Raw genomic sequence first — 144,179 nt, 5'->3', positions numbered from 1 at the left:
ACGGTGAAGACACGCTGGAGCATCACTGTGTGCTCTTGCAGGATTTGTAGTCCCGGCTGGCAAACACACACACACATACACACACACACACACACACACACAGTCCAAGGTACTATACATCACCTGCTCTCTCTCTCTGTGTGTATGTGTGTGTGTGCGTGTGTGTGTGTGTGTGTGTGTGTGTGTGTGTGTGTGTGTGTGTGTGTGTGTGTGTGTGTGTGTGTGTGTGTGTGTGTGTGTGTGTGTGTGTGTGTTCCAAAACCCAGCAAGCTGCCTAACTACAGCAGGCAACACAAACACGATTCAAAGTAATAGGTAACATTACATGTGTCCTATACAAAATACATCGCAACTAACATTACAGAATATGAGACAAATGTTGATTATGTGTGCAATAATAAAATATAATATTGTAATATAATAAAAAATAAATTATAATAATTTATAATAAATATTTTAAAGAGGACTTGTTATTCTTTTTTACATGTTCAACTCATGTGTAATGTTGCTGTTTGAGGATGAAAGAGCTCTGCAAAGCTCCAGTTCTCCTCTATATCAGTGTCAGTGTTTCTGAACTCCCTGAAACGCCTCCATTGTAGTCTTGAGTTTCTTCCGGGAACGAACACGTCACAATATTCCTCATTATAATAATTCATACACAGAATAAAGGGGCGGGGCCTGGTTGAGTTAGTTAGTAGTGTGTTGAAACTGGTGGTTATGGGAAGAGGCGGGACATTTCCCAAACACACTCGACCATTCACAACACACTAATCCAGCCGACCAATCAGAGCACAGTGTGCTTTTCAGAAGGAGGGGCTTCATAGAGACAGGAACTAAACAGAGCGTTACTGACAGACTGGGAAGAGAGGAGCTGCAACAATGGAGAATATGGGGAAAATAATCACCATTTAACCATGAAAACTATTCTAGTAGAGCCCAAAAACAACATCAAAACTTTATTTTAAAAGGGCATAATATGGCCTCTTTAAAAATTAAATACAGAAAAAATATTTATAATTTCAAATGGACTATTTTATCCAATATTTGTGTATGCAGTATATTAAAGCATTTAGAGCATCATGCTGTTAGCATAGCTGTCATTATACTGCCTTAAAAAACAGCTGCCTATGTAGGTGATAGACAGCAAGGCCGTTCACTTGGTTTTGGATCAAAGCCTGTGTGTGTGTTTATAATACAATTGAGAGCACCGAAGAATACCAAGAAAACAAAAAAGCCTGTGTGATTTCAGCCTCTTACTGACAGACTTTCAGGAGTTATTTCTCATTGCAGTCATGCCTGCAGTAAATACCTCACTTTACCCACGCTGCTCCTGTCGTGACCTCTGACCTCCATCCACACTGCCGTGTTCCCGGCTCAAGGCCAGCCGGCCGTCAGCGCTGCGGAAAAGTGGGCGGTAATTCACAATCCTCCACATCACCTGCCAGAAGCTATCGATTTTTGTTTCCCCAATCTCCAGAAGAGAAGCCGAGGAAAGATTAAAAACACTGTCAGTTTGGAGTTGAATAAGGATGGTGAGCGAGAGACAGAGACAGAGAGAGAGAGAGAGAGAGAAAGAGAGAGAGAGAGAGAATTGCTTTAGACTCTTAAAGAGATAGTTCACCCAAAAAATGCATTAATTCATTAGTTACTCATTCTGTCCTTTTTAAATCTGAATGACTTTCATTCTTTTATGAAACAAAAAATAGAAACTGCTCTTCTAATGTTTATCAAGCTCTAGAAAGGACATATAAAGAGCCCTTATATCATACAGTAACAGTAGCCTTGTGCGCTATATTACAAGTCTGAAGCCATGCGATTCCTCTTGAGGAACAGACCGGATTTTAGCCATTACCCACATAAAACAGTGAAGAGTAAGTCAAATGTTAATAGTGGTGCACAATATTTTAAATAGACTGAATGGCTTTAAAAGACTTGCTTACTAGTTTCTATAGGCATCTGCCTTCCTGATTGAATAGAGAGACTTGATATGGTGCACACTACATAGGCAGCAAGTCTGTCACAGAATTAGTGCTATGCATGCATTGGACTTGACTTGCAACTTTATTAAAAGCATGATAAACACATGTAGTGTGTAAATCCCAAAAAGTTTTTAGGTGCATCAGAACACAATTCTTCTAAGTGTGCATTATCTGTGCATAGCTTGTGCAAGCACCTTGAATTTATTTGCATTCATTAAATTTAAAGTCCCCTTGTGGTAAAAATCAAGCTTTTAATGTTGTTTATATGTCTATGTGGTGTTTTTAATATGCTTTAAGACAAACCATGTGTAAATTCATAAGTCGACAGCATTGCTGAGTATTTTCTCCTTAAAACTGCATTAGACCAAAGACAGTCTCAAAATCACGCTTTGAAATCGCTGGTGTTTCTGACGTCACAAACTACCTTGTAACCAATCAGATCAACGTGTGATCGTCAACCAGTGGATCTCTGAGCTGAGTGAGTGAGTGGAGGCGGGGCTCATTTGCATATTCATAGAACCGCGCATACTAAATGAAGCAAGGGTGTCGAGTTACATTCAAGATATTTTAAGTCATGAAGAAATTTTTTTCAAGGAAAAAACGTTTAAATATGTCATTTTGGTGATCAAAGATGAGTTTTAAGGGATAACATTATTGACAGGGGGACTTTAACAGGCCACTATTTCACACTATTTCACAAATCAAGCCCCGCCCTACATTTGTTCTTGTTCCAGAAGCGTTTCACTCGGATATAAATCACTTGATTTTGCAACAGATGATCTCACCTGAAAACAACGCTATGCAGGTTTCTGAACAACACGAATGTGATGTGAAAATAATGACAGAATATTTTGTTTTAGGTGAACTAACCCTTAACCCTTTGCATGCTGAATGCTCATAAATCTTTAATCTCTCTCGAGGAGGGCACACACACACGCTAACATCTATTTACAAACGCAGATCGCTGTGACCGTTTATGTTTCAATGGAGACATGAGAGATGTTCATTATTACCAATGGGCTTGATGGAGTTATTGCTTTCAGGACGTGACATTTCCAGAATCCTTAACTAAATTGCACTGCATTTGTTATTTCCCTAATGCCCTTCAAACAATGTTTGGGGATTCAATTCTATGGCTGGAATATTGGATGTGTTATTGGTTAAACTGATGGCTCACTAGATTAGTTCAGTGCTGGTTTCACCCATTTATCAGCGGTAATGACCAGCCTCGCTGTTTCACAACACAACTTTCATCATTAATGACAAGCTGGGATTGTTTGTACTGCATCCCTGCCGTCATGTGTTACAGTCACTGCGTGTTTGCATGTGTGTGTGTGTGTTCGTCTGCTGTGTGTGAGTGTTGCAGTCAGGATTGATTCATCTCTGCGGTGCTGAAATGGCATTTTATTGGCCCTGACCTCTTATGAAATATTGTTATCAGCTGTACATGAGTCGCCATAAGACATTAGAATGGCACATTATGACAACATTCCTTCTGAACATGCAAATCGGCCCTCACACACTCGCACAAAGAGCTCATGAATTAATCAAATGTAGTCCGTTTTTATCCAACGCGGTCTAATCAATTTCTTTCTGACACTTTGTAATTCAGAAGTTATTATGGTTGATTTCCAATATCAAAACAGACTTCTCAGGTGTTCTCCATATAGGGTTTTTAAATGATCATAGAACTTAGAAAGATTTATAAAAAAAATAAAAAAAACTTATATGTAATGGATAGCTCACAGCCAAAACATTAAGTCAAAGAAGTGTTATTACCGTTAGTAAAAACTAAAACCATTAAAAAACATGAACACAACATCTGTTTTCTATGTGAATATATTGTAAAAATGTAATTTATTCCTGTAATCAAAGCTGAATTTTCAGCATCATTACTCCAGTTTTCAGTCACATGATCATTCAGAAATCTCTCTAATAATTTGCTGCTCAAGAAACATTTATGATTATTATCAATGTTGAAAACAGTCGAGCTGCTTCATATTTTTGTGGAAACTGTGATGCATGTTTTTCAAGATTGAATAGAAATTTCAAAAGAGCAGCATTTATTTGAAATATAAATCTTTAGTAAAATTGTCTTTACTGTCACTTTTGATCAAATTTATCAATGCGTCATTATAGAATAAAGGTATTTTGGTGAAAAGCTGAACTATTTGACAGAGGTTAATTAGATTCTGGTTAAAACATTTGCTGATAGGGTTTGTTCAATCTGAAAGAAGCTCTCAGAAGTTCTACAGCGAAAACAAACAGATTTGTCTTCTGAATCTCTGCAGCTGAAAGATGTCACACCTGAAATGATGCTTTCCTTCATGTATCCTACAATAAAAATGCTGGTTAAATCTCTTGCAGTTACCCACGCATCTTCATTACATGCTTGAGATATAACAGAGCAGATATTTATTCATCTCCATCTTTTCATTCAGCAATAACTCATGAAGATGTCTTCCGTACTAATGGCGCTCTGTTTTCCTGAGCATCTTCACACCAACCTCTCCCTCAAATAAAAAACAGCTTCTCGTGAAAAACGAGCACCTTCCATCCGCGGCTTTTTGTGTTTAAATATATCAAGGAGACCCAAATTAATTCTCCACTGGAGGGTCTTGGATAAATCTGCCCATTTACTTGATCACCTTCAAAGTGCAGGGGCAAACGCGAAAATATATGAATGCAATAATGCATCTCGCATTCTGCGTTCGTAATGCATTTACATATTAAAATGATCTGCAGCCGCAAGCTGTAATTTCTTGTTGGACGCACACAGACACAGATTATGAGTTGAAAAAGCATATTAGTTTTGCTTTTGGATTTTAATTTATTCTGCCTTCCAGCCTGGTTCAGACTAACACAACAACCCTTCCCCCAAACACATCACCCACAGTGGCGAAATATTTCACAGCTCTCCTGCGGCCGTCAGCTCAGTATTCCTCCTTCTTGCTTTCCAGTGGGAGATGAGTCTTTCTGCCCTGCATGGATTTCTTTAGCTCATGCACTAAAAACTCTATTATTTAAAAAACAGATAGATGTTGATACTTTAATTGTGTTGGGTTTTTTAAGATTTAGATGAGTTGCGGTCAGGTAACACTAACATAAAAAACTCTCTCCTTTTAAAGTCACCATGAAACAGAAGTCGCACTAGTGTTTTCTTCTCTATTGTGACGTATATCCGAGTGAAACGCTTCTGGAACAAGAACAAATGTGGGCGGGGCTTGATTGTGTCTGTGAGGAACTGATTGGATGGTAGTGGTTTGCTATTGGCTGATCTCATGTGAGTGACAGGTTGCCCCGCCCTCATCATCAGAGAAGAGAAGAGATGCTGCAAGAGGGAGTTATACTGATATAAGATTGTGAGTAACGTGAATTTAAAACAATAATGATGTGCACTGATAAATACTGCAATATTCCATTAAAAAAACAAGAATTGTTGTGGTATCTTAAGAGCACATGTCTCTATGCTTAGATCCAATGAAGACGGTCTAACACAAGGTTTAATAGATAAATCCAAATAGACAGCCGACGTGTGAAACAATATTGGACACCGAACAGAACACAGGAGGATCTTAAATACACAGTGATGATGATTAACTAAAAGACGAACAGCTGTGATGAGTGTTGTTAGTTTCCATGGTGACTGATGAGTGGCGGGAAACTAGAACAAAGGAACACATGTGATGACTGAAAACAAACAGAAGGTCCAAGAAAACTGAAACAAACTGAACATGTGACGGTGTTGGAGTGAGTTCATGAATGTGTATCAGGAGCAGAGTTGTGTGTTTTTTACATAAAAATTAGTTCAGTTAATCTTTTAAAAAATAAAACAGTCTTTAATAAAGTTACTCTGAAATGTGTAGTTCTACAAACCAGACCTGATAGCGTCCCAGACGTTCCTCTTCTGTTATTTCTTTTACGTTTCATTCATGCATTTAGGAGACTTTTTTCATGACTTTTCTCATGACTTTTTTCTCTTTTAAACTATATATTTTTATAATGACTAAATTCACTTGCAGCTATTTATTTTAGTTTTTAGTGTTTTAATTACCTTTTTCTTAACAAAGTAGTATATAATTAATTGGTTTGTGTTATTGGCCATAATATTAAAGGTCCACTGAAGTGCCTTGAAACACGCAGCATTATTCAATGTGTTGATGTAATTTCCACTGAAACAAGACAGGGCGGGACACATCGAACAGCTCCTCCCCCTTTTTTAAAATAACCAATAGCGTTTAGTTTATAGAGCTGGTAAGTCCCGCCCATCCGTAAAACCCCAAGTGGACCTCTAGGTTGAAAAATCGTCAATGCAAGTGAATGGGAGAAAATAATTATTTTCTGGTCCCGTTTGAATTGTGCCATGAATGTGAACATATGTTGTCTGTGAATTTTTTATATAACTTTTCATGTTACGAGTTTGACAGTATATGGTATGATTCTTCGGCTAGCAGTTGTGGAAAAGACATAACGAGAAAGACTACATGTCGCCTATGTGACGTCACCCCATAAAGTTGACTTACCCGTGGTTTTTGCCAACCTCAACGATTTTGTCCTCTCCCTGAAAGAAGGCGGTGAAGTGCACCAAAGACACAGCCATGTTTAGCGGGGTCCGTGAGCTAGTGTCCGTGTGCGAGTGGTGCTGACGTTTCAAACGCGTCGAAAGCAGCGAAGAGTTGTAGTCCACAAAGTGCTCTCACACAAAGTCAAACCGTATCAAACTTCTACCCGCTAAATTGTAGCATTCTTTACACGAAAAGTTATATAAAAAATTCACAGACAACATATGTTCACATTCATGGCAAAATTCAAACGGGATCAGAAAATAATTATTTTCTCACATTCACTTGCATTGACGATTTTTCAACCTAGAGGTCCAGTGGGGTTAGCGGAAGGGGCGGGACTTACCAGCTCTATATCACAGCTCGGCCGAGCCGTTGAGCTTGGTAAACCTGCAGTTTCCTCCTAATCTCAAACAGTTTCTCCTCCATATTGCTTTAAAATATAGTGTTCTGTGCAGAATTCAGTCGGGTCCGATACGTTTTCTGGTCTGTGGCGACTCGATCGTACGATCCGCTCTGTGTGTCGTGTCTCTGGACCGGAGCTGTGTGAAACTAACGTGAAACCAGACTTTATTCGCCCCAATGGAAAGTATATTTACATTGTCTGAATCGTTCCCATTGTGCACTATGTACCATTAACCATGTAGATAATAATAAATGTGTGAACAAGTCGCAGATTCAGCGTCTATTTATATTGTAGGGGGCGGAGCTTCAGGTTCTAGAGAGCATTCGATTGGACAGAAAATCTGATGAGAAGCTGAAGTGCGAGTGATGTCATCAAAGTCATTGATCCATGGGAGTGAGAGACTGTAAGTTTTGAATGCTTATATATTCTAAATACAAATTTGTCATTGTTTTGATGCACACTAGCTTATATAACCATAATGCTATTATTAACATATTCATACTAAAATCGAAAAAAACTTTAATTTTGATTTCATGGGGACTTTAAAATAATTATGGGCCACAATATTAATACCCTACTTTTTTAAATCACTCTTAATTGTTCTTGAGTCACACTAGAGACAGCAATGGCAAATGGAGATGTTTGCTTATGGTCTCAAATGTTTCTACTGAGAAAAAGACGTCAGTAATCTCACGTGTGTCTCCTCCTTCTGAAAACATCCCAACAACGTCTCATCACATTCTCCCCAAATCAGATGATCTGAGCTGCTCTCCACATTCATTTTATAGCTCTATACTCCTACAGTATGACAAATATTGGCTATTTTTATTTCCCCAAAGGAATTTTAGGAGAAAACTCTGAAACAAAGTAGAAAGCAAATCTCCTGAGATATGAAACAGCAACTTCAGGGCAAAGAGATCTCTCTCTGATTTTTTCTTTTTCTTGTTGAAAGCGTCACCGCCTCGATCGTGATCATCGCTCTAAATGTATTTTCCTACTGTGGTCGTTTAGTCCCCAAATGGCCACACAGGTGTGAGTCATGCAAATATTACCCAGGCACTACTGGGACGGGTCTATATCGGCGTGTTTATTTAGTTGCTGACTACGAGAGAGAATCTGCAAGCGCTGTTATGTTTAGGAGAAATGATTACAGATGTACACACACACACACACACACACGAGTCTCGAGCGCATGTTCACATCACAAACGTGAAGCCGAGGCCCAGGTGTATTGGAAGCAAGCTGTTCTCCCAGCCCAAACACACACTCCCAGCATGCCGAGCTGTCAGCCAGGAATCTCTCATAATGAAGGCTAAAATATTTTATTCAGATTTATTAATTTGAAAATGAAGCGTGCCTGTCGGCAGAGGGACAGCTCTTCTCAATCTGTCATCTGTGAGCCGCACGCCGGTGACACCACCATACATTTGTCTTGTCGTATCTGACAGTCGGATTCTCCCGGGCGCTTCTCCGCCAGGGATCACCCAGGGATTTTTTGAGCGGAATAAAACACATTCCGACAAGGAACAGCCTCTTTATTAATGCAAATTAGGCCTGAAAAAACGCCGGCACCAGGCACTTGGCTTTAGACACCTGATTGTGTGTGTGTGTGTGTGTGTGTGTGTGTTAATAACAGCAGTGAGTGAGTGACTGTGGGGTTGAGACTCCCACACAGATCTGCCAGTCTCCGCTGTGACAGACCCCAGAGCTACGGGGGGCTTATCTCACCACAGCCGCCCACTGGGACGCAACACTCGCTGGTTTGACTGCTGTAAATTGGGTGGCCGGAAACAAACACTGGCATGAATGTTGCATTCATTTGTTTAAGGGTTGATTTTTGTTTTTCAAGAACAGCAGCCTTTTAATGAGACTTCTTGTTCATTGTTGTCTCAGTCTAGATGGTGACACCTCTTCAACATTTTTGACTGTATAACTTGCTGTACTTTAAACAGTAAAGCATGGCACTAGCAACGCCAAGGTCATGGGTTCGATTCCCAGGAAAAGCGAGAACTGATTGCGATTTGGATGAAAGCATCTGCTAAATGCATAAATGTAAATAAAATTATTTTGCATTAATTGCATTTTTTTTAAATATTATTATGCTTTGTTTTTATCTATTTTTAATAATATTAATTGATAATATAAACATTGCATATATAAGTCCTAATTGCATTTTTTAATTCTGTTTTTATTTATTGTGACACCACTTCAAACAAATGTGCCTAATATGTTAGTATTAATATTAATATTGTCTAATATTGTTAATTCTTAATTGCAAATTGCATTTTATTTCCATTTTAAATTAATTGCATTTTCTCATGAATAGCAGCCTGATGTGACTTTTTATTCATTATGACACTGCTTCAACATATTTGACTTCATGCCCCACAAAATTAATTTGTATTAAATGTATTATTTTTTAATATCAATATGTATCCATTTTATATTAATCAATTAATATTAATATAAACATTAAAATAATAAAATATTCTTAATTACAAATTGGATTTTAATTCCCATTTTTATATAACTACCATGTTGCTGGGTCAATAGTTGAACAGTTCATTTATGGCTGTTGAACCTCAGATGGCCACAGGAACTAGTTTAGAAATAAGAGGTGAACTTTCCATGCGGTGTGTGTGTGTGTGTGTGTGTGTGTGTGTGTGTGTGTGTGTGTGTGTGTGTGTGTGTGTGTGTGTGTGTGTGTGCGTGCGTGTGTGTGTGTGTGTGTGTGTGTGTGTGACGTGGCTGTGTGTTAACCAAAGGGCAGGCCTCTGTGTGTGGTTGAGTGCAGTGGAGTTGTTGTTTTCTTTCGCCGAGTGTCCTTTGACATTTATCTCTCCTCACCTGCTCCGTGATGAAGATTCAGAGTGACATCTCTCTCTCTCTCTCTCTCTCTCTCTCTCTCTCTCTCTCTCTCTCTCTCTCTCTCTCTCTCTCTCTCTCTGTCTCTCACTGCTAAATTGTCCCACTTTTCTTCTCCTCTGCCCCTCTTTTAGCCACTCTGTCTCTCTTGTGTTTCAACTAATGTTCTTACTGTCTGTTTTTACTTTTTCTTATCTGCCCATCTGTTCATTTTTTACTTTTTCATTCCCTTTTTCCAGCAACTTAATTTTGCCATCCGTCTGAATATATATATATATTTTTTACTTTTTAAATTTTACTTTCATATACCTTGAGTTTTGTATAATAATTTAAATAAATAAATTAAATTTCACAATGAATGTATTGTCAACTGTCAATGTGTTGTCAGTGTGTAAGATATGAAGTCTGTATAACTGTGCCAGTAACAGAAACATTATGCATTTAAATACTTAGAATTCATGCCATGGGGGTATAAATGCATTTATGCAACAGTTAGTTCCGGTTCTACAGACACTATCAGTCTGTGTTTGCGTGTGTATTTTTAAGCGACTCTTTATGCAAGTTACATTATTACACCAGTAGGTGGCGACAAGTGACTGTCTTTATGAGTGAATCATTAAATGATTCACTGAAATGATTCGTTCAAAACACGGATTCATTCAGAAACAAAATAAGTGATTAATTGCATACTCTCTTGAGTAGGTACTTCATTTGAAAAAGTAATTACTTCACGACTGCTAAAAAAGTATGTTCTATATCGTTGGAGTGTGTGGTATGAATGTAATCTGGACGTACTACATTGGCTATGTTGTCATTATCATGTGACCTATCAGTGTCAGTTGTGTCGCTTCACTGTCATTCACGAATCCTCTCCTGTGGCCTCATGGGATAGTAAAGTGTCCATCATATGCACACTTCAGAATCTCACCTGAAGTAGAAGCTCATCCGGCGACTTTTTGCCTTCTCTTTTACAGTATGAGCACTGTGAATTAGGACATATTGTTTTTTGCATACTATATAGTAAGGCAGTATGTGAATTAGGATGCAGTCTCTATCTTTATAAGTGAGTCATTGAATCATTCACCCAACTGATTCAATCAAAACCCTTAATTAATTTAGGAATGAAACAATTACAGTCACTGAATCATTCATTCAAACATTTTGTAAAAAAAAAAAAAAAAGGAATTTTTTCCTTTTCATTTCATTCAGGGATGAAACACAACTACAAGCATGATATTGCTTATGTATGTATCAATGTCATTTATAAATTAATAATAAATATTATTTAATAATTTCAATCTACAAGTTTGTTTGTTATAAAATCACAAAATCATGCACCTTTTAAGATATTTAAAGTGGCATGCATGCAATTAAACATACGGGCCACTTATAACTCACTCAACAATGAAAAGTATTGCTTAAAAAAAAGGTTATTTTACCCAGTATTTAAAAAATATATATATTTCTTTCTATTTTAGCAATGTCAAATTCCAGTTCAAACGCCAGGAATCATTTCAATTAGGACGCTGTCTTAGAATACCTTGGAAAAAAATTGCATTCACAAAAAATGTCTTTTAGACATATATTCAGTCCTTACTTTTGGTGTAATATGGAAAAGATGGTTCAGCAGCGTCTGTAATCTCTATAACAGGATTGAGCTTTCAACTTTTTTCCAGTTCCAGCTTTGACCTGCATTAGTTCATTAAACCTTAATTCAAAGAAATGTTCATTTAGCAGAGAGAGAGAGAGACAGAGAGAGAGAGAGAGAGAGAGAGAGAGAGAGAGAGAGAGAGAGCTGGAGTTTCACCTTCCTTTTTTCTGCCCACCTTCAACCATCCTGCTCGTCCTGGCTCTTTATAAACGGCCTTTAAAAGCCTTTTTTATGTTGTTGTTTTTCCCTCATACAGTAAATGGAGCCATAATTTAATCTTTTAATGCATGTTAATGTGTTGTTTAACCTTCTCTCCACAATCTAGTGTCTCTGAAAGGTTATCCTTGAACATGGACCAGTTCAGACGCCGCTTACATGTAATAATGGTCTGTGAGAATCATCACGGGTGTAATTGAACTGAGCTTCACTGTACAGAGAGCAAGCGATGCTTTTTATTGTGTGTTGTTTTTACTCATGATCGTTTTCTGTCACCCTTTGGATTGAAAACAGTTTAATTTTATTCCATAACTGAATTGTAGACATAAGTAGTCCAGGAGTTGAAGTCCGTAGATGTATACTTAATTTATCTCACTCTGTCCATGAGCTGTGAAAACAATACCTCTCTGAACACACAAGTGCATAAGTGCATGTATGGAGCGTCTGATTGAATTTTCTGAAGTACTTACAACTCTCAGAGGACACTTCTCCACTCTAGGACTTCTCATTTGTATCCTTGGCAGCTTAGTGTGTGTGTGTGTGTGTGTGTGAGCTGCAGAACATCAACTTCATGAGTTCATTAGATTGTGAGATAGTTATAGGGTCAAAGGTCAAAGGCAGTTCAGGCACGTTTTATGGCACTGGACAACAGATCCACCACTGAGTTTAAAAGACATGGCACATTTAAAAAATGGTTGTTTTATGGAATTTTTTTTTTTTTGTGTGTGTGTGTGTAATATATATGTTTTATATACGTGTGTGTGTGTGTGTGTGTGTGTGTGTGTGTGTGTGTGTGTGTGTGTGTGTTTGAACTCACCTGTAGGTGAAAAGGAGAAGAGGAGTACAGATGACACTCTAACATAACGAGGTTTGTAAATAAATGAGCTGTTGATGGATGTGGTGGAGGACGTGCAGCTGACGGAGTCTGTGTGAGTCTCTATGAGTCTGTGTGAGTCTGTGTGAGTCTCTGTGAGTCTGTGTGTGTGTTTGTGAGTCTGTGTGAGTCTTTGTGAGTCTCTGAGAGTCTGTGTGAATCTCTGTGAGTCTCTGTGAGTCTGTGTGAGCCTGTGTGAGTCTCTGTGAGTCTCTATGAGTCTGAGTTTGTGTGTTTGTGAGTCTGTGTGAGTCTGTGTGAGTGTATGTGAGTCTGTGTGAGTGTATGTGAGTCTCTGTGAGTCTCTGTGAGTCTGTGTGAGTCTCTGTGAGTCTCTGTGAGTCTGTGTGAGCCTGTGTGAGTCTCTGTGAGTCTCTATGAGTCTGTGTGAGTCTGTGTGAGTCTGTGTGAGTCTCTGAGAGTCTGTGTGAGTCTGTGTGAGTCTCTGAGAGTCTGTGTGAGTGTTTGTGAGTCTGTGTGAGTCTGTGTGAGTGTCTGTGAGTCTCTGTGAATCTCTGTGAGTCTCTGTGAGTCTGTGTGAGTCTCTGTGTGTGTTTGTGAGTGTATGTGAGTCTGTGTGAGTGTATGTGAGTCTCTGTGAGTCTGTGTGAGCCTATGTGAGTCTCTGTGAGTCTCTATGAGTCTGTGTGAGTCTGTGTGAGTTTATGTGAGTCTGTGTGAGTGTATGTGAGTCTCTGTGAGTCTGTGTGAGTCTATGTGAGTCTCTGTGAGTCTCTGTGAGTCTGTGTGAGTCTCTGTGAGTCTGTGTGAGTCTGTGTGAGTCTGTGTGAGTCTCTGTGAGTCTGTGTGTGTGTTTGTGAGTCTGTGTGAGTCTGTGTGAGTCTCTGAGAGTCTGTGTGAATCTCTGTGAGTCTCTGTGAGTCTGTGTGAGCCTGTGTGAGTCTCTGTGAGTCTCTATGAGTCTGTGTGTGTGTTTGTGAGTCTGTGTGAGTCTGTGTGAGTGTATGTGAGTCTGTGTGAGTGTATGTGAGTCTCTGTGAGTCTGTGTGAGTCTCTGTGAGTCTGTGTGAGCCTCTGTGAGTCTCTATGAGTCTGTGTGAGTCTGTGTGAGTCTGTGTGAGTGTATGTGAGTCTGTGTGAGTGTATGTGAGTCTGTGTGAGTCTGTGTGAGTCTCTGTGAGTCTGTGTGAGTCTCTGAGAGTCTCTGAGAGTCTGTGTGAGTGTCTGTGAGTCTGTGTGAGTCTCTGTGAGTCTCTGTGAGTCTGTGTGAGTCTCTGTGAATCTCTGTGAGTCTCTGTGAGTCTGTGTGAGTCTCTGTGTGTGTTTGTGAGTGTATGTGAGTCTGTGTGAGTGTATGTGAGTATGTGTGAGTGTATGTGAGTCTCCGTGAGTCTCTGTGAGTCTCTGTGAGTCTGTGTGAGCCTATGTGAGTCTCTGTGAGTCTGTGTGAGTCTGTGTGAGTGTATGTGAGTCTGTGTGAGTCTGTGTGAGTCTGTGTGAGTCTGTGTGAGTCTCTGTGAGTCTGTGTGAGTCTGTGTGAGTCTCTGAGAGTCTGTGTGAGTGTCTGTGAGTCTGTGTGAGTCTGTGTGAGTGTCTGTGAGTCTCTGTGAGTCTGTGTGAGTCTGTGTGAGTCTCTGTGAGTCTGTGTGAGTCTCTGTGAATCTCTGTGAGTCTCTGTGAGTCTGTGTGAGTCTCTGTGTGTGTTCGTGAGTCTGTGTGAGTATGTGTGAGTGTATGTGAGTCTGTGTGAGTGTATGTGAGTCTCTGTGAGTCTCTGTGAGTCTGTGTGAGCCTGTGTGAGTCTCTGTGAGTCTCTATGAGTCTGTGTGAGTCTGTGTGAGTGTATGTGAGTCTGTGTGAGTCTGAGTCTCTGTGAGTCTGTGTGTGTGTCTGTGAGTCTGTGTGAGTCTCTATGAGTCTCTGTGAGTCTCTATGAGTCTGTGTGAGTCTGTGTGAGTCTCTGTGAGTCTGTGTGAGTCTCTGTGAAGCCTGGAACACACCAAGCCGACGGTCGGCCGTCGGGCAGTTTTTGTGCGTCAGCCGACTGAGATTTCTCAGTGTGTTGCGCACCGTCGGCTGAAATTGGTCCTCGTCAGATTTTTTTTGGCCGATTCGACATGCTGAATCGGCGTCGGGCCGTCGGTGAAAGAGGGAACTCTGATTGGCTGTTCAGCTTAGTGAACGAGTCTGTGCACGAGAATAATAGCAAAACAGCGAGCAAAGAAGTCAAAACGGCACAGATAGAAGGCTGTTCTACTGTACGTCATCTTTCATGAGTGTTCCTTGGCGAATATTTCAATATTAACATGAGCGGAGTGGAATAAAGAAAGTGTTAGTGTGTTAGTGTGTTCAGGTGCAGCTTTTTTTCCCCGACACATGCGACGCGAGGCGACACAGTCGGCTTTCATCAGCGCTTGTTCATAGGCGTCGGCTTTATGTGTTCCAGGCTTAAGTCTCTGTGTTTGTCTCTGTGTGAGTCTTTGTGAGTCTCTGTGAGTCTCTGTGAGTTTCATTGATGTGGCTCTGGGCCAGTGATCAGTGTGTTTGCTGTAACACAGCTCCTCTTTGTTCTCCGCTGTATTGATTCCTTCAGGCTCGTCTATGGTGGTTGCTCAGAATGTCTCTGAGGTTCATTGATGCCCTGAAACCTGAACGCTCCAAGCGTCCAAGCGCCAACCGTCCCTCACGAGTCTAGGACTAAAAGCAGTTCATGTTTTTAAGATGTTTGACTCCTTAGATAGCGATTCTGACTCAACCAGACAATCTGTTTATCCGATCAATCACAGACCTGTTTGAAAAGACATTCCAGTTGGTGCCACTAATGTTGAAGAAATTACACACATGTGACACTTCACCTTCAACAAATCAAACTCCTTATCTTATAGAGTTTAATTAGGTTTTGGAATGTATTTGAAATGTAGAGGCCCATGTGGAATAGATCTAATGTTAAAATGTGTTAAAGTTGACATGATACAGAAGTTGCGCTCGTCTTTTCTTCCCTATTATTTTCTTTTCTATCCCATATATCCGTATATATCCCATATTATAGATTTTGTCTGGTCAAATAATTAACATGAATTTAGCTGAATTTAGCTGTATTTTACAATTCTTTAAAATTAGTAAATTATATCAACTTAATCAAAGTTTTCTGCTTTTTGTCTTCAAAACAGTTTTACAGTTTTTTTATTATCTTAGAGAAATCAAATAGCAATAATAATAATAATAATAATAATGTAGTTTTAAACAAAATACAAATTAACACAAAATGTCAGGCAAACACTGCTATGCTACCACTAAGTGTACTTTCTGCATTTTTACATTTTTAAAAAAACTTTAATTACTTTATTTTTTATTTTAAAATGAGGACGTCCTTAAATGGAGGATTTTGGAAATTTTGTTAGGTTTTGGTCACTTCTGGGTACAAAATATAAAATATACAATACACACACACACACAACACAAGTGTAATGGGGGTAGGTGTGTGTGTTTGTGTATGTGTAACAGCACAGATAGTGTGATTGCGGTGTGTGTAGAGTGAGGTTTTAAGTGATTACTGTAAAGCTCTTTCATTGATGAAAAATGTGATATATGATTTGGCATTAATTCATGTCTGTATTGATATGCAGCTGAAAATCCTCCATGCTGTCTTAAGTCGTATGTCAATAGCCGTTCCTGGTTGTTCTTTTTATGGTATTAAAACTGTATGACTTTATGGCATTATTAAGTATGTGCCCGCAGAATTCGGTAGAGAGATTTTACAGATATCGTTCACAAATTTCCACACACCTTCCACATTGTGCGTGTTTGTTTTTATATATTAACATTTGACAATACTTTCAGCTCATTCGAACACGTTTCATCCAGAATTAATGCAGAAAACTGTTGCCATTTTAACTATATGATGGACAGATGATCCAGTGGTTTTCCATATGGAAGCAGGGCGAGGAAAGCTTCTTCCCCACGGTGGTGTTGTATTTGACATCGTGATCTGAAATGGACTCTGTTGCTTTTAATAGCTGTGAATGTATGACATAAAATCACATTAGGCTGGCAATATTGAGCCTCATCATAAACACTGAGAGGAAACTGGCCGCCGCAATCAAACTTTTATATATTGATATTCTGAGAGGTGATTTTTCAAAAATTAAAAAGTTCAAAATCGGATGCAAACTATTTTTCTTACTTCAAATTGCAATAATATTTCACAATATTACTGTTTGTAGGCTACTGCATATTTGATCAAGCAAGGCCTTGATGAAAATAAGCAAAGATACTTCTTTAAAAAGATTTTTTTTCTGAATTGCTAAAACACAAAACCTCATTCTCTGAACTAAATTCTCAACAGCCTAAACCACTTTGTTTAATAAATCACTTTTTCTATAAAACATTAAACAAGTTCAGGTAGTTAAAACACTGTTTGCAAATCTCATGAACTCTTTTTTCAAAACTCTAAACTCATTCTCACTCGCTAAAACACATTTCGCACTGTGATGCACTTATGTTTCAGAACGCTAAACACAGGCTGGCAAAAGTTAAACACAACTACAACACAGTTCATTTACACACAACGACTCAAAATTGTTCGCACTTATTTCTGATGATGAGACCAAACCAACTGTACATAATACAAGTCAGGTCAGAGCCAAAACTGACTCAAAAAGTTGTTCTGAATGTTGTTATCAACGATGTATGGAAACAATATAAGAGGGAGAGAAGGAAGAGTATGTGTGTAAGAGGAAGAAGAGTGTGTGTAAGAGGAAGAAGAGCATGTGTGTAAGAGGAAGAAGAGTATGTGTGTAAGAGGAAGAAGAGTATGTGTGTAAGAGGAAGAAGAGTATGTGTGTAAGAGGAAGAAGAGTGTGTGTAAGAGGAAGAAGAGCATGTGTGTAAGAGGAAGAAGAGTATGTGTGTAAGAGGAAAAGAGTATGTGTGTAAGAGGAAGAAGAGTATGTGTGTAAGAGGAAGAAGAGTATGTGTGTAAGAGGAAGAAGAGTATGTGTGTAAGAGGAAGAAGAGGATGCGTGTAAGAGGAAGAAGAGGATGAGTATAAGAGGAAGAAGAGGATGCGTGTAAGAGGAAGAAGAGTATGAGTATAAGAGGAAGAAGAGGATGTGTGTAAGAGGAAGAAGAGCATGTGTAAGAGGAAGAAGAGTATGTGTGTAAGAGGAAAAGAGTATGTGTGTAAGAGGAAGAAGAGGATGCGTGTAAGAGGAAGAAGAGTATGTGTGTAAGAGGAAGAAGAGTATGAGTGTAAGAGGAAGAAGAGTATGTGTGTAAGAGGAAAAGAGTATGTGTGTAAGAGGAAGAAGAGGATGCGTGTAAGAGGAAGAAGAGTATGAGTATAAGAGGAAGAAGAGGATGAGTATAAGAGGAAGAAGAGGATGCGTGTAAGAGGAAGAAGAGTATGTGTGTAAGAGGAAAAGAGTATGTGTGTAAGAGGAAGAAGAGGATGCGTGTAAGAGGAAGAAGAGGATGCGTGTAAGAGGAAGAAGAGTATGAGTGTAAGAGGAAGAAGAGGATGCGTGTAAGAGGAAGAAGAGGATGAGTATAAGAGGAAGAAGAGTATGTGTGTAAGAGGAAGAAGAGTATGAGTGTAAGAGGAAGAAGAGTATGTGTGTAAGAGGAAGAAGAGGATGTGTGTAAGAGGAAGAAGAGGATGCGTGTAAGAGGAAGAAGAGTATGTGTGTAAGAGGAAGAAGAGGATGCGTGTAAGAGGAAGAAGAGTATGAGTTTAAGAGGAAGAAGAGTATGTGTGTAAGAGGAAGAAGAGCATGTGTGTAAGAGGAAGAAGAGCATGTGTAAGAGGAAGAAGAGGATGTGTGTAAGAGGAAGAAGAGCATGTGTAAGAGGAAGAAGAGGATGTGTGTAAGAGGAAGAAGAGGATGTGTGTAAGAGGAAGAAGAGGATGTGTGTAAGAGGAAGAAGAGTATGTGTGTAAGAGGAAGAAGAGTATGTGTGTAAGAGGAAGAAGAGTATGAGTTTAAGAGGAAGAAGAGTATGTGTGTAAGAGGAAGAAGAGTATGTGTGTAAGAGGAAGAGAGTATGCGTGTAAGAGGAAGAAGAGTATGTGTGTAAGAGGAAGAAGAGTATGTGTGTAAGAGGAAGAAGAGTATGTGTGTAAGAGGAAGAAGAGTATGTGTGTAAGAGGAAGAAGAGTATGTGTGTAAGAGGAAGAAGAGGATGCGTGTAAGAGGAAGAAGAGTATGCGTGTAAGAGGAAGAAGAGTATGTGTGTAAGAGGAAGAAGAGTATGTGTGTAAGAGGAAGAAGAGGATGCGTGTAAGAGGAAGAAGAGTATGTGTGTAAGAGGAAGAAGAGGATGCGTGTAAGAGGAAGAAGAGTATGTGTGTAAGAGGAAGAAGAGTATGAGTATAAGAGGGAGAAGAGTATGTGTGTAAGAGGAAGAAGAGTATGAGTATAAGAGGAAGAAGAGGATGAGTATAAGAGGAAGAAGAGGATGAGTATAAGAGGAAGAAGAGTATGAGTATAAGAGGGAGAAGAGTATGAGTATAAGAGGAAGAAGAGTATGAGTATAAGAGGAAGAAGAGTATGAGTATAAGAGGAAGAAGAGTATGTGTGTAAGAGGAAGAAGAGTATGAGTATAAGAGGGAGAAGAGTATGAGTATAAGAGGAAGAAGAGTATGAGTATAAGAGGAAGAAGAGTATGAGTATAAGAGGAAGAAGAGTATGAGTATAAGAGGAAGAAGAGTATGAGTATAAGAGGAAGAAGAGGATGAGTATAAGAGGAAGAAGAGTATGAGTATAAGAGGAAGAAGAGTATGAGTATAAGAGGAAGAAGAGTATAAGTATAAGAGGAAGAAGAGTATGAGTATAAGAGGAAGAAGAGTATGAGTATAAGAGGAAGAAGAGTATGAGTATAAGAGGAAGAAGAGGATGAGTATAAGAGGAAGAAGAGTATGTGTGTAAGAGGAAGAAGAGTATGTGTGTAAGAGGAAAAGAGTATGCGTGTAAGAGGAAGAAGAGGATGAGTATAAGAGGAAGAAGAGGATGCGTGTAAGAGGAAGAAGAGTATGTGTGTAAGAGGAAGAAGAGTATGTGTGTAAGAGGAAGAAGAGTATGTGTGTAAGAGGAAGAAGAGTATGTGTGTAAGAGGAAGAAGAGGATGCGTGTAAGAGGAAGAAGAGTATGCGTGTAAGAGGAAGAAGAGTATGCGTGTAAGAGGAAGAAGAGTATGCGTGTAAGAGGAAGAAGAGTATGTGTGTAAGAGGAAGAAGAGGATGCGTGTAAGAGGAAGAAGAGTATGTGTGTAAGAGGAAGAGAGTATGTGTGTAAGAGGAAGAAGAGTATGTGTGTAAGAGGAAGAAGAGTATGTGTGTAAGAGGAAGAAGAGTATGAGTATAAGAGGGAGAAGAGTATGTGTGTAAGAGGAAGAAGAGTATGAGTATAAGAGGAAGAAGAGTATGAGTATAAGAGGGAGAAGAGTATGAGTATAAGAGGAAGAAGAGTATGAGTATAAGAGGAAGAAGAGTATGAGTATAAGAGGGAGAAGAGTATGAGTATAAGAGGGAGAAGAGTATGAGTATAAGAGGAAGAAGAGTATGTGTGTAAGAGGAAGAAGAGTATGAGTATAAGAGGGAGAAGAGTATGAGTATAAGAGGGAGAAGAGTATGAGTATAAGAGGGAGAAGAGTATGAGTATAAGAGGGAGAAGAGTATGAGTATAAGAGGGAGAAGAGTATGAGTATAAGAGGGAGAAGAGTATGAGTATAAGAGGAAGAAGAGTATGAGTATAAGAGGAAGAAGAGTATGAGTATAAGAGGAAGAAGAGTATGAGTATAAGAGGAAGAAGAGGATGAGTATAAGAGGAAGAAGAGTATGAGTATAAGAGGGAGAAGAGTATGAGTATAAGAGGAAGAAGAGTATGAGTATAAGAGGAAGAAGAGTATGAGTATAAGAGGAAGAAGAGTATGAGTATAAGAGGAAGAAGAGTATGAGTATAAGAGGAAGAAGAGGATGAGTATAAGAGGAAGAAGAGGATGTGTGTAAGAGGAAGAGAGTATGTGTGTAAGAGGAAGAAGAGTATGAGTATAAGAGGGAGAAGAGTATGAGTATAAGAGGAAGAAGAGTATGAGTATAAGAGGAAGAAGAGTATGAGTATAAGAGGAAGAAGAGTATGAGTATAAGAGGGAGAAGAGTATGAGTATAAGAGGGAGAAGAGTATGAGTATAAGAGGAAGAAGAGTATGTGTGTAAGAGGAAGAAGAGTATGAGTATAAGAGGGAGAAGAGTATGAGTATAAGAGGAAGAAGAGTATGAGTATAAGAGGGAGAAGAGTATGAGTATAAGAGGAAGAAGAGTATGAGTATAAGAGGAAGAAGAGTATGAGTATAAGAGGAAGAAGAGTATGAGTATAAGAGGAAGAAGAGGATGAGTATAAGAGGAAGAAGAGTATGAGTATAAGAGGGAGAAGAGTATGAGTATAAGAGGAAGAAGAGTATGAGTATAAGAGGAAGAAGAGTATGAGTATAAGAGGAAGAAGAGTATGAGTATAAGAGGAAGAAGAGGATGAGTATAAGAGGAAGAAGAGGATGTGTGTAAGAGGAAGAGAGTATGTGTGTAAGAGGAAGAAGAGTATGAGTATAAGAGGGAGAAGAGTATGAGTATAAGAGGAAGAAGAGTATGAGTATAAGAGGGAGAAGAGTATGAGTATAAGAGGAAGAAGAGTATGAGTATAAGAGGAAGAAGAGTATGAGTATAAGAGGAAGAAGAGTATGAGTATAAGAGGAAGAAGAGGATGAGTATAAGAGGAAGAAGAGTATGAGTATAAGAGGGAGAAGAGTATGAGTATAAGAGGAAGAAGAGTATGAGTATAAGAGGAAGAAGAGTATGAGTATAAGAGGAAGAAGAGTATGAGTATAAGAGGAAGAAGAGGATGAGTATAAGAGGAAGAAGAGGATGTGTGTAAGAGGAAGAGAGTATGTGTGTAAGAGGAAGAAGAGTATGAGTATAAGAGGGAGAAGAGTATGAGTATAAGAGGAAGAAGAGTATGAGTATAAGAGGAAGAAGAGTATGTGTGTAAGAGGAAGAAGAGGATGAGTATAAGAGGAAGAAGAGTATGAGTATAAGAGGAAGAAGAGTATGAGTATAAGAGGAAGAAGAGGATGAGTATAAGAGGAAGAAGAGGATGAGTATAAGAGGAAGAAGAGGATGCGTGTAAGAGGTGGTGAACGAGGAGGAAGAGGAGGAGGAAGAGGACGAGGAAGAGCTGTTGTCAAGGCTGGATCTGCTTCAGGGTTTTCCCCTTCGCCTGAGATGACAGAGTCTGAGATGTGGACAATCCTCCGGCCAGATCAACATGAAGACGTGAAGCTGAAGCAGAACACATCTCTCTCTGACCTTCATTCTGCAGTTGCTCAACTCTTCTGACTGACTGTCACATGCTTTTCATTTGCAGTTTTCTACTGTAACCTGTTTTGCTTATGCCGTTGGTCACTGTATTTTCACAGTATGCAAGTGTTGAATACAGACATTTGATAGGCCTACTATACAATATTCAGCACAATACTACACTTGCAGTGCATGCAGTAAACGATTTATTGTAGATTGTACTGTAAGTTGTCATTACTATACTTTTTTTACATACAGTAATTGCAAAATTAGTTTACTTTGTCACAATAGACTTTTTTTCCTGTAACTGCATGCTTTGGATTCTGTTCTCCATTTTTTGATGTAGTGTCTAACGAATGATCTGTCGTGTTTATATAATTGACTCGTGTGTGTGTGTGTGTGTGTGTGTGTATGATCTGAGAACATTGTTTGATTTTGAGCAGATAAAATTGTTTTTGCCAGAAGAGTCGGAGGTTCTCCGAATGCGGTTTGAAAATTTGGTTTTGTGTTTAAGGTTTTGAGAAAGTGAGTGATGGTTTCAAGAAATGTGTTTTAGCGATTCAGAAAAACTGTAATATTTTTCTTCTTCCTTTATTTTGCTACATTCTTAGAAATGAAGTCTCCAAAAGGGGTGTTCACAGCAATGCCATTTTAGGTTAACCAAAGACCCTTTCAGTGAACAGTCCTTAAAAGAACCAGTTATTTTCTTTGTGTGATGAACATTTAAAAAAGAACCTTTTTTCCACCTTCTGTGCAATGGGAAGATTCAATGGATATTGAAGTTTCTTTGTGGAACATCAATGCTATGCCATTCTTTTTAAGAGCGTATCTTTACGATTATATCTATAGTCGCGTTTTATTATCTTTATTATTATTTTGGAGTTGTGATCCACCAGCTGAGAATCACTCATGCATATAATTTTTCATGATTCCATTTGCTAAAATGTCTTTAACTTACAATAAACATCCAGGATTTTATGATGATTCTGAACACTAAAAGTTTTCCAAAGTCAAAAAACAAGGCCCAATATTGCACCCACCAGTTTAAAGTCTGTATGAAACAGAAGGTGCACTAGTGTTTTCTTCTCTATTGTGACGTATATCCGAGTGAAGCGCTTCTGGAACAAGAACAAATGTGGGCGGGGCTTGATTGTGTCTGTGAGGAATTGATTGGATGGTTGTGGTTTGCTATTGGCTGATCTCATGTGAGTGACAGGTTGCTCTGCCCTCATCATCAGAGAAGAGAAGAGATGCTGCAAGAGGAAGTTATTCTGATTCAAGATTACGAGACACATGAATTTAAAACAATAATGCTGTGCATCGATAAACACTGCAATATTCCATAATAAATGGTAAATTTGGATTTCATGGTGACTTTAACCCATATTTTGAATGATCCATGAAGTGTGTACTTCAAAAGCTTGTTGGATTGATGTGGTGTGTGAATATGCGCTGGTCAGGACCGATGTTTGGACAGTGTGATCGTCTCTCATGCTTCGTAAAGGGATTCCTGTGAGGCTTGTCAGATGGAGAGATGCTCACTACAGAGACGCCACCGCAGTGCACACACTGCTTACCAGGTACAGAACTGTCCTTTTACCCATGCAAACAGAGAACAACCAGGGATCTGTCTGCAAAGTCATTCCCGAATACATTCCAAGAAATGTGTGTGTTAGCCAGAGGGAAACGGCTCAGACACGGCTCTGACACGGCTCAGTTTGGAACAGGGAAACTGGCCTGAAGTGTCTTACATTTATTTCTGCTCTGAGATTACTGGATGTTCCCGAATCCCGACTGAGTTGAGCAGGCCTTTCTCAATCATACACACTGGATCCAGTGTGTGTGTGTGTGTGTGTGTGTGTGTAACCTCCCCCTCTTTCCCTGTGGCAGGAGCAGTAGAGTGGATGCTTCAGACCTGGAAGGCTCTTTTCAGCCTCGTCACACACACACACACACACACACACACACACACACACACACACACACACACACACACACACACACACTGAGGTCCTGCTGCTTGGCTGCGCACCATGGGTCACCGGCTTACATTAGAAAAACCCAACTGAACACAGTCAAGCGTGCTGCTGGAACATACCTGACAAAACACTGCGTTAAAACAGATCGATACACTATATGCTCAAACAAGACGTTTCAATAAAATGCATAAAATCATTTAAGTGGATTTCACAAAATCTTTGCTACTGTTTAATTAAAAGAGGAAATCAGTTTGAAAAATGTAAGGATTCAACATTATTCACTGGGATTTCCTCGACTGAAGTGAAGGATAGAATCATTTGATCGTTAATCCTGAATTAAGCACATTAACCGGGTAATAACTGGAATGAAGGAAGGACAAGGTCGATTGTTTTGATTGGAAGTGAAATTGATCTATTCCTTGGCAGCGGGCTGGGAAATGAGATGGAGTCTTGGAGAAAATGGAGGTCTATCACTGGTCAAAGGGGAAAGTGAGACAGACCCTGAATGTCAGACTCCGTGATTTAGCTCATGTTCACACATCAGTGTATTCCACTGTCCTGAAGGTCCCTCACTTTAAAATGTCTAATGTGTTCCTAACACGAATGAATGAATGAATGAATGAATGAATGAATGAATGAATGAATGAATGAAAGAGTGAGTGAATGAATGAATGAATGAATGAATGAATGAATGAATGAATGAATGAATGAATGAATGAATGAACGACATGGCATTTAGATTCTATAAATATATAAATATTAATTTAGTTTGAATTATAATAATATTTTACATATAATATTGTTATAAATAATTCATAAAATAATATAATGTCATGTTTCATTATAAATATAATATACTTTGATTTAGTAATCAAAATATAAAAATAATATTCTATTAATATATTAATGTATATTACAATATATTGTCACAATTATTAGTTCACAGTGAATTAGTAAACCAAGCATAAAAACCTAAATAATTATTTTTAAATGATTTTGTTTGTTATAATTGAATACTATATAAATATAATAATGTAATTAATATTTTATAAAAAATGTATATATATATATATATATATATATATATATATATATATATATATATATATACACATATATTTTACATTATTCATATATATATATATATACATACATTTTACATTATTTATATATGATCATACTAATACTGCATACTTATTACACAAAAATATATAATATATTGTAATATACATTAATATGTTAGGATATTATACAGTAGCCTATGTTTGAATTATTAAATTATATTATTAAACATTAATTTAATTCTTTTAATAGCCAGCATTATTTATATTTGCATGCTGGTCACACCCCCAAAAATGTGTTGTCACAGAAAAGGCCAGACATGTGTGCTATCAGAGATATTAACAAAAAACACATGTGCAGCGGACAAACATGAATATCTGCCTCTCAGAGGGCACGAAGCGCGTTCCCGCGTCTCATCTCCTCTGCCCAATGATTGACGTGCACTGAGAGACACACGGGGGCGGGGCTACACGGTCCCTGCGTCCAATCAAGAGTCGTGGGCGGGGCCTAAAGCATCGCAGAGTCTCTGAGCGCCGAGAGTGCTACAATGTAACAAAAGCAGCGGGATGAAACAGTGAAATAACGCGCGAGTGTATGAAGCGCTGCGTTCTTCACGCGGGACCTGGTTAATAACACACACGCGCGCACACACACACACACATACACACACTGGTGAGTTTAGTGGTTAAAAGGCTGGTAGTGGCTCGGGCTGTGAGTGACTGAGCTCAGGAGGAGTGCAAGAGAGTATTAGAGGAGTCTCCGACCGGAGAGCAACCGGAGGACCGGAGCGGGCCGACATGGACGAGCAGCCGCGCCTGATGCACGCTCATGCGGCCGTGGGGATGAGTGGACACCCCGGCCTGTCTCAGCACATCCAGGACAACACCGGAGCCAACGACGGAGACGGGAGAAAGCAGGACATTGGAGACATTTTACAACAGATCATGACCATCACTGACCAGAGTCTGGACGAGGCGCAGGCCAGGTGAGCTGTCACTCATCACATGCAAAGATCTGGAATATTCATATTCACTTTCAACTTTAAGACGCCTGTGACACTTGATTAGAGTATAAAATAAAACACACTTAATATTACACACACAATATTCACTTAATTAATTAAATAATTCCAAAAGCATACCCGTGACAGAAAAGAATAATAATAATGTATGCACTACATTTATAATTTTTTATAAATAATATATTATTAATTTAAATATATAAATAAAAAATAATATGTGTATAACAATAAAACATTTACACACACACACACACACACACACACACACGCATATATATTAGTAATATAAAACATTATATACATGTTACATGTCATATATATTTTGTTTAATAATATATATATAGATAGATATATCTTCACCGTCACCTTTAAAGATAAACTTCCAAAAATATTTAATTAACCTAATTTAATTGTAATCATACCTATACTGTCAAATTATGATAACTACCATACAAGTTACTGTTGCAACTGTAAACTCTTAATTAATTAATATGAAATAGTCTAATTTTGTGTTTTGATGTCAGTTGGCATCTAAGCTTCTTTCACTTATCACGTGGAAAAACAAAAGCAATTCTATTGTAGTGACAATAACTGTGGGATTTTGGTTACTATAGTAAGGGAATATAGGTAATATGTTTGACATCTTTATAATAATTGGCAATTAGCAAATGTTTACATGCGTATCAGGAGTTATTGACAAGCAGGCATCCAGAAATGGACTGATAAGACGATTGCTGTTGTCAGTGTGTCCAAACACATGTGGTGTGTAGTGACAGACATCATTTTTCTGACACGCAGTGCTCATTTTTTGTCAATAGAAATGAAAGAGATGCCAAGATAAAATCTGACAGACAGCACCGGTTCTCACCGTGTCCCTTTAGGATGAATATCGTTCCAAACGCAGGTTCATAGTTTTTAGCATTTTTTCTTTTTGTATGTTTTAGTTAAAAAATGGGTATTACAATAAGGTTCCATTAGTTAATGCATTAAATAATATTATCTAACAATGAGCAATACATTCGTTGCAGTATCTGTTAATCTTTGTGAACGTTATTTTATAAAAATTCATTGTTAGTTCATGTAATCTCAGGTCTATTATGTTAACAGATGCGACTTTTGATTTTAATAATGTATTAGTAAATGTTGACATTAATATTAATAAATGCTTTAGAAGTATTGTTCATTGGTAGTTCATGTAATCTCAGGTCTATTAACTAATGTAACTTTTGATTTTGATAATGTATTAGTAAATGTTGACATTAATATGAACTAATATTAATAAATGCTTCAGAAGTATTTTTCATGTAATCTCAGGTCTATTAACTAATGTTAACAGATGCAACTTTTGATTTTGATAATGTATTAGTAAATGTTGACAATAATATGAACTAATATTAATAAATGCTTCAGAAGTATTTTTCATGTAATCTCAGGTCTATTAACTAATGTTAACAGATGCAACTTTTGATTTTGATAATGTATTAGTAAATGTTGACATTAATATTAATAAATGCTTCAGAAGTATTGTTCATTGGTAGTTCATGTAAACTAATGTAGTTAACAAATTAAACCTTATTGTAAAGTGTTACCTAAAAATCTAATCGCCCCATAACCATTGCTAAATGAATACATGAATTAATCATAGTGTTTTTGCATATGGATGTGTTCAATAAAAACATGCTGTTCAATAATTATATCCTTTACAGTATTTCAGAGTACATACAAAGATACAAAACCATGAATTATTAACTACTGAAATAATGTTATGCATAAGCATGAATATGATAAGCAGAGACTGTAATGAGCTGGCTAATGGTCAATATGTGCTTTTAATTTCCCCACGATCACTTGGCGTTCAGGCAACAGGGAGATATATAAGTCTTTACTAGCAGAGTGAAATATTGTGGTGTTCAGACGCTTCACCGCGGCCTTGTGTTGTGTTTCAGAAAACATGCGCTCAACTGCCACCGAATGAAGCCGGCGCTCTTCAACGTCCTGTGTGAGATCAAGGAGAAAACAGGCAAGTGGTGTTACCTTCAGGAGATCATGCTCGTCCACACGCCTGGACATCAGCTGGGTCAAATGCATTGCTATTCCAGCGTCTGGTCAGCACTGTGAAAGAAACGTGTTTGCACATGTTAGTTGTGTAAATCCTCTCAATAACATCTGGAAGGAGAAAGTGTTGTGCTGTTCCTCTACATTGTGCATTGGATGTTTCAGAGTGAGGATCTCAGTGGGTAAATGTGGTTTTGTGGCGATCGCAGTGAGGAAATGAAGAAAAACGTTCAGCCTCTTTGAGCTCTTGCTGCTAAATCATCTTTACTGCACCAGTCTTCTTCTTCTGTGTGTGCAAAAATCCAGCTCTGTTTTGGTTAGGAAAGTGCAGGATTCAATTTCCAACCGCCATAAGTTGTTTAGCTGAAATGTTTATTTAGTTGCGTTTGGCTGAAGCGATGAATGAACGGCGTGTTTGTGCATTTTTGGAGGGAAGGCATGTTTAATTTGCCGGCGTCGTCTTGAATGATTAAAACAGTGGATGGAACGAGGTTTTGCTGGTCGTCGTCGGTGTGTTTTCTGGTTTGTGCTGGAGAGATATTGAGACGCTATCGCTCCGAACCGGTTCCGGCGTGTTTCACAGTCATTAGTGCATGTAATAAAAAGGAGTAGATGAAGGATAAAGCAGATTTCTTCGGCGTTATCTGTGGGACTGCTGTGTTCCAGCTGTGAGCCGTGGGTGGCTCTCGTCGGGGGGGGTTTCTGCCAAGCGTCCGAGAGGAGACTGACACAGTTATGCGTGGAGTTTTACTCCCCGCCGTTTCTTCTTCTGTTTGTTTTTCTTTTTTCGAGTTCACGCAGAGTTCGAGCTCAAAGGGAACGCGGGACGATGTGGACGTATCCCAGAGTGCTCTGCTCCTCTTTGCCCTTTTCCTGCCAAAATATGAAAGGCCAAAACGTGGAGCCTGAGCTTGACTCGGCGTGAGCTTCCGAGTGTTTAGATCTGAGGTTCGCTTGTTCTGCGAAGTTTTCGTCCCACGTCTGCTCCCTCTATGAACCCTTTTTTACATCTTTTCAGATCGTTGCTCAGGTCTAAAAATGTTTTGGATTTTAAAAGTGTACCATCAGTTTGAGTGTGTGTTTTGGTCACTCTGAGATGCTGAGCTGCGGTGTACGCTGGTTTACTTTATTTGTTTTGGAATCATGCAGGAATCAAAATAACTCTTGAGAATTGTTTATTATGTTTGACATCAGTGGGAAAACTCTGCGGGAATGATGTTTGAATCAGTGTGTGTTTAGCACGACGGAGAGCCATAAAGCTAGTGCAACTTGATATAGTTTGCTTAGAGTTATTATTAAAAAATGGGTCAAACTTCTTTTGCTAAAATTGCAATTAAATATAATTGCCTTAAATTTTCCTTTTGAGCACATTTGCTAATGATTTGTAAAATTGAAATTTCTTTGTGTAGTTTTCTGGGATAGTATTAGCGATTAACAAAAAAACGTATTAGTAAATGCACACTCTTGATTCCATCAGATCCTATTATGATAAATGTAGTTGAAGCCTGACTAGTAGTAATGTCAGCTCTCATAAAAAGGATCACCTTTACTTTATTTTGCATTTATATGAAAATACGATTTGTGTATTTGTGATTTGTGCAAAAATACGATTCTCAGTGCTTTAGCCCAATTTTAAACAGCATATTTCAGTGAAATTTGCATAATCTCATGCTTAAAATGCATGATTTGTTTGTTTTATCAAACTAGTTAAAAAAGTTAGATTATTAGATTAAAAGACACGCCTACTTTCTCCACATCACTGTTTTAATTTAAAAGTGTAGCCTACTGCTGAATACACGTAACTTTTAAGAAATGCAATTAGATCTCGAAATGCATTTGTAACATTTTTAATTTTAATTTGTAAACATAATGTCTCAATACAACAATGAGAGGGACTAAAGATCTGATTGTGTTTGCTAAAGTTTACAGTAGTTCTAATAGTTTTTAAAGCTCAAGATCACGTACAGATCGTATGTGTTTTTACAGTTCCCCTCGGTGTGCCGATTGACACCTGCAGGGTGGGTGGGGGTGGGGGTGGGGGGGGGTGGGTCACGACCCGACCTTTTGACCCCGCTGTGTTTTTACTGGGATATAAGGGAACGGCGGGCGTAGAGGGGAATCTAGCATGCAGACTTTATTTTAGTCCACACGTCTGAGACGCTGCCGTATTTTCGAGGCGCTCTTCACTTGCTTTCATTCCTCTCATATTTTCTTTCTTGTCTGAGGAATGTGCCTTTGCAAAGACTCAAGTGTGCGTGCAAAAATGTTTGTGCATATGCGCATATAGGTGGATTTAGAGTCTTTGTGTATGTTTACACTGTCATCTTTGCATGGTGTGTATTGATGAACATTAATTTGAGATTAATCAGATTAATAATATTAATACATTTAAAAATATTGGTGTGTTTTGTAGTATTGTTGTTTTTGCACATAATGTTGATTGCATTTATTTAAGGTGGTTTTAGGTACTTGGTTGGTACACATTTACCATGGTAAAATCGCTGTAATGCAAGCTATGTTGTTTTCCGATCAAACGGGCAAAATAGTACCAGAAATACTTACTTTACCTATTAAACTAATTGCTTTGCTGGCATAGAATGTCAGTTTTTTAATGCATGCACTTTAAATGCAGTTTTATTTGAATTTGCGAGGAGCTTCAAAACTAAATGTTCCAGATAGAAATGGAGCAATCCGCTTGTTTACACGCTGATGAAACAATGGCAGTGTGTTGTCCGAGCGTCTGTGATCTTTGAGGCGTGCAGCACAGAATCATGTTGGAAAGGCTCTGGCACCAAATGGCTTTCCAAAAATACACTCTCAAACAATTCCAGCCAGATCCGCTGGCTCACACAGACCCGACACCACCACTCAAACTCTCGTTTCATTATTCTTCGCAACGATATAACCCAGCCAGCACTTGAAAGGAGCAGTGCAAATATATCTCTTTTCTTCCCCTCTTCGGTTTCATCTCAGCGTCTCTGACACACGGAGACTCGACTCGATGGAAGAGGAATTCTTGGATCTCTTGGAACTTCAGAACGTTGTCACGGCATCTAATTGCTGAATGTCAGAGTTTGTTCAGTGACACCACCTTGAACCTTCAGCTTTGACAAAGACACAGTATAGCGGTGCGGAGTGCGAGGGTTTGAGCGCCTGTCAGGGGTTTTAGTCGTGAGCTTCTGAAAGCTCCAAATGAAGCCCTAATGGAAGCTCTTTATGCTCTCACTGACTTGTTTGTTGTTGTTGTTTTTACGATATTTGTTTATTCTGTTCAGAATAGGGTTTTCTTTTTAGAAGTGAACACAATTTTCTGCTTTGCTTTTATCAAACGCTTTTCACATTTCACGTCACAAAAAATTGGAATAGGTCATTTAGATTACGAGTGAATCTTTTTAGAGTCTCAAACTGATATTTTACATTGTGCACAGTACAAATACTCATTAACTTTAAAAACCCTTGTTTTATTTTATGTGTATTTTATTTTTGTTGCCTTAAATTAAGTCATTTCAACTTAAATTACATTAAGCTGAATGAGTTAAATTTCATATAACTTTTTAAAATTGCTTATTTTGATTAGTTGATTAGTTTTTACAGTGTGTGCGGCAGTAATGCATTCCTTTCTTAACAGCTAATATTTGTTGATTAATTATATTTTAGCTAACATGTATTTATTTTTTCTACATGTTTTAAATCAGTAAAATTCTTTGTAAAAACAGAAATAAAAAGTGATTGGTTTCAACACTGTAATGATGTTTTTTTACAACCATCTGCAAGCAAATGATGACGACTGTAAATCTCAATCTTCTAAACATCTGTCAAATCTCACAGTCTTCTCTCTCTGCGAAGCTCAACAAAAGGCTAGTTTTCTTGTGGCATGTGTGTAAGCGGTGTAAGGTTTAGCGCCTGGGGGTTGGGGTGATGTAATGTTGTTTTTTGATGGGTGAGAATGAGGTGAGCGGAGGGCAGGGCAGGAATATTTGACAGTGTTGAAACGAGCCAGATATATGATTACTGCGAGCGCTCAGCACGCCGTTCTCTCTGTCCTGTGGGAAGCCCGACTCCTTACGGCTTCTTAGGCTGAACACACCAGTGCACACAGTACACACTTCCATAGCTCATTACAGACGGAGTAAATCATCTACGGCAGCTCGGTTTCAAACCAGCAGACAGGCGTTCATTTAACACGTTTTAAGAGTGTGTCGCGCCGTTAACAATGACATGCTTGATGTCACAAAATAGATTCAAGAGGGTATAAAAACACCTCATTTTGGTGGAATTTTGTGCAGTTTTTCTTAAAATATCGAATACCGAGGAATAATACATTACTATTTGTACTATTGCTGTGCTACACTATAACAATTTTTGTGTTACAGTGTTACAGTGTAATTATGCATTAGTACTGTGTAATAATAATTAAATACACGTAGGGTTTGGTTTAGTGTTAGTTGCATGTAATTATGCATAATTTATAGTTATTACTACAGTAACCACATGTAAAGTGTAACAAGGACACTGTAAAATAAAGTGTAACCCAATTTTCTGTTAGAAATGGCCAAATTGTGCAGTTTTCAGCGCAGGGTGTGCAACGCTGCATCCTAAAATGCAATGCACTCTTTCCGTTTTAATATTTAATATTAATTTTTTTACATCTCTTTTTTTTGACTCCTCATATTGATCAGACTGCCAAAATGCAAAACAAATGGATTTATTTCCAAGATGAAGATGCCATTTACAAGTGTAGAAAACTGCCTTTTTGAAACATTTTGAATGAATTAAGGCCCACTTTTTCACTTTCTGCCATGCATTTATTTATAGAATAGTGGGCAGTAATACAGTCAGTTTAGTTTGAGTGGATGCACATGCTTTGATGTCAACGAGAAAAGTCATGGGACTCTTTTCTGCTTCCTTTTGAAAGTTTATTTTGCATGCATTTTATTGCTTGCATTCAGCATTGCTTTTCCAGATCTGACCCTTAGGCCTTCGATTCCACATTAACACAAGCGTGCATCGGATTCGTGCTTCCTGATAAACCTCTGTGTTTGAATCCTGAAGACTAACAGATCTGGTTTTCTGTGGTTTTTGGTGGTTTTGTCAATGTTCTCTGACACACGGCTGGTGGTCTCAGTGCTAATATGCGCTGCTTTGTATTTCATCCTGTGTTTTTTTATTCTTTAAACATGCTGATGCAGCATCTCTGCGGAGCGCGTACAAGCAGGATATGAGAATCACATCTGTTGGAGCGGCTCATCATCCTTCAAGCGGAAACGCTAAAGCCTAATCCAGCACATAATAGAGGCGCACACACACTGACTGGCAGCGCGGCCGGCGTGGCGTTTTTTGGAACGACTCCGCCAGGCTTTTGCAGAAATGAGATTAGGCGAGCATGCAACAGCAGCTACGGAGAGATCTGTCATCGTTTTCTCTCAGTATACACTGGAGCACAATCACATTACCTTATGAATTATGCAAATTGTCAGTGGCCTAATTGAGATGTGTTAATCATATTAAGAGGCTTAATAGCTTGAATTTAACTGTGATGCTATTTGGTAATTAAGCACGACGGCGAGTTTGGGCTGCTGTGATTGAGCTGCTTGTTGAAGATGATGTTGGAGTGTCTGTGCCTGAATTAGACACATTACACTTGGACTTGGCAATATTCATTCTTCGCTTTATATTCATTTCCTTCTTTTAACATTCTCAAGCTCAAGCTGTGAAGTTTATCTTATGATGAAATAAAATGCATGATGAATAAAACGTTCTAGCATTGCAAGTGTTTGCACGATTGCATAATTTTATATATTGTATATATTATTATTTTATAAGTCCTTGATAGGCTTGGCGGTTAAGATCTGGTTCAGAGAATATTTTTAGGTAGAATATAAAAAAAACAACACTTTTGGTTCCATATTTGGAAAGTCTGTATGTTTAAAATAGCTGAAAGAGTCGTTAGCAGAACTATGAAATATGTATGCATATACACTACCTTTCAAAAGTTTGAGGTCAGTGAGATTTGTTTAAAGAAATTAATATTTACTGTCACAAAAGTGACAGTAAAAACATTTATAATGTAACGATATACATATATATATATTTCATATAAATACTGCTCTTTTTAACTTTCTATTAATCAAAGAATATGTATCACGGTTTTCACAAAAATAAGACTGTTTTCAACATTAATGATAATCAGAAATGTTTCTTGAGCAGCAAATCATCATATTATAATGATTTCTGAAGGATCATGTGACACTGAAGACTGGAGTAATAATGCTGAAAATTCAGCTTTAATCACAGGAATAAATTACATTTTAACATATATTCAACATAGAAAACAGTTATTTGAAATTGTAATAATATTTAAAAATTTTACTGTTTTTATTGTATTTTTGATCAAATAAATGCAGCCTTGGTGAGCAGAAGAGTTTTTTTTTTTTTTTGGTACAAAAAGTACAACAAATTCATAGTCTACTACTGTCAGTTTTTTTATCAATAAATTGTTGCAGACCTAATATTTTCAGTTCCTAATATATGATTTATTGGCCAGCCCGCAGAGTCAAACCCATTAGAAAATGTCAGATTTGCGTTCAGCAGCGTAATAAACCCAATGCGTCTGGTAAACTGCCTCCGGATCGGTTCTTTTGTCAATAGATGGTATCTTTGCTCAAACGGGCTCTGCTCACTGAGATATGAATGACCGGGCTCGCATCACATTAGACGAGATGGCGCTCGCGCGAGACGCTGTGGTGATTTTATCGGGCCGTTTGCTTTGTGTCGCTGCTTCCCAACAGCGCGTCGTAAAGCTGGTAGGTGGAGACACGCTCGGCCCTCCGTTACTGCCAGCTTTCTTGATATGTTACGACTTTAATCAAATCTGAAAATTTGTAATGCGCATTAAAGTGAACGTGAAGTGCTTCTCGTGAGCGCCGTTGCCATACCAACCCCGGAGGAGTCGTGTGTCTTTAATGCGCGGTTGGGAATCTCATTTCTTCCCCCTCAGAGAGAGAGACTGAGACTGAGTCTGAGGCCTCTCTGCACATACTGGAAATGACACAAATTAATATACACTACTTAAACTAGACCGAGATTAATGGCTGCCTTTCGCTGCAGTTTAGTCCCTCTGTCAGTTGCCGGGTGTTCCTTGGACAAAATCAACATTTATCCCACTTTTGCCCCGGGCTCTCAGGATCTCAGGATGCAAGGATCTGAACCCTCATCCAGCTCCTTAATACATCATTCACCCTCTCTCTGCATACACACCTCTTTCAAGCACTCATAGATTTCCTTTTTTATTTGCATCAGTTAACTAATGCTGCATCTAACGCATCGGTCCCTTGAAAGTGTGTGTGCACGTGCCTAGTGGGAATGAATATGTTTAGAATCAAGTATAACTGTGTTTGTGGCAACTGTTCAAAAGTTTGGGGTCTTTTAGATTTTAAAAATGTTCTTAAAGACGTCTCTTCTGCTCAATAAGGCGACGTTTATTTAACCAAAAAAAAAAAAAAAAAAAAAAAACTGCTGTTTTCTATGTGAATATATAGTAAAGTGTAATTTATTCCTGTGATCAAAGCTGATTTTCAGCATCATTATTCCAGTCTTCAGTGTCACATGATCCTTCAGAAATCACTCTAATATGATGATTTGCTGCTTATTTCTGATTATTATCAATGTTGAAAACAGTTGTGCTGCTTCACAGTTCTGTAGTCTCAATACATTAACATTTACATTACATTAATGCATTTGGCAGACGCTTTTATCCAAAGTGACTGACATTGCATTTCTAGGTACACATTTACATTCTTATCAGTTCTTGCTTTCCCTGGGAATTGAACCCATGACCTTGGCGTTGCAAGCGCCGGCGTTCTACTGTTTGAGCTACAGGAAAGTAGCAATACAATTCCAAAATGATTCTCGACGCCTTTCAATTTGTCGTCAACAGCATCGGAACGCAAATACACAGCTGTGAGAATTAGAGATTGTTCGCAAAAGAAAATTAATTGCATTCATGTTTATATCTGGGATCTCTAGCCCAAACAGTAATGTAACATTTTTCATGAAAGACATTAAAAGCACTTTATTAAGTTGAAAGTGTGTTGTCAAAGTCATGAAATTTGATATTTAAATGTTAAAAGGATTTTTTTAAGCCATTAAAATGACTTTGGAGTCTCTTAGGTTTCACAAGTTTTACACTGAGGCCCCTTTCTGATTAGATATTATTGGATTTTGATTGGTGTGCAATGAATGATTTGAAGTCAAGAGAGATTTACAGTGCTGGAAACTGTCTAAATATAACTAAAAAATCTATGAAACAATCAGCACTGCTGTTCAAAAGCTCGGGGTCAGTTTGATTGAAAAATAAATAAAAGAAATTAATATTTATAAAGTGACAGTAATGACATTTATAATGTTACAAAAATGTATATTTCAAATAAATGCTGCCCTTTTGAACTTTCTATTCATAAAAGAATCCTGAAAAAAAAAAAATGCATCATGGTTTCCAGAAAAATATGACTGTTTTCAACATTGATAATAATCAGAAATGTTTCTTGAGCAGCAAATCATCATATTAGAGTGATTTCTGAAGGATCATGTGACACTGAAGACTGGAGTAATGATGCTGAAAATTCAGCTTTGATCACAGGAATAAATTACATTTTACAATATATTCACATAGAAAACAGTTCTTCTAAATGGCAATAATATTACTAGATTTTTTTATCAAATTAATACAGCCTTGGTGAGCAGAAGAGAGTTTTCAAAAACATAAATAAAACTTACCAACCCGAAACGTTTGTACAGTTAGTGTATATAATCTAGTTGACCTCACTAAATGACTAAATGGTTTGTTAAAAGACTAGTAAAGCATTGTGACCCATCCTTTGTTGCAAGGTTGAACTGCAACTGTGGTGTTATAAACTGATCCAGAAATCATTGTTCCTGTGAGCTTCCCCACTGAGATCTCTCTCTCTCTCTCTCGCTCTCTCTCTCTCTCTCTCTCCTCCTGTATGGATTGTCTGGCTATGCAAATCGCTCATAATTAGACATGCTAATATATGGCAGTAATAAGCCACAGTCTGTCGTTATGTCTGCCAGTCTCTCCATTGTGTCCAGCGAAAAATGTGTCTTTAAAATAACACTTCCCACAGTCCTCTGTCATTCCCACAGACATGACACATAGCTTGCATAAAACGATTCTCAATAATTGCATCATTTATGCACATTTCACTGATTGTACTTTTTTTTTTTTTTGTGCATTTTTAGACAGTGATTCAAATTAAGCAGATATTTATAGAGTATCTTTTTCTTTTTTGACATATCGTTGACAATAAATCTACGGACACTTTCACCAATTAGTGCACTAGTTCATTGTGAAAGTGTTTGGTCTCATGTGTCTCTTTCAGCATCTTAAAATAGTCCCCTGGACGCAGTGCTCGTGGCACGGAAATGTTTTTTTAAGGAAGCATGTGGAGCTTGTGCCCCCTGAAAGGAAACAAATGTTTGGGAGAAGCAGAGAGCGGCGGTTTTGGCCGGTTTCCCGGTACAGACGCGAGTGCCATCGCAGGCTCCGGAAGAATCAAGTTCCTTCTGCACATGCAAGGACCGCTTTCGAGCAGAACCGCATGCAATGCATAGTTGCAACATTTAATGTTGCTTAATGCTGGAAGTCGACCTTCTATGGCCCGTAATCCCATCTCACCTTTCTTACACACATGTGATGAAATAGTTCCTCCCAGACCCTGCTGTGAAGTGCTTTGGAAAGCAGCAGTCATGCTCAGTTAAATCCTAGGAGTTTTTGGAAAATGGCGTTGTCATTTTCTAGCTAACTCAGCACTTTTGAAGTCCTCGTGCGAACCTCTGTGCTGTCAGGGATGTGGAAGATGAATCCGGCTCTTGTCATTTGAGTGGTCAACTAAGGACAGACTTCGTGTTTCGTGAAACTGCAGCCTTTGATCAGCAGTTGTGAAATGTGTAAGTCTCCTTTCTGTTCTGAGAGATTCCTTCAAAACAGTTTTTAATGTACAAGATGTGCTTGAGTTCTTCTTCTGGAGTCAGTTTAGTTGTGTGACTTGTGTGCGGAGTATTTCCTCTTGATTTCTTTCTGACTGGTGTCCCAGAATACAGGCATGAGTCATGCGGACTGAGATGAGCACTAACACACACGCTGCTCTTCTCTGCTTCATTTAGCGCGTCCAACACCGCCAGATTCAGCTCCGTGACTGATGCGTTTGTGATTTCACTCGCCTAATGTAAATGCAAGACAGATTCATCAACAAAAACTTCCCATTTACGTCCAAGTCTTTTGGAGGGGTTTGTTTGTTGTCAGAGTTCAGTTCATTTGGTCCGTGTGTGAATGTTTTCTGAATGTGTGTCAGTAAAGACCTTAATGTAAACGTGTGACAGTTTCCGAATTGTTTTTATTAGTGATTTATAAATTATCCTTATGCACCATTTATATTTTCTGTTTTCACTCTTTCCCCGTCATTGACTGACATTTCCGGCTCTCCATGTTTTCTCTGTTATACGGTAGGTGGCGCTATTACACATCTTCTGAAAGAGTAGAGAAGCTCCTGATCAAAACACAGGAGAAGAAGAAGCAGAAACCAGCGATCTCTGATTGCACGTGTAAAATAACGCGATCATCAAACATTAAACGACATATAAATCAAAACCGTCTATCGTTACTGAATGAAATGTTGAACACATGAAGAGGAAACGACTGTGAAGCTTTGAGGTGTTGATGGACTCGATCGACTCCATCTGTGTTCTGATCATCGCTCTGAATCCGGACGAGTCTTTGACAAACACACGATTTTCTCCGTTTTTTGTTCAAAATGTTGCTTTTTTATGAAACTTACACAATTCAAGTGTTGATTAAAAAAAAGAATGCATGAAGGTGAAAGCAGAGTGGAGAAAGGGTTCATTTTAGTTAAAGTTCTACTCATTTTTATTAAGATTTAGTTTATTTAGTTTGTTATTTTCGTTCTTCAATTTAATAGAATTTAACGATAACGAATAAACAGAAATTACCACAAAAAAGTTCCTAAAGTTCTCATTTTAATAGGTATTTTTTTTCTTTTCAGCAAATCATTAATAATTAATAATCGCTGACATAATTATCACACAGGAGTTTCAATGTTCTCGTTTGTGTAGCCTACATAATGATGTAAATGTGTATTTTGTAAATGCCTATTTACCTATATATTTTCATAATGTCGTTTTGTTTTATTCAGAGGTATATCAGTGCAAAGAATGTGTACACATATTTTCACGTCAGTTTTTGCAGTTATAAATCCCGATTTTTTTTTCCGGATGTTGAAATCCATTTTATTTAGGATCAAATCCGATCATAAATAAGTTTTATAACTGAGGCCCCAGGTCCCAGTTTGATTGGTTTGTGTGATCTTTAAGGTCCACAGTTAGACTAACAATGTATAATGCATGTTGTTTAGTCAATGATATTGAATCTTTTGCGTGCAACATGCATCAGACGCCTTCTGGCGATCCATAGATGTGCTCATGTCTGAGCCTGACAATGAAGAGGAAAGCTCCAGACATTAAAAGTTGGCAATAACTGAGAACATCTGCAGGATTCTTCTGGTTCGCATTTGTAGGAGAACCAGACAGTGTTCTTAATGAAAGCGCCATTATCTGCTGGCGCTCTGACTGAATTCATCTGATGATGGCTTTCTCCTGTTTACTCGCCTCTAACTTCATCTCCTGCAAGATAAAGGCTGGAGGTTAACGTAACCTTGATGAAGAGCTCATCTCGCTGAGATTCATGTGCTCCATCCGTCTTCCACCATCACGGAGTATGGAAATGAAGCCGTCGAGAGCGACACAATATACGGAGCAGTTAAATGGGCCATTTCAGATGTTTTGTGTAGCACACCGAGAACGAAACCTCCCCCGTCGTGCCTGTGCAGTCCATTTTCCAGCACTTTCAGTCGCCTCTTATCTTCTTTCCTCTCGTTACCCATCTCTCCTCTGCTGTAAACCCACCTCACCTCTTTTTTCCCCCTATTCTATTCACAACCCATTTGTGTTGCCAGCCAGCAACACAAATTAGCAATATACAGCCTGGTGTCAAAACGAGCGCTCATAAAATATTAACAGCGTGTAGGAAATTTTACATGGCAACATTCTTTTTCATTTTCAGGTCTGTCAGCACAAGCTGTGCTGAAGCTATTTGTGTGCTTGCATCTATTTTAATGCTGCTTATTTGGAGCCATTTTCCCACGCCATCTTTTTTATGAGAGAGTCAAAGGTAGAGCATTTTAAAGACCTCCATTAATTCACATTTTTTTTTGTCAGCGATTTCAACACTTTTGGACTAAATGTCTTGTTTAGCCTGACTTTATGCCTGTTGTCTATAGCCACTTTGCAGTTTATTGCCTCTTTTGAGTACGCAAGGTTTGTTACTGCCATAGTAAAATGCAAAAATGCACATTAAACATGCACAATGAGAGGGTGTGCTTGCAATGCATTGGGCTAGCAACAATTTTCTCCTCGTAAGCCATCATTGTAGCAGTTTGGAAACTTGTGAACATGACGGATAACCAATCAGATTGGAGCATTGCCACAGTGAAAAATGTCGTTGTGCACAATATGCATGAGAAGACCTGTGATCAGGCGGTGCTTTTTCCTACAAAACTCCTATAATGATTGTATAAACATGGTGTATATACATGTCTCAAGCACTACAGCTGTTGTAGGTACTGTCCAGCTGTTGGATGACGATCACACAGGAAAGACTGAAGGCCAAACTTTTGTAACTTTCTTTACAACAGGAGAAATTCTGATGCAATTGTAATGCATGTTCAAAAAGGATCATGAAATATCATGCAAATATCACACAATTAATCCATATGACTACTGTATACTCCAGGTGTTCTGGGGCCAGTGGCTTTGTGCAATTATCATTTTGCTGTGAGAATTGGAGCAGTGATTTAATCATTTTGTGAATTGAATCAACTGTACATTAAAAAGGTCAGATTCGTTCATAAATTGGACACATTACTTCTCATGATTGTGCCAGGAACACTTAAATTTGAGTGTTTGTCACACAAAGCTGTCGTATGACTTCCGAGGACTGGGAATATATTTGGTTACAAGCTTGAAAGCTTGAAATTTTGACGACATATTTTACACTTATGGTTCTTCTTATTATTATCAATGTTAAAAAAACGCATTTGCTGATTAAAGTTTTTGTGGAAACTGATAATTTTTTTCAGGATTCTTTGATCTCCTAGAAAGTTCAAAAGATCAGTATTTATTTGAAATAGGAATATTTTGTGTTATTTATAAATGTCTTTACTGTCACTTTTGATCAATTGAATGCGTCCTTGCTGAATAAAAGTAGTAATATTTTTCCTTTTTTTAAATATTACTCACCTCACATTTTTGAATGGTATCACGGTTTCCACAAAAATATGAAGCCGCACAACTGTTTTCACACTGATAATAATCAGAAATGTTTCCATTAGAATGACACTGAAGACTGGAGTAATGATGCTGAAAATGCAGTTTTGACCACAGGAATAAATTACACTTTAACAAATATATTCACACAGAGAACAGCTATTTTGAATTGTAATAATATTTCACTATTTTTACTGTATTTTTGATCAAATGAATGCAGCCTCGGTGAGCAGAAGAGACTTCTTTCCAGTGTACACTGATCATTACATCGTGAGCTAAGCTATTGAACACGTGAGTCTGGTGGGATTTATCTCCTGGTCCTCAGATGATGGATTCGCCGTCTCTTTATTCATGCTTCATGACGCCTCTCTGAGTACGTCTGTCCAGGTGGGTGGGGATGAACCCTGAACCTTCCTGTTCATGGGATGACGCCAGTAAAGAAGGAGATGTCAATCATGCGCCCCGGCTGTGATGTGTGGGATCCTGTCCATCTGTCCTTCAGTCCCTCAAACCGTCACTCAGCGTCCCACCATCCAGCCTCTCAACACCGGGCCAGAATCTCAATGATGTTCTTAAGAAGTCACATTCCCTTTGATAGGACGTGAGTTACGGCCGTCCTTAAGTAGGTGTTGAGGACCGGCGTGCTGACGGTACTTTTATTAATCAGCTCTGACACGTTTCATTGTTATTCTTGTCCACTGACATGTCTCATTGTTGTGATTGGTCCTCCGCTGCCTGTTGAAACTGAAAGAGCACCGAGTGGGAAAAGTCTCTGTGAACGTCTGTGATCTCTGGTCAGAAGCATGAAGAGAAGAATGTTTAATTGGCACTAAACCAGGACATTTGTTGGTTGTTGAATAACAAGTAGAGGTGAAAGAACAAAAAATGAGCATAGGTGAGGAATACAATTTTGTGAGGAATACATTTATGCATTGATATTTGGTATATTAAGATTCTGATGAGCTTTACAAGAATAATATTTGATTCTGATATTCTTTAGTACACAGCACAACGAGCAATATCTTTTTGTTTGGAAATAAAGGTTTATAAAATACATTTTCATAGCACATTGTTGGACCAAACAATGATTTGAAACTGTTTGTGGACAATAGATGGATTTACATCTACATATGCTTCAAATATTTTGGAAATCATAATTATAGACATGCTGTTCGTCATTTTGGTCAGAATAAATTGGAAGTGTTGGGAAATGTCATCCCTTTCTATTTCCCAATAAAGACCTAGACGTTTTTAGTGCTGGTTCACCAAAATGTAGAGTAAATTATGTGGATTAAGTGTGTAATTGATGCTTTATTTGATCATTATTGTGCTGCCACTGATAATTGTGGGAAATGTAGTCACTATTACACAATATGTGTACAAACATATTTATACAGTGAACATTCACAGTTAAAATGTATCATAATCAGTTGCATTCCACCTTTTAATTGACAAAGTTGTTTCTGGTTGACTTGACTTTTCCGGTAAATACCTCATATCTGCTGTTCTCTGCTGTTTTGCACATAAAATAACATTTGCACCAATATAATGGTAAACTATGTGATCTCAAACATCGGAAATGACCTTTTCTTTATTCGCCTGGATGATCTGTCCAATTAGACAACATTTTATTTGACTTCTGAGTGACGGGCGTAAGGGGCCGTTCACACAGAACATGCTCGTGATTTTAAAAACGTGAGACGTCACACAATAGTGTCCAACCACAGAGCCACAGCGCTGACTAAATGAGCAGAAGACAGGTTTTGAGACGCGTTTTTAAAAATGCAGCAGCGATGCGTGACACGCTGAAAAAACAGCTCATGTTCACATAAACAATTAGGCTAAAAACAGTGCAGGCCTTCTCACACATGATAGCGAAACCGGTATTAGTAAAAGCCCCAATTACCTTGGTTTTTATCCACCTTATTTTGAACATAAGAACGTTAAAAGAGCTTGTTGTGCTTCTTGATAAAGAGCACAAGAGTTCCAAAAGTAAAAAGTACCAAAAGTAAAAACTTCATTCATTTTCTCCATAGGAAAATTAATTTTTAACGATAACTTAAAAACCTTTAAAGACAACCTTACTGTGGGCTACGATGTTGTTAATCGTTGGTATTTGCTTCTCTTGAAGATGTTAGCCCACGTTATTTCAACGTAGTTTTAAAGTTATTCGTTTAACAGTGGAATTGATAGTAAACTACATTACCCATGATTCTGTACAGAAAATCCCACCAATCAGAGAGTTGAAACAAGGAACACGTGACAAAAGATCTTGTTAGCCCCGCCCACTCACATGAAGCACTCAAAATACTTAGATATTTTAAAATATATATTTGCAATAAACTTAAAATATATTGTTATTATATAATCAACATTTTTTTTTTGTAATTTGTAATTCAACTATGCTGTTTGCAATGCTTCATGGGATTGTAGTTCTTTCCCTCACTAAAGCTGTTAAGCACACAGTCTTGTACCTTTGTATTTCTGTCCGATTTTCAAATACTTTTTTTGCTTCAAATCAAAGTGATGTTATGAATTACTTCATATCTGGTTGGTTTGGTTCATGGCTTAAAACAAAAGCTTAACGAAGACTTCTTTGAAATCCCTATGGGAGAAATGAATGGAAAACATACTTCCAGGACAAACACCGTTGAAAAAGTGGACGGGCACTGTTACACCATTGCAAACTGTTATATCTCATCATATCATTTACATTTTTTGTCATAATTAAACACATTGGTGTTAGTTTTACATTTTACTGCACTTTGTAATTCTTAGTTATTCACTTATAGCAGCTAATGAATCAGAAGTCAGAAAATGGCTTACAAAATAAGGTGTATAATTAGCAAAATATAGTTTAGATCTTTTGCTTGATCTACTTGAATGAAAAAACCCTCCTTAAGATGTCATATTGGAGTGTGTTTATTCTGATCTGTTGAACTGGACGAGTTAATGAACAGAATCGTCTTCCAGCACAAACTCCCCGAACACACCGGTAGCACTGCACTAATGATGCAGTCGAGCTCAGGTTGCTGTCAGGCTGCTGTGATTAATTAAAGACAAAACTAGGCCAATTTGTCACTTTCTGTGGTGTGGTCGGATAAAGAGACTCGTGCTGCCGTCTCTTCACTCTTCCATACGATACTCCTTCAATATGCGGCCGGGAGATTTTTCACGACGTCTTAATTGCCGTAGTGGAAGGGTTCAGCGAATGTGAAATTCCTTTTAAAACACGTCTAGTCGTCGAAACAGCCAAGCCAAACACGCGTTGAATTGCCTGACCTACACCTAGAGTCGACTTTTTTGCCAATATGACTTTTCGCCTAATAAATCAAGAGCCGACTCTTAATTCATTAGGAATGTGAATGAGACGGCTGGAGATATTCTTCTAAATGTCACAGCCGGCGCTGTTTGATCTCTTTACTCTCTGACTCCCTGTTAAACCTGTCAGCGCTCAGTGCCGATCGTCTCGCTGAAGAAAGACAGGTGTCTACTGTACACATCCGTCATTTTAGTCCGGTTATCCTGACTGTCAAGACCGTTCCTTCAGCGTCTGAGGATGAGAGGTTGGGAAAGAGAGGTCATCTCCTCCGCTGACCTCCGCTAGTTCTCCACGTCACTGAAGTCAGATGTTGGCTTTGAGGGATGTTGTCTTGTTGACTGCCAACACAACAGTGACGAGAAAAGCAGAGGAGAAATTACAGTACAGACCCACATAATATGTACAAAAAAACAACACGCATTTCCACTGAATCGCAGAGCTTTTATGCATTAGGCGATTGCATGTTCTTTATTGCTCTATAGTAACATTATTGTACTGTTCTTTCATTATTAAATTATATATATATATATATATATATATATATATATATTAGTGCTGTCAAATAGATTAATCGTGATTAATCGGATCTAATATAAAAGTTTGTTTATATAGTGTGTGTGTATGATTATATTTATACATATATATTATAATAAATGTGTGTGTGTGTGTGTGTATATATATATATATATATATATATATATATATATATATATACACACATATATTCAGTATATATTTATATATCTGCATACATATGTGTGTACACACACACACACACACATATACACACATGCATTTAGTGTTATTTTAACATATACAATATGTTTTTGTACAGTATGCAACTTTGTATAGGCTACTACATTATATAAACACAAACTTTTATGTAAGATGCGATTCATTTGAGTGTAACGGGTTATTGAAAAATAAGCAAATGTTGGTTGGGGACTTGATTTAATCCGTCAGTTGTCGATTAGATCCTGAAATGTGGGTGTTGCACTTAAAAATGCACCCAAAAAGTCTGACGTTTCAGTGGAAGATTGAGTTATTTTGGTCATCACAAGGTTAAGAAAAAATCACATGCGTTTACACAAAATGGGGTGAATTTTTCATTTCATGTCGGTTTTTTACATGTTCTGCTCAGTATTAGGTGTATTGCAACGATCCTTAAATGAAAAAAAATGAAAAAACAGGCAAAAACACATTTTATCATGTTTACATATAAGAATTCTCAAGATTTTCCACCAAAATTAGCGAAAATTTGGACGTGCGATTGGGCCTAGACCCGCTCATCAGCAACTCCACGTTTTTGAATCCGTTTCTTCGTGAATGTAAACAGAAAGGAAACGTCTAACTGAAGTTTAACTTGTCACTTGATGGGCAGATTAAGTCTTGACTCTCCCGCTGTTCAGACTGCCAGAATATGACACTCTTCCACTCAGAGGTGACACGAGCTCTCTCTCTCTCTCTCTCTCTCTCTCTCTCTCTCTCTCTCTCTCTCTCTCTCTCTCTCTCTCTCTCTCTCTCTCTCTCTCTCTCTCTCTCTCCGCAGCCAACACACACATTTCCATTTCCTGCATGCATGTTCCTTTCCTTGGCATTTCAATTGATCTGTAGTGAAGCTGACAAAGATGGCTGTGTGTTTAATATATTCCAGCGGCACATTAACAGCGGGGTCCAAGCGGGGCTTTCACGTTAATAATTTAATTGCAGACGTGAATGTAGATGTTGTTGCTGCCGCAGATATGGTGATGAATTTGTCTTGTCTTAAAGGTGGTGTCACTCAGTGTTGGACTTGGATAGTATGACCAAAATCTCACAGTAGATTTTACATCATGGTCATGGTATAGGCCTATAAAACGTTATTTTTTGATGACAATTAATGAATAATAAATTATATTTTAAATACATCCATTTAATTAAATAATATATTATTTATATTACATATTATACTATATAATAATTATGAAACAATTTTTTTGTTTGTTTTTAAAGAAATTATATTTATTATTACATAATCCAAAGTTATTTTTTTTTCAGTTAACGTTTAGTTTCAAGTAACCAAAATGTAATAATAATAATAACCCTGGTCTATAATATTAAAAAAATTGTTTTGCCTTGTGCTGTTGTAAAATCTCTATAATTATAAAACAGATTCTGGGTTCTGATTGGATGATCCACATTCAGACAGCCATCTTTTGGCTCCGCCCCTAATAGCCATCTCTTTCTTGACTTGTTTGACGCGCGTCTCTGCATTTGCACATTTCTCCATGTTTATTTGTCAGTATCTCGCATAACTAGCAAAAAGTTGTGCTGCCCACCAAGAGCCGTGCGAGTGCAATGTCTACCGCGGTGTAAGTGCTACAGGAACTCGTGTCAAATCTCTTTTTGCTTTCATCAGCCCGTAATAACGTGTGGCTGGGAATCACACCGAGGGTCCCGGAGGCTCCTGGTGTGATCTTTCGGGGGCTGGAGGTCTTCTTCAGACCCTGCTCTCGCCGTCCCTTTAGCCCGAACCTTCACTGCTGACAGCGCTCATGTTTATTTCATCCTGTGTCTGGGCTGTCTCGTTTTTCTCCAGCCTCGATGTCATTAACGCCGGGAGAGAGGACCCTGCAGTGGCGCGGCTAATGAATTCCACTGCGGCTTCTCTCTCCTCACCTCGTTACCCCGGCTCAGGGTGTCAAATTAAAACTGCTGGAGAAAAGAGTACGCGCGTGTGTGTGTGTGTGTGTGTGTGGGCGAGTAGTCATTGTGGCTTCAACATTGTGGTCAATAATCAACAGCGTGTGGTTGCTAGGCTGGAAATTGCGGTGGTGTTTGAGGAATGAGTCAGGTTGATGGTCCTAGTGGGCTGAGGATGTTGATTGTGGCACAAAAAGTAATGAGTTCCTGGCTTAGACGGATTTAGAGACGCTTACTGAGGGAGTCGCATTGAGATATTGTGAATGCACTGGACTAGTTTTCCTGGCTGTGTCTCATTCCTGTCCCTCATCTTCTAGATAGGGTGTTGCATACAGACACTTTTGGCCCTGGAAAACACTTATTTTTAAACTCACAAGTAGGGACGCACGATATATCGACCACCACATCGGTATCGGCCGATATTTTCATTTTTAATGTTATCGGCCTGATAAGAAAATTTGGCCGATGTTTTAAAGCCGATAAATAATGGATTGTTTCCTTCAGCTGAGACTCTTCAGATGCGCACTGTTCAACATTATGGTTTTGAATTGCTTAAAATATGATTGGAATCACTTTGAAAGGAAAATATGGTAAAGTGCAACATGTGCAGCGCAAATCTGTCATATCGGCTACTTAGATTTATAATGAGAACATTATAAATGTGTGCTTGGGACATGGATTTTAATGGTGAGGCTTTTGTTTTTGTAATCAGGCTCTCAAAAATTATATACAAATTTGGATTTAGCTTTATTGGCAAATATATTGGTTATCTGCTTTCAAATACAAAGAATTATCGGTTATCGTATTGTCCAAAATGTTCATATCTGTATGTGCATCCCTACTCAGAAGTTTATTTAATCAGACCATACAGAAAGGTAAGGTACATAGTTTTGAGCTAGAGAGCAAATTGAGACACGTTCACAATAAAATTAGCTTCTCTTATTAATATCATAAATGTCAAAAGCAATGTATTTAAAGATCACATTCTGTTCATCATAAAATGAGAGACTGAAATTCCTCTTCATACAGTGAGATTTAGGTCATTTGTCTGTTTTTGATGGAATAGTTAGCGCTTAGCATGGCGTGCTAATTGCGCTGATTTAGTTGTCATGATAGAAGCGTGACGGATGTGGACGTGTTATTGAGTTGTGCGGTGACGTTTCAGTTCTGCTTTCCCTGCTGAAAATAAACAGATTAAAAGTGGTTTGCAGGTCTAGCCGGTCATTCGTTTGCTGAAATTTCCCCAAAACCGCTTTAAAACCATCAACCCAGACCAGTCGGTCCAGATACTGTAGATCAGCTTACGCTAGTTCAAGATATTCAGAAGAACAACCAGTGCGTTTTTATTCAGATTACCATTCAATCTCTGTATCATGACACCATCATATAGGACATTTTGTAAGGACAGAACTTGATATAAAATCCTGCAGTTGTATTTTAATGATGTGCATGATTTCAGTTTTTTGACGCTGGTAAATGGGTGTGGTGTGTGTTTTGTTCATGCGTGTGTGTGTGTGTGTAGAAATGAAACAGAAATGGCCCCTGTATCTCTTTCTCTCTCTTTCTCTGACAGCACTAGCAGATGGAAATGGTGTCAATCAATTCATCAGAGTTGTGTGTCTCCTTTGGGAGTGTGTGTGTGTGTGTGTGTGTGTGTGTGTGTGTGTTGAAGGACGTTGGGGGCGGGGCTTAGAGATATAGAGAGATTCCTGTCTGTTAATGAAGACTCAGGTTGTGTTCAGAATCAAGTGATAGCTTACTACATACTGAACACTGCATAGTATATGCATATGCATAAGTATATATAGTTATCCTATATTATTTTTCAAAAAGTAGAACGTGAAGCAGAGCACATTATTTTAGATATATTAGTTATATACATATATACATGTGTGTGTGTATATATATATATATATATATATATATATATATATATATATATATATATAATGTAGATGTAGATGTAGATGTGTGTGTGTGTATATATATATATATATATGTATGTTTATGTGAGAAAGTGTTTTTTTGCTTTAACCTTGGATGCATGTAAACCTATTGTAGGAGACTCCAACACAAAATTATGAACCCTTGAAATAGCATAATCATTTTGCAGCATGATCACATAATGAGTCACAGAGGAAACTTTTAATTACTTTTAATTAATTCATTCATCGTCATGCAGGTCCAGTGCATTGTGGGACACATTATCCAGTGCAGTTTGCGGTTGCACAATTTAGCAAATGTAGCAGATCATCTGGGTTTTCCATGCATTCAGAAAATGTGCACAGTATAGATACTATAATACTGCAGGAATAATAAGACTAGTGTGTTAGCTTGCTTTCAGGCCACACCCCTCATTACTGGGAGGGTTGATTATGCAAATGCTGAAGCTGGAGCAGTATCAAGGAGAAGCACACGCTCTGTTATCGTTTGCTCCGCCGGGGCTCCCTCTCCCAGATCACTCATACGGAATCATGGCCTAATAGCATCCCATTACCATAATTGCCAACACAACTAGTGTTCCGTGTCTCAGTGCTTCTGAGCCGCTTCGGCACACGAGAGAGCGGGAGAATATTTCAATAGCCAAATGAAGGCCACTCCTGATGTGCGTTTGCGTGTTTGCATGCGTGGAGAAGGGCTGTTTGTTTAGTGAAGACCCCGTGAGGACCTTCGCTCTTCACGGCACTTCATATTCCTCTGATGAGTTAACGGCAGGCTCAAAAACACATTCCCATTACTTTTCAATTAATCCTTAATTCAAATATACAGTATCATGCTTCCTAACCAGCAAATCTAAATGAAGAGCATTTACACATCATTGAATCATTGTGTCTTTGGACAAACAAGAGCAGGATGCCTCAAGGTGGCTGAGGCCATACATTCAGAATAGCCATAATACTACTTTTGAAGTATATAATACATATTATGGCGTGACACGTGTGACATTCAGAATTTTGAAAGAAATTAAGACTTTTTGGTTATTAATCATAAAATCATCAATGTGACAGATGGGGAATAGTGCCAGCAAAGGTTACAAGCACTTTTGGTACTTTTATAACAAGGTATTCCCAAATTAATTTGAAGTATATTGAAAGATTACGAGTAAACGTCTTTCTATGAGTGTTGATAAAGTAAAATAATGCAAAATGTTACATATTTGCACATAAGAAATGCTATACTTTTATATAGTAATGATAAAGAATCAGGATAAATTGACTTACATTATACCCCTTTTTAATTTAATACACAATAACATTCATGTCACACCATATGACAATTTTAGTCACTAAGACAGTAAACTAGTGAATAAATGTAAATTTCAGGACAAAATCTACAAGACCACTAGCCTGGGAAAACCCAGACAACTTCCGGCAAATTTAGATTTGCTCTGCAAGTAGTCTGGCAAAGAGCTCATTCAAGCCCATTTCCATGGCCTCGAAATCGCGGCACCAATCAGAAACGTTGAGGCGGGCTTTACACAATGACGATCATTCTGATTGGTTTTAGGTCTATCCTATCCAATTGCGCCCAGAGGCATTTGAGCGACGTCCGTTCAACTTTTAAATGCATTATTATATTCAAATTGCAAACACATGAGGACAGTCTCCATGAAAGACCCACTGGCAGATGAACGTGCTACTACATTTCTCTCCGAAACGGTAGGAAATTAAATTAGATTTAATAGAGGATTTTAACTGTGACAAGATGATTGACAGGGCAGTTTACGTGACAGGATGCACGCGACAGATCCGTCCGATAAAGATGACGAAGTAGTATGTCCCAAAGCTTGCCTACTTTTTTGCTACACATTCAAAAGTAAATACATTTTCTTCACAAAAAGAGTACATACTTTTATGGCGTAGTGTAACTTAGGCGAATTGGGACGCAGCATATGGCTTTACACGATGACGATCGCTCTGATTGGTTTTAGGTCTATCCAACTGCGCCCAGAGGCATTTGAGCGACGTCCGTTGGTGACGCCCCTTTGGAAATGAGTTATTAATGAAGCTTTACCAGACCATAACTCAGTTACTACTGAGAATGGTCTGGTTTTACCCAGGCTACAAGACCACATATACAGTATATTTGGAAATATAAGAGTTGGTAGAATATAACCCAATGAGTTCCATGACTTACAATTGAGATTTTTTTTAAAAACTTTTTTTAGCCAAATATGTCAACCACCCATATGCACATTCTGTATGTTTGGAGTAGCTGTGCCATAAAGTCACACAATAGCTCTGACGCATCTTCCGTTTGCAGTGAACCCAGCAATAATCATAGCGGTCATATCAGGCTTGATGTCATATGAGGCGTTGTGTCACATGATCCTTCAGAAATCATTCAAATATGTCGATTTGCTGCTCAAGAAACATTTCTAAATATTATCAATGTTGAAAACAGTGGCGCTGCTAAATATAAAGCGTGATGCATGTTTTTCCAGCATTCTTCTTTGAGGAATGGAAAGCATTTATTTGAAATAGAATCTTTTGAAACATTTATAAATGCCTTCATTTTTAAACAGTATGTGCTTTTAAAGCTTGAAAGTTTTAGTAGTATTTTCTGCTGGCCATGAGCACTCAAGCGATAGGATTTGTTACATAAACTGCTGATAAATGTTGGTTTCAGATTGTAGCGCTCTTCATTACTTTGTCAGAGCTGCTCTCTCTCTCTCTCTCTCTCTGTATTGATGTTTTATTCCCGTTTCTGTGTGTGTTTTGCGGTGGAGGGCCTGTCATTCAGCGGATATGATCCGAACGCTCTGGACTCTCAGGGGGAGATATTTAACACCCACAGCCCCCGCTGTTTCTCTCCTCCTTCTTTTTTCATCCTCCCTTAATGAGAAATCCTACTAATTATTTCAGTGGCTGTACTGGGGACGGATCAGGAGCTCGAGGACGTGACTGTGATGCTGATGAACTCTCACGATCAATAATTTAGGTCTGAGCGGTAATGACAAGGCCAGTCGAACACAACACATCAGAGATGTGACACCTCAAGATAAATCCAGGAACAGCGTCTGCGTCAGGAATATCAGCAGCATGTTTTACGCTTAGCTTTTTAGCTTTATTTACTAGGCTACCCATTTATTTACTGCCCATTTGACTTTCATAATGTGGGATATTTATGCAATATATATATAGATTTATAGACACACACACACACACACACACACATATATATGCATATGACCCTGGACCACAAAACCAGTCACATGGGTAATTTTTTTTAAATTGAGATGTATACAGAATGAATTTACTGATTAAATAAGTTTTCCATTGATGTATGGTTTGTTAGGATAGGACAATATTTGGCCGAGATACACTATCTGGAATCTGAGGGTGCAAAAAAATCGAAACATTGACAAAATCGCCTTTAAAGTTGTCCATTTATGTTCGCGATTGTGCTGCATTCACTCACAAAAATAAATGTTTTATATATTTACTGTAAGAAATGTACAAAATATCTTCATGGAACATGATCTTTACTTAATATCCTAATGATTTTTGGCATAAAAGAAAAATCGATAATTTTGACCCATACATTGTATTGTTGGCTATTGCCACAAATATACCCGTGCGACATGGGACTATATATATACACACATATTATATAAACACAAACTTTTATGTTAGATGTGATTAATCGATTTGATAGCACTAAACATAATATCATTTTGTTGTGTGCCCTTAAAGCTTCTCGTTCGTTGATATCGTTTTTTATTTCGATTAATTGCGCAGCCCTACTCTGCGTCTCTGTGAATATTTGTACAGATCTTATTTAAATCATCATAGACTTTGTGCTCAGGATTTATGTCCACCCTAAAGTCATTTTCACCATCCAATTAGTTCCCAAATGGATAAAATCAAATTGCACTCTCATTCAATGCCCTGTTCCACTCAGAAATATCCCACATTATGAAAGTCAAATGGGTGGCGAACGGTTTTTCATGTTGACTTTAAAGGTTTTCGGGTTCATCTTGAAGCGATGCCCATGTGATCTGGACCAGTTTCTCCAGAGACATGCATCTTTCAGAGGTACTACCCTTCAGACAGGCCTTGCCTGTAGCCTTCCGCTCAATTATTAAAGTGTGTTTCCTGCGTTCCCTCCTTCTCTTTATGCAGGAGAGGGAGCAAGTGTGCTCTGTAGTTCAGAACCAAAACCCAAACCCCCTCCAGCTTCACTGACTGCACTCCCAAATCAAGGACAGACCGAAGACGATCCTGGAACTGCAGGATCAAATAGTCGAAATCTTTCCAGTAGGGCTGGATGTGAACATTAACACTACTGTTCAAATGTTAGCAGTTGCTAAGATTTTATAGTGTTTTTGAAAAAAAGTATTTATTTGATACCAGCCGATCTCATGAAAATGCGTCTCTATAGCACGCACTGTGTTTATCGTGCAATTTATACGCGAAAATTAGTTTTTACACACATATGATACGCACTTTATTGCGTGTAATACACACACACACCCCACACCACTAATATGCATGTAAAAACTTATTTTCATGTATAAATTGCACGATATACACAGTGCGTGCTATAGAGACACATTTAGTGTGACTGGGTTGCAGTCAAAACAGTAAAATTGTGAAATAGAATTACAATTTAAAATAACTGTTATCTATTTTAATATATTTTAATATATATCATGTGACACTGAAAACAGGAGTAATATATATATATATATATATATATGACTCCAGTCTTCAGTGTCACATGATCCTTCAGAAATCCTTCTATATGATGATTTGCTGCTCAAGAAACATTTATGATTATTATCAATGTTGACAACAGTTGTTCTGCCTCATATTTTTCAAACGAAGGGCATTTATTTGAAATATAATCTTTTGTAACATTAATAGTATATTCCGAATAAAAAGGGTACCGTACACAATTTCTTATATTAATAAAAAGTACTCATATGGTGATGTTTTGTTCACACAGGGTGTGTGAAGCTACAAAAGTTCCTGAAAGATAATCACACTAGTTTCCACTCTCAAAATGGCTTATGCTAATGTTTTTAGTAAGTCCAGATCTGTATCTGTTGGAAATATGGATGAGATTCAAGTGTGTTTCATGTGGATTTAATATCCCAGACGGTCCCTCTTCAAACAACATGATGTATCGTGGGTTGAGCTACAGTTTTCCATCTCTCTCTTGTGTGTGTGTGTGTGTGTGTGTATGCTACAGTACATGGGAAATGTGATTGTGTGACTGTCATATGAGAGACACATGTGTGCTGTGATTAATGTGTGGGGTCTTGAGATGCTCCTCTAATTAAACCCAAATGCTTTAGATTGAACCGTTTGTTATTGACCCGCTGCATTACTAACAGACTCGCATCAGATACGCCTGTCACTTGAGCGTTTTGAGCTTTGCATTTCGAAAGACAAAAACTGATGCATTCTGCATTGTTTCCATCTCGATACGTTTGGAAAGGGTGTTTTGTCTTTTATTAAAGTCTCAAAATCTAGAAAATTGTGCTTTTCAGACATGAAAGTGTTAAACCAGGGTCTTTGGTTAGTACTGAATTCTTTTGTATTTAAGATTTCACACTGTACATTTGTAAGCCATGGTTTAACATTTTTATTTGCATATTATGATAATAATAACCATAATTTAGTCCTCTCTCAAGGCTTATCGCGCTAGAATAGTCAAATGCACATAATGGCATTGTCAATATGCATGTAATTCACAGTCGATTATGTCTGTGCAATATTACATTTTTAAAACTTTAGTTAGACGTCTCTCTGTGCTTTTCTTTTGATGTAATTTTAGTGTTTGAATAAAATATAAATGTTTTTGTAAACTGAGAAGTTTAATTAAAGTTGCAGAGCTCACACACCAGAAGTAGAAGAGAAGAAACGGCTATTAGATTGAAAAATGGCTTCTTTCTTGCCCCTCGTTTGCCATGACTCATTCTGACAGACTTTAATATTCAGGCGCTGAATTAAAATAGATGTTGCTGCATTACTCGACATGCTGTCAATACACCGGCGGTGGGAAGATACTCTGTCAGCTCCATGTCTGATGTCTGAACTCGCGTCTACAATCAGATCATTGACAGAGAGACACTGGAGAATAACAAATCGACAGCTGCTGTTAATCAATGTACGGTGACTTCATGAAATTCTTGTCGTCAGAGAGAAATATGAGCGTTTCTCATCGTTATGTTCATCTGTGCCTCGTCCAGAAATCTGTGATGATTTTCCACACCGGAGCTGTCGAGCCGTCCCGGGTTTTTGACTTCAGGAAGCTCTCGACAGTCTTGGACTCAGCAGCCAAAGTTCAGGAAAACAAAAGCTGCTCGCGCAGATCCATAAAGAACATCAGATTTTCCATCAGGCGGTTTTGCTTCAGAGTCTCATCGCTATCACTGGAAAACGTTATTTCTTGCGCAGTATTTTTGTTTCAGATTTTTTTTCACCAAATATATCAATTAAGTTTATCTTTCTTCTCCGGTTAGCAACTATTTTTTTTGCTGGTTTTAAAGAAATCTACCAGATGTTTTATGAGGTTTACCACACAAAAAACTTTTTTAAATATTACAGTTATTAAAACTACATTAACTTATTTTTTACTCCTTATTGATTGATTGATTGATTGATTAGTTGGTTGGTTAGTTGTTTGGTTGGTTGATGGATGGATGGATGGATGGATGGATGGATGGATGGATGGATGAATGAATGATTGGATGGATGGATTGATGGATGAATGATTGGATGGATGGATGGATGAATGATTGGATGGATGGATGAATGATTGGATGGATGGATGGATGATTGGATGGATGGATGGATGGAAGGATAGATGGATGAATGATTGGATGGATGGATGGATGAATGATTGGATGGATGGAGGGATGAATGATTGGATGGATGGATGATGGATGGATGGATGGATGAATGATTGGATGGATGATGGATGGATAGATGGATGAATGATTAGATTGATGGATGGATTAATGATTGGATGGATGGAGGGATGAATGATTGGATGGATGGAGGGATGAATGATTGGATGGATGGATGGATGATGGATGGTTGGAAGGATGAATGATTGGATGGATGGAGGGATGGATGAATGAATGATTGGATGGATGAATGATTGGATGGATGGAAGGATGAATAATGGATGGATGAATGATTGGATGGATGGAGGGATGAATAATGGATGGATGGATGATTTTTGGACTGTATTGTTCCAAATATAAGACATTGTTTTTTTTTTAAGAAAAAAAAAAAACGTTTCGTCTTATATTCAGGGTTTAGACTTTTACATGATAATAATGCACACAATAGGTTTTCTTCATCAAAAAGCCTTTTCCAAAAGTTACGTCTTATAATCAGGGTTGTCTTATATTCAGAACAATACGGTAATAAAATGCAGCGTATTATCAGTGGAAATGTGTCCAGACTCCAGTTAGCTGCCAGTGGCTTTATTCAGACAGATTTATGCGAGGATGATTTCTGCTATGGCCAATCAGATATTCAGTATATCTTATATAATTATAGCTTTTGCAAAGCACTGTAATGAGAGATTCAGTAGAAGAGAAATTCATGCAGTTTCTATGTTTCGTGTTGCTGTTCTGCTGTTCTTTTTTTTTTTCTTGTTCATTAAAAAAAAAAAATACCATAAGGTTTACTTTGAATTGTATTTGTAAATGAATAAATGATTCATATTTTTTGGAGAATTGACATGACTGTAATGTCAAATTCTAAACTCTTTGAATTTTTGCAGGTTATTAGTGTGTAATTAGAGATCAAAGCCGCCCGCTGTGATTAAACCTGTTACACTGAGGTGTGTTTTCACATGATTTATATGAGCCAAATGGCAAATTGTCTCTAAATAATTACATCCCAGTTTGAGCTCAAGGTTGGGGTGCGCGCTTGTAATAAGGCGACTGTTCGTATCACGAGAAGGACGTGCAGGATGAAAATCATCTTCTGAATGGACATTGATGGCAGTTTCTCGCAGTGAAAGAGAGGTTGTGTATGTTGTGTCCGTTATGTGAGTGTCATGGTCTCTGGTCTGAATGGTTAAAGCAGAAACAGTCCCCTGAGAAAGACCATAATGACTATAAAGTCATCAATTACCCCCAGGATGACCGTTTCAAAGAGCGCTTTATCGCAGGTCCAAGAATAAAAGACTTTATTGGTATGTTTAAATGGACGGCGCGTTGTGCTGGGTCCGTTTTATGACCCTGCGGTGACATCTTAAACTTTATAGAACGACACTCTCAAATCAGCAGCATGAGCGGAAATACTCATAAATTCTCTTTTAGCATATTAATGTGCTGGTCTGCTGGACATCCAGTTGTTGCATGTTCAGCCTTTAATTATCCATGTTCTGATAATCTTATGTTTTTAGCATTAAAGTGAACCACACAGTTTTTTAAAAATACATTTTGGCTGTATATTTAATTACATGATACACTTTATTAAAGTAATAGTTCATTGTTGGCATTTACTCATTCCAGCTTGCTGTATGAATTATATTGTTATCTTAAAATATGATTTTGATCATATCGTCCACCTCTATTGACTAGCTTAATTTGTCTTAAGATGTCATCTCCCTTAAACGCTTTTGAACATGTGAACGGCCCAGAAGAAACGTGTGGATATGATGCTAAATCAGCGTGTTTATACAGAGCTTCTTTAAAGTCAGCATGAAACAGAAGTTGCGCTCGTCTTCTCTATTGTGACGTATATCCGAATGAAACGCTTCTAAGAACAAATGTGGGCGGGGCTTGATTTTGTCTGGGAGGAATTGATTGGATGGTTGTGGTTTTCTATTGGTGGATCTCGTGTGAGTGACAGGTTGCCCCGCCCTCGTCATCAGAGAAGAGAAGAGATGCTGCAAGAGGAAGTTTTTCTGATTCAAGATTACGAGGAACATGAATTTAAAACAATAATGATGTGCATGGATAAATCTTAAAATAAACACTGGAATATTCCATAAAAACACAAGAATTTTGATTTCATGGTGACTAGACCAGCTAGTCGACCACTTCTTCCCACTGACTAATATGTAGATTTGCACATCCATATTTAAAACACATCATCCGCATATGCGTGTTTAGCAGGGGCTGTTTCTCTGACATGTTTCTGTTAGGAAACAGGAGATTGTATGAAGCTCTTCCTCCTCCTCATCCTCATCCTCATTAAGTGTGTGCTGTTGTTCCTGTGGAGGTTCGGATGAATGTCTGCGAGTTGATGCTATGCAGGGGAAACCAAACCAGGAAGTCAATAGTGCTTGAATCTTTTATGAAGGCAGAGATATTCAGATCACAGATCGACTGGCAGTGCAGGAGACACAAGAGGAACGAGACGCGTTTCTTTTTAACCCTCCACTCATTAACGCTCTGCTGTAGTTGTCTACCAGTACTCATCTATCAGGACGTTCTTCCGTTCCCTCTCTCCATGCCTCATCATTACAGAGAGCACAAACACTTTGGTTGCTTCAAGTGTATGAAATATTCAGTTTTTGTGCTAGTGTAATATATTCATATGGGTCTCTTCACATAGTTTCATGCAGTGCTGTGCGATCGGAGCGGTCAGTCGCGCCATGCTGTCTTTTGCAGATAATTGGTCCGCACTGTGCCAGTTCATCCTACAAACGAAAATGTTAGGGCTTGTTAAACATTTTTTGCTGATTTTGTCTGTAACCAGTGTAAACAAATATAGTTGCAGAAAAAAATGAGCAAGGGCAAATATTTATTTTTATAAATATGTAAATAATTATAGTATATATTTATATCATTATATATAATATAAACAAATATATACTACTGTATGCATACTGTATATATATATATATAATTATATATTATTTATGAAAATAAAAATGTATAGCCTACATATATACACACAAAATAAATATATTTTATTTATAGATTATAAATATGTATATGTAGTTATATATAAATATTATATTTTTTTATATATTTTTTTTGTAAATTATATTAATTGTATATATATAGTCTATATATATACAAAAAAATTATATATTTCTTATTGATATATTTATTTATAGATATTATTTTAGTGATATTTAATTTGGGAAATAATTATTTTATTTTGTTGTCTTTTACAATTGAATTGGTAATTTCTCACACAGAATAAACGGACATATATAATGAAAGCATTTTGTTCATGCTTTTATATTTAAGAAGGCCTTGACATTGAAAAGTTTGAAACCCCCTGGCCTAGAGAAAAGCTGAGCCTGTTTTTGCTAGTCTCATATTCTTGAAATCATTCTGTTGTTGCTCCTTCAGTGTGTGTGGTGTGTGTGTTTCTTCTTCTATCCTGACTCTCGCTGATGGTCTGCTCCCTCCTGAGTCATTAATCTAGAGGGAAAAGCCATTTTTAACATCAGCGCTGAAGCTCAGAGAACAGGAATCTAGCGCAGGATAGCCAAGGTCGCTTCACCACGGCTCAAAGACGTCTCATGCGAGCTCCCTCGAGTCAAAACACACACCTTGATGCTGGAGACAACGTGATATCACCGAGGAGGCTATCGATTAACACTCACGATAACGCTCTGAACTGCATTTGTTCAGTTCTCCATCTATACGGATGCCAAAGTTGTTTTAGTTTTGACTGAACGTGGATGTTTTGCTTCTTATTGATTAGCCAGTGTGTGTTTGTTAGCCGTCGTTCACTCTGCTCCCAGATGACAGCTCTTTGTCTCCATTAAATGTGTTTTCTGCGCAGTGCTAGCGGATTCATCTAATTTGCCATGCAGATCAACACAAACAAGCAACAAAAGCCGCAGAATGAGACGGGACGGGGAAGAAAGAGCCCATTGAGAGCGGCAGAATAGACTTCAGGCCCTTTTAGTGCTGCCAGAAGCTTTCTCTGAGGTAAAGACATGCGCCAAAACTGAGCATGCAAAACAAACACGCTGCATGCTTTAGTTTTGCGCTCAATAGTGATTGACTTCAGGGTCAGTATAATGCAATAGGCGTGCACGCGTGTGATTATGTATGTGGCGTATCCGTCAGAGGCTGAGGTCTGGTGTGTGTGTGTGTGTGGCCCATATGTTTGGGTGCTGATAGTGTGTGGATTTGTGTGTTTGCGCGGCAGATAACAGGCTGTTTATAACCTTGGCAGAGTGTTGGGCTGTAATCTGGCGGAGGCATATTTCCCCTCACCGGCCGATAAAGGGCTGCTAGTGACTTTATCACACCGGCAGATAGAGCGCACACACACAATACACAGCGTTCGGATGCCTTATTTTTAGAAAGCTCGCTCTACCCCCCTCCAGTCCCCTGGAAAGAGCAATCAATTTCTACATCTGCCTTTCCAGGCTTCATGGGGACAATGCGACAAACCGAAAGGCCCTGGTGGTGTCATTAAAGGGTTTATTCACCAGCTCTTTTGTTTTTATGGAAATCCCGTCACCTTTAAAGGCAAATGAGCTTCTTCTTTTTTTATTTTATGAAAGCCCCTGTCATTTTTGCCCATTTATAATTTGAATGTCTCCCATCATCTGGTGTGAATGTTATGAGGCGAAGATGGAGTTGTGACAATCTGTTTTATTTTATGGCTGTTTTGACTCAGATTTGATGTTTATGTCATTGCCAAGGGCGGTGCAGAGCAGGGATGCTTGGGAAGATTCTTTAAAGCTGTCGGTTGTAAAGCTACATGCAGTTAAGCGACTTTTGGGGATAAAGTTCATTTTTTTCACATTTTATAGATTTGATTTAGATTTTTTTCATTGGCTTTCAGCCATTAAAACTTTTTTTTTTGTTAATATTTTTTAGGTGTGATACTATCAGGATTTACTCTATTGTCTATTCAAATTGTAAGGATATAAATTCCAAACTCACTGTGACAGGGTTGAAGTAATGCATCAGTTTAGGGTGAGGAGGCTGAGGGTTAGTAAAATTATAAATAGTCTGTTTAGTTACTAGGGCTGTAATCAACCAAAGAAAATCTTGGTCGACTAAAGTCCTGAAATTTTCGACTAAAAATCGACTAAAAATGACGTTGGGAAAAAAAAAAACTTTAAATTAATTAGCTGCGCACTGTGCGACTTGTTGTCCGCCTAAATGAATTATAAATAAACATAAAAAAAATAGTAGGCTATTTGCAGTTTTAAATCGTTTTTGACGTAATTATTTTGCACTGAAATGAGTCTGACACACGAGTCTGTCGGCTCTGGCAGCGTTGCTTCACGTGCACCTGTGCAATATCAGATCAGAGCCTATGATTTCCGAAAATAGTAGCCTACTATGTTGTCAACTAGTGATATCATGACAAGAACTTTTGAGGAATATGTAACATAATTTAGACAATTGTTTTTGTCATATGTATTATAATAACTGACAGACACTATCATTTCAGCCGCTCTGTGCAGCTCGCGAACATAGTAAGCTCAGCTTCGCGGCTGAGACACGAATAGACTATTAACTTAAAGCTTTTACTCTTAAACACAAAAGGCACGTCCACTTTAATAAAAATAAATAAATAAATTAAACAAACCAGATCAAGTAATAATATTCAGCAAACCTTCTAGTAGCCTACTTTCTTCAATCTGTCTCTCTTCTCCGGGTGGGTTGGGCTAATCCAAAAGAAGTGAAAACAAGGGGGGGGGGGGTGTTCTGAAGACAGACTGTTACCTGTGAAACAGCGGTGCTCTGAAAACACCCCCATTAGCAGTTAGTGCTTTCCACCTGATGAAATGAACGCGGCAAAACTGATGAAATGAACGCGGCAAAACTGATTAAATGAACGCGGCAAAACTGATTAAATGAACGCGGCAAAACTGATGAAATGAACGCGACAAAACTAATGAAATGAACGCGGCAAAAAATCGACCAATCAGAATTTTGGTCGAGCCAGAACGTATCGACCAAATAATCGACTAATGGAGATTACAGCCCTGTTAGTTACTACATTTACATTGACTTTTTTTGCATTTAGCAGACACTTTGTTTTATCCAAAGAAAATTACAAATGAGGAACAAAAGCAGTTTGTCAAAGAGCCAAAAATATTTGTAATATGCACTCACCGGCCACTTTATTAGGTACATCTTGGTAGGACCGGGTTGGACTCTTTTGCCTTCAGAACTGCCTTAATTTTTCGTGGCAGAGATTCAATAAGGTTGAATATTTTGGTCCATATTGTCATGATACCATCGCAGATTTTTCGCTGTACATCAATGATGCGAATCTTCCGTATCTTCACATCTCAAAGCTGCTCTATTGGATCGAGATCTGGAGACTGTGGAGGCCGTTTGAGTTTCGTGAACTCACTGTCATGTTCAAGAAACCAGTTTGAGATGATTTGAGCTTTGTGACGTGTGTTATCCTGCTGGAAGTATCCATCAGACGATGAGTCCTCTGTGGTCATGAAGAGAGGGACATGGTCAGAAACAATACTCAGGATGTGGCGTTTTAAAGATGCTCTACTGGCACTAAAGGCCCAAAGTGTGCCAAGAAAATCTCCTCACACCATTACACCCCCAGCAGCCTGAGCCGCTGATACAGGACGATCCATGCTTTCATGTTGTTTACGCCAAATTCTGACCCTTCCATCTGAATGTTGCAGCAGAAATAGAAAATCCAAAACACTTTCCCAATCTTCTTTTGTCCAGTTATGGTGAGTCCGTGTGAATTATAGCCTCAGTTTCTGTTCTCAGCTGACAGGAGCGTCACCGGTGTGTGTGTGTGTGTCTCTTCTGCTTCTGTAGCTCGTCTGCTTCGAGGTTTGATGTGTTGTGTGTTCAGAGATGCTCTTCTGCAGACCTCGGTTGAGACGAGTGCTTATTTGAGTTACTGTTGCCTTTCTATCAGCTGAACCAGTCTGGTCATGTCTGGTCATTCTCCTCTGAACTCTGACATCAACAAGCCGTTTTCACTGACGCTCACTGGACAAAACTAGAATGGATATCGAACCATTCTCTGTAAACCCTAGAGATGATTGTGTGTGAAAATCCCAGCTAATCTGAAGTTTCTGAAATACTCGGACCAGTCCGTCTGACATCAACAACCATCCCACGTCCAAAGTCACTTCAATCCCCTTTCTTCCTCATTCTGAAGCTCAGCCGTTTGTCTTGACCATTCCTGCATGTTTTGTGGACATGGTACCATTATAATACTATGGTATTCTTTGAAATACCTTGGATTACAATGCAAATGCCATTTATATGTGAATATGGAAGAGCCATGGCTATATGAAAGTACCATAGTATTATCACTTGATTGGCTCTTATGATCATCAAAGTTGCTTCATTGTGAAACCGCATACACAATGCAATGTGTAGTTTCACAAGTTAACTTAAAGAGTTCAAGAGTTCAGCTACTTTTGCACTGATAGATCTGTGTTCATCTGTAGAAAGAAATTCTTACAGGTTTAGAATGATATGAGGGTGAGTAAATGATGACAGGCTTTTCATTTTTCAAGGGAATTATTCCTTTAACTTATTATTGTCACTCAGTAACAATCCATGCTTGATTCTGGAACTGCAACTGTAAATGCAAATGAGCAGCGACTCAATGCAGTTTTGACCAATAGGAGTGCAGACAGAAGTCCAGCACCTGGTCAGGTAAGAACAGCTGTCTGTGTGAAATGTGAATGGGGCTTCAGCATCTCTCTGTCATTATGAACCTATTTCTGTAATTCTGTCTGGTAAAATGGCACATTTTCCTTATTGCTAGGAAGTGTTCATCACTGTCAGGTTGTTTCTCGTGAGGTAAACGAGTCTTCATCTTTCCACGATGCCGCTTCGGCACAATTATAAAGTGGCGTCTTCTCAGGAAACTGCAAAATTGTCATCCATGCTACCGGTGCTCAAAGATTCTCTCACTGCTTTACACTCGCAGTTCTTCCTCAGTCCTCTCTTTCTCTTTCTCTCCGATTGGGAAACGTTCTCTCCGACGATCATCCGAGTGCACTTCAGGGTAAATACAGGCCGTCAGCATTAACATACGATTATTCTCGAGACTGTCAGACCTGTGCATCAAGTGTGTGTGTGTGTGTGTGTGTCCTTTCCAAACACATCTGCCAGCGTTTCATTCCTATGTTTTTTTTGTGCTTGAACACAATGAGTGCATCTGAAATGCTCCTTCTGAATTCTTTATTTTTCCTCCATGATGCCTTTTCTATCCGAACAAGGACTGTCAGTTTTTTCCTGGAACTTTCCTCCGTCAGCGCCGGCACCGCTATACTTTTCTACCGACATCACAAGGTTCTGTTGAAGGAGAACAACACGATGGAGCGCGATGATTGACTAGGACAACGGCATACATGCATGCATAGAGGCATCAGAGTATGTGCGTGACTGTGTATTTTTATATATACACACACACACACACACTAGTGCCTGCTTCATAAATTAGAATTACGTATTCATAGAGCGCAGCGGAAGGGAGGCTTGTGAGAGAAAGTCTCATGAGGGCCGCAGCATCTAGGTCAGAGTGATTTTATCATTCCGCTGGAGGAATCCTTCAGAGACAGCTGGAGTCGGTTACTTCAGAACGCGCTCAACTTTCTCAGAATAAGACAAAAGCATCCCGGGGTGTTATTAGCCTCTGGAATCAATCACAGAGAGACTCTTTTAATTAGTGGGCTTCGCTAAGATGGGGTTCGCAGTGAGGGTTAGTGGAACCAGAGAAGTCAACGGAATCTTACTTTGACCGATTCATCAGTGTTCTAAACAGGGTTGGGGAGTAACGGAATACATGTAACGGCGTTATGTAATCAGGATACAAAAATCCAGTAACTGTAATCCGTTACAGTTACGTCAAAAAACGTAGTAATCAGATTATAGTTACATTTTGAAAAAAGGGGGAATACTTTCAGGATTACAATGGTTTCATTTAAAACTAAATAAATAAGTATTTTGGCATCATAACACTATATTAAGCGCTGCTTGATTATACAGTAGTTCCTGGTTCTGTTGACAGTAATGCCTCACGTGTGCCACGCGCTGGTGCATGCGCAAATAACAGCTGTCTACAATCTCCTCAGATGCAGATTGAATCACTGCTGCTAGTAGAAACGATGCTGCCTGCGGGTAAAATCGCTTTTATTTCATGGAAATTCCGCTGCTATTTTGTAGAAATTAGGAGAGTAGCTTTTTTAGTACCCAAAATGTCCTTTCTTAATATTTTCTCACGTAACGGGATGTCCGCTGTCTCGTAGGGGAACTCCCACTGCCAACGCCACAAGTCCAGTCAGGCAAATTAAGAAAGATCACGGCTTTAGTCAACATGTAGGCCTATTTAAAATAAACTAATATGTGGATTGTGTCAAAAATTGAAATGTTGTGTTTTTATTTTTTAGTTAAAAATTAGTTATTTTAGTTATATATATATTCAGGCCTGTGTGTATATTTTGGCAAATATTGTACACTGGACCAAATTCTTAATAAATAAAAGTTTATTTTATTTTATTTTTATAATATTTCTTCTTGCTTGACTTTATTTATATACGTGACCTTGAGGTAATCCAAAAATAATCAGTTACATTACTTTCATATTATAGTACTTGGATTACGTTACTGAATACTTTTTTTATGAAGTAATTTGTAACTGTAACGGAATACATTTTTAAAGTAATCCTCCCAAGCCTGGTTCTAAATAGAATGTCTGTCTTTGTAATCATGTATTCGAATGTAACAACTTAAAGCTACACTGTGTAGGATTTTCTCCCATCTAGCGGTGAAATTGTTTATGACTACCAACTGAATATTACTTTCCAGCCCCTCCCATTCCGAGGGCGTTTTAACTCCTACGGTGGCCGTATTATTTCAAATCTCACGAGTAATCTCCCCCTCGCATTCGTCACGGTGCCACTGAGTGTAAAAACGTGAAGGGCGAAGCTTGAATTTCCAGGTATGTCCCTCTTTGGCTAATGTATTTTCAAGATGGAGGCGCAACATGGCTGCCACCATTCGAGCGGCTCACTCGTATGTATTCTAAATGGCAGATTCTACGCTTACGAGAATACTTGATTAGTTGGTAGAAGTAATTACACATTAATGAGCACATATCATTTTGAAAGAACAAAGTGTTTTTTTGCTAAGAATCAACTTAAAAAATTACACAGTGTAGCTTTAACTGTAACTGTTACAAAGTAACTGTCGCCTCTGAAACGACAGTATTCTGTTTCACTTGTTGTAAATGTGATTATGGAGTTAAAATGGATTGTGAATGGCAAACTTTGATGTAAGTATAAGTTTGGGGTCAGTGAGTTATTTAGAGAAGTCTCTTCTGCTCAGCAAGGCTGCACTTATTTGGTCAAAAATACAGTGAAATATTACATACATCTGTTTCCTATGTGAATATATGTTGTGATATAGTGATCAAAGCTGGATTTTCAGCATCATTACTCCAGTCTTCAGTGTCACATGATCCTTCAGAAATCATTTTAATATGATGATTTGCTGCTCAAGAAACATTTCTGATTATTATCAGTGTTGAAAACACTTGCGCTGCTTCATATATCAGTGATACAGTGTGACAGAATTCTCTTAATAATAGAGAGTTCAAAAGAACAAAAATTGTTTGTAACATTATAAATGTCTTTACTGTCACTTTAATGCACACTCTCTGAATAAAAGTATTAATTTCTTTAAAAAAGATAAACAAATCCTACTGACCCCAAACTATTGACATGACCAAACATCACTTCACTCCTGGACTGGATCAAATTAAAGCCGTTAATGACTTTGACTCCGAGGTTTTAATTTGCCGGAGGTGTCCTCTGTGTCTCGTGACCTTTGGCCTCTGCTCGCCTGATGTAGGCTCTTCAAAAATTCATCTCTTCCCCTCTCGGATGACCTGTGATCCAGCAGAGCAGGCGTGATCTTTCACTCTCAGCCGTTTTGATTGACAGCAGGAGTTTCCCGTGACCTACATTTGCATCTGCTCCGTGACCCAGATAGTGCTGGTGTAATGAGTGTCCGGTGGAGTCCTCGCGCCGCTGATGGAGTTTGTCCCCAGGGCCTGTGTGTCTGGGGTCCGGAGAGAAATATTCTCATCCGCCCGGACTGTGGACACTTGGTGTGTGTGTGTGTGTGTGTGTGTGTGTGTGTGTGTGTGTGTGGGTCACGCATTACTATTCATGGGTTTGAGATGACAGGATGGTGGGAGGCCTCTGCTTGATGGAGCAGATTCATTCACAGCCAAAACACACACATCTTCACCGGGTGCGACTGTCACCGAAAAATAGATATTCCTTGTTTGAAACAGTGTTATTTTAGTATTTATACAATATTATAGTAGCCTATTTATAAATATTTTGAATTATCTTTTATTTTTATATTTTCAGTTTTCATTTTAGTTTGTTTATGAAATTTCATGTTTAATCATTTTCATTTTTTTGTATTACTATAGAGCTTTAATTTATTTTCAGTTTTAGCATATTTAGTATTTATATTTCAACTTCTCAACTGAACTTATATTTCAGTTAATTGTCAAGGCAGCATTTCTAATTTTTGTTTAAGTTTAAATTTATTGATCTAATATTTATAATTTATTTTATTTCAGCTTTATTTCAGTTACCGAAAACATTTTTAATAGTTTTAGGATAGTTAATAGTTAAATAGTTTTAGTAGGGATGCACAATATAACATTTTTCATATTGAAATTTGGCCAAAATTTGAGATTGTTTTAAGTTTATCGGTATATATTTGTATTTATTTACCTTTTCTATCATCTAATGTTCTATCACTTGATGTATCATCAAGTTAATTTAAAACAATAATAATTTAATAACTCGTCTCAGTCAAATCTCAAAATGAATATTAATTTTTCAAATTGTACATTATAATATCGTGATGCCTCAATTCACATTTATAAATGATTGATGTTTGTTTTTGGTGTTTTTATTTAAAAAAAATATATATTTATACCCAATAGCTTAGAATTTTTTCCATATTGTTTCCATATTGATTATCTGCCAATATTATTGATTTGTTTAATTTAGATTATTACATTTTTTTATCGGTATCTGCCCATATTGGAAACTCTCATTTGTCCTTTTTTACATTTAGATGAACTTTTCTATAATCTAATGTTCACAAGTTAATTTAAAACACAAAGATTTTTTTTTACATATTGATTATCGGCCAATATTAGAGATTGTTTTATCGGTATCTATCGATATTATCTTATATTTTTTTATATTTCTTATTTTTTCATGTTTTTTTTTTTTCTTCCGTTTTTTTTTTATAAATTAACATCGAATTTTTCAACAAAGAAACATCTGGATTTATTCGAATCGATTCACAAGTGTCGCATCGTGCATCCGTCTTGGCTGTGTTCAGGGTGTGCTGAGATGTTGTTCTCAGGGTATTTCTGGTCATTTTGAAGTCTCTCCTGTTTATGTGGAGGGTTGTGTGTTAATGGAAGGTGACGTGTTTTGATGTGTTGTGTTACATGTCTCTGAATGGCAGGAGGAAAGTCGCTCTGCCAACGTCTCCAGCACAAATGGAGGACCCGCGGGACTCTCTCTCTCTCTCTCTCTCTCTCTCTCTCTCTCTCTCTCTCTCTCTCTCTCTCTCTCTCTCTCTCTCTCTCTCTCTCTCTCTCTGCAGCTGTGAAGCTCATCTCAGAGACGCTATCAGACAGACGCAGACAGAGCTTCACTGGCAAACACAAAGAAAAAGATATTTATGTAGCTCCAAATATGAACAACAATGCCTCAATCCAAGTGCAGATATCTCATGCAGTTTTACCCTGTTTCAGAGTTTTCCTTATGCATGTCAGATGCTTTTTATTGTCATAGTTGCTCCATTGAGGCCTAGGCTTAAAATACACTTTCTCAATAAAGGTAGTAATTAAAATGCTTGTGCTAATGTGGGCCACATGGAACACATTTAATGTCTTGATTTCGTTCTAGGAACTCTTTTCTCTGTTTTATAAAAGCTCACTGCCAGTTTTAATCTTATGTTTTAATGTCATTCGCCTGACCTTTGGAGTCATTTTCCATTAACCAACATTCAAAGTGTGTCTTGTCATTAATTAATAAATTAAGACATTAATACAGTTACTTATTGTTTATTGAATGTTGCTGTATTTTATCATTTTGCTGACATTTTAGTTAGTGATATTTACAGTGGTTATTGGTTTTTGACCATAATCGTTAACCGTGGTTTGATTGAATGTGGCTTATTGAATGTTGAATACAAAATTGATGCTTAGTAGGTTAAAAGACCTAAGTAATGGATACATAATGTAATGATCATGTGAACGTCCTATTAAAGAGCTGCACGATAACTGAATAAATAGGTGAACCACGATTCTGAACGGACAACTATTATAATTTACTAGAGGTTTTGACAAAATATTAACAGCTGCGGTCTATTTAAATGTTTAATTAATTATAAAAAAAAATCTTTTTGAGTGAATGATTCAACGACTCTCATAAATACTTGACTTTATTACTTTCATTACTGGATGAATCAGCGTTTTTGAACGAATCTCTTGAATGAATGATTCAATAAATTCATATTTTTAACAGTCACTTGTCGCCACCTACTGGTGTAACGATGTAATTGATACGATCGTTATTTGAAGCGCCAAGTTACTTTCAAAAGGTGATTCACTCTATTTTGATCGCTACCGTAGACATCAGTGTTTTTATCCGAACTATAAACTTTTAACTTAGTGCTTCTGTGATAATTTGAGTATTTGTAACTAATGAACTAATCGCAAAATGAGATCACGTGAGTGTTTGAATCGAGATCGCCATGGGTTAATCGTGCAGCTCTATACGTCCTATTATTGAATCTTCCCTCATGACGTTGTTTCATTTCTCCATCCTCTTTTCATGTGAGGAGATAAATCCAGTAGGGCTAGATGTTGTGTGCTGTCCCACAAGCCTCGTGTGATGTTTTAATGAGAATTAGAAGCTGGTAGCGCTGAGCGCTCCGCTGCGTTTCCTTAAACTGCCAAGTAAGAGCCCCATTAATAATGCAGCTCATTAAAGTGTGTAATTAATCGAGAGCGGTGTAACGGGGAGAGCAGGGGCCGCTCAGGGGAGCCGAGAGAGAGAGAGAGAGCAAGAGAGAGAGAGAGAGAGAGAGAGAGAGAGAGAGCGAGAGAGAGAGAGAGAGAGAGCGAGAGAGAGAGAGAGAGAGAGAGCGAGCGAGAGAGCGAGAGAGGCCTCCGACTGATGCATTATTTATGTGCCAGAAAAGAGGAGCCAGACTCAAATGAAATGAGATAGATTTGCTCGGCCTCCGTCACTGCTGGCATGCGTCGAGACTTCAGCTGGCGTTACGACCCATCCTGCGTGTGTGTGTGTGTGTGTGTGTGTGCTTTGTACAATAAATATTGAAGACTGGCTTCCCTTCTGCAGTCTCTGTGTTGGACTGGAAAGGTCAGTGTCTTGGCTGGCGAGTCTTTTGTTCTTGAGTTGTGAAACCGCAGCCGGTGATTCTGACGGATGTGTGTATGCAGGGCCCTTTGCTGTCTGTTTTATTATGTGCCAAACTCTGCCATTTCAGTTTTATTTTTCACTTTCAATTTATAGCTTTAGTTGCAATTTATAGCCTATGTAACAATTTAAAATACATTAATCATTTACTGTTCTGTGTGTTCTCTCTCTGTGTGGCAATTTTGTAGGATTTCTGAATTGTGTGCCATTTAAAAGAAACTTTTTTGGTTTCTGATTCAACAATTCACTTTCCACCGTCACACCAATTCCTATGGATGGCATCAAGTGGAGCTGCACGAATAACCGTTAAAATATGGCGATCTCGATCCAAACACTCACGCGATCTGATTCCTAAATGACAATGATTCGCTTGTGTCTATTAATCCTTTGACAAAATCACAGGAAACAGTCAAATCTGTCATGTATATGTGAAACAGTCTTTTCAACCACACGTTATCATTATTTCTGTGTTACAAATACTCAAATGATCACAGAAGCACTAAGTTAAAAGTTTATAGCTCGGATAAAAACACTGATGTCTACGGTAGCGATCAAAATAGAGTGAATCACCTTTTGAAAGTAACTTGGCGCTTCTAATAAAGATTGAATCGATTACATCGTTACACCAGTAGGTGGCGACAAGTGACTGTTAAAACATGTATTTGTCATTGAATCATTCATTCAAGAGATTCGTTCAAAAACGCTGATTCATCCAGTAATGAAAAAGTCTTTGAGTGGGTCATTGAATCATTCAATCAAAACGATCTTTTAAATTAATTAATTCAGATTCATTAAACGTTTTAAATAGACTGCAGCAATTAACATTTTGTCAGAACCTCTAGTAAATTACATTTTACTTTTAGTTGTCCGTTCAGAATCATGGGAGAATCGTGATCTCAATTAATCGAAATTGGGATTCTCAATTAATCCAGAATCGTGCAGCTCTATCAATTTGGTTTTCTCTATTCAATTTCTCTCATAATTTCAATGCGTCGCCTTGTCTCGTTATTTATTCTTGTCTTGTAAAACCGTCAATGTGCAATTTGGCCAGTTTTTGAAGTACATTAGACACCTGTATACACTTAGACTGAGGGTTTAAAAGTGGGAATCATCCAAACATCCTTCCACACCACAGAGCGTGAGATGAGCAGTGCATCATGGGTAAGACTCAAACACGCCTCCTCGTCCCGACAGTGCTTCACATGGGCTGCCGTAATTTGCTGCGACTTGGATAATCAGAGTAATTATGGCTTAATTACGGTTAATCACTTTTACATAAACTTGTTGGCTGAGAGAATGATGCTTTATGAAATGTGCCACACATGCACACGCTTGACAAAGAGGCTGAAAGCTGAGTTTCTCATGCAGTCTGACACTGACGTCCCTTTACTTGAGACTTTATGCTTTACTTCTGCAAACACAACTCTTTTCATCCTGTTGATGCACTTATTGTTCACATTTTACACCTATTGTATTCCTGTATTGTCTAAATGGAGGTTATTAAAGATGAAGTATGTTTTTTTTTTGCAATATTAAAATACTTTCTTGTACTAGTTTAATATATAGTGCTCCACTATTCAGGCAATTCAATTGTCTGTCAATAAAAAAAAAAAATAATGTAAATGTAAATGTAAATTGTGAATTGTTTGGTAAAAAGTGTAAATTGCAATTTATATATATATATATATTTTTTGAAAGCTCCAGGTTTGCTGTGCTTGATTGTAGGGCTGCAAATATATATATATATATATATATATATTTGTTTAATATTAAACAAAATAAGTATTTCTGTTTTACTGTAAAATAGGAAAAATAATGTAATAATATATATTTTTAAATAATATTAATATTTATTGTTGTCTTAACTTACTTTGAAGCAATAAATCCATCCAGCTTTTATTTTGGAGGAAATCCACAATGAGCCCTTGCAATTAAATAACCTTACACTAAGCTATATTGCAAATCTGGTTTATTTTGAAAAATCTATATCTATATATAATCTTAAATATAAATAATCTATTGGTAGTTTGACTTCCTCAAGAGTAAACTCTTGCATGTCAGTTGTTGGCTCAACCAATGGCTGGAAAGACTGACTTGTATTAGTGAGAAACCACTCAAAATAACCAAGTAACTACAACCCAGAACACCCTAGCAAGTGCATAGCAACACCCTAACTACCACCCATATCGTCATAGCAACTTCGGCACTGGCAATCACTCAGATTTCATCGATTTCAGTTTAGAGCATCCAGTAACACAGTTTGGTATTTGTCAGATGCTGTTCATCCACAGTGTCGTTCATATGCAGTCGGGACAGTTTCCCTGAGTAACGTGAGGTTAATGCTTTAATGTCATCATGGTGCTGGTGAACTCAGCAAGCTCATGGAGTTGGATCTGAAACCAGGATGCACCAGCACCGTTTATGAATCCGGGACTGACAGTCACATGATCTCGGTCTGATATGGAGCTTGTGCCGGTGATCCGTGCGGAAGGAAACAGAGCTGACTCACTCTGATGGAGAAATGAGCGCGTGTCATTGGTCACCCTGCCCTCTCTGGCTCTTTCGGAGACTGACGTGTCTCTGGCGTCCCGCAGGAATGACTTTAATAAAGAGCTGCAGGGCAGGTTTTAATGACACGCTCGTGTCGGGCCGTTCGGGCCCTCGGGGGCCGCTGAGAAATGGACGCTTGATCCAGTCTGAGGGGGACTGGGCTCTTCATATGGCTCAGGTCCATATTTTGAGCATGTATATTTAAATGTGTACACTAGCAATTCAGACAGAGATATACTGTACTCCGATCATATCAGCATTGGCCCATCTTTTTTTTTTGGGGGGGGGGGGGGGGGGGTTGTTTGTTATTTGATTTTTGTTAATCATAGGTACAATTTTCAATTATTGTTTATTTATTTGTTTTAAATAAAAATTATTATTATTATTATACTAATATTATAATTAATATTAATTAATATTCTATGCTGATAATGTCCTAATATATATATATATATATATATATATATATATATATATATATAATAAGTTATTCCTATTTTCTAAATGTTAGATGCCTGATATTACTTTTAAATATTTAATTTTACTGTAAAATTCTAGATTGCATCTTTAGTAATCTGTTTTTAATTATTGTTTTTGATTCATTCATGTTTTAATTAATTAATTAATTACATTTTAAATTATTAATAATTATTATAATTTTTTTAATTGATTATTTTGTTAATTAGGCCAATATTCCATGCAGATAATGTCAGGGCTTGTTTTTTTGTTTTTTTTACAAAAATAAGTGATTCATATGTAAAATGTTTAGATGCTTGATATTACTTTTAAATCTTTCATTTTATCGTGAAATCTAGATTGTCTTTAGTAATTTACTGTTTAGTAATAGTGTTGTGGGTGGTTGTTCCTCTTTTTTTGTTTAGATATACAAACATGTGCAACAGTCTGGAAATGATACTGCTATAAATGACCTCTATAAGTTTTGTCTTCGTGAGCTCTCTCACACTGATCTCAGGTCAGCGGGATCTTTGTTAATAAGCCCTGATGTTAGTGCATCATTTTAGGCTTTCTTTACTCTACACACAGTAGTTGTGCAGTGAGAGTGTGTCGTGTGTGTCGTGTGTGTAAACGCCTCATGTCCACCGACCGCAGCTCTGATTAGCTCAGGCTCATAGATCACATACATTAATAGATCTAGAGGAATATGTCTGGCCCGGGGCGCGGGATGCTTTGAAATGAGGAACGCTATTTTCCTAATGAATGACTTCACTCTCTCTCTCTCTCCATCTCGATGTGTATCTGGTTTCCAGCTCAGGCTGTGTCATTACCAGCTCGCCTCGGGCCTGGCCGGCTCTAATGATTATAATTAGCATTATTAGAGTGGACTCTGAGGTGCCTGTGCGGGACAGACTCAGAGAAGCGTCTCGTGCTGGTCCACTGGGCTGGAGCTGCTGGTCTCGGTCTCTTCAGGACACACACACACACACACACACACACACACACACACACACACACACACACACACACACACACACACACACACACACACACACACACACACACACACACTCTCTCTCCTGTCAGCTCTGTTTAAGCACTGTGTCACACCTGCACATGTACGCTGGGGCTTATTCTTTTAATTGACTTTCTAATTTGTGATTTTATTCTGTTTTTGATTGATTAGTTTCCCTCATGGCACCTTTTTCTGTGTCCTCTGAGATCCGTCCTGTGCAGAAGAAGAAAGAAAAGAAAAAGGATTCGTTTTGTGCATTTAATGTTTTGATTAAATGTAAAGCGATATATCAAAAAGGCCAATTAAAAGCCTATATATATATATATACACACACGTGTGTGTGTGTGTGTGTGTGTGTGTGTGTGTGTGTGTGTGTGTGTGTGTGTGTGCTGTTTTATTTTTTTAAATTTTTAAGTATTTTTATATTTTTATATGTGTGTGTGTGTGTGTGTGTGTGTGTTGCTTTATTTGTTGTTATATTTAAATATTTAAATGTTATACAAATAGTTGTTTTTATTATTTGGTGTGTATATATATATATATATATATATATATATATATATATATATATATATATACTAGGGATGTCCCGATCCGATCCACGGCATCGGTATCGTGCCGATACTGGCCCAAAACGCTAGATCGGATATCGGAGGGGAGAAAAAAAATTATCCGATACCTATGATCCGATACCCATTAGGGGTGGAACGGTACGTATTCGTACTGAACGTACGTTCGGTGCATGGATTTACACAGAGAATACACGGTATAAAAATAAATAAATCTCGCGTGCACATTAATGAATGTAATACGGAACTAACGTTACTGTTAGATACGCGCATATGCGGGTTCTTAGGGACACCTAATCTGTAGCCCGCCTTAGCTCTGAACACGCGTCTATATCGCTTCAAACGCTCACTTTATCATTATACGCGCGCGGCGCGTCCTATTCGCTTTGGACGCGCGAATGGATTCAAACTGTTCAAGCGTCGAACTAGACGCGATAGACGCAAATTTGACGCTCTATTCGCGTTTGTTGTGAACGCAGCAAAATGAACAGGCTGCGATGTCAAGATTGCAATGCTGGAGTGTGTGTGTGTGTGTCAGAGAGAGAGAGGCACGGGCGCGATCGAACAGTGGAAACATAAAAACATACTCCGTCATTTTCATTCAGGACATCATTAAAACTGCAAAAAGTGTTTAGCCTACTTATATTTGTGTAAAACACAACATTGTGCTTTTGTCAAACTGTAAACTCTTGTCAAACTGTAACTGTCACCCAACCAAAATCTCACACACACACACACACTAGGGATGTCCCGATCCGATCCACGGCATCGGTATCGTGCCGATACTGGCCCAAAACGCTAGATCGGATATCGGAGGGGAGAAAAAAAATTATCCGATACCTATGATCCGATACCCATTAGGGGTGGAACGGTACGTATTCGTACTGAACGTACGTTCGGTGCATGGATTTACACAGAGAATACACGGTATAAAAATAAATAAATCTCGCGTGCACATTAATGAATGTAATACGGAACTAACGTTACTGTTAGATACGCGCATATGCGGGTTCTTAGGGACACCTAATCTGTAGCCCGCCTTAGCTCTGAACACGCGTCTATATCGCTTCAAACGCTCACTTTATCATTATACGCGCGCGGCGCGTCCTATTCGCTTTGGACGCGCGAATGGATTCAAACTGTTCAAGCGTCGAACTAGACGCGATAGACGCAAATTTGACGCTCTATTCGCGTTTGTTGTGAACGCAGCAAAATGAACAGGCTGCGATGTCAAGATTGCAATGCTGGAGTGTGTGTGTGTGTGTCAGAGAGAGAGAGGCACGGGCGCGATCGAACAGTGGAAACATAAAAACATACTCCGTCATTTTCATTCAGGACATCATTAAAACTGCAAAAAGTGTTTAGCCTACTTATATTTGTGTAAAACACAACATTGTGCTTTTGTCAAACTGTAAACTCTTGTCAAACTGTAACTGTCACCCAACCAAAATCTCACACACACACACACACACACACACACACACACACACACACACACACACACACACACACACACACACACACACACACACACACACACACACACACACGCTGTTTAAAAGCAAAAATGATCTCATCTTTTGGACATTCATCATTGCATTGGTTTTCATTTCTTGTCCTAAAACAGAGCACTAATCTGTTTATTTTTAAGTAACACATTCTACATTGAATAAAAAAGAAAATCAAATGTGTTTTTAAAAGTAGTATTATTTTATACAGAAATAAATTATTTATAATTCAGATGAGAATAAAGTTAAAGTTAATTAAAATTTTAAGGAAACAAATATATTGATCTGAAATATAGCAAATTAATTTTAAATTCATTCAGGTTACCAAACATATCTCAAGGTCTTTTGAATAAAGGCTGGCAGTCTTTCATTATCAACTGTTGTTGTGGACTATATACTGGAGAAGTATTTGTTCTCCATTTGAGTGAGATGTTTTTATGTGGCTAATTGAGCAAAGTGCTTCCATTATATTTTATTATTAGTAGTATTAGTTCAAGAATAAAATAAAAATATCGGATTGATATCGGTATCGGCAAATAGCCAAAGCTGCGGCATCGGTATCGGTATCGGAAGTGAAAAAGTGGTATCGGGACATCCCTAATATATACACACATCTATTTTCTATACACAACAAATAATAAAAACAACTATTTGTATAACATTTAAATATTTAAATATAACAACAAATAAAGCAACACACACACACACACACACACACACACACACACACACACACACATATATATATATATATATATATATATATATATATATATACAAATAAACAAAAAACAAATATTGGCCTTTTTTGATATTTTGGTTTCCTTATAAAGAAAACTATAAACCTTAACAAATATTTGAAGTTATCTGTTGTGTGTGTGTGCATTTATATATACACATACATAAAACAGCAAATATTGGTATTTTAATTGCCATTTTGGTTATATTGTTCTACATATAAACAAAGATATATATATATATTCAATACCAAATATATGATATGCTTTGATTCAATAATTCTGCTCTATAGGTATTGGTATCAGCATCATAAACCATTTCAAATGTCCTCTTGGTTTCTTGCTCTTCTACAGTCTATAACACTGAAGTGTGTTTTGAAGGCTTTATCTACTTAAGTAATTCTGTTTTCTTTTTTGATGCCTTGTAAACATGTTTCCCAGCATTCTCACTGTCTAGGGTTGTGACAGCGCTGGCCTGGTTTAACAGATCGAGTCCTGTCACACCCTTCCCCGGTGTGTGTGTGTGTGTGTGTGTGTGCTTTTCCTTTCCGTTCCGCTACGCTTGTGACTGTATAATGAATAATGCCGCCATTGAATTAGCATGTAGCTGTCGTCTTGACTCTGGTGCCTGCGTTGTGACGGGACCACCGCTACACACACCACGCCACCGTCGACACACACTGCAGACACACACTGAATCACCAACAGCAAACAGGGCCAGAGCTGTCAGCGTCAATCTCAGACACAACACACTGGAAAGGGTTAATCAGGCAAACACACAATATAAAAACATGAAAAGTGACTTATGCAAAGAAAATAACCAAAGAAAATGGAGAAAGAGCAACAAAGTTTATATATACATATAGATATAGTAATGTGTATAGGTACAGCAATATTAATGTAGTAGAATATAATAGTAAATATTATCATTTTTATTTTTTTGCATTTTTTCTGTGATAAAAAAATGGATATAGATATAGACGCATTAAATTATAAAATAAAAAAACAATATTAGTAATATCTGGGCATTTGCTTCAATGGTTTTAAGTAATCAATACAATATTTATTTATTTACTTAGGTAATTAACTTGAGCTGAACTATTTACATTTGTTTTCTTGTTGTTTGTGTCTGCTGGCAAACATTATTTTTCTTCCTGTAAATTACTAGCAGTGATCCTTCATTTTTTTCCACATTACAAGTCCACTTTTTGAAAAGGTGGTGTGTTGTTTACATAGATGTATATTATGGTAAAATAGGAATTTCTCTCATGATGTTTGTGTTCGGTTATTTAGATTAGAGGAGGCACGACATTTTTAATTGTCCTTTATCCTTGCCAGAGCTGCAGTATGTGTGTCTTTGTCCATGTGAAACAAAGCAGATGCAGCGTTAACACACACACACACACACACACACACACACACACACACACACACACACACAAGTGCCCGAGACTGACAGCACACCTAAACATCATTCCTTCATCATCAGCATCTCTCTCTCTCCTCTCTGAGAGAATCTCCATGACAACCGCCTCTGTTGACGCGCCTGCACACGTTCGTAGAGGATTACGTGTTCTTCCGGATATTGACAGACGCGTGTTATCCGCGGATAATCAGACGGGATAAGAAATGTGAACTGCCGTTTCCGTTCAGAGCTGAATTATTTGGGAGGAAACTGATCCTGCCGTCAGACCACTGACATGGATATAATCTCATGCATTTCTTACTCCAGTTTGACAGAAAAATAAGTGAATGCCATAAATGTGTTTTTATGACAATTGTGTTCTGTTGCATTCCGTCTAGCTGTTTTTTAGTCAATTACTGTAATCGTTTAGACACCTGCCGACTAGTTAATTTTTGAAAATAATGTAGTTTTGCACATAACTTAAACTAGGAGGGATGATTTTAGACAGGTTTTTATTTGTAGAGTTTCAGAAAATGGCAAGCCGTAAGTGTCAATCATACTATTGTTTGTGCAACCACTGGCCGTTCATTTTGAGGGTCAGAGGGAAGAAAATTGTCAGGATAAAAGTAAAGTATGTCTTGCGGGAAATACAATTCTGACTTTATTTCTTACAATTATGAGATGCAAACTCGCAATTTTGAGAAAAAAATCTGAATTGCAAGATATAAACTCACAGTTCTGACAAAAACTTTTCTTTCTCGCAAATGTGAGAAATAAAGTCAGAATTTTGAGTTATAAACTCGCAGATTTGCAATTATTAGAAAAAAAGAAAAAAAACTTATCGCAATTGAAACAAAAAGTCACAATTGCGAGAAATAAAGTCAGAATTTTGAGTTATACATTCACAATTGGGAGAAATAGTCAGAAATAAAGTCAATTCGGACTTTATTTCTCACAATTATGAGAAAAAAGAAAAATTCTTTTTTGAATTTTTGAGTTTATATCTCACAATTCTGAGACAAAAACAGAATTGCGAGTTTTTATTTCACAATTGCGAGAAATAAAATTCTGACTTTATTTCTCGCAATTATGAGACAAACTCACAATTCGGACTTTTTCTCAGAATTGTGAGATATAAACTCGCAATTGCAAGTTATAGAGTCTGAATTGCGAGAAATAAACTTGCAATTCTAGCAAAAACTAGAATTGCAATTATGATAAATAAAGAAAAAGTTTGAGAGAACTAAAGTCAAAATTATAAACTCGCAATTGCAAGTCATAAAGCCAATTCATAATGCAATTCTGACAAAAAGTCAATTACAAGAAATAAAGTCAGAATTAAATTCATAATTGCAAGTTATATAAATGAAGTCAGAATTGCGAGTTATACATTCGCAATTGCGAGAAATAAAGTACATTCTTACATTTAAAAGTGAAATTCGGCATGTTCAAAAAAAATAAAACACAGTTTTAACTGGTGCGCAATGAATCTTGGGATAGGCCAACATGATCTCACGACCAATTTGTACGAATTCGTATGAGTGATAAAAAGGTGGCTAATTCGTACGACCTCACCCGTACGAATTTGTACGATTTGTCTAAACCCACGTGATAGGTAGGTTTAGGGGCGGGGTCAGGGGTAGGTCATTCGTATGAATTCATACTAATTGGGCAATTCGTAAAATATGTACGATTTAGCAAAAATCGTACTAATTCGTACGAATTGCCGTGAGATCAGGCTGGATAGGCTAGGAGCGAAGGATCCACTTGTTCTATCATTCGGCCTTTGAAGTAATGCAGCTCTGAATCGGGACGCAGCTAAAGTGAGAATTACGAGTTGAAAACTCAAAATTGCAAGTTATTAAGTCCGAATTTGTGATATAAAGTCGCAATAACCTTTCGTATCTTTCATTCTGTGGTGGAAAAACGCTTCTGAAGTCTGTTTTTGGTGCAAGAAGAAACCTTGAGTAAATGATTAGTTCTCTTCTCAGATTTAGGGAGGTGTCTGCTGAATCTACACAGTTGCATCTCCTTTTGTCGTGTCGGACACATGATTTAGTCTCAAACTGTCATTTGTGTCTTGTGCTTGTTGAAGTACGACGGGGCCGCAGTCACAGGGTTCGGCTGGAGTCATCGCTGCCTCCTTTTATAGAAGTTCAATTAATATTTCAGTATCTGCGGGAGCCGTGGCTCGAAGCAGAACCACTTGATGTTTGGCTAATGGACAATGCAGAGAACTCCGAGTACTAAACATCCTTCCATGCTGGGGAAAAAAAAAGGAAAATACAAGGCTTTTGGAGAGGAGCCACTTTGAGAAAAGGTGCATAAATCCTGCATGTGCCTTTCCTCCAATAACACGACTCGGTTTCTCGGAAATTAAACATATCGTCTCCGATAAACAAGCCAGCGGAGGAAAAAAATCCATTGTCTGGTCAGCCTGTGGCCTTGGGTTTTTATTAAATATTGATTTGATTTGTAAAAGGCCACACGCTGTGAGCTTGAGCAAATGTCACGAACTCCCGTTTGTTTTGTTGCGTTTCTAACAATCCGTTGAACTGAACATCTGATGTTTAGGTTTGGTGGCTCAAGTCGAAACCAGCCAGCCTCCTTGACCTTCTGAACGCAGATCTGGCAAAGTAAGCCTGATTTTGCTATTTGCGAATATCATTCCTCTCGTGCATGTGGGATGTAACTTACAACAGCTGACAAAACAAGCGCAAGCAGAGTAAATCTTCAGAAATGTCAAGTAAATGTCTAGACTGAGATGTTTGCACGATTCACTTGATCTCCTATCTTAATGAAGGAATTATGGTCAATAGTTTTATGGGATTCATGGGATTAGCTGCTCGTTCCTTCATAAAGGAAGAACATATATGTGATCTTGGACCACAAAACCAGTCGCAAGTCGCACGGGTATATTTGTGGCAATAGCCAACAATACATTGTATGGGTCAAAATGATCAATTCTTCTTTTATGCCAAAAATCATTAGGATATTAAGTAAAGATCATGTTCCATGATGATATTTTGTAAATTTCCTACCATAAATATATTAAAAAAGATATTTTTGTGAGTGGATGCAGCAAAATTGTGAACTTTAAAGGAGATTTTCTCAATGTTTCGATTTTTTTGCACCCTCATTCAAGATTTTTAAATAGTCTCGACCAAAAATTATCCTACCCTAACAAACCATACATCAAAACAAACAAATTGACCCTTATGTCCAGGGTCACATATAGTCGTTTTTATCTGATTTTCAAACACTTGCACTTCAAATGAAGTGTTATAATGTTGTGATTGAGCTGGCTGGTTCTGAATGCAGTGAAAATGCTGAGGAAAAAGCTTCTTCAAGAGATAAGGAGAGTTAACAAGGCTAGAGATGTGTTTTCTCCGAGGCGTTACGCCGCCCTGCTGGAAGGAATCATGCAGATCCGACACTGGAAAATATTAGCGGGAATCAATTAGCCTGCCATTATGGAGTAAAGTGGCCTTCAGTGAGTCGTGTAATTATGACCCAGAGCCAAGCCCATTGTGTGCATGCAGGACCCTTCTCCCTCATCTCGCTTAATTGTATTTATTTAAGATAATCCATTCAGTGGTTTTAATTATGTGCTCTAGTTTACGAGAGAGATAAATAAATCATCGTTTGTCTCGGTGAGACGTGGTCTTGTAGGATATTCCTGCGTGCGCTTTATCTGTGCGGTCTGACTCTTCAGCCAAGTGTCAAGTGAAAGTAAGTGCACGAAAGACTGTTATTTAAAGAGTAATCCATCAATGGAAAAGAAATAAAGGAAATAATTAGAAAATGGAGCTCGTTTAGAACAGTATTTGGACAAACCCAAACCCCAAATATTAAACTTCAGCAGTTGTCCCAGTCCCACACCATTAGTGCTACGGATATGAATGACTCTTCAAATCACACGGCTTGTTGAGGAGAGTTCTGGTATTTTTCTGTGTGATCTGACTTTGTTCTGCAAATCATTTTTTTCTTTTTTTTTTTTCTTATTTGTTTCTATTTTTTATTTTTATTACAAGCCTAGACTCATTTTCTTCAGAAGATATAATGAAATATTATTTTATTGTTTCACAAGCCAAGAGTCTGAATCATTTTATTCAGAAAATATTTTTAAAATTTTATTTTATTTTATTTTATTTTATTTTATTTTATTTTATTTTATTTTATTTTATTTTATTTTATTTTATTTTATTTTATTTTATTTTATTTTATTTATTCATTTATTTATTATTTATTAAATTTTTTTTTTTTTTTTTTATTTTACAAGCCAAGAGTCTGAATGATTTTATTTCCGAAAATATTTAATTTAATTTAATTTAATTTAATTAAAAAAAATATTATATTTATTTATTTTATATATTTTTATTTATTATTATTATTATTATTATTATTATTTTTTATTATGCTAAGCATGACATCATACGTTACAGTTTTAATCCATTGCATGATAATAACCCATTGAAAATGCCAGTGTTTGATTGGTGGGATGGATGTGCAGACGGCTGTATTCGAGCAGCTGGTCTGTCGATGTTTGGTCTTTTGCTCTGGGTAACAATCATCTGTCAATGAGGGATGACACCCGAGCCCAAACGGCGGATCCTCCTGTCCCGACAGATGCTGTAGTCGAGCAGGACTTGAGTGAAACCGCATCAGGAAATCTCCCTTTCTTACAAACACGTGCAAAACTATAACAGGATCAGGTTTCTGTCATGTGATCGCCACAGATCGCTCTGTTACAGCACGCCTGTAAACCTGACTTTTGATTTTATAGCACTTGAAGTATTGCTCTATATGACCTCATGAAACTGCTATGGTTCTCCATAAAGGTTTTCATGCTTGTATGTTCAGAATCTTTTTTTCTCTTTCCATTGACTTTTGATTCCGTGCCATTTTGTTTTCTCTCAGACGTGTATATCGTATTGCGTTTGGCTCTGGGTTTTTCGTTCTGTGTCCATCACGGGCCAAACAGCTTTGGGTTTTAACAGACTGATGGTGGAGATTCATCCAGCCAAGTAAAATAAACACCCGTGAATGTGAAACCGGGACTTGGCAGAGGGAGAGCTAATCGTTTCGTGAACGGGGGAATTTTTATGTTCCATTTTCGCTTGACAGTCTAGACGTTTTATAACGTTGGGAGGAATTCTGTTGGCCTTGAGTTTCTGTCAAGACTCCCTTGTGCTCACAGTCTATGTTTTTATTTCTAAAAGTGCCGTAAAACATGTGCTAAACTTGTGTGATAGGATCCTTATTCTCATTTTTTAGGAAATCAACTTCTTCGAGTTCTTGCTCAGAGTGTCTCAGTGCATTAGACACTTCAGGTTATGAACAGTCTTTCACAGTAACTGGTTTGATTTAGTGCTTTATTGAACTGGGGATCTTAAATGTGCTGTTTATGAGTTGTGAACTTCAGGCAAACCGCGTTACATTCGGCTGTGTGTGTGTTCAGTAGTCGAGTGAAATCACAGGAGCTGTATCAAACAAGAAACACCTGCTTTATGGCGTAGGGTTGGATTGCTTTTTGAGTGGTGTTTGTGCTCCAGATATGAATGATTCCTCAAGTTTGTCTTAATCAGAGGTGTGCTGTTACTTTAACAGGTGATCAGATTTACAATTTTCACCTGACGGATGATAGAACGTGTGGAAAAAACCACAGACTCAATAAAAACTTAGCCTATTACCTGTTTTTTCAAAGGTGTTGTGTTTATTTATTTATTTATTTGCATTTTTCTTAATAATAATATTATTTTGTTGTTTTATTTTAATGTTATTTTATTTAATATTATCTTATTTTATTCTGTTTTTGTTGTATTTCATGTTGTTGTTGTTTTTTTTTTTTGTTGTTTTATTTTATTTAAGTCTCTTTCAGTTTTATTTAATGTTATTTTATTTTATTTTGTTTTTTTATTTAATGTTATTTTGTTTTGTTTTATTTCATGTTTTTATTTTGTAGTTTTTTATTTTATGTTATTTTGTTATATTTAACATTAGTTTTTGTTATTTTGATTGTTTTATTTTTGTTTATATTTTATTTTATCTTTAATCACTCAGGCATGTGATGTTAATCCATTTAATTTTTATTTGTTTTTATTTTATGTATTTTGTATTTATTTTTTGGTCACTCAGACACGTTAATCCATGCCATATTTTATTTTATTTTATTTTATTTTATTTTATTTTATTTTATTTTATTTTATTTTATTTTATTTTATTTTATTTTATTTTATTTTATTTTATTTTATTTTATTTTATTTTATTTTATTTTATTTTATTTTATTTTATTTTTGGTCTCTCAGACATGTGACGTTAATCCATGTCATATTTTATGTTACTTACTTGATTTTATTATATTTTTGGTCACTCAGACACACGATGTTAATCCATGTCATCTGCATAGGCTGTGAGATTCTCCCCATCTGAAGCCAAACCACCATTTCAGGTTGGATGAAACACGTTGGTTAATGAAACGGGATGTTTCTCGGGCCCGTGAAGCTCAGCAACACAGAATTGCGCAGTCTGGCTCCCGCTGGGCCCGAGTCGTGAACTCTTGACCTTTCCTGCTCGCCAACAGTCTTTGCATTTGCATTTTGACTTAAAGAGGAGGCGAGAGTCGCGTTCCCCCCCCCCCGATGGCCACGCAGCCGGCCTCTTTCTCACCGGGCCGCAGTGGTCTGGGTTAATGCTCCAGTGCGCGGGCTTTGTCTCTGGATTAATGAAGTGTTCTCCTCCCCGTTTCCTTTCACTCCCAGACAATGCATTGCCCCATAATCAGCGTTAATCTTGAAGTCTCAATGTCGTTTTGTTTTTTTTTTGCCCATGTGTCAGAACTTGTGAGGAAATTACTACATCTACCTCTGACTCGCTAACTGGATGTGACGTTGGATGAGAGAGGAGAATGTCACTGATAATTAAAATGGAAGGAAGATCAAACCTGGCAGCAGGATTGTGTGCCATTCAGTGCTGAACTGAGAAAGCCTTTCATATCCTACCGTTCAGTCCCTGAATTTATATTGAGATATGGCATTCATTTGCATTTCAAATTTGAATTGGAACTAAAAATAGAGTGAAAAATATGTGATTAGTTGTAAAGTTTAAAATCCTACATAATAATGATAATATTGCAGTATCTTAGTATTATATTTATAGTATCATGTATATAATAGTGATATTTATGTAAGATATCAAATATTTATATTTATATTAAAAAAATAATAGTTTCTTTATGAAATAGTTATTTATGATATGAATTAAAGAGCACTTGATTTCATTGGAGAACTAATTGAGTGTGTGTTTATTTCCTGTTCTTTGTATGTTTAAGTGTGTGTCCAGTCTATGATCTGTGTTTTAATACTGAAGATCAGATGGTCAATCCGATGTAAAATATAAACACTAAGGCCCTCTAGTGTTAAAGCCGGAGAGCGCAGGGATACTCGTACTGAGATTTACAGCGCTGAGTGGGAAGCTCATGATATGAATTAGATGAAGTTTTATTATATCTTCATACAACTTGGCAAAGTCAACCGCAGCCTTGGCCAGTTTTTGTTTTTAGACAGTCAATTCATCAGGAAGAGCAGATTCTCTGTGGATCGATGAGGTCGGACCCGTCGTGTCAGACTCGGTATATTTAAAGGTGAAAGGAGAGACTCAGAACAGTTTCACTGTTAGACGCACCTGGACGTTTCTCAATGGTTAGTGGATATTAGGGGTGTAACAATATATCGTGTCACAATATATCGCAATACAAAAATGCAACGGTATGTATCGTGGATAGTGAAAATATGTATTGTGTATAGTTCATCCAAAATGAAAATTACTGTGTGTGAACAAATTCAAGTTTTCAGAGTTTTAGTGTCAGTACTACATTAAACTGCTATACTGTATATAATGTTGAATATAATGTATAATAATGCAATGGGGGAATATTTGTGGGTCCTGATAATGCCAAATGTCTGATGTTACCAGTAAATGTGGCCTACATTATTTTAAATATATCTAGTCAGAGTTCAAGCATATTCGTCTAAAATAATTCAGTATTTTCAGCTTCAGAATCATGAATATTGTTATTCTGGTGTCTCTATTGTCCTGTGCTTTGGGTTTCCAGCACCAAGTCCAAGCCTATTCATTTACACACACAATGTAAAACCAAATTTAGCATTTTAAATCAACAGTTCATTTTTTGTTAACCTTTTACCGTAAGTCTTGAGTATTGCAATAATATCGTATCGTGAGTTCAGTATCGTGATATGTATCGAATCATGACATGAGGGTATCGTTACACCCCTAGTGGATACATTTATGTAGTTGTTGTGGAGTTACATTGATTCCTCTCATCGTCATGTTTAACTTTTACACAAGTTGACAGTTCCCTGATGTCTTTATAAGACAGCGGTGACATGTTCTGGTCAATAGTGTTCAGTGCTCCTCTGTGCTCAACCACACAACTGTTTACAGGCTTTGCTCCAGCTTTTGCCATTGAGTTAGAACTGGTCACACTATTATAAACCAAATGGCGGCTTCGTGGGTGTAAACGTGCAGATAAAGGGCCGGTAATATTATAATAAGATCCCCTTCCTACGTCAGAAGGAGAGCGAAATCTGATCGGCTTATATTTTGACATGCTTGCAGAGAAAGGCTCACCAAAACAAAGTTACTGGGTTTCACTTTTCACGTCTTCTGTGTTGGTAGAAGCACAGGGACCCGATTATAGCACTGAAACACTGGAAAAGTCAGATTTTCATGATATGTCCCCTTTAAAGTCTCTGGTTTGAATAACCTTATCCTCAAAGGCAATTTATCAGGAAGAGCAGATTCTCTGTGGATCGATGAGGTCGGACCCGTCGTGTCAGACTCGGTATATTTAAAGTCTCTGGTTTGAATTTTAGATTTTTTTGCACCCTCAGATTCCAGATTTTCAAATGTTTGTATCTCGGCCAAATATTGTCCTATCCTAACAAGCCACACATCAATGGAAAGCGTGTTTATTCAACTTCCAGATGGTGTATACATGTCAATTTCATAAAATGGACCCTTGTGACTGGTTTTGTGGTCCAGGGTCACATATCTCCCATTTAAAGCCTCTGGTTTGAATAAACCTTTTCATGTGCCGCTGGAGGACCCTCATCTTTTAAGCCCAAAATCATTAGGATATTAAGTAAAGATCATGTTGCATGAAGATATTTTGTACATTTCCTACCGTAAATATATAAAACATTTATTTTTATGGGTGAATAGAGCAAAATCGTGAACATAAATGGACAACATTAAAGGTGATTTTCTCAATGTTTTGATTTTTTTGGCACCCTCAGATTCCAGATTTAGTTGTATCTCAGCCAAATATTGAATAAGCTTTTCATGTGCTTGTTTGGTTGCAGTGTTGAGTATCCGTGGCGCGCAGGAGGAGGAGCCTCCCGACGCCCAGCTGATGCGATTGGACAACATGCTTCTGGCGGAGGGCGTGTCCGGGCCGGAGAAAGGCGGCGGATCCGCGGCGGCGGCGGCAGCGGCAGCGGCTTCAGGAGGAATCGGGGCCGATAACTCGGCAGAACACTCCGACTACAGAGCCAAACTCTCCCAGATACGCCAGATCTATCACACCGAGCTGGAGAAATACGAACAGGTCAGCAAGCCTGCAAAAGCCAACAGCCAAATTCCCATGCTGAACAACATGGTAATAATGTGATATAATCACATATACTGTACAAAGTAATCAGTGATGCATTCTGAGAGCTTTTTGCAGGAGATGCTACGTGAAGTTTACAGAAGCAACTGGGATTTTAGCGTAAACTATGCTTAGGGATGCACCGATATGAACGTTTTAGCCGATACCGATTACCAATAATTCTTTATATTTGAAAGCCGATAACCGATATATTGGCAGATTAAATCTAAATCCAAATTATTCTATAATTTTTGAGAGTCTGATTACAAAAACAAAAGTCTTAAAATCCATGACCCAAGCACACAATTATAATGTTCTCATTATAATTTTATGTAGCCGATATGACAGACTTTACTGTATTTTCCTTTTTTTCAGTGATTCCAATCATATTTCAAGCAATTCAAAACCATCATGTTGAACAGTGCGCATCTGAAGAGTCTCAGCTGAAGGAGATTATCCATTATGTGCTTTAATATATCGGCCAAATTCAGGCAGACAACGATAACATTAAAAATGAACGTATATCGGCCGATACCGATATGCTGGCTGATATATCGTGCATCCCTAATAACTATGCTATTAATTTGAATGAACGAGAATTTCACAGACATCTTAATCATCAAAACTGACGATTTTTTGTAAAGCATTTTGATGAGAAATGAAAGATGTGCAGTGACACCAGCAACGTGTGCTGAAGCAAACAGTTTCATTTGATCTCATGTTGACTGTAATATCTCATAAATTAGATTAGTATAACATCTGTTTGACTGCCGTTGTCATACTTTAATGTAGTGTGTGTGTGTGTGTGCGTAAGTGTAACTCAGCAGGCAGCATTTCCATCCCAAAATGTGTCAGATCACATCATGATGTGAAGCCTGTGTTTAAGATGCTGTCGGTGAAGGCAGGGTTACAGTGGGGCTCTGCTGGCAGAAAGAGGCTCTCACACACTCCTGTTTTAATGTTTGAGAGGCTGCTACTGACAGCCCAGCGTTCCCACGCTCATGGAAAACCGGGGAGCACACGGGAATGTTCAAATTGCTATGGAGGTTAATAAATATAGATGGGAATGGAAAGGAATTTAACGATTCTTCTCCTATTAATCCTATTCTTTTAGTAGCTTTAAAGATGCACACACTTGAAGCAGCTTTCTTTACTAAAGAAAAAATATAACTTTTGGTAACTAGTTGTGTATCCACTGTCGGATTATTATTAGGGATGCACCTATATGAAAATTTTGACCGATACCAATAACCGATAATTCTTTATATTTGTAAGCCGATAACCGATATATTGGCCGATAAATCTAATTCCAAATGTTATACATTTTTTGGGAGCCTGATTACAAAAACAAAAGTCTCACCATTAAAAGCCATGACCCAAGCACACAAGTATAATGATGTTCTCATTATGTAGTTTATATGACAGCACATTACTATATTTTCCTTTTTTGAAGTGATTCCAATCATATCTCAAGCAATTCAAAACCATCATGTAGAACAGTGCGCATCTGAAGAGTCTCAGCTGAAGGAAATAATCCATTATTTATCGGCTTTAATATATCGGCCAAATTTTCTTATCAGGCCGATAACATTCCAAATGGACATATATCGGCCGATACCGATATGGCGGCCGATATACAGTATCTTGCATCCCTATTATCATCATTAACAAAAAGTAAAACTATTAAAGCATTTTTGGTAAATGTAATAAAGCTGAAATAACATAAGATATAAATATTAGATGAAAAACTTGCCAAGGAACAATTTCTAGTTTTTGTTTAGTTTGCGTTGAAGCACTAAAATTGCTAACTTGAAATAAAATAAATAAAAATGAAATAAAATTTAATTGAAATTAATGAAGTTAAATAAATTTAACAGAAGTAAAGACAAATTACTAAAAATGTAACTAAACCGTATAAAAATAAAAGCTAATTTTATTAGATTGTAAAATGTAATAGTATATAAATAATACTAAAATAACGTTAGTAAGTACAAGGTAATATAAGGTACCTACATGGGCTAAGGTTATGTTTAGGTGTAGGTTCAGGGTTAGTACCTAGTTATTACCCAGTTATTGCAATTACTATAATGAGTACATAGAACTTGGAGAACAGAACAGTGAAATAAAGAATTATTCTATTAAGAGCCGTTCATTTGGACTGAATCATTGAGTGAGTGAGTCATCAGATCGATTCATATTTCTGAGCCTCTTAATTGATTGATTAGACAGAAGGCCTCATTGGTTGATGAATCAGACCGCTCTGCTCACGCTGTGTGTTTGCTGTTGCGTGCAGCTGGAGAGGACAGTGCAACAGAAAGACGCTTCGGCTATTTGTTGTCTTGTTGTATCATTTCACCGAGTCAGAGTCTTTCTGTCTCATCACATTGGCTTCAGACCGCAAGCGCACAACTCTGCTGAAGCATCATTCTGTGGCCGTGATGCCGTAGATCCAGTAGCTCTGCAGAAAACACTGTTCTTCATCTCAACTACAACAGACATGTTCGTGAAAGTAGGTTAGCCATGCATTGTATTTTATTTCAATATTTTTTATATATATTTTGATATATAACAGGCGAAGAAGACAAAGATATTCCAACACAAGGTTTTAATAACAATATAACAACAGACAGGCGAACTTGACGCAACACACACTTAACATAGACGTTACCGGACTCTGACCAGAACACAGGCACTTAAATACACAGAGATGATTAACTGAACGGTGAACAGCTGTGATGAGTGTTATGATTTTGACTGATGAGTGGCGGGAAATATGAACAAGGAACACGAGACAAGAATGACAACAAACTAAAAGTCCTAGAACTGAATTCAAGGTAACATAATGGTGACAATTTTAAATTAGCTTAATTTTTTACATTTTAAAATTTGTCAGTTTTAGTAAAAAAAAAATTGTCATTTTGTTATGTCATTTATTATACTGCTATTTTGGTTTGATTTATTTTTATTTCAGTTTTAGTTTAGTGATAGTTTTATTTATTTCCAGTTAATAGTTTTAGTGCTTCAACTTAAACTAATTTCAGCTTATTCCCAAGGCAACATTAACTAATATTTCTATTTTTCAGCTTTATTTCAATCAACAGAAATATTTTAATAGTTATAATAGTATAATAATAGTTTTTATATAATAGTTATAATAATAGTTTTTGTTTTAGTTAACAACTGGTAACTGGTATTTTTATTAAATGGTTCTTTATTATCTTGATTCTCTTAAAATCTTAGAAAGTCCTGGAATTTTTCACCATAATTATTTCTAGTTATACTTTAAAAATACTGTATTCTCCGGGAACGAGTCACACCCGCCAGTAAAGTCAAAACTGCATTTGTTGACAGCAGAAAAATAAGTCGCATCAGTGTAAAAGTCACACACTATTATGACATAATGTAAAATACCAGTAAATAAAATTTAAATTTTACAAACATTATAAACACTATAAACATGTATTTTAGTTCCACTCATTCCACAACAAATCTTTTATACAACAGTATTCAGAACAGAACATGATTGAAAACTATAAACCGTGTCATTCATCATAAACAACGTTTATCATAAATGCGAAACTTTGTGAAATGAGTGATACGAATAAACGTGAGCTCATGTACGTCTTTCATTCGGCATGAATCCAAATGCCGGCGCTCTGTGCATGTTCTGCATGCTTGACGTTAATTGCATTAGGTGTCTATGGAATATAAAGCACGTTTCAGATGATAAAAATTTGATTTATATTCCGGAAATATGGTAATCCAATGGCTTGAAATTAAACTTTCTGTTTAGAATCTTTGTTAAATTATTAAAAGTAAATTCCTGAAGGAATGTGTGTGAATGTGGTTTGCTGTAGGTTATTAATTGCTCAATGATTAAAGAAAGCATCAACATCATCATGAGTATCGTTCATGTTTAAGCGAGAGTCTTGGGCCCTATCATACACTCGCACAATGCAGCGCCAGGCGCGACGCAAGTGTTTTTTGCTAGTTTCAGCCTGACGCAGTTTTCATTTTCACGTCCTGCGCCACGTTGTTTAAATAGCAAATGCATTGTTAGCCCCATGAGCGGCTGGACTGAAAACGAGGTGTGTTCAGGCACATTGTTGGCGCTTTGCTATTTTGAGGAAACCGACAAATTCAGATTTGCTCGAGAAGTAGTCTGACAAAGAGCTCATTCAAGCCCATTTCCATGGCCTAGAAATCACGGCACCAATCAGAAACGTTGGGGCGGGCTTTACACGATGACGATCGCTCTGATTGGTTTTAGGTCTATCCAATTGCGCCCAGAGGCATTTGAGCGACGTCCGTTCAACTTTCAAATGCATTATTATATTCAAATTGCAAACACATGAGGACAGTCTCCATGAAAGACCCACTGGCAGATGAACGTGCTACTACATTTCTCTCCGAAACGGTAGGAAATTAAATTAGATTTAATAGAGGATTTTAACTGTGACAAGATGATTGACAGGGCAGTTTACGTGACAGGATGCACGCGACAGATCCGTCCGATAAAGATGACGAAGTAGTATGTCCCAAAGCTTGCCTACTTTTTTGCTACACATTCAAAAGTAAATACATTTTCTTCACAAAAAGAGTACATACTTTTATGGCGTAGAGTAACTTAGGCGAATTGGGACGCAGCATATGGCTTTACATGATGACGATCGCTCTTGACGAGGCATTTGAGCAACGTCCGTTGGTGACGCCCCTTTGGAAATGATTTGTCTATGGAGCTTTGTCAGACCATAACTCAGTTACTACTGAGAATGGTCTGGTTTTAACCAGGCTAATAGACTGAGCCATTGACCAACTGAAACCTGGACTAAAGTCAATGGCGCAGTATTTGTTTTGTTATTTAAAGGGTGCATTATTAATATGCGCATATAGGCAGGTCCACAACACACGTACACTGTAGCACACAAACATGCCAAATATTAAAAATAAAAGGATTACAATGTAAAAGATTATAACATATACATAAAGATATGGTGGAATCCGGCTTGTCCTGTAGATGGTCTGCTTGTGCTTTAACCTTTAACCTCACGCTCGAGCAGATCCGTTTGCGCTCTGGAGATGCGTTCAGCCTTTCCGTTTGCAAATTCCGTCTTGTAAATAGCGAATCTGCCATGGCACGAGCGCAACTGGGAGATGAGACTCTGATTGTTTTTTTGCACATTACGCCCAAAACACACCCATTACTCATTAAGAGAATAGGGACAACCCTTTTAGACCATGCGCCGGGTGCGCCGACCATTTTTCCCGTCGTTAAACTAGCAAAAGTGGATTCGGACACGCCCCTAAGTGCACTTGATCCGTGCGCTTTAGACCATGTGCTTACATTGTTAAAATAGAGCCCTCAGCCTCTGCTGTAGCGGCTCTCGGCGTGGTCGGACAGTAGATCCATCTGTGATGATGAACGGTCGGGGCATAGGAGAGGTGATATACTGAAATGCATTCTGGGACAGGGCCAGGTGTCCTCTGTGTGTTTGTTCACAAAAGCACATTCATATTTGTCATAGAGGAGCACAAACACACACACGGACCACCCAGCACAAGACCCAAAACGTCCTTCATCATCCCTTCTGTAACTGTTGTTGTCGTCTTCCCATGAGCCCCGGTTCTCCTGACACGCTCTGCTCTCCTACTCATCTGTTTGTGTCTCTCTGTGAGTAATGACAATCTCACGCCAATGAGGCCATTTCAGAATTAAGTCACAATATTGAAAGCGTAACGACTCATATTTATGCGTGATTAATGAACTCTAGAAGGATCTGCTCAGGAGGAATGAGGGCTCGAGAGATGAATGAGTTTATATGGACATCACTACATTGAACAGCATGCACGTTCTCTAGCGTAATCTGTACCTTCAGTCAGGATTCACGTGTGGATCTGGAATATGAATGCAGAGATATTGACGTTATAATTAGATATAATTGTATTTATTATTATGGCTGATATTTGCTGATAAAAACAGTAATATTGTGAAATATTAGTATTTCAAATAACTGTTTTCTATGTTGAATATATTGTTAAAATGTAATGTATTCCTGTGATCAAAGCTATATTTTCAGCATCATTACTCCAGTCTTCAGTGTCACATGATCCTTCAGAAATCACTCTAATATGATGATTTGATGATCAAGAAACATTTATGATTATTATCAATGTTGAAAACAGCTGCTTCATATTTTTGTGTAATTTTCTTTCAGTATTATTTGATGAATATAAAGTTGAAAAGAACTGCATTTATTTTAAAATAGAAATAAGCTCTTCATATTTTTTAATAAAATTTACATTTATAAAGTTAGTCAAGGATTCGTCTTAACCTTTGTTCATCTGCTCTGACCATTGGAGTTAACCAGACTGTTGTTGTTTCTGTATGTAAATGAGCTGTGTTGTGATTGGCTAACCTTTTCACTTGTAAAATGAGTGAAAAGAGTTACTGCCATAAAAATACTGAATTGTTGTTGATATGTAAATGTGGGCCCTCATATGTTAATGAGCTCACCCTTGTGATGTCATAACATATAATTACTGAAAGAGTCAGTTTTATAGCTTAGTGTAGTTTCAATAAATGTCCTGACTCATCTCAGTAAACTTTTTTAAAATTAGTTTTATTGCCAAGTATGATTATATATATATATACAGTAGATGCCAAAAGTGATGTTCAGCCTTGGAAAACTCACACATTCACCCTTTATTCAAATATTAATGAGAAATTGTTAAAGATCTTTTCATCATATTGCGTAGTTGTCCTTAATTGTGATAACGCAATGAAACAAGCCAAATTGTGCTGACATAATTTTTGGCCAGGCTGTTATTCAAAGAAATGATGAACACATGCAAAAACAAGAGAACCACCAACTGGTTTATGCTGTAATCAAAGCTTTTTCCTGTGAACTTTTTGTTTTTCTATGCATTTTTTTATTTTGCATAGTAAAATAAAATCTGTAGCTGTGTCAGATAAATTCCGTAACCAAGTTTAGTTTTTTGTGGTTCCCTCATATTTAAAATATTGTCCTCATATTTTGATGGTTTATTGGAACTTGTACGGTCATCCCCTCCGGACATCACTTTTGGCCACTATTGTGTGTGTGTGTGTATGTAATTTTCCAATAAATGAGCCCCATAAGTGGTCACTTTAAAGCATAACTTGTTATAGTAACATGCGTCTGTCTCCGTCTGCCTCTGTCCAGGCGTGTAACGAGTTCACGACTCATGTGATGAACCTGCTGAGGGAACAGTCTCGCACACGGCCCATCTCGCCCAAAGAGATCGAGCGCATGGTGGGCATCATCCACCGCAAGTTCAGCTCCATCCAGATGCAGTTGAAGCAGAGCACCTGTGAGGCCGTGATGATCCTCAGGTCCCGATTCCTCGACGCCAGGTCAGTGTGTGACGCTTTTCTGACGCATTCTCATTCTTCTCCACACGCTTTAAACGCTAAGTCAAGTCATCTTCATTTATATAGCGCTTAACAATATAGACTGTTTTAAAGCAGCTTTACAGTGATAATAGGAAATTACAGTAACAGAGATTGTTTGGGCTTTACAGCAGCTCTAGAATAAAGTTATTGTCCAGCTAAAGTTAGTTTTGATTGATTCACTTCCGTTGCAAAGATCATTAGTTATTAACTTAGGGGCCGCTAACACAACAGAAAACCCTTAAGTTCTCTCTATGCAAACTTTAAAAACACAAACCTGTGAGAACGCAGATGGCGTGCACATGCGTATTACACGTTTAGTTTATTCGTATGCGCGTTTGAATATATATGTGCGCAGGCGTGTAGTCCTTATTTACAAACCAGCCCTCAACAAACTACTTGTCTGGCCTTAAAATTTATAATGCAGAATTTATAATGTATTGCTTCTGGAATTATCCTGACAACGGTTTATCTGTACAGAGGTAAAGGGAAGGGAGGGAGGCCTTCACAGGGGAGAGACTAGTTGACACTTCAGGATTTCATTGTCGTCACGTCCAGGCGCAGGTCCTTCATCAGATCTGGATACGGCCTGGATCCGGCAGACTGCGGTAAACCTCGGGACAAACAGAGAGACTTATATTAGCGTAGACACCATTCTACGCTAAGCCTGTTACTACCACGTCCATGTAAACAAACGCTCCCGCTGTTTACTGTTTACACATGTGTTTTCCCGTTCCTGATCCTTCCCGGGGGACTCGAGGTCCCAGACTCGCGCTTTCAGGGCCACATCCAAACCCACACACGCTTTGTCGTGTTGAGTCCATCCCTTTCTCAATGTAATCGCTTGTTCTCTTTGAAACGTGCCTGGGATTTGCATACATTTCTCTGCGGATAAATCGCACTGGAAGCCTGGAGTCGGAGGCATAACATTTAAATGAGCTTCATGTTTCCTTCCAGCACTCCGAAGCCATTCTCTGTGTCTTTGGAGCATGCTCAGTTCCTCTGATTAATCCTCTCTTCGGCTGAGACCATGCTGTGCTCATTTGCATTTAGTGAAGAGGGGTTTTGGGGAGGAAATCGGCTCACCCTTCAGTGCTGCATATGTAAAACCCCTGAGACGAGCTCCAATCGCACACTCTTAACCCACAGATGAGTGATGCCGAGAGGAGGTTGAATTCATTGGCACCCAAAGCTCAATTTACTGTCGTTTTAAAGCTCTTCACTTCCGAGTATGTGTGCGGTCTGCTTTATTCCTCTTTTCCATCTCGTTTGAATTCATCTGGCACCTTTTCAGGAATATACGCCTTATCCTGTGGAAATAGGAAGGCAGTTTATCTTTCTTATTTTCTTAAGTTGTCAATCTTTGGAGGTCAAACTAAATATTAAATGTCCCGTTTCATGTAGCTTATGTATTTCATGTTGCCGTTTGGGATTGAGATTAATTTGCAGTTTTGTGGTTTTCCAATAAACATCAAAGTAAAATAAAGTCAAATAAATGGGTTACAGGGTTGCATATTCAGTTTTGTCTCTCAGTAAAGAGCTACAGTAGTTAGTTGGTATGCCATTATTGATCAACTGTATATTCCCCATACAGTAAAGGAAAAATTAGTACTGTCAAATCGATTAATCACATGTATATATGTATATGTATAAGTGTATGTATGTGTATATATATATATATATATATATATATATATATATATATATATATATTAGGGCTGTCAAACGATTAATCGCGATTAATCGCATCCAAAATAAAAGTTTGTTTTTACATAATATATGTGTGTGTACGGTGTATAATTATTTTCTATATATAAATACACACACATGCATGTATATATTTAAGAAATATTTGCATGTATATACTGTGTATATATATTTATATTATATATAATTTATATTATATATAAATATTTTACATATAAATAACACATTTTTCTTAAATATATATGCATGTGTGTGTATTTATATATAGAAAATAATTATACTCCATACACACATATATTGTGTAAACACAAACTTTTATTTTGGATGCGATTAATCGCGATTAATCGTTTGACAGCCCTAATATATATATATATATATATATATATAAAAAAAATTCTAAATAAATAAATATGTATATATATAGAACTTGTGTGAGTTTGTTTATATATATATATATATATATATATATATATATATACACACACACACACAAACTTTTATTATTTCATGTTAGATGCAAAGCGATTTTTCAATAATTGTACTACTTTATCTAACATTGAATGACTAGCACAATAGTGATAAAGTCAATAAAAAGGAATGATAAAAATATGCATTAAAATTAAATATAATACAAAACAGTACAGTAATAAAAATATAAAAGATACACAGAATAATGTAAATGACAGAAATGATGTATGTAATTATAAACTGAATTACCTATGCATAGATATGCTATTTACAGTAACGTTGAAATGAAAGTGTAATGATGCAACTAAACAAACTCACACAAGTTCTGTGAAGATCTGATCCATCGCTCTCTCTCTCTCTCTCTGCACAGGAGGAAAAGACGAAACTTCAACAAACAGGCCACAGAGATCCTGAATGAATATTTCTACTCCCATCTCAGTAACCCGTATCCCAGCGAAGAGGCCAAAGAGGAGCTGGCCAAGAAATGCTCCATCACAGTCTCGCAGGTACGAGCCCTCAAATATTACACCCAGAAAAACACATCATAGTTCAGTGATAGTGAGATCATGGTTCTTCACTATTCAGTGTAGCGTTGTTCTGAATGTTTATCATATTCATATACCATGCAATTTCAAAGAATACCTTAGAATCTCTATTGCACACTTTCCAGTGATGTCCAAACATGCCATCTTCTCGAGACACAGCCGATGTTTGTTTCCACCTGTTTTGCATGTGAAATATATCAGTAATACTCACGTGAGTTCAACCTCATGCAACTGGAAAACAAAATCATTTGCAGCACGGCACTGCATGCCTCTTAGCATTTTTCATCTGCTGCGCTAAATGCATAATGCATTCTAAACTATTTAATAAATTTAGCTGAAATGATTGTATGATGCATTTAGGCCTGGTTTTCAGTCAGGCTCGCGGGGATGAGTGATGACCGCCGCGCCGTTTGTAATATAGAAACACCTTTAGCCTCTCGCGGGAAAGGGAAGCTTAGCCGCAGGATTGATTAGCTTTTCATCGTAATGGTGTTTATCATTAGCACAGAGCCTCATCCGCTGGTGTATTAGCAGTAATGGGCGTTAGTGTGTGTGTGAGTGTGTTGAGTGATTGCTGTCAGTGTGTGCTGTGATCATTGCTGCCAGCACACACTGACATACTGAGATTGGTATAAGTGATCGTTTTAGTCTTATGTTAGTGTGTGTGTGTGTGTGTGTGTGTGTGTGTGTGTGTGTGTGTGGGTAAACCTCTGTCCTTGTGGCCATCACAAGTTCTGTCCATAACATCCATCGTTGTTGTGACATCGACCAGCCACGGATTTTTTAGCAATAGTGTAAACTTTTTTTTAGCAAAGGATGAACATTAAGTGTGTAATTGGTACTTTTTCTGTGTATTTTATTGTTCTAGTGTTGCTATATGATGAGAATGATGTACTGTAGTTTTGTCTTAAAACTATCACCTTATAAATCGGCTTAATTGAGAAGTTTGATTGCAATGGTAGCCTACCTAAAATGCGTATAAACAGATTTACAGTTATCAGTATCTAATTGCTTCAACATTCATTGAATAATTGAAAGAAAAAGTATTTTTGTAGTTAGATCAAATAAGATATAAAAAAAATGCATTGCATCATACACTACCGTTCAAAAGTTTGGGGTCAGTAAGATTTCTAAAAAAGAAATGAATACTTTGATTCAGCAAGGATGCATTAAATTGATCAAAAGTGACAGTAAAGACATTTATAATGTACAAAAGATTATTAGGTTACACTTCATTTAAGGTGTCTGTGTTACAGTTTTATTTAAGTACTGAGTAATAATAATTAACATCTTGGGGTTAGGATTAGGGTTAGTTGCATGTAATTATGCATAATTTATAGTTATTACTATAAAAAATGACATGTAACGTGTAACAAGCACACTGTAAAATAGTGTTACATATTTATAATTCAAATAAATGCTGTTCTTTTGAACTTTCCATTCATCAAAGATTCCTGAAAATGATGCATCACAGTTTTTGCAAAAATCTGAAGCAGCACAACTGTTTTCAACATTGATAATAATAATAATAATATTTCTTGAACAACAAATCATCATATTAGAGTGATTTCTGAAGGATCATGTGACACTGAAGACTGGAGTAATGATGCTGAAAATTCAGCTTTGATCACAGGAATAAATTACAGTTTAAAACATATTCATGATTGTTATAATATTTCACAATATTTCTGTTTTTACCGTATTAATAAATGCAGCATTGGTGAGCAGAAGAGACTTCTCTCAAAAGCATAAAAAAAATCTTTCCGACCCCACACTTTTGACCTGTGGTATAATACTATGTGTAACATTTTTTTCCTGATTTTAAATGTCTCTGTCTAAAAATTTATGTTTAATAATCCATCATGATTTGTATCCGTGAGGTTCAAGAGGACACTGTTTAAAATCACATGTCTTGATGGTGTTTTTGTGGGCAGGTGTCCAACTGGTTCGGAAACAAAAGAATCCGATACAAGAAGAACATCGGAAAGTTCCAGGAAGAAGCCAACATGTACGCCGCCAGAACGGCTGTGAGCGCAACGAGTGTGTCCACACACGGCAGTCAGGCCAACTCCCCGTCCACCCCCAACTCAGCAGGTGAGACCACTAACCCTTCACGAGGCCCAGGGTTCCTGCTCAACTCAAGCCACATTCATTTACAACACAGAGCAGCTTTACAGAGATAACAGGAAAATAATGCAACAGAGTTTGTGTTTGTGAGTTTGCAACATCGTCCAGCTCAGTTCAGTTCTCAATATAACGGTGTCAATGCAGGCAGATCAATAATATTGTTGAATATTAAATGAAATGTCCCCAACTAAGCCAAAGGCGACAAAGGTGAAAAAATGTGACGGTGGCGAGGAACCAGAACTCTGAGAAAATGGAGAAAGAAAAGAAAAAAGGCAGGACTTTTTTGAGGCACAGGATTTACCTCGTGTAGCGATGCTGCGGTAAAGCTGGTTTCTATAGTGTAACTTTACTGCATGTCAAGCTGTAGCGCATTCAGATATCTGATGTGTTTTTACTGGAACAGAATGAGTGCTGTGCGGATCACGACATGTCCATGTCTCAGTGCTTCTCTGTGTGGAACTCAGAGGACTTGTCTAGTTCAAACTAACCGCTTTTTGCTCCGTTAAAACATGAGAGTTAATTCTACACACAAAAGAAAAAAGACTGTGAGGGAGAGACTAGGGGTGTCAATCCTTCAGATGACAAATTAATAAAAATACATGACTGTTAAAAAGTTTGGGGTCGGTAGGAAATACGTTTTTTGAAAGAAGTCTTGTATGTGATTACAAATACAGTAATAAAAGTATAATATAGTGAAATATTATTGCAATTCAAAAAACTGTTTTCTATGTGAATATGTTCAGATGTAATTTATTCCTGTGATCAAAACTGAATTTATCATCATTACTCCAGTCTTCAGTGTCACATGATCATTCAGAAATCATTCTAATATGATGATTTGATGATCAAGAAACATTTCTGATTATTATAAGTGTTGAAAACAGTTGAGCTGCTTCATAATTTTGTGGAAACCGTGATACATTTTATTTTTCAGGATTCTTTGATGAATAGAAAGTATTAAAAAGAGCATTTATTTCAAAGAGATTTTTTGTGACATGATAAAGTCTTTATTGCTGCATTAAAGTATTAATTTCTGTGGGAAAAAAAAATCTTACTGACCCTAAACTTTTGAACGATAGTGTACATTTAAAAGAAATACAGTTAAAAATGTTATGTATTGTAAAATTATTCTCAGTGCAAAGAATTGTTTCACACATCTTTATGAGAGATCAGATTAGAAATAAATTGAGATGCAAATGATGGCTCAGCATATACATCTTAAACTGCATCAAATTAAATATGGCATGATCTGCTCTCAACTGGTCGATTATTCTAGAATGATTAAGAATAATTAAGAATTGCACAAATCCGCGCTATGATCTGTGGTGTCGAGCTTCCTCTTGCTGCCAGCTCAATCTCTCCTGCTCTGCAACAGTTCTTCGTCTTCTTTACGGCTGCTTTATGATCTCAAAGCTTATCTAACTATAACTCTCTGGAAGTTTTCAGACTCATTCTCTCTGGCTTATTCTGTCTCTCTCTGTCGTGTTTGTGCACCTCTCAGGTTCTGCTGGCTCTTTTAGCATGTCAAACTCTGGCGATTTGTTTATGAGTGTTCAGTCTCTGAACGGGGACTCGTACCAGGGCTCTCAGGTGGGAGCCAATGTGCAGTCACAGGTACAGTGCCTATCAATCACCTCAGAAACACACACTGCAGCGCATGTGTGTGTGTGTGTGTGTGTGTGTGTGTGTGTTTGAGTACACTTTATTTTAATGGTGCCCTTTAGACATTCTTTGACTAAAAGTAACGTTGCTCCTACATGTCTGCTAACTCAGAGTATAATAAGGGGTTCGGGTTGACATGTACTTGCAAAGTTACTTATAGTCAGTAGAATGTGTTTGGAGAGCATCAAAATAAAGAGTTAGCAGATATTAAGCAGACAGTCTACTAATACTCTAATCAGTTGACATGTAGTTACAATATTACGTATAGTCTAAAGAGGACCATCAAAATACAGTTTTACCGTTTTTTAAAGTAAAATGTTGAAAAAGATGTCTTGTGAACTGCCTCTCTACTGACTGAATTTTGAAACATTTTACACACTGTAGACAGCAACTCTAATAATGACTTCTGTTTGACATTAGCATGTTAATAACAAAACCAATACACAAATATTGTGGAAAATAGGAAAGTTTGATCATGAACTTTCCTATGAATACTTTTCATGAAATACACACAACCGTTAAAAAAGTTTGGGGTCAGTAAGATTTGAAATTCAGCAAGGATGCATTAAATCGATCAAAAGCGACAGTAAAGACATTTATAATGTCACAAACGATCTCTATTTAAAATAAATGCTGTTCTTTTTGAACTTTCTATTCATCAAAGAATCCTGAGAAAAAAACGTATCACAGTTTTCAACATTGATAATAATCATAATTGATTATTCAAATCATCATATTAGAGTGATTTCTGAAGGATCATGAGACACTAAAGACTGAATTAATGATGCTGAAAATTCAGCAAATAAATTACATTCGAGCATATATTCACATAGAAAACAGTTATTTTAAATTGTAATAATATTTCACTGTTTTTACTGTATTTTTGATCAAATAAATGCAGCCTCGGTGAGCAGAAGAGGCTTAGCGATCTTAGCAACCCCAAACTTTTGAACCGTAGTGTAAGTATATTTTTAATCAACATTTCTTTGATTTTGGTTTGATGCAATGCATTCTGGGGTCTACCGCAGTGCTACTGTACAATCGAGGCAGCGTATGGAATATACACATCTTAAAGTGCTGTCTCGGACTATAGGCAGCTCACTAGGTCTCAGAACAGAGCCGTAGAGACTGGCTTTGTAATGCGTTTTATTGTTTGCATGTCATCTTGTGTTTGTACGTCTGTGTTTCATCGTGTTTTCTTTGTCTTTTATTGTTGTTTGCTTTCTTTGACCTTGCTTTCTTCTTTGACGTGTCGTCTGACTTTGCTTTGTTTGCGTGCGTCGCTTCATCCGACCTTGCGCTCGCGCTTTTTTTTCTGCGCGCTCTGACCTTGCCGTGTTGTTTTTTTGTTTCAGGTGGATACCCTTCGCCATGTTATCAGCCAGACAGGAGGATACAGTGACGGCCTCGCAGCAAACCAGATGTACAGTCCGCAGGGCATCAATGTAAGGCGAGAAAAAAACACTTCTTTTTTTCCCCCTTCCTCTTGTTTTGCCCTCTACCAATTATTTCAAAGCCATAGGGCTCAGAATGCCACTTAGTGGGACTTGTCTGGGAATCGTGGTCACTTAGTTGATTGCCTGTGTGTCGTGAACGCCACGGGCGGCGCTGCCCAGCGAGACGTGGACACGAGACCGGCCCGGGTCTGTCTGAACCCATCACATCCAATCAGATCGGCCCGGCACCTGCAGCCACACACCCCGCTGACGGGAACGGGGGAGAACAGGTGACACCGGCCGCAAATATATGAGTCCTCGTCGTGCCCCAGAGTCACCTGACCCTGATTATCCCCCAAAGGGCGGCAGAGAAAAACACTCTGCGGACAATCTCGCAGCCGAACGCTAAAAATAAAGCCGTGGTGAAACGCTCGTAGGAGGACATCCTGAGCGTGTTCGGGAAGCGGGGGAACGGGAGGGGCGCTGCTGGCAACTTGGCGCGACGAGAAAATTCACAGCGACAAGCCGTGTGGTAAAGGGGAAAATCAATACGACAGACACACGGGGAGCGGAGTGTGGACTCGGGACAGCAATCCAAGCACATTGCTCAGATCAGGTTCCTGCCGAGCTAATGGGCTTGACAGCGAGCCGAGAACGAGAGAGCGAGAGAGAGAGAGAGATGGGCGGGGGGCGGGGGGGGGGGTCAGCGTCTCTGTCCCGCTTACGTTCTGTCGCGCTTCGCTGGCCGTATGTTAATGAGATCATACACGTTCGGGGGGGATGTATGCAAATCCTGTGTTTTCCTGGATCCGTGTGGAGATCTGCGGGATCAGAGGATTGTGGGCTTGACTTTGATGCACAGACACCGAGAACACTCGCGAAATTCACATCAAGCTTTTCTAGAAAGCATTGAGTACAGGACAGTCATTCAGGCACAAGTGGCACTATACAAAGCCGGATGATACATTCATATTTAATTAAGCATAAAATTCAGTTTGAAACATTTAAAAAAATAAAAATGACATTTTATTGTTATAAAACAAATAAATGCTTTTTTTAAAAACTTTCTATTCATCAAAAAATATATGAAGCAGCACAACTGTTTTCAACACTGATAATAATCAGAAATGTTTCTTGAGCATCAAATCCTCATATTAGAGTGATTTCTGAAGGATCATGTGACACTGAAGACTGGAGGAATGATGATAAATTCAGCTTTCACAGTTTTTACTGTAGTTTTTTATTATTAAATAAATGCAGCCCTGGTGAGCAGAAGAGACTTCTTTCTAAAACATTAAAAAATCGTACAGACCCCAAACTTTTGAATAGTAGTTTATATAATATTGAAAAAGCCATTAAAATGTATTAAAACTTAAAATGATTTGCATTGTTTTTATGTCCAAATCTACAATATTCTAACCATTAAACACTGCTTGTGTGAGTGCAGTCTCTATAAAAATGATTTTATTCAAAATTTTCCACATTAATCCTCATCCTTAGAAATTCATTTGTCAGAAGGTGTTTGATATTAGATATTATTTTTAAATTGGTAGCAAATGATTGCATCAATATAAAACGCTAATTTAAGACTTTAAATGTGGCTCGTTTGAAATATCTTGTTTTAAAATGCATGTACAGCCGCCTCAAAAATATCAAGTGACATTTATAAATGTCTGAATGTCATTGCATTAGATAAGTTCACCACATGAACTATGAACATGTTCCACTAGCATTTCACAACTACAAAGAGGCACAATACATTGTTCTTGTACAGTGTGTGTGTGTGTGTCTTTCTTTGCAATTGATGACACTTGCTTTGATGTTTTATTTTCTAAAGCAATGACACTCTAATGCATTTATATTGTGACTTAAGTGTAGATTAAATTAAACCGAGTTTATTTAAATGTATTGCAGAAAGCATTAGTGGGATTTGATATTGTGACTCTCGACATGAACAGCATCATTTGAAGAGTTTGAGGAACAGAGGAGTGTGTGTCGCTGTCTGTGAGATTAGTGATGCTTCTGCTGCATGTGTGTGTTTCTTCCACCTTCTTTCTCTCGGTGTCCTTCCTGATTCCTGTTTTATTCTCAGCCCTGATTCTTTTCTCTCGTTGCCTCTCGGTATTTGTGTGTGTGTGAGTTCAAATGACAGCCGTTACACACACTGAGCTCTTACAGGCTGATTCCTGTTTTCTGAGGACCGTTTCAGAGCGACAGAAACCTGCGCTGTCAACAGAATGACTGTAAAACTAAAACTGTAGCACACAACGGGTTTTCTTAGACTTTGTAAGCACCGACAAAAAAAAAAAATGGTTTATGTTTTTAAGAAGAATCTTATACTCAGTAAGGCTGCATTTATCTGATCAAAAATAGTAAAAATGTGAAATATTATTACAATTTCAAATGACTGTTTTCTATGTTGAATATTTGTTAAAATGTAATTTATTCCTGTGATCAAAGCATCATTACTCCAGTCTTCAGTGTCACATGATCCTTCAGAAATCACTCTAATGATTTGATGATCAAGAAACATTTATGATTATTAGCAATGTTGAAAGCAAAAATGATACATTTTATTTTTCAAGGTTCTTTGATGAATAGAAAGTTCAAAAGAACAGCATTTGTTTGAAATAGAATCGTTTGTAACATTATAAATGTCTTTACTGTGACTTTTTTAAAAATTAATACATCCTTGCTGAATACATTTCTTTAAAAAAAGCACAAAAAACAACTAAATGATCCCAAACTTTTGAACGGTAGTGTGTGAGTGAAAGTGTGTGTGTGTGCGTACACACACATCCCCAAAATGTTAAAAAATGTAGTCTGTATTTCATTTTTCACTGTTTGAAACTAAATCGTTGTTTCTGTCCATTTAAATGTTATTCCACACAGAGTAAAATGGACTGAAATAATGGATTTGACAACAAAATATTGACTGACAAGCCATTTTTTCCTGATATTGTGCTGTAATCAGTCCCTCATGCTGTGTGTGTGTGTGTGTGTGTTGTTCTCTCCGTCAGGCGAACGGTGGCTGGCAGGACCCCACCACCCCCTCCTCCGTCACCTCCCCCACAGAAGGACCTGGAAGCGTTCACTCCGACACCTCCAACTGATCCACACACACACACACACACACACACACACACACACACGGACTCTGCATCACGCCACACGCTCTTCCCTCCAGTGTGTAAAGGACTTTTGTGAACACAACATCATCATCATCATCATCATCATCCCTCATCTTCATGCTACCTCTCAAAACATCAGGGTCTGAAACAGATCCAAACCAACACAATAGACTCGCCAGATCAACCCGTTCCAGAATTAATTCAATGCCTTCGTCGTCACAACAAACCTCAAGTTATGTTGGAAACATTTTGCAATTTTACCATAGTGCCAAAGTACTTTTATACATCTCTTTAGTAACATTTACACAACAGATTTTACATTATAATAGACGTATTAAGCCTCTGAGCTGAAGTCAACTTCACTTCTGTTCGTCTAATAACCTTTAATAATCTCCTGAATATTTAGGGCCAGATTTACTAAACAGGGTAAAGTAGCGTGAGAGCACAATCCCATAACAGCGCCGATGCGAGTGTAACGTTCTGCTCGTGATCTACTGACGACACACACATGAAAGAACAGACGCAGAGGATCATTTCCATGATGACCAACACAATCTACCAAGAGCAGCGCAAATCACCATCTGTGTTAAACATGCTTTTGGGGAATAATAGAGTAAATTGACGAGCGCAAACCTTAGTAAATCACCTTGCATGATTAATTTAAACACCCTCCTCTCATAAAGAGAAACTCTTACAAATGCATATGTAATAAGTTCAGCCGTAAAAGTAACCCTGTCTATGCCTTTTCACTGCGTATCTTTAGTAAATCCTGACAGTAGTTTTAACGCCTAAAGAGGGTTTGCACTGGAGCAAGCTGTTAGTAAATCTGGCCCTTGGTCGTTTAGATTATGTTTATGTACATAGGGGAAAATCATAATTTCCCTGCTTTAATGAGAAATAAAGGCAATGCAGTTATCAAGTCTAGTTTTCATTTTTAAAGATTACCATCATGTTATTTTGCATCTTAAATAAGATTCACATGCGTCACACTTCTGTTTGTCTGATGTTCATTTACAGACACACGAATCCCTTTATATGTCATAATCATCATCATCACTGAAGGATCTTCATCAGCGCACATGAGAATGCAATAAACGGAAATCAGAAGAAGTGAACAAATCCCAAATGTGAAACGGCTTTCTTTTCCATAGTTCCGTCGCACGTCGGCCTTCTCTCCGGGCGACTTTGATACCAAAAACCCCAGGCGTGTCCGTCCTTTACGTGGACATCACTCAACACTGTTCATGTTGTAAATTGTGTACTATCTAGTGCGCTGGGATGCGTTTCTCACGAATGTCCACGGTGCGTCATACACTCGAAACCAAAAATCCAGCTGGAGTTCTCTAGAAGAAAAGGAAAAGCTAATGATGGCACACAAATGCAGAAATCGTTTGGATATATTTTTGATGCCCTCCCGTTGTGAATAGCCCATTCTCGTTTCTTATTTCATATTGGGCTTGTTTACAGGGCGGCCATATATTTTATTTTCTCGCAAGCATAATGTGAATGCGCGCTAGCTTCTATATGTAGATGTGCACCTTTGCTCTTGTTTTGCTCTTTTTATAACAATCGCATCCACGTGTAAAGTGACACGGCCTTCGTACGGATGGATCCGAGCGCGTGTGGAGGGTTGAAGAGATCACCGCGAGGAAAGTGTTGTGGACGGTCCTTGGGTTTGCAGTCTCATCCTCACGTTCCCCTTCGCTCACGGCGTTTGTATCACTGCCCGCCCAGCAGAACCATACTCACTGAAGCCTCATATAATGATGCTTTTAGTTTTTGCATATACAGCGGTTTGTAAAACATCAAATGTTTACTTTGTTGCATGTCTTTTGTTCTTTAAACTCCTGCAGTGTTTTTGAATGTTTCTTCTTTTTTTATATCAAGCGCAGAGACATTCTCTTGTCAAGTTTTAAGATCTCTGCATATGTATAAAAGGAATAAAATGGAACAGCAAACTATTGTCTTTTTGATTCCAACTCGTTTTTGTGAAGAAAAACTAACAAGGTGTAGGTTTTTTTGGTCTCTTCATTTGTACTGGTAATGCATATTCAGAATAAATAGATTCTTTTGTTGCCATATGTTTCTCTCTGGTGTCTGATTTCAAGTTAAAGTAGTAACATTGCTTTACTTTAACGTGTTAAATGTCATTAATATGATCGTTGGCCTTAGAGAATGTCTGTATTGCATCTCTTCCATTGATTGAATTGGAAATAACATGAAATATTTACAATAATACTGTTATTTTTAATCGGTAACACTTTACAGCGAGCTCCCATTAGTTAACGCATTAACTAACAATGAGCAATTCGTTCCTTACAGTATTTATTCAATAAAAATACAACTGTTCATTGTTAGTTGATGTTCCATTAATTATATTAACAGATACAACTTTTGATTTCAATAATGGGTTTGTAAGATTAATGATGTGCTTTAGAAGTGTTTTTCATTATTAGTTCATGTTAATTAATGTAGTTAACTAATGTTAACAAATGAACCTTATTGTAAAGTGTGAAAGTGTTGCTATTTTCAGTTAAATGAAAAGAGGAATGGCATTTATCTCCTTCTCCCAGATCAAACTGAGAATATGGATGATTTTGTGTGAGTTTTGTTTTTCTCAGGGAATGCAAATGATCAGTTTGTTTTTAGTCTGTGGTCCGAGTTTAAGCAGATGACTGACAGAAACATTAGACTTATTAAGAAATATTGCACATTTTGATCTGGCTTTCTGCATTTTTTTAAGGGAACACTGAAGATCATGTCTAAACACCTTCAGATATATGTGAAACACTTATGTATATAAGAGTATTCATTAGTGTATTCATGTATATTCATTCTCAGGAAAAGCTGCCATTTGTGAGCAAACAGAATAATCAAATGAATATGTATGATCTTAACTCTCATTAGTGTCATTTTTAAATACTATGTTTTTCATTGAAATATCAGCCAATTTGCATACCAAATTCATTACCATTGCACTTTTCAAAAAACCCTACTTTGGCTTATATTTTGCTTTTATTAAAGTGAAAAAAAAATCAATCTTTTTCAATATGTTGTGTAGTATTGTCTTTAAATGACTTCGGCTTTTTCTGTGAAAGTGCAGAATTCATTCATGCACATTCTGCTCTCACTCTTAGAAGAAAGGGTTCATATAACCTTAATGGGGTTATTTCTAATTATTATGTATTAATCACTTTTTATTGCTAATGTGTGAACGGCTTGTAATGACTCTTAAAAAATCGAGACCTTCCCCGACCTCCTAGGCGGTCTATGATTTTAACATAGTCTACTTTTATCACAAAAAAATGAAATAACACATGAAACATGAAAGTATTATGCAATCATCTAAGACATTTCTCCTTATATAGAACATTTTTGGCATGAAGGGTTCTTTAAAATTGAGTCAAGAATCCTAGAGTTCTATAACCTTTTCTAAGAGTGAGGCTGTAAGCACATATATATGCTGACCATCATCATCTGAATACTGGAGGTCATGTGTGCTTCTAACAGTCTGGTACTGTAAAACAACAACAACAACAAAAAAGACAAATTGAGAGACAAATTTTTCAAAAGAGTTCAGCAATTGCCTTTTAAAATCAAATCATGAAATGAAAAAATAATAATAATAATAATCCTGAAAGATTCCTGGACACAAACAGCAGCATTTCCTGAGAATGTCCCTATAGCGGATGCTGTTTTACCACGGTAACATCACTCCAGACTGTCTCTCTCGTGTTAAATGTGCTGTGATATTCAGTCCATTCTTCCCGGGCTGCACTTCATAAACACACGAGTCCTCGGAGGAGAGCGTCTCACTCTATCTGCTGTTTCAGGAGCGTCTCTCTGAAAGGTCAGCAGCCGAGGGACTGAGGTCTGGAAAACAAATTAAGGGAGGAAGATGAATGCAAAGCAAAGCACTGTGCCTTTATTGATGGCCACCATTTAGAGGATCTCTGTAGTCCATTTTTCACTCGCCACGAGCGGGACCTTGTTCTCAAATTGAATTCAGAGCCTAAATCTTTGAGTGAAGTCAAAATGCTTGATTGAGCTTCACAAACACCAGCGTAAAGAGAACATCACCAATCACAGAAGAAAACACTGGAGATAAAATGAGGGAAAAAAAACAAAAAATACACCTTATAATCAGTTAATATATATATATATTGTGTATGTATATACATATTATTAATAGTAACATCATAATTAAATTATAATAAATTATATATTGGTTATAATAAATTATAATACTAATTCATGATTCATTATACTTTTTAAACAGAATAGTACACTAAATCACATGATCAGTATTTCATGTTATACTAAATGTTATCTTGTTGTGATATACAACACAAACTCTTTACAGATTATAGTTATAGGCATGCATTTTCAAATCATCATTTTTCAACTCATCAGGGGGAAAACCCCCACAAAAAAGTGCTAAACTCCTCCAATAACATCATAATGTCAGAAAGATCAAACCCTTTATTATCTTTAAAGGATAATTAATATCACTGCATAACATGGTTGAATAGAAAGTGAAGGAACAGTAACAAACCATTGAAACAGTAACACACCATTGAAATGTGTGTAACACACCAGTAACACACCATTGAAATAAAATAATAATGAGAGTCTTGAGCTTCTTCTTCTTTTTTTATTTACATAAAAACATTCACAATCCAGAAATGCAATGCATTTTTTTTATTCCAAATTGCATCATTCCCTAAATCCGTCTTCTGGAAATTAGGCCGCATTTCTTTAAACAGAACGAGGCATTTGTGCTTTATGATGCTGTAAAAACAACATATAGAAGCGTGTTTTCGCGTTCTGCATAATGCACGAGATACCGTTTGGCAGCACAATGCACACACACACACACACACACACGTGTGTGGTGTGTGTGATGCTCATCTGTGAGCCGCAGGGGCGGATGGGAACATGTCTCGGGTCTACAGGGCAGAATTAAAGCCGTGTGTGGGGATTACAGAGCAGACCAGAGGGAGGATGAGCATCTTATCTCCTCTCGTCCATATCGAGCAAACATGTCAAGTGTTGTGCACGAGCTTTATCATATTGACATGCTGGATGAGGCTCGAGAAGTGTGCATAGCTGTAAGGATTTATATCTCCATCATAAGTTCCTCCCTGATGGCTCGTGTTAAATTGGCACAGAGAATAGAGATCAGGTTAGATGTTGTTGCTGTTGATTTTCCGCTTTATTTAGGAGAACGTACCGAATGTACGTAACAGGGCGGGTGTAGGCCTATTCATTAAGTGTCCCGTTCGCATCCTCCACCCACAGGGAGATAAACATGTTCCTCTGATCTGCCTCACACACCAACTTTTCCTAAAAAGAGATGCGCTCAGTCCCATTTGGGGAAGATTCGCGCAGCTCACGGTGTCACTCACGCGTTTCATGTGGATCAAACCGCGGAACGCCTCGGAAATCTGGGAAACGGTGGCAGTGCTCACTCGAGATGAACTTTTGCGATGTGGGTGTTGAAGTTAAACAGCGCACAGCTTTAGAGATGCGCCTAAAGCGTCTCGTGTTAATGAATCAGACATGCGTTCTCGCATTGTGCGCGAGCATCTTTGAAAAGAACGCCTCGAGACAAACAGAAACTTATCTCTTTGAAACACGAATTGAAAACGAAGCGCGAAAGTGTGGGATGATGCGGATACAATCTAAACACCCTTGAAAGACGATGGCAGATTGTCAGAGTCCTGGAGGAAGCTCATCCAGACCTGTGTCTATTCTGTCTTTCTTGTCAAACAATTATCACTGTTTTGAAGGATTAAAAGTGCGTTTGGCAGAACAAAAAGCCTGTTTGATTTGCAGTTTTACTGTTTTCCGACACGTTCTGCTGGATTGTGGGTCAGGTTAAGTTGATTTGTTTGATAAGTTATTTAAGTGTGTGTACTCAGGGTTACATGGGTAAATCTTTGTTGTTATTTCTGTCTCGGCTCAGATCTGGTGAGCTCTACATTTCTCTGAAACAGAAGAGTTTTCAGAATAACTGATGTGTGAGGCTCAGATGAGACTGAAGGCCACTGTCACGTCGAGTTCCTCGGTCCCTAACCCCACTGAACACTGGGAAATGCCCTGCAATATGACAAGACACACGCTCGGATATCTGTGAACTTCATTTTTAAATCATATAGATGATAGAATTCATCCATGACAACAAGAACAATAAACAAATAAACAACAAATTCACTTTTTTTTGTGACAAATTAAAAATCTTACATTGAAGTGTTTGCCTGTGCAAAATTGCATTATGTTAGTGTTGTTGACATATGGTTAGAGATGCACCGATATGAAAATTTTGGCCGATACCGATAACCGATAATTCTATAGGCTATTTGAAAGCCAATAACCAATATATTGGGCGATAAATCAAAATCCAAATTTTTATATCATTTTTGAAGAGTCTGATTACAAAAACAAAATTCTCACCATTAAAAGATATGTCCTATGGAAGTTTGTTTCCGCCACAAAATAAAACATTTTAAAAGATAATTGCGACTTTTTATCTCACAATTGCGAGATATAAAGTCAGAATTGCATGTTATAAAGTCAGAATTCGGACTTTTTTTCTCGCAATTGCGACTTTATATCACGCAATTCTGACTTTATAACACGCAATTGCGAGTTTATATCTCGCAATTCTGACATCTTTTCTCAGAATTGTGAGATATAAACTCACAATTGTGAGATATAAAGTCCAATTTTAAGGAAAAAAAAGATAGATTTTTTTTTTTTTACCTCAGAATAGTTTATCTCACAATTCTGACTTTATAACACACAATTGCGACTTTATATCGTGCAATTCTGACTTTATATCTCCCAGTTGCGACTTTATTTCTTAGAATTGCGACTTTATATCCTGCAATTGCGACTTTATATTTCGCAATTGCGACTTTATATCTCAGAATTGCAACTTTATATCTCGCAATTCTGACTTCATATCTCGCAGTTCTGAGAAAAAAAGTCACAATTCTGACTTGATATTTCGCAATTGTGAGAAAAAAAGTCAGAATTGTAAGATAAAAAGTCGCAATTATTATTATTTATTTATTATTCAGTGGCGGAAACAAGCTTCCATAATGTCCCAATCACTTATCAAATATATAAAGAGTACAGTAGCCTAGTTTGAACCAGTGTAAGTTTTACAATTAATTTTACACTCCAGCTATATGGTCAACTTTCTTTATCAAATAAAATCTATTGCCTAAATCTATTTTTAAATAAGTTTGTTTACCAGAGGAAATAACGTCAAAAGAAATCTTTGGCGAGCATCCTCTCCCATGAAGCACTGCGAATTACGTAATGGAGTCAATCTACAAGTCTGCATGAAACAGAAGTTGCACTAGTGTTTTCTTCTCTATTGTGACGTATATCCGAGTGAAACGCTTCTGAAGAACAAATGTGGGCGGGGCTTGATTTTGTCTGTGAGGAATTGATTGGATGGTTGTGGTTTGCTATTGGCTGATCTCATGTGAGTGACAGGTTGCCCCGCCCTCATCATCAGAGAAGAGAAGAGATGCTGCAAGAGGAAGTTATTCTGATATAATTTTGTGAGTAGCATGAATTTAAAACAATAATGATGTGCATCGATAAATACTGCAATATTCCATAATAAATGGTCAATTTGGATTTCATGGTGACTTGCAAGACGGAGAGGAAGTTATTCTGATTCAACATTACGAGGAACAATAATGATGTGCATGGACAAATCATTTATAATAAATACTGCAATATTTCATAAAAAATAAGAATTCTCAATTTTTATTTCATGGTGACCTAAAAACCCCCAAAACAAAGTGACATCCATGTTTGTCGCTCAAACGGGACCAGTAACCCTAAAATGAGCAACAGTGAACAAACAGCGCTGTCTTCATGTGAGTTGAGCCGTGCTGAAGGCCAGTGATGTCCTCATATGGAGGTTTATTCTCTCTAATTTTCTACACTAATAACACAAGAACACATAACACAAGAACACACACGTTATGCTTTCCTTTTGTCTTGACTAGATCCATTATGTCATGTGATGTCACACCTGCTAATGATGGAAGCATCAAGACTTATACCATGATCATCTCAAAGTGATTTTACATTTTGACAGAAGTTTTAAATGATTACAAAATTATTTGCTATCCGGTTGCTACTGATGAAATAATAATGATGTATTAAAAAAAGGGTGCATCATGATGAAATAAAAAGGAGACATTTTTTAATTGCTATATGACTGATTATTTTGACCATTTTCTATTATAGTTGTGAATATTTCCAGATCTGTCTGAATTGGTGGGCAAAAGCATGAAACTCAAAGCGAGTTCGTTCTCGGCTAATATTTTCCTCTTATGTATTCATTAACACCCACGAAACACAAAAGGGAACTGGAATTTTATACCTAATTTATGTGCAAATTTAGGAATGTGATTAAATTTGGGAGTCCTCTGAGAAGATTGATGTTTCACCCGGCGATGTTCCTGATGTGCTAATTGGCTCGAAGAATTCAAAAGGGTCCCAAAGCGCTTTCATTTTCACTTTTAGATTTACCATTAAACACCCCCGCGATGTGAGGTGATACTGAAGGTGTGCGATGTCATGGGATCAGCGCTGGTTGGCAGGTTTATCACAGGCTGATGGTAGCAGAGAAAAGTTAATAAAGGGTTAAAGTGCCCCTATTGTGCTTTTTTGAATATTCCCTTTCATGCAGTGTGTAACCTAGCCGTTTGTGAATGTAAAAGGTCTGCAAAACTGTAAAGATCTACGTGCATGACAAAAAAAAAAGTTATAAAGTTAGTGATTCTGAACTGCTGAAAGGAGTCGTCAGTAACCCAGTCTCACTTCCTGTTAAACCTACATATCAATGTAACAAATTTGCATAATTCCAGCCTGTGGTCTTGATTGGCTGAACAGTGTCCCTTTGCTCCGCCCTCTAACACTGTAGTTTATCTGAGACTGGAAGAGTTTGTGTTGTTCATGTGGAGAAGACGCTGTTTTCTGCGCTGCAAATCCACTTTAATGCACTTCCACAGGACGAGGACTCCAGCCCGACCCCATCGTTCGTATCGGAGTATCAAGCGCTGAGGAAAGCAAATTCAGATATGGGAATTGGAGTTTCGTTTCTGACACGAAAAGTAAGCGGCCGACCAATCACAACAGACCAATCATCCATCTGACCAATCAGAGAAGAGCAGCACTCGGGGAGGAGGAGTTTAAAGGGCTGGTTGAATATGATTTCACTTTTGTAACTTTAGTTAGTGTGTAATGTTGCTGTTTGAGCATAAACAACATCTGCAAAGTTACAACGCTCAAAGTTCAAAGCAAAGGGAGATATTTGCTTTTAAAGAAATCGCTTTTTAAGAACTACAACAAACGGCTGATAGGGACTACACCACATTCCTCCCGGGTTAGTGACATCACCAACCCTAAAATTTACATAAACCCCGCCCCCTGAACACGATTTATAGATTATCAAGACAGAATATGCCAATCAATGACTAGAAGATAACTACACATCAGCTACATAAATTCACCAACTAACTATTCAGAAATGTCCTGTTGCTTCTACATGTTGTCTCTCCATCATTGTCTGACTCCGGTTTGAACAAAAAAGGCTAAAAGTTTTTGAAATTTTCAGTGCATGTCTGTGTGAGTGCAAGCTGTTGAAGCTCCGCCCTCTGTGCCGGGAGCAGCAGCTCATTTGCATTTATAGGGACAGACACAAAACTGTGCGTTTTTGCTCACCCTCAAAAAGTGACAACTTTAACATGCTATATAAAAATATCTGTGGGGTATTTTGAGCTAAAACTTACTTCACACACTAGGGTTGGGCGATATATCTCATGACATTGTTAGGCGCATCTCGTCAGTAAAGCCGGTTCCTTGATTAGTAGTAAATCGCCATCACCTGCTTTCAGATGGAGCAGCATTCACTACAAAGAGCCGTAGTTAACTGACAAGCTAAGCCATATGGCATTAATTATCGCAGGCGATACGTCCACGATAATTAATGCGATATGGCTTAGCTTGTCAGTTAACTACGGCTCTGTGTAGTGAATGCCGCTCCATCTGAAAGCAGGTGATGGCGATTTACTACTAATCAAGGAACCGGCTTTACTGACGAGATGCGCATAACAATGTCATGAGATATATCGCCCAACCCTAATACACACTCAAACATCAGACTTATTTTACATCTTGTGAAAATGGCATTATACCACCCCTTTAAAGAGACTCATAAATCTTCTAATGAATCATTTTGTAATGTATATTATGAGAAATGTAAGCGTTTTTGACCACAGATGCATGTAAACCTGTTGAAGGAGACACCAAACAAAATTAGGAACCATTAAAATAGCGTAATAGGGGCACTTTAAAAGGAAAATGCTCCCCCCCCTAGTCCTAAAGTGTATGATATTTAAAGGGATACTCCACTTTAAAATGAAAATTCTGTCATCTTATACTCACCCTCATGTTGTTTCAAACCTGTATGAATTTCTTTCTTCTGCTGAACAGAAAGGAAGATATTTAGAAGAATATCAGTAACTAGACAGTTTCTGGTACCATTGACTTCCATTGTAGGACAAAAATATACTATGGAAGTCAATGGTACCAGAAACTGTCTGGTTACTGATATTCTTCTAAATATCTTCCTTTCTGTTCAGCAGAAGAAAGAAATTCATACAGGTTTGAAACAACATGAGGGTGAGTATAAGATGACAGAATTTTCATTTTAAAGTGGAGTATCCCTTTAATGATGGAGCAACACAATGTGTGAAAATAAATGATAAAAGAAACTTTGATGATCATCATGTATTTTTAAGGTACAAAGAATACCGTGATACATGTCCAAAACACCATGGTACTACATTGGTACCAAGCTAGAATGAAACGAATAACAGTGCACACTTATCATCCTGTTATCTCCTAAATGAGGAACATACAGTATTGAAGTTGTAAAAGAAAGCTCCCAGGTCAACACTCTAAACTTACAGCTTTAAATCATAATTTAAGCTAATTTAATTATTCATTATGAAACAAAAATCACTACTGTTCAAAAGTTTAGGGGTCAGTAAGATTTCCGAGTTTTAGTAAAATGTTATTACAATTTAAAAGTTTATAATGTAATTTATTCCTGTGATCAAAGCTGAATTTTCAGCATCATTACTCCAGTCTTCAGTGTCACATGATCCTTCAGAAATCATTCTAATATGATGATTTGATGCTCAAGAAACATTTATTATTATCAATGTTGAAAACAGTTGTGCGGCTTCATATTATTGTGGAAACCGTGATATGACTTTTTCAAAAGAACAGCATTTATTTGAAATAGACATTTTTGTAATATGATAATTGTCTTTAATGTCATTTTTTAAAATAAATTTAATTCTTCACTGAATAAAAGTATTTTTAATTAAGAAATCTTCCTGGTCCTAAACTTTTGAAAGGTTACTTGGCACTTCAAACTGGATTGTATTTACCAGACATTTAAAAAAAAGCCAAGACTGCCACCTAGTGACTACAACAGACCACTGCGTCATCCTCAATCCCGATCGTGATGAGATTAGACACTAGATTAATTCAACAAACATGTTTATTGAAAATGCACAAAACAAATGAGCTTTTTATGTCTCACAACATCGTATCACAAAATGCAGCATTAATGCATGAAACTCATCGGTTATAAGGATGCATGGATGCAGATGCAGACTTGATGTTAGTCTTGATATTGCTGGGCATTTTACCTGTTAAAACAGAACATTTAATTAGCATGATAAATGCTGATTTGAAGCCTAAATGTGTTTGTGAATGTCATTTAATGTGGTACCAGGTTGTCCGGGCTGCTGTTGGGTGACCTGTCCGCCCATGCCGGTCTGATGACCCGAGGCTCCAGCGACTGTGACCTGATGTAGTGTGGGGCCCGCTGACATCATCGGCTGTCCAGGGTGACCCGGGGCCACGGGTCCAGGTGGTCTGCATTTCGACAGACCCTTCCCGAACCCCACCGCTGCCACCAGTGCGTTAGTGTCGGCCGGATTGAAGGACGGCTTGTTTTGTCTTAAAGCTGAACAGAAGCATCCATTTTTAACACATGAAACACTGGTAAATATAAAACTAGGAGCGACGGTTGATGTTTACCTGATGTTTCAGAGTCTCTGTCGTCACGAGGATTATTCAGCTTTTCCAAAAGATTTGAGCAAAGTTTATTCAGTGTTTGGATCTGTTTCTAAAAAGAAAACAGAAAAAAATAATAAATAAATTCAACAACCAAACTTTATACATTTGAATCCCCCGGTTTCACAGATGAGGATTAAGCCTATAGTCATGAAGCAAGCCGAGCTGTTTTAAAGGAGAACTCCGGTCAATTTTAACATTGAGCTCATTTTTTTGTACATTTGGAGTGCTGTCAGTACAGAGAACAACGACAGAAATCGGTGTTGCCTACACCGTGTTATCCTCTTTTTAAAATTTGCACCCTGTTGACTTCAATGGGGCAAGTTTTAAACCTGCTTTAAGCCTCTTAACATCCTTGATGTGTCATTACAAGTGCACAGGTCATGTGAGTGATTCCTTCAGAGTGAACACGAGTGAATCTGACTGCAGTAGATGTGAAAGATATGAATAAAAATGATATTTATTTAGTGTTTAGTGTAACATGTGTTTATTTAGCCAGCGCTCATACCTGTATTTACATCCTGTTTTCGGTCAAAGTCCACAGTAGTCGATTGTCGAGTTCACACGCATGATCATAGGTACTAAACCAATGCGCGTGAACTCGACAATCGATTACTATGGACTTTGACCGAAAACAGGATGTAAATACAGGTATGAGCGCTGGCTAAATAAACATCATTTTTATTCATATCTTTCACATCTACTGCAGTCAGATTCACCCGTGTTCACTCTGAAGGAATCACTCACATGACCTGTGCACTTGTAATGACACATCAAGGATGTTAAGAGGCTAAAAGCAGGTTTAAAACTTGCCCCATTGAAGTCAACAGGGTGCAAATTTTAAAAAGAGGATAACACGGTGTAGGCAACACCGATTTTTGTCATTGTTCTCTGTACTGACAGCACTCCAAATTTACAAAAAAATGAGCTCAATGTTAAAATTGACCGGAGTTCTCCTTTAACTGATCGCAACTTGCACTGATGCATCTTCAAATATGTCAGTGCCATTGTTTTGTCTCAAGATACACAAGAGTAATGTTTTTACTAAGACACATTTATAAAAGCTTCTTTAAATGTCCTAATTAAACTAAGGCCTAATCCTTGCTTAATCTAAGCCTGTGTGTGACAGCAGGCCAACATGTGTTTACAGTGGTTTAGTTTTGTGGTCTTTGGTGCTTTTAGACCAAAAAAAAGAAAAACTTTTTTTTTTTTTACTTCATTGGAACGGTAGACACTTGGTGACTTTTGTGGGACTTGCTATATGAACACAAAAAATTATCTTCAACAAAAATGAAAAATAGCAATACAGAGAAATTTTTGGGGGTACAATCTACAAATTATATATATTATATATATATAAATATATATATATATATATATATATATATATATATATATATATATATATATATATATATATATATTTACTTTGTTTTAGCTGATTTGTAGATTGTTGCCATATTGTATATGTGTATGATTTGTATATTTGCCATTTTTTTTGTAATAATACTTGCTATATGAACTAGGGCTGTCAAACGATTAATCGCGATTAATCGCATCCAAAATAAAAGTTTGTGTTTACATAATATATGTGTGTGTATGGTGTATAATTATTTTCTATATATAAATACACACACATGCATGTATATATTCAACAAATATTTGCATGTATATACTGTGTATATATATTTATATTATATATAATTTATATTATATATAAATATTTTATATATAAATAACACATTTTTCTTAAATATATATGCATGTGTGTGTGTGTATTTATATATATAAAATAATTATACTCCATACACACACATATATTATGTAAACACAAACTTTTATTTTGGATGCGATTAATCGTTTGACAGCCCTAATATGAACAAATTATCTTCAACAAAAATGAAAAATAGTAATACAGAGAAATGTTTTGGGGTACAATCTACTATACAAACAAACAAATATAAATATATTATTATATAAACATACATATACACATATATATATATATATATATATTATTATATATTATTATATATTATACACACACACATACATAGCCTATATATACATATATATATATTTTTTTTTTTTGGCCGATTTGTAGATTGTTGCCATAATTTTTGGTGTTCAGCCATATATATATATATATATTATATACACAATTTTGAACTTAAACACCGAATCACTGTATTAATTGGAAATATGAAATCTTATAATATTTGGATTATTTTATGTAGAAAAGTATCATGTGCATATTTTAGAGGTGGATATTGTCTAGTTCCAGTACATTAATTTATTTCTTTATATTTCTTTATTCATTCTGTCTGCTTTGACCACAGAGGATCACAAGTGTATCAGAGTAATAGAGGGTTAAACAAGCTCCGTTTAGTCTGAACATCGGGGCCATCAGATTTGAGTTTAAAAGGATGTAGACGTCTTGCTAGGGGGTTCCTAAAGTTTTCTGAATGTTCGTGAGGGTGTTGAGTTTCGTGCTCACCTGGGCTACTTCAGGTCCGATCCGGGCCGCTTCGGCGCTCAGGTGTTTCTCCTGTTCCTCGACCTCCGGGTCAGGCTTCGTCCTGAGGTGATCTGGCACTATCTCATGGCTGAACACAGGCACTCGCTGCTCTGTCAGTTTCTGAGAAGTAAGAAAAGGTTGCATCTTAACATTAAAAGGCCTGTTTTTGCAGGTTATGGTGTCATCATAAGCAGGGTGACTTTGTGAGAGCGCTCACCGCCAGCTCTTCATCTCGGTCAGGAGACAGCAGCAGAGGGATGATGACCTGTGACCTGTAGGATGGGGTCTTCTCATTTCTCAACAGCTTGTTGATGGTGTTCAGCTGCCCAGACAAAAGGGCGAAATTATCCAGCACAGAGGGCCTGAATCCAAAACATCAGCGTCAACATAGTGGAAATGTGGAGTTTATTAGGAAAGATGTGTAGTTCTTACTCACCACGTGAGCCTCCCGTACTCATTTTCCAGTTTATAAATGAAACTCTGCAGGGAACCTTTGAGATGAGCCACTCGAGTGACCAGAGACTCCACAGACGCCTCCAGCTGCTTCTCCTCCCGCTGCTATTGAAATAAAGCACCAACAGATCATCCTTCAGCTCTTATAGAACACAAACACAAACACAACAATAACCGTTTCACGCGTTTTTCTGTCTCGACAGTTAGCATGCCAGCAGATAAAACCAACTGCAAAAAGGGCATCTTCTCGCAAACGATCTGCGTGCTACTGTCATTATTTATAATTATGTTTTTCGAAATGCCAAACAGCTGCAAAAATTGACATAAATTGAGAATGTTTTATCAGTTTACCTGCATTTTCCAGCGACAAGCGCAACGACACAATAGAGCGGAAGTAAACAAACCCTCGCAACAGTAATAAGAGTCCGGTTGTCAAAACGCCCGAAAGAATGGTTCCTTACTTCTCTAATAAATAGTTATAATTAGCAATCAATTCAATCAAAGTGGCACGGTGATAATATCATTGGTAGACTTTTTTTTTTAATTAAATACCTCTGGTAGAATTACCAATTATATTATCACCGTAGTGAGTGAAAAGTTGTATTTACACATTTGTATTTTAAGTATACTGTAATGCACATTCATACCATAGACTTTTCACTCAAATTGGTATGGGGATAATTTCATTGGTAATCCAACCAGGAGAATTTAAATACATATTTTTTTAAATTTAATTCTACTAATGATATTATCACCATACCAATTTTACCAAAGTTGAATTTGCACATTTGTATCTTAAGTATACTGTAATGTACATTCATACACAAATACAATTTTCTCTACACACAGGATCATGTGTATGATCACTATGGTCATGCATGAGGGCTTTTATTGTAAATTGTGGAACCGGAAGTGAAGCAGCTGCAGTCAGGCGAGCTGCAGTGTACAGATTTTGACACAAACCCTGTAAAACTCGCTCAAAAACAACCCGCCAGTAATGCGAAGCACGGCATGGCAGACAGACAGGACAATGAGGTAAATTAAACTCTTACTTTGACTGAGTTTGTTTGTTTTGTTCAGTTCCACTTCGGAAATTGTTTACATGTTAGGCAACAGAGCAAATAAACAGAACAGGAGGAACACGTTTATTTTAGAATACATTTGAGACTTTTATTCTGTTATTCTAACACCGAATGCCCTTTTCTGCAATAATTGTTTTTCATTTTTTAAAATGTTTAAATAAGAGATATTTGCAAAGAGTTTAACGCAGAGGTTGGGAATAAATTCGATTAATGCAGTTCTGTCATGTGTCTGCAGCCACTCCCTCAGACTACACAACAACAACAACAACAACAACAGCATGCTGTTCGTGTAGATCATATTTAAATGGTATTAAATGTGGACACACTGCATGTATTTATCGCTGCTCATCAAATTTAGCTGAAGCTTTTTAAAATGCTCCAGCAGTAGATGCAGTTTGTGGGACAACAACTGCAGCAAGTGTCTCTCAGCACTGGACTCATGTTTCAGACCTGTCAAAACACAAACTAATAATCAGACACTCAAACTACGAAGACCTTTCTGTTTTCCTTTACTTTTGTATGATAAACAGTTTTGGTTCTTTATTTGGTCGCCACTTGATGACCAAAGTGAAATCTGGAATGCTAGTTTTATTCTTCTCTTTACTGTTTCTGAGAGGATTCATGGTATTTTTTTGCCTACTAGAATTTATTTTTATTTTTTGAGGGCATTTTTTGAAATTTATAATGGCATATTTTTAACCACATGAAAACATTGTTTATCGGCGTTGTGCTGTCTATTTATGTCGAATGCTGCGCTTGAATCAATTAATGTAAATGAACCACTTTATAATAACTAAACAACACTTTCAGAGTAATACAGGTATCTAGATATAATCATAACCAGATACAAATAATGAAATATATGAAATGTTAAATTATATGTTAGTTTTACACCATGCCCACTCATTTTAAATATCTGGGGTATTTTTGTCACTTTCTTTAATATCTGACCCTGATGTTGTGTTCTGACAACTGTTGTTGTGATACTTTTTACATTACTAATGATATTATTATTAAATTATAAAAAGGCAATGTTTTCAGACTTTTGGACCCATACAGTGCCTTGCGAAAGTATTCGGCCCCCTTGAACTTTTCGACCTTTTGCCACATTTCAGGCTTCAAACATAAAGATATAAAACTGTAATTTTTTGTGAAGAATCAACAACAAGTGGGACACAATCATGAAGTGGAACGAAATTTATTGGATATTTCAAACTTTTTTAACAAATAAAAAACTGAAAAATTGGGCGTGCAAAATTATTCGGCCCCCTTAAGTTAACTTTGTAGCGCCACCTTTTGCTGCGATTACAGCTGTAAGTCGCTTGGGGTATGTCTCCATCAGTTTTGCACATCGAGAGACTGAAATTTTTGCCCATTCCTCCTTGCAAAACAGCTCGAGCTCAGTGAGGTTGGATGGAGAGCGTTTGTGAACAGCAGTTTTCAGTTCTTTCCACAGATTCTCGATTGGATTCAGGTCTGGACTTTGACTTGGCCATTCTAACACCTGGATATGTTTATTTGTGAACCATTCCATTGTAGATTTTGCTTTATGTTTTGGATCATTGTCTTGTTGGAAGACAAATCTCCGTCCCAGTCTCAGGTCTTTTGCAGACTCCATCAGGTTTTCTTCCAGAATGGTCCTGTATTTGGCTCCATCCATCTTCCCATCAATTTTAACCATCTTCCCTGTCCCTGCTGAAGAAAAGCAGGCCCAAACCATGATGCTGCCACCACCATGTTTGACAGTGGGGATGGTGTGTTCAGGGTGATGAGCTGTGTTGCTTTTACGCCAAACATAACGTTTTGCATTGTTGCCAAAAAGTTCGATTTTGATTTCATCTGACCAGAGCACCTTCTTCCACATGTTTGGTGTGTCTCCCAGGTGGCTTGTGGCAAACTTTAAACGACACTTTTTATGGATATCTTTAAGAAATGGCTTTCTTCTTGCCACTCTTCCATAAAGGCCAGATTTGTGCAGTATACGACTGATTGTTGTCCTATGGACAGAGTCTCCCACCTCAGCTGTAGATCTCTGCAGTTCATCCAGAGTGATCATGGGCCTCTTGGCTGCATCTCTGATCAGTCTTCTCCTTGTATGAGTTGAAAGTTTAGAGGGACGGCCGGGTCTTGGTAGATTTGCAGTGGTCTGATACTCCTTCCATTTCAATATTATCGCTTGCACAGTGCTCCTTGGGATGTTTAAAGCTTGGGATATCTTTCTGTATCCAAATCCGGCTTTAAACTTCTCCACAACAGTATCTCGGACCTGCCTGGTGTGTTCCTTGTTCTTCATGATGCTCTCTGTGCTTTAAACGGACCTCTGAGTCTATCACAGAGCAGGTGCATTTATACGGAGACTTGATTACACACAGGTGGATTCTATTTATCATCATTAGTCATTTAGGTCAACATTGGATCATTCAGAGATCCTCACTGAACTTCTGGAGAGAGTTTGCTGCACTGAAAGTAAAGGGGCCGAATAATTTTGCACGCCCAATTTTTCAGTTTTTTTATTTGTTAAAAAAGTTTGAAATATCCAATAAATTTCGTTCCACTTCATGATTGTGTCCCACTTGTTGTTGATTCTTCACAAAAAATTACAGTTTTATATCTTTATGTTTGTAGCCTGAAATGTGGCAAAAGGTCGAAAAGTTCAAGGGGGCCGAATACTTTCGCAAGGCACTGTATATATATATATATATATAGTTTATATATTATATACACAATATCCTCTCCAGCTTGTGTATTTATGAACTTGCTCTAGGGCCTTTATTTTGGAAACAGACACAAAAAACAGAGGATTTCATTAAATATCTGGGGAGTTTTTGGTGTATTTGCTGGTTCATTTCTGTTACAGATCAGATTATGCACTGTGACATGATTCCCATGATGTTGCATATGTGAGTCTGTATTTAGATGGTGAATATACTGTACAGCATAACTACAACACATTCAACATCATGAGGATCATTATTGCCTTTGTATCTTTCTAAAAGCAGCTCGTCTCTCATTTCAGAAGCCAATGACTAGGCAGTATTTTGAGATGATATTTTGCTCCTATAATGAACTGTTTTTCTGTGGAGGTGGAGGAGGCTGAGCAGGTGTACCTGCTGATGAAAGAGGAGTACAGGATCTCACGCAACGTGCGTCTCTCCTGGTTCCTCAGCCGCCTCAATCAGGTCGTTCGGCCCAGTCCACAATCTGAGCTGGTAAGAGACAGACTGCGATTATTTAGTGGTCGACTGATGGCTTTCCAGTGGAGAAAAGGGTGACTGATAGGTGATTTACTTCTGATACACTACCGTTCAAAAGTTTGGGGTTAGTAAGCGTTTTTGAAGTCTCTTTTGCTCACCAAGCCTTCATTTATTTGATCAAAAATAAAAACGGTAATATTCTGAAATATTACCATTTAAAATCACTGTTTTCTTTTTGAATAAATCTTAAAATGTAATTTATTCCTGATGCCAATGCTGAATTTTCACTATCATTACTCCTGTCTTCAGTGTCACATGATCCTTCAGAAATGTAATTACTTCTTATTATCAATGTTAAAAGCATTTGTGCTGCTTCATATTTTTGTGAAAGCATGACACATTTTTTTCAGGATTGTTTAATGAATAGAAAGAACAGTGTTTATTTGAAACTTTCGTAAAATTATAAATGTCTTTTGACCAATTTAACATGTCCTTGCTGAATAAAAACATTAATTTCTTTAAAAAAAATCTTACTGACCCCAAACGTTTAAATGGTAGTGTATGTTTAATGATGGAAAATGAATTCATTAAATGAAAGGAACACTTATTTGGTACAATATATACTAGCTGATAACAATAACCTCAAAATGGTCAAATATCAGCCTATTAATCTTACTTTAATAAATTCTGTTTTTATTATCTTTCCATGCATGTCTCAGGCCTTCCTTCTATACCTTGAAAAAGCAAACAATAGCTTTCACCCAGATCAGTTCAGAAGATCTTCATGGATCACATGACATTGTATCCCATCATACACACCCTGTGAGAATCTCTGTGTGTGTGTGTGTGTGTGTCTGGTCATGTTTGTGTTGCATCTCCTCAGCTGAAGTCAGAGAATGAGCTGGATGTTTTGAGCATCATCCCGAAAGGATGGCAGTCCGATTCTCCTCCCTCGTCCTGCTCGTGTCTGCTGGTTCCCTCCACACGCGTGACCTTCCTGGCTCGCAGGTACCGCTTCATCATCGAGCTGGACCTGAGCCCGTCCACCGGGATCGTGGTAAGAAATCGCCACCATCATATTCAGTGGCTTGTTTAAAGTAGAATCAACTCTTTTAAAGCTACAATATGTAATTTTTTCCACCGCTAGGGGTCGCTAACCTCCTACAATAACAAAGGCGTTGGTTGATGATGCATAAGCGGTATTATGGCACTTGTCGTGATGCCGATGGATCTAATAATGTTTATGGATGAGTGAATACATTGATGTTTTTAACATGACTGTAGTATGAAGCAGGGCGCGAGCAGAGGTGGACAGTAACAAAGTACATTTACTTGAGTACTGTACTTAAGTACACTTTTTGAGTATCTGTACTTTACTTGAGTATTATTTATTCTGGAAACTTGTTACTTTAACTTCACTACATTTGAAAGACAAATATCATACTTTTTACTCCACTACATTTCTGTCAAGGTCCTTGAGTAGAAAGTAGTAACATTAGGTTGCATTTTGGTTGGAAATGAAAGTCGGTTTGACGTCTGAACCCGACGTTGGATTTTGGGGGCCAACATTGGAGTGTCAATCAGATGTTGGATTCTGACATCAACCTGATTTTCATTTTCAACGTTGGGTTTGGTCTTCTAAATTCAAATTATGTCACTGTTTTGGAGCACACTAGCTTATAGATTACAGTAAGGCTAACATATTCATACTAAAAGCCCAAAAAAACGTTAAATATGGCACTATTTGAGGGAACAGCCATTTGGGTGTCCATTGTGGACGTTATTGAGTGACTTATTCAATCTCACATTCAATCCCACTGGAACTGTGTTCTAGAAATAAATGTGATATTAATATGAGGGTATGCAGGCATAGATTCAGAGGCATAAGATACTGTAAGTATTACATACAACAATGCAACAATAATAAAACAATGCATTGACATTTACTTTTTACTTTTGATACTTAAGTACTTTTAAAAACGAGTACTTCTGTACTTTTACTTAAAGGGGGGGTGAAATGCTGTTTCATGCATACTGAGTTTTTTACACTGTTAAAGAGTTGGATTCCCATGCTAAACATGGACAAAGTTTCAAAAGTTAAGTTGTACGTTTGAAGGAGTATTTTTGTTCCAAAAATACTCCTTCCGGTTTGTCACAAGTTTCGGAAAGTTTTTTTCGAGTATGGCTCTGTCTTACGTAAGATAGAGCGGAATTTCCTTATATGGGTCCTAAGGGCACTTCTCCGCGGCCGCGCGCGCACTCGCAGACCAGAGAGAGAAGAGAGCGAAAGCAGTACGTTACCTCAAAGCGCTATGCTCGGCTTTAGGGAAGTCAATGTCACCAAATCACCAAGTCAATGTGGTTGGCAGGGCAAGACAACCCTGCACAGATTCCCAAAGAACCCAGCGTTAAGGGAATAGTGGATGGAGTTTGTTTTTTCGAAGCATCAACGGAGGTTGTGCACGACTCTGTGTTCCCTGCATTTCGACGATGATTGTTTTATAAACAAAGCCCAGATCGACGATTTGCAGATCGTCTAATGCTTAAAGGGGGGGTGAAATGCTCATTTTCACTCAATCTCCTGTTAATCTTGAGTACCTATAGAGTAGTATTGCATCCTTCATATCTCTAAAACGTCTTTAGATTTATTATATTTATAAGTGAAAGATAGGGTGTACCGAGTCTTTCCGGAAAAAAACGAGCGGCTGGGGGCGGGCCGTGTGGGCGGTGTGCTATAGCTGTGCTAACTGATCTAACAACAACACAGAGAGACATTTGAAGTAGTTTACTCACCGCACACGACAGCGAAACTTTATCATTGTGACTGCTCGATCCTTAAAGGGGGGGGGTGAAATGCTGTTTCATGCATACTGAGTTTTTTTACACTGTTAAAGAGTTGGATTCCCATGCTAAACATGGACAAAGTTTCAAAAGTTAAGTTGTACGTTTGAAGGAGTATTTTTGTTCCAAAAATACTCCTTCCGGTTTGTCACAAGTTTCGAAAAGTTTTTTTCGAGTATGGCTCTGTCTTACGTAAGATAGAGCGGAATTTCCTTATATGGGTCCTAAGGGCACTTCTCCGCGGCCGCGCGCGCACTCGCAGACCAGAGAGAGAAGAGAGCGAAAGCAGTACGTTACCTCAAAGCGCTATGCTCGGCTTTTAGGGAAGTCAGTGTCACCAAAGAAGTGGGTTTTTGGTTGGCAGGGCAAGACAATATTGACGATGATTGTTTTATAAACAAAGCCCAGATCGACGATTTGCAGATCGTCTAATGCTTAAGGATCGAGCAGTCACAATGATAAAGTTTCGCTGTCGTGTGCGGTGAGTAAACTACTTCAAATGTCTCTCTGTGTTGTTGTTAGATCAGTTAGCACAGCTATAGCACACCGCCCACACGGCCCGCCCCCAGCCGCTCGTTTTTTTCCGGAAAGACTCGGTACACCCTATCTTTCACTTATAAATATAATAAATCTAAAGACGTTTTAGAGATATGAAGGATGCAATACTACTCTATAGGTACTCAAGATTAACAGGAGATTGAGTGAAAATGAGCATTTCACCCCCCCTTTAAGTGAAAATCGGTCTTTACAACTTTTACTTGTAACGGAGTAATATTTGACCAGTAGTATCTGTACTTTCACTCAAGTAGGGAAGTTGTGTACTTTGTCCACCTCTGGGCACGAGTGCTAATGAGAGACAGATATCAGCGCCACACGCGAGTCCCGCGGATATAAAGGAATGAGGACATTTCATTCTACCGAACTACACACAAATGCTGAATTAATACTCACACTGGGCAGTTTATTAGACAAATGAAACTTGTAAGTTAACGCAGCGCTGTTTCACTTGGTCTACGCTTTCACACACACTTAAAGTTATAATGTTATTCTATGTGTTAGTTTGTCTGTATGAGACTAGCATTAAGCTAGATCAACATTAGAATAACATAATGATCATATTCTAACATTTCATCATGTTGAGCTATATAACATTGATTAGTTTTATGTACATTTGCTCACCTCTACATTTGCGCGTCTCTGTCAAGTCGAAGTTAGTCGCGGACGCTAGCTCTCGGCATCTCGAAAACGCCACGCTGATATTGATCCTCGTTTTAGTTCTCCTTTTGTCCCAAAGTCTGCTTGCCATGGTCAATAATGTTTGAACGAAACAACAACAGCGTGAGCGTGCCGCTTGACGTAACGCAGTTGTCCACGTCTGTCGCCATGGTTACTATGGCAGTACGAGCGGAAACCAGGGATAACGCGGATATTACGTCATTGACAGGCGACAATGAACAGGGACGAGCCTTTATTTAAAATTGGAATTTCTCTGAAATTAAAAATCTTTGGGAACTTTTGGGATATTGTAAGTACACAACTGCAGGAAATGCATCACACTGTGCAAGAGATTTTTGGATATTTTATTACAAAATTCTTACATATTGTACCTTTAAGAGTGTGGTGTCGTATGTCGCTTGTCTTCAGGATGACAGCACAGGAGAGATGATCTTTGACGAAGTCTTCCATGCTCTGTCTCGGTGCTTGATTGGTCTGGCAAAACCCTTTAAAGTCCCAGGAACTGATCACCTGTTCCAGCCAGAGATCTTCATCACTATTCTGGCGTATTCCTCCATCATTGGCCTTAGTTCTCATCAGGTCTGGATTGCGGGTCATTGTGAATCTATAAATGCACATTAAACACGTTGAACACGTTTTCTGACCGGTTATATGCCATGATTCTGCCCATCAGGTGTTGGTTCAGGGCTGTCAGCTGGACTGTATGGATTTGGAGCAGTTCTTGCATCAGATCTATCAGCAGCTGAGAGCCGTGGAGAGCAGCATCGCTGACGTCCTACAGCAGCAGCACAATCAGGCAAGAGCGCTTGTGGATTTTATACAACCATGCAATAAGCAGCAAGAAGCCACATTGCAGTGCATTACAGCAATTTTACCAAAGTTAAAGGGATACTTCAGGATTTAGCATTAAGCTTTGTATTAGTAGAAAACCTGTAGTATTTTCGAATTACCGTGCTTTCCACCCTCATATCCCCCTGAGACGAGAGATTTATGTATTTTTTGTCTGGAAAAAATCCTCTGATGACGCAAAAATCGTCATTTTGCGTCATCTGAGTATTTTTTGGCCAGAGGCTAAAGACTACAGCCAGTAGTAGGAGCTGTCCCGCATGTTTTCAACCCGCCCATAGAGGGTGGGATGTCACTCACAGAATGTACACATACACTCACCTAAAGGATTATTAGGAACACCATACTAATACTGTGTTTGACGCGTTGTGCGTGTTGTGGCTTCACAAATGCTTTGCTGCATACCTCGGTTGTAACGAGTGGTAATTTCAGTCAAAGTTGCTCTTCTATCAGCTTGAATCAGTCGGCCCATTCTCTTCTGACCTCTAGCATCAACAAGGCATTTTCGCCCACAGGACTGCCGCATACTGGATGTTTTTCCCTTTTCACACCATTCTTTGTAAACCCTAGAAATGGTTGTGCGTGAAAATCCCAGTAACTGAGCAGATTGTGAAATACTCAGACCGGCCCGTCTGGCACCAACAACCATGCCACGCTCAAAATTGCTTAAATCACCTTTCTTTCCCATTCTGACATTCAGTTTGGAGTTCAGGAGATTGTCTTGACCAGGACCACACCCCTAAATGCATTGAAGCAACTGCCATGTGATTGGTTGATTAGATAATTGCATTAATGAGAAATTGAACAGGTGTTCCTAATAATCCTTTAGGTGAGTGTAGTGTCAGCTGTCTTTTTTTGGAAGCTAAGCTAACGGGTTCTTATTCTGTGGAGAAAGCTGAGTAGTAGGGGTTACCATACATCTTCTTTTTCCCGGACATGTCCGGCCATCAAGATCGTCCAAAATGTCCGGGATTCGGCTTTTGCTTTCTGCAATCGCCATTCATTGTTTACATGCACACCTTTTGTTTCAATCTAACTGAATTCATTCCCATTGGTGAATCTGAATGTAGTGTTTACATGAACGCTAAACAAGTGATCGGTTGATGTGCGTTTTAACATTGCTAAGAAAATTCCCGCTCCTCCGTGAGAGATACGAGACCGGTGCGTCTCACAGGTGTCGCTCTCCTCAGTAATCACGCCACCGGCCTCGCGTCGTTCTCCCGCGCCCCTCAGCCTCGTCCTGCTCGCCACAGTAAACATGATGAATGGCGACTGTAGAGTGCAAAAGCCGAATCCCGGACATTTTGGGCGATCTCGAAATCCCGTGCAGACTCGTCACAGAGACTCACTAGTAGCCTAGTCTTGTTGTTTAACTGCGCGCTCTTACCGGTAGGCGTGGCTTGGGAGTGGCCTCGTAGGGCAGCGAAGCAAGTGCATTCTGGGAGTTGTTGTCTTTCATCCACATAAGCCAAAAATACATTTTCTGGCTTTTCTCAGTCTAGAAAGCTCCAAATTCAAAAATAATTTCACATTTCTTCTACATAAATGACCCATTTTAAATACACATTCATCTTTCCAGAGGTGAAGTATCCCTTTAAATGCAGGGCCTAAAATTAACACTAACCAAGTGCCAAATGTGAGTTATAATCTGTGTATGAAACGGTGTCACTCACCAGTTGGCCGGTAACATTTTTTTGAGTTCTAACAATGCAAAAAAGTGAAGAAACGTGAACGACGCTCAGGACAGTTGACGGGCCAGCGCTGCATTGTCACAAAGGTTTAAGCCTTGACAATTTAAACATTCAAGCGCAAGAAGACGCCAAAGGGAGCTCATTTCCTTCAGAAAGCTTCGTTCAGTTATTAAACTGAGCTCTCTCTCTTTCATGTCTTCTTGCACTTGAATGGACACATTCACACAAAACTGTCAAAAAATAAAGAGTACCCTAGTAAACATAGTCGGTTATGTCTTAAGTGAATGTAAACAGTTGAGAAAGTTAACGCGTGTGTATCAGTATATGAGATTCGTGCATTCACTCTTAAAGTGACAGCGGCCTAATATTCCTGCTGCTGACTGTTTTAATGTTAATCAAACAACAAAAGACAAAGAAAAAATCACTTACTGCTCTTGACCGAATAACTTTCGTAACTTTAATAAGGAATAATTAATAAGGATGTCTAATTTATGCAATGAAGACTATGCAGTTACTATACATTTGCTTACTTTATTAAATTCCTGTACATGAAAAACCTGAGAAGCACTGTTTTTTTCATTTGTATCTTTGTTATATTGCATTTATTTGTGCTTTTGCTTGTAATTTGATTATTAGACTGTTTACTTGTCTTTAATAATGTTTTTAAATTTCTATTAGTTAGTTAGGCTAGTAGTTTTAGCTGTGGTATCAAAATTGGAATAGAGAATTGTGAATGTCATTACTGCCTTTTTTTTTTTTTTTACGGCTGGTAAAAAATATTAATGGCCGATATATTTTCTTAAGTCACCGCCCTTTTGCATGTGTGGCAAAAAGTTAGTTTTAGGCCCTGGTTAAATATTATTTATTGGTATGAAACAAAACTTAGCGGTAAAATAAAAAAAAAATTCATAAAATGACAACAAATGTAATATGATGAAAGGCGCCATTGTGCTAATTTTGCATAACCTCTCATATGTTGTTGCTTAATTAGTGTTCATGTGTAATTTTACAGCGTCTTGTCATACACTACTATTCAAAAGTTTGGGGTTAGTTTTTTATTAATAATACATTCAATTAATCAAATGTGACAGTAAAGACATTTAGAATGTTACAAAAGATTTCTAATTCAAATATTTTCTTTTGAACTTTCTATTCATCAAAAAATCCTGAAAAATAAAAACAGTGTGGAGTAATGATGCTGGAAATTCAGCTTTGATCACAGGAATAAATTACATTTGAATGTATATTCACATAGAAAACAGTTATTATAAATTGTAATAATATTTTATTTCACAATAGTCTTTATTTTTGCTCAAATAAACGCAGTCTTGGTGAGCAGAAGAGACTTCTTTCAAAAACATTAAATGATCTTACCGACCCCAAACGGTTTGTTACAATTTGTTACATATTTGAATTTGTTACATTAGACACTTTAGGTCTAAAAAACATCTCTCTGTATGTTCTTCAGTTCAATGGATCTGTTTATCAGTCCTTCTCCAATGAGGCTGTGGAGGAACCGTCTCCGAGGAAGCCGGGGGTTTCAATGGTGACGGCAGACGTGGGGCTGGTCAGCATGGTGAGGCAGGGGATTCTGGCGCTGCAACTTCTGCCTCCAAACTCTGGTGCAGGTCAGTGTCTCTATCCTGTTCCCCACATGATGTTGAAATCCAGTGAGCATCACATTTAGGGTTCACACTTGGCATGCTTAGTTGGATTGAAACGAACTCTGGTGTGATTGCTCTGTTAGTGCGTTTTATTTGAATAAGTGTGAACGCTGCCATCCAAACCAAACAAGCGGACCGAGTAGGGCTGGTCCAAATACCATTTTTTGAGCTTCGAAGCTTCGGTAGTAATGAACATCGAATATTCTAAGCTTCGGAGAGAGGGGGCTGAACATATTCTTCTCTCTAATAAAGGCTGGAATCTCTATGTGTCTGTCTGCCTGTTTGCATTATTATTATTATTTCGAGAACCGTTCATCCAATCGACTTCACACGGGAGTGCAGTGTCGCATTTGGTGCAATATAAATGGACACGCGAGACGCGACACATTCAGAATTTAAACTTTTAGTAAACTACAGAACAGCGCGAGCGGGAAGCGGCGCACCTCACGCGGGCAGGGCTTATATTCTCCGAAAACGGACACTAGTGATATAAAACGCACACACACAGGTCTGTTAAATTAAGCAATACTTTTAAGGTAGTCTAATATTTTTCTGATTAACAAATTACTGACACAGTAAAGGGTAGATTTAAATAAAGAAAACGAAATTTAAATAAAGAAAAAAACGAAATTTAAATAAAGAAAAAACGAAATTTAAATAAAGAAAAAACGAAATTTAAATAAAGAAAAAACGAAATTTAAATAAAGAAAAATGAAATTAAGTTAAATTAAAAACGAGATTAATTTAAATTGATATTAACGGGTAAAAAGGCTAATACATTTTGTTTCTATTATTCTATTTTCCACAATGTCAAAGCAACGCAGCTCAACCCAAAACACAAGCTCAGGCATGCACTTCTGTCCATACAAACTCCGTTGTTCTGCGCTCTAGCCAGAGGAACACTCAAGGCGTCGGTTCTATTTCTAGCATGCACGTGTTTCCGCGTGGCGCGAGCTGCGTCTGAGGCAGTGTGCAAACTCCAACCTGTTAACATGGAGCCGAAATAAAAACGGACACGCCACGCAGCCAGTGTGTCGCCGGCCTTATTCAAGCGCGAATGAGAACCGATCCCAGGTGTGGAAAAAAACACAAAAAACGAATATTCGAATGTCAAATTCTGAAATCGAATACCAACCCACCGAACGATTATTCGAATATTCGAATATTCGGGTCCAGCCCTAGTACCGAGACGCTGAAAAGATTGGTCTCGATCCGCTTTCAAACAATCTCTGGTGCGGTTCGACTGAAATATGAACTCAACATGGACCAAAGACATGTAAACGAACCAAAAACAGGACATGATGTCACAAGATGCACCCCTAAAAAGGACAGAATGCTCTACACACCTGTTTTTTCTAGTCATAGTCGCGATGTTGCCCATCACAGTTCAGGATGGGCATCAGCAGATCTGTGTGTGTGTGTGTGTGACGGAGGGATTCCTGCCGCTGTTTTGACTCCTTTACACATTTTATAAGCTCTTCACGAGCAAATTTAGCCCAGAACACAGCATTGTTTTGGATGTTCGCTAATGTGAACGCTAAGAGGAACAGGACTAAATTATATATTTTTTGGTCCGGACCAAACGAACCAAGCGAACTGAACTACAAGTTTGAACCAGTACAAGCCATTTATTTTACATGTATTCATTAGTTTTAATCAGTGCACCCAGAAACAAAATTAATTATACTGTGAATGATTTTAAAGACGGCATTTACCCATGGCTAAATGACACGTAAGAACGAAACAAAAGGTGGTCGGCTGCCGAGTGGGCAGTATGAATGGTAATGCATGACGTACAATTAATCTTTTGTGTTGTCCCGCAGGTATAATAATCATCACAGATGGAGTGACGAGCGTTCCTGATGTAGCTGTGTGTGAAACTCTGCTGAACCAGCTGAGAAGTGGAACCATCGCCTGTTCCTTTGTTCAAGTACTGCTCAGATCCATTTTGACATGTTCATGTTCATTGACTGCCACAAATACATTAAAGCTCTTTACATTACCATTCAAAGAAAAGTTCGAGGTCGGTATGATTAAAAAAAAAATATTTTTTTGAAATTTCTTCTCTTCATCATGGCTGCAATTTTTTTTATCAATACAGAAAAAAAATTATTTTGTGAAATATTATTACAATTTAAAATAAGTGTTTTCTATGTGATTATATTTTGAAGTGTAATTTTTATCTGTGATTCAATGCTGAGTTTTGTCACATGATCCGCTGATTTGTTGCTCAAACATTTATGTGAGTTAAAAAAAACAGCATTTAATTGATATAGAAATATTTTGTAATATTATAAATGTCTTTACTGTCACTTTTCATCAATTTATTGTGTTCTTGCTGAATAAAAATATTAATTTCTTTAAAAAAACAAAAACATACTGACCCCAAACTTTTGAACAATATTGTAAATGCAGTAGATTTCGTTTGACTGTGTAACTGGTCTGTTATAAAGCATAACATTCCCTTTTGTTCTCCTGTGTTTGCCTCAGGTGGGCGGCGCGTACTCCTACGACTGTAGTTTTGGCTACATCCCCAACGTGGAGCTGATGAAGTTCATCTCCATGGCAACCTTTGGCTCCTATCTGTCAATGTGTCCTGAGTCCGACTCGACCGGCGTCGAGATGAACGCTTACCACCGCTCCTTCCTCACATACTCCTTCCTGAGGACCGGCGAGTCCATGAACCCAGACTGCTGTAAGCTCAACTCAGGCTTAAAGGGTTAGTTCACCCCAGAATTAAAATTCTGTCAGTAATTACTCACCCTCATGTTGTTTCAACCCCGTAAGACTTTCATTCATCTTTGGAACACAAATTAAGATATTTTTGATGAAATCTGAGAGCCGTCTCACTCCTTCATAGGCTGCTAGGTAATCAATATCTGCCATCTCAGAAAAGTTAGTAAAGACATTGTTAAAATAGTCCAAGTGACTACAGTGGCTCAACCTTAAGTTCATCAAGCGATGAGAATACTTTTTGTTTGCAAAAAAAACAAAAATAACGACTTTATTCAACTATTCATTTTCATGAACTGAGGCTCACTATTGGCCGACGCTGGTCATGTGTGTGATGCTGGCCAATAGCGAGCCTCCATTCTGACGTACAACCCAGAAGCGCTGCGCTGTTACACTACGTGAACTCACTCAGACCCACACAGAAGAAAATGAAGAGTTGAATAAAGTCGTTATTTTTGTTTTGTTTTTGCGCAGAATTTTTGACAGAATTTTTGGGTGAACTAACCCTTTCAGAGAAGGTCCTGCTGAGTATTTCATTGTTTTAGCATTTCAAACTGTCCATGGTTTTTCTTGAAATATGAGCCTGCAGTATCTTTAAAATAGGAAATATAATATTATACTATAGTAGTGGCCAAAAATGATGTCCGGCCTAGGAACATTGACATCTTCACCCTTTATTTGAAATTATTATAAATGTGTTAAACCTTTTCTTAGCATATTGTATTGTTGTGCTCGGAGTCAATTGTTTTACTAGTGATTACGCAATGAAATTGTGCCAACATAATTTTTGGCCAGGCTGTCATACAAAGAAATTATGAACACATGCAAAAACAAGAGAGAACCAAAAAAAATATTAATAACTGATTATGCTGTAGTCAATGCATGCTGTGAACTTTTTGTTTTTCTATGCATTTTTTTGCATAGTAAAATAAAACCTGTAGCTGTAGTTTGCATTTTTTGCCAAAGAATTTTGTCAGATAAATACCTTAACCAAGTTTAGTGTTTTGTGCTTCCCTCATATTTAAAATATTTAAAAAAATATGAAGTATTTTAGTTGTCAGGCAAAATGAGATCTGAGAACCGCAGAGAAGGAAGGAAAGCATTCAGAGGTGTTTGAGCGCTTGAATATTTCTAAGAGAGGATTGCTCTGTCCACTTAAAACACTATAATTAATAAATAACAGAGCTCTCAGCGCTCGGTATCTCAACCCTGTCTGTGAGCTTTCAGTTCTGCCTCACAATTAAGCAAAATTACATTCACATTACAGTCACATTAGAGGTGATTTCATAAATGCTCATGATATTTATTTTTCAGTCGGTCATCTGCTTATTTCCTTTTGCAATGTTTAAAGATGCTGAGTCATTTTTTAAATGAACCATGTGACTGCATGGAATTGCACTTGATTTTACTTTCACTTATAAAAAGTCTAGATATATCTAGAATTTGATTGGCTTTGATATATAATATACAAATTGATATATCTATATATATATATATATATAAGATATATCAATTTGCCCCCCCCCCCCCAAAAAAAAAATGGTTTTAAGTCAGTTATTTATATCTTTTGCTGTAGTGTGTCAGTAGGAAATATCAGTTTACATTTCCAAACATTCTTTTTGCCATTGATTGTAATAATCCAGTGAGATTTGTGTATGCACAAGGAGTCTGACAACAGCCGGTATGATCTGATCTCACCATCATCGAGTCCATCTGGGATTACATGAAGAAACAGAAGAAACTGAGACAGACTAAATCCAGAAGAACTGCGGGAACGTCTTGAAGAAACCTTCCTGCAAAGCTACAGTACTGTGAAAAGCACTGGCACTTGTGTTAAAATGCTGTAAAGTGAGAATGCTTTCAAAAATAAAATCACAAATTGAATTTATTTATGATTTAACTTCTATTAACTAATTCAAATCAATATTTGGTGTAACGACCCTTTGCGTTTAAAACGGCTTTTGTCCAGGTACACTTGCGCATAGTTTTTCAGGGAGCTTTGCAGGAAGGTTTCTTCAAGCATCTCGGACACACACGCACACACACACACACACACACACACACACACACACACACACACACACACACACACACACACACACACACACACACACACACACACACACACACACACACACACACACACACAAGGTTCTGCATACATCACTGTAATGACTGACATGTGTCATCCCTGTGTTTCTAGTCTCCCAGCACAGGCTCTTTAATGAACACCTGGTGTCGGCCAGTGGAAACCCCGCCTTAGTGATGCGCAGGAAGAAACACACAGAGAAGGAAGTGCATGCTGATTTGATCAGTGTGTTGTCTATCAGACTGAGAGAGGGATACATCATCCGAGAGATTAACATCACTAAAGGTACTTTAACCTCATAAGGTGTGGTATTGAATGTTGAAATATACTTGTATAATGATCTTATGCAAATTACGTATTTTATGCGTTTAAATGGTGCGTACAAAAAATGTATGATAAAATACACCCTCTTAACCTATAGAAGGTATGTATTTATGTCACATGGTTGCATGGGAAAATACATTTATCTTCAGTTACAAAAGTGCAAGACAAAATTCGCTGCATTTAGACCTTCACAGATTAAACAATCATGAACAGATCATGACATTGCAATGCAGTGCAACATGCTACAATGGACTCTTCATTACCTTACAGCATCATCATGCACTTGTTCAGATTCAAATGTACCAGTTTAAAATGTTTACTCAGCCTCAAATAGTTGTGGCGTGTCATGTAAACAAATGCTACTGGTGCAGGTACTGTGAATGGGTTTATTATAAAGGCTGAATCGGTTTATACTACTCAGTTGATTACTAATGATGCATAGCAACACAGCTAAAAGTATTCCTAATATGTTGGACCTTTTATTGAAAGTAGCCTAATTTTACCTGTTGAGACATGCCTTCACAAGTACCCGAAGGAGCTTCATCATATAAGGGCGTATAAAAATATGCTTTATTTTTTGTAATTCCGCTTGGTGCCACTAGTGTCACAGAAACTACATACTTCACCTTTAAAGGTGCATTGTGTAATATTTAGGAGGATCTGTTGACAGAAACGCAATATCATAGACATAACTATGTTTTCAGTGGTGTATAAAGACCTTACTTAAAGAAGCGTTATATTTTTATTACCTTAGAATGAGCCATTTCTATCTACACACACCACGGGTCCCCTTACATCGACATGTTTCTACAGTGGCCCTAAATGGACAAACGCGTTTCGTCACTATGTTGTTCTTTGTGCAAAGAAGCAAGCTAAAGTCAGCAAATAAAACACTGACACAATGAGGAACAAGTAACAATAATATTTGCAATAACATATCGTTTTACTAGCCTGGGTTTCCCCATGCTGCCTTGTGCGCAGCGCGATTTTATTCACGCTGCTAGGCAGCCTGGACACCATGGACCAGATTTTCCCCTCAAAAAGGGAACCAATCACAGAACGGGGAGGGAGCAGCAAGACGATGACGACGTCTATGCGACACACCGAAGCAGTTTGTTTATATCTATGGATCCAACATGGCATGAGACGCGAAGTTACCTTTCGATGCAGCCTTAGATAGTGTTCTAAGTAGTTTAGAACGCAAGTTTATTTCTTCTTCTTAGTCGAATTTCTGTCGCTCTACATACGTCATCTGGTATAATTGAAACGATTGGCTATGAGCTACGTACAGGCGCATTTGATAGACATTCGTAGTGCCCAATAAACGGCTCTGGGCATTCGTAAACCACGCCTCAAATACGAGAAAATGAACATGTGGTTCCCAGACCACGTCTCAATGAGAAAGTGGTCTGACGTTAGCCAGGCTGTCGTTTTACTGAATAATTAAGTAAACCTAATTTCTTAATTTATCTTTGTAAAGAAACCTCATTGCTGAACTGGCTACTCTCTGCTGTCTCAGACGACGACATCACTTCCTGTCGGCCACGTAACTTCTGTTGGTTGCAATTCGCAACCTCACCACTAGATGCCGCTAAAATTGCACCTTTAATGCAGCCTTGAAATAGGTAATTGGGATTTCTCAATAATCATGTAATCATCTAATTATCTCTATAAGGAGGAAGTCAGTTGGAGTTGAAGCTGGTCCTCCTCTGGAAGCATAACATGCGCATCGAGTACCTTGCCGTTGCGTCCTGGCCCCTGGATCCAATCAAACGCACCACCTGGGTGGAGGTGACCATGGAGGGCAGTTATGACATCCTCCATGACATCAGCTGCACCATGCGGAAACCAATCACAAGCCCCTACCGGACGTCTGTCATCCGTCGCTTCTGGAACACTCTGCAGAGGTCAGATTTCTGTTTTAAACTCTGGGTTAACTTGAACAGCGATTGCAGAAGGAAGATTTTAGATACTTTGCTGTCAGGTTTAGTTTGATGTCATAAAGTAATGCCGTATGTCGTTTGTTCTCAACAGCATAAATCAGACAGACCAGATGTTAGTGCACCTGCAGTCCTTTAATTCTATCCCAGAACATTACACCATCCCCGAAAGCACAAAAAATGGTGTTCCTCTGTTTTACATCCCACCTGGATCGACCACACCGGTGAGTGAGCACAAAATCATTGTATTAAAATGATTTCTGAAGGATCATGTGACACTGAAGACTGGAGTAATTATGCTAAAAATTCAGCTTTGCATCACAGGAATAAATTACATTTGAACATATATTCACATAGAAAATACTGATTTTAAATTGTAATGATGTTTCTCAATATTACTGTTTTGGTGATATTAAAGGGGTGGTATAATGCCCTTTTCACAAGATGTAAAATAAATCTCTGGGGCCGTATTCACAAAGAATTTTAAGGCTAAAAGTAGCTCCTAACTGGCGAATTTAGGAGCAACTCCTAAAAATAATGGGCGTGGCACTCGTAACTTTAGGACTCCTAATTTTTTTTAACTAAGAGTAATTCACGAAGTGTGTTAGCCCTAAAAGTAGCACCTAAGCCTGGGACAGCTTAAAAGAAGTCGAGAGGACTCCTAACTCACTAAGACCTATTCACAAACCGCTTTTTGTGGCATTTCACGTTGCGATGTTTTGAAATGCGTACGCGGCGGCTACAGGAGCTTCCAATCGCGAGGGAACAATTCTAAGAATGCAATAACGCCACCAACAACAACCAAAACTAGGCTACTCATTGCATGTAAACTAATTGTAACGTATCATTGTGAATCAAATTAAAATGTTCTTCTCTTTGCAAACGTAGGCAGAGGCATATAGTGACAGATTAATTCAATAATGTTGCAAAGATATTGCATAGGGTGGTGGTGGCGCAATGGATAAGACACATACCTTTGGTGTGAGAGACCCGGGTTCGAATCCACTGTGCGACACCAATGTGTCCCTGAGCAAGACACTTAACCCCTAGTTGCTCCAGAGGCGTGCGACCTCTGACATATATAGCAATTGTAAGTCGCTTTGGATAAAAGCGTCAGCTAAATGAATAAATGTAAATGTAAATGTAATGCATCAATCCATATGTTTCATTAGGCTACTAGGCTATTTGTTTTGCCTTACTCTTTATTCATTTAGGCTATTTATTCAGTTATTCATCTTCCGTCCTTCGCACTACTTGTGTAGCGCACGCATTCTCAGACCTGTCACCTGTCACTCATCATCGTAGGGGAGGTGTTTGGAATCATTCCCGCGTTACAATCATGAGCCAATCAAGGTGGTCACTTCAGTCAAGCTCGTGCATGAGTAATGACGTCATCCATAGCAACGAAGACTCACTCTTAGTTTAGGAGTTGTCATTTTTCTTTACTAAGAGTAGGTCTGAAAGGCGTTGTGAATAACTTTTAAGAGAAAACTCCTAGCTAAAATCTTTTAGTGCGATTTAGGAGTACTCCTAGTGGTAAGATAAAATGCTTTGTGAATACGGCCCCTGATGCCCCCAGAGTGTGTATGTGAAGTTTTAGCTCAAAATACCCCACATATATTTGTATATAGCATGTTAAAGTTGTCACTTTGAGGGTGAGCAAAAATGCACTGTTTTTGTGTCTGTCCCTTTAAATGCAAATGAGCTGCTGCTCCCGGCACAGAGGGCGGAGCTACAACAGCTTGTGTCCTGAAAATTTCAAAAACCTTTTTGTTTGTTTAAATTTATGTAGCTGATGTGTAGTTATCTTCTAGTCATTGATTAGCATATTCTGTCTTGATAATCTATAAATCGTGTTCAGGGGGCGGGGTTTATGTAAATTTTAGGGTTAGTGACGTCACTAACCCAGGAGGAATGTTGTGTAGTCTCTATCAGCCGTTTGTTGTAGTCCTTAAAAAGCTATTTCTTTAAAAGAAAATGTCTCCCTTTGCTTTGAACTTTGAGCGCTGTGACTTTGCAGATGTTGTTTATGCTCAAACAACAACATTACACACTAACTAAAGTTAGAAAAGTGAAATCATAATCAACCACCCCTTTAACATGCTAACCACAATCCTGCTCTCCATCAGGTCCTTTCCCTCCAGCACAGTGGCTCTAAAGACTCCAGCCAA

At 37.8% G+C, this 144,179-nt stretch overlaps 3 protein-coding genes across 9 annotated transcripts in view; 2 read left to right on the top strand and 1 right to left on the bottom strand.

The window, feature by feature from the left end:
* Positions 1–25,440: 25,440 nt before the first annotated feature.
* Positions 25,441–109,292, top strand: pbx1b (pre-B-cell leukemia homeobox 1b). Of its 5 annotated transcripts, none has more exons than XM_079882961.1 (9): positions 25,441–25,885; positions 27,868–27,941; positions 88,420–88,664; positions 95,909–96,099; positions 98,681–98,816; positions 100,790–100,949; positions 102,484–102,596; positions 104,000–104,089; positions 107,101–109,292. In XM_079882961.1, the coding sequence occupies exons 1-9, from the start codon at positions 25,698–25,700 to the stop codon at positions 107,191–107,193; spliced, it is 1,290 nt and encodes a 429-aa protein (XP_079739087.1). In that variant the 5' UTR covers positions 25,441–25,697; the 3' UTR covers positions 107,194–109,292. The 5 variants fall into 5 exon arrangements, with proteins under 5 accessions (XP_079739087.1, XP_079739086.1, XP_079739090.1 ...); XM_079882960.1 differs by having other exon boundaries at positions 88,420–88,715; XM_079882964.1 differs by lacking the exon at positions 102,484–102,596.
* Positions 109,293–117,957: 8,665 nt separating this feature from the next.
* med8 (mediator complex subunit 8) lies at positions 117,958–122,816 on the bottom strand. Its single transcript, XM_079882966.1, has 7 exons — positions 122,720–122,816; positions 122,352–122,473; positions 122,133–122,277; positions 121,895–122,035; positions 119,362–119,449; positions 119,051–119,287; positions 117,958–118,967 (listed from the first exon to the last, which is right to left on the bottom strand). The coding sequence occupies exons 1-7, from the start codon at positions 122,723–122,725 to the stop codon at positions 118,897–118,899; spliced, it is 810 nt and encodes a 269-aa protein (XP_079739092.1). The 5' UTR covers positions 122,726–122,816; the 3' UTR covers positions 117,958–118,896.
* Positions 122,817–123,280: 464 nt separating this feature from the next.
* szt2 (SZT2 subunit of KICSTOR complex) overlaps positions 123,281–144,179 on the top strand; it is a 153,056-nt gene continuing 132,157 nt past the window's right edge. For all 3 annotated transcript variants that reach the window (XM_079882932.1, XM_079882931.1, XM_079882930.1), the window contains exons 1-12: positions 123,281–123,403; positions 126,534–126,659; positions 127,528–127,701; positions 131,130–131,300; positions 131,395–131,517; positions 134,727–134,886; positions 136,746–136,852; positions 137,413–137,641; positions 139,859–140,029; positions 141,744–141,975; positions 142,103–142,232; positions 144,138–144,179. The exon at positions 144,138–144,179 is cut by the window's right edge and continues 104 nt beyond it. In XM_079882932.1, the coding sequence (XP_079739058.1) occupies positions 123,380–123,403; positions 126,534–126,659; positions 127,528–127,701; positions 131,130–131,300; positions 131,395–131,517; positions 134,727–134,886; positions 136,746–136,852; positions 137,413–137,641; positions 139,859–140,029; positions 141,744–141,975; positions 142,103–142,232; positions 144,138–144,179 (1,689 nt within the window). In that variant the 5' untranslated portion in view covers positions 123,281–123,379. The remainder of the gene's footprint in view (positions 123,404–126,533; positions 126,660–127,527; positions 127,702–131,129; positions 131,301–131,394; positions 131,518–134,726; positions 134,887–136,745; positions 136,853–137,412; positions 137,642–139,858; positions 140,030–141,743; positions 141,976–142,102; positions 142,233–144,137) is intronic.

Source organism: Squalius cephalus (assembly GCF_949319135.1).
Source record: "Squalius cephalus genome assembly, chromosome: 10".
Lineage (NCBI taxonomy): Eukaryota > Metazoa > Chordata > Actinopteri > Cypriniformes > Leuciscidae > Squalius > Squalius cephalus.
The sequence above is the reverse complement of the archived record's forward strand: the minus strand, read 5'-3'. Positions and strand labels throughout refer to the sequence as shown.

Excerpts from the sequence above, each read along its gene's own strand:
- pbx1b (XM_079882960.1), top strand. The coding sequence starts at position 25,698 with ATGGACGAGCAGCCGCGCCTGATGCACGCTCATGCGGCCGTGGGGATG. Across the intron at positions 27,942-88,419 it reads TGAGATCAAGGAGAAAACAG|TGTTGAGTATCCGTGGCGCG; the intron begins GCAAGTGGTGTT and ends GTTTGGTTGCAG. Across the intron at positions 96,100-98,680 it reads TCCCGATTCCTCGACGCCAG|GAGGAAAAGACGAAACTTCA; the intron begins GTCAGTGTGTGA and ends CTCTCTGCACAG.
- med8 (XM_079882966.1), bottom strand. Across the intron at positions 119,450-121,894 it reads TCGGACCTGAAGTAGCCCAG|AAACAGATCCAAACACTGAA; the intron begins GTGAGCACGAAA and ends TTTTCTTTTTAG. Across the intron at positions 118,968-119,050 it reads ACAGCAGCCCGGACAACCTG|GTAAAATGCCCAGCAATATC; the intron begins GTACCACATTAA and ends CTGTTTTAACAG.